Source organism: Dicentrarchus labrax, unplaced genomic scaffold, assembly GCF_905237075.1.
Source record: "Dicentrarchus labrax unplaced genomic scaffold, dlabrax2021, whole genome shotgun sequence".
Taxonomy (NCBI): Eukaryota; Metazoa; Chordata; class Actinopteri; family Moronidae; genus Dicentrarchus; species Dicentrarchus labrax.
Window position 1 is genome coordinate 7,885,364 of NW_026136709.1, and position 103,178 is coordinate 7,988,541.

At 39.9% G+C, this 103,178-nt stretch overlaps 1 protein-coding gene across 3 annotated transcripts; it reads right to left on the bottom strand.

The window, feature by feature from the left end:
• Positions 1-3,933: 3,933 nt before the first annotated feature.
• On the bottom strand, positions 3,934-98,726 carry LOC127369607 (guanine nucleotide exchange factor VAV3). 3 transcript variants are annotated; one of them, XM_051411134.1, is made up of 28 exons: positions 98,229-98,726; positions 83,930-84,046; positions 56,772-56,830; positions 56,524-56,589; positions 54,270-54,378; positions 52,816-52,917; positions 51,133-51,201; positions 50,478-50,581; positions 50,084-50,183; positions 49,623-49,718; positions 45,618-45,686; positions 44,400-44,486; positions 44,222-44,307; positions 43,332-43,464; positions 38,388-38,497; positions 34,998-35,099; positions 32,490-32,581; positions 30,433-30,455; positions 29,282-29,300; positions 26,459-26,589; positions 22,737-22,802; positions 21,995-22,029; positions 21,629-21,745; positions 17,735-17,822; positions 16,865-16,994; positions 11,899-11,979; positions 10,355-10,506; positions 3,934-8,251 (listed from the first exon to the last, which is right to left on the bottom strand). In XM_051411134.1, exons 1-28 carry the CDS (start codon positions 98,433-98,435, stop codon positions 8,207-8,209), a joined length of 2,595 nt encoding a protein of 864 aa, XP_051267094.1. In that variant the 5' UTR covers positions 98,436-98,726; the 3' UTR covers positions 3,934-8,206. The 3 variants fall into 3 exon arrangements, with proteins under 3 accessions (XP_051267094.1, XP_051267096.1, XP_051267095.1); XM_051411136.1 differs by lacking the exon at positions 11,899-11,979 and having other exon boundaries at positions 16,874-16,994; positions 98,229-98,725; XM_051411135.1 differs by lacking the exon at positions 11,899-11,979 and having other exon boundaries at positions 98,229-98,721.
• Positions 98,727-103,178: the final 4,452 nt, after the last annotated feature.

Here is a 103,178-nt window from a genome sequence, read left to right on the forward strand (position 1 = left end):
TTTGTGCCGCCATCTGTTACCAGTGTGTGTGTGTGTGTGCCCTACACACACACACATTCTGTACAGCTTGCTTACAGCGTGTGTTTGTTTGTATATGTGAATATGTGAAGAAAAAGGCTGCAACTGCAGCTCTAAAAAAGTGCACTAGAATATGCCTTCATTTCAGTTGGAATAAATGCAATCACCTTGCACACGCTTCTGCTTCTGTGCATGTTGACATGACTTGGCATTTCTCACATTTCTACAGAGGACATAAGTTCTCTTGAATCAAAGCTCAATACATAACTATGCATGAGAATAAACCGAAGGCTAGAATAATGTAGCAACAAACTGTAAAGAAAGATGCCAATAACAGCTAATACAGGAGAGTGTGTGTGTGTGTGTGTGTGTGTGTGTGTGTGTGTGTGTGTGTGTGTGTGTGTGTGTGTGTTATGGTGATGAGCTGTCTGAGTGTGTTCCGTAGACAGCACCTCTGTGTTTATGCAGTGCTGATAGTCTCCAGGAAAACAGGAGGGAAAAGAGTGCTTGATATTTACACACAGCAGCCATACCGTCTGGCAATGATGATGGCTCCCTCATGGCCCCAAAAGACAGCAATAAACCTAGAGAAAGCACAAACTAGACAGAGTGAGAAATAGACTGGCATATATGGAGTGCAGTCGAAGAAGTCAAAACATGGCAGGTTATATGAGATTCAGGGGTTTGGAAAGGGAGATGGAGGGAAAAGTAGACAAATGACTGCAGTGCTAAATTGAAACAAGAGAAGTTCAGTCAGCTGAGTGGGTCATTTCGTTTCAGTGCTCCTCGCTGGTGTTTTTGATGTTCTTGACACTTAACTATATCAGGACTGATGGCTGTCAATGAGGTACCACAAGTATTAGATTCATTTACAAAGCTCGTCCTCGTTAAAACGTTGAAGGAAATATCCAAGAGTTTTAAGTCATGTGCCATATTTACAAGCTGTGTTTTCACACCATTTCAGTGCAAACACCTTTGCTTTAGTTTGACTTCTGACAGCATAACTTGTGAAGTTTCACAATAAAATGAAACAGATACATAAATATACAGTTAAGGACGGCTCAAACTCTGCACACAATGAAACATCAAGTTATTTTAGCACAATGTCTACCCAGCTTGTGGGCAGGCATATCTGCATATTGTACTTCTTAGTGACATTTGTTCAGTCCTCTACATCAGAATCTATTACACTGGCACAGTTGAAGTATGTGCTTTGGCGTGTGGGGCCACAGTGAAGACTGTGCCTGGCACTCTCTGAATTGAACAACCTGACTATAACATCAATATCAGCCGCCCCTGCTCTCATGTTATCAGTGACAAGAGCTTCTCATTCCATCAGTCTCAACAACACAGAACTCAGTGAAAATCTTTGCTCATCTTCAAAATCCATTTCATATCAGAGAGGACTGCAGCAGTCCAGAAAGTTGGGCCCCAACATTCTTTCAGTGCTGTGAAGAAGGCTGATGTCACCCTCTTGCCGGCCATCTGTCACACTGGTGGTCCAACCTCAGCTGGAAGTGGACTGGTGGTGGATCCAGACTGGCCCGGCCAAGGCGAAGCCCGCCTGGTGGGTATTTAGTACAACGTCTCTCTCCACCCCTGCAGCGCCAGCAGCAGCCCACACCACTCATCCTTTCGGTGTCCGAGCCTCAGTCTAGCTTTAGCAACGGCAGGTAACCGGGCACCAGATGGCCGAGGAGACCACCACCCACACACCAGTGCACACACACACACAAACACGCACAGACACACAAGACCGGCACATGCACGATTTTTTACGAAGAAGCTACATTAAGCATCAACATATGGTATGTGTCTTGTACACACTTGTACAACTGTTCTCTGCATGGTTTCCAACACCCACAGTACTGTTAGCGTTCACCTTTTCTGCATTCATTTTAACCCGCTATATTTAGAAGTTTGGTTAACTTGGTTCGTTATTATCAGCATGATAACTGCAACAAGACCCACCGTTATCCCCACATTCATTCACACCTATTAGCCAATAAGCTAGTGAGAAACAGCACCCCACTGGCTGCAGGTTATTTAAGTCCTGTGGAGGGAACAGCAACAAAACACAACAGTAACACCACGGCAGCCATTTAATGAGCACTACTATACTTTGAGGACCAAGTCCTAATTTTAGCCATAAAGTCACTTCTGGGCAAGCTGAGCTAACAGAGATGAGACTGACCATGATAAAAGCCAAATTACACTCTTATTTCTTTTTGATTTCCTGGAAAGACTTGGCAACTATAAGAAGTGTGCTCCTGTAGCTACTTCGCTGTTTGAACAGTGAAGACTTTAACATTAATAATTAATCATTTCAAGATTGTAATTATTGCTTTCAAGTTTGAAAATGTCTGTTAAGTGGCAGTATCGTCACCAATTGAAGAGTTTATTCATTTGAATATGTTACTTTAAAATACTCAGTAACTCAAAACTACTTGCCAAGTGATTCATCACACAATATCCTTCTGCAGTTGCTTATGGTATTTGTCCACTGATTGAATTATCATTCCAAATCCTAAAGCATGAAATGTATAACGTTACATGGGCACATCTTAGTAAGTAAAACTCAATTTTAAGCTGGTTGCATGGTTTATCTCATTTGCTTTAAAAAATATGTTTTATGTTGCTGTCAGGTTTGTTGTGGTAGAAGAAGTATTCAGGTCCTTTACAATTAAAATAGCAGCACCATAAAACAATAAACAATCTTATTCAAAACTCATTAGGCAGCAGATTGGTCCATGTCAGAGTTATAATATTATTTTACTAGATGATTATTACAGGTGCTTTAATGTGTACGAAGCATTTATGTTTGAAGGTAAGTCGTGTTTGTATGTAAAATGTGGGGGAAAATGGGTTTTGCTCATTGTTTCTTCCCTTGGATGTTTGAGCTTCACTGTGCAGAATAATGTGTGTGCGGAGTTTGACACTAGAAGGCTGTTTGCACATTCATCTGCTGAAGTTTCTCTGTGCTCACCTTAAATCTCTGTTTAAGACATGTGCGCACAGTACGAGCAGGGTTTTAGTTTGAAAGCTAAATGGTCCAATATGCAACTTCCACTAGTTTGATGTGAAAACTTGAAGCCTCCAGTGCGCACACACTGAAGTTTTCAGAGAAGTAGGAGACATCTTGTGCATCGTAGTTAAACTAATGAAACAAACAAAAAGTTGTTTTTTTCAGTGAGGGAGAAGGATATGATGTAATTTTAATGATTTTTTTTTTTACCAGGTACCTGAATTTTTTTTGTGGAAAAACCATATCAATACAATAATTAATCATTTCTCAAAGCAGAGTATTTTTGAATTTTAAAACAGATTTTGAAGAGGCTCTTTAATCTGTAATCTGTATACAATATTTGCTTCTGACATGTAGTGAAATACACCGTTCAGCCATAACATGATGACCACCTGGGCACCCTGGTGCACACACGGGCCAGCCTTAACTCCCCACGTGCATCAATGAGCCTTGGCTGCCCATGACCCGGTTCACCGCTTTTCCTTCCTTGGACCACTTTTGATAGATACTGACCACTGCGGACTGGGAACACCCCACAAGAGCTGCAGTTTTGGAGACTTGGCCCTTGCCAAAGTTGCTCAAATCTTCAGGATGCCCATTTTTCCTGCTTCTAACACATCAACATTGAGGATAAAATGTTCACTTGCTGCCTAATGTATCCCACCTACTGATAACCAGATAATCAGTGTTATTAAATTCATCTCATCACTTAACCTCTGTACACCAAATATAAACCAGACAGATTGAAGTTAATGTGTCACTAGAAACATATGTGTTTTTCTATTGGTTTTTTTTGGTGAATAGTCAGGAAGTTGTGGCACATTTGAATAATTAAACACCGGGTGTAACACAGTTTGCATCTGTTGACAATCTGCTAGAATAACACAATAGAAGAAGCAATGTATATCTTTATTATGTGCTATGTACATATTTTACAGTATAATACAGCAACAATACATGGTAATGCTACACAGTCGAGATTGCACAGTTATAGTTAGGCCACAGCGGTCGGGTACCGTGGTTATGAGACAGAACATCAAGAGTACAGTAAGTACAGCATACATCTTTGGCTTCATAGGGATAACAAAACATGAGCACAGTGAATACAAACAGAGAGGGTGGGGGGGTTCAATGATTTCTTGGCTCGAGATTGGATTTTCAGCCCCAGAAAGAAAGAAGTATTATATGACATATTTTCTTTATGTATGGGTGACCATTATGTTTCTGTTCAGGTTACTACAGAAGTGTCCTTGTGTGTTGGTTGAGGAGATTGTATCCTGTAACCCCTGCTGGGCTAAGACTTGCCCGGTCCTGAATCCTGTCAAAATGCATTTCCACACGTACATGGCGTGTGCCTACGCATAAGTACATAATCTGTGCACACACTGTATGTGAGGAGACGACAGTGGTGGGAGCCAATTCCAATTCATTCTCTAATTGGCATCATTTCTCCCAGTCAATTAATTTGTGGTAAAATTAAACTAGTCCTCATTTTGCTGGGGTTGTTTATAGAGAGTGAGACGCCTCTCTCCTTCCTCTCCTGATAATACTGAATCTTCCATTCTCCTCCCGCCAACATACACCAGTTACAGCCTACAGAGCATCGGGGTGAGGGACAGAATACAGAGAGAAAGCGAGAATACAGAGATTGGATGAAAGATAGATGGGGAGAGAGAGAGAGAGAGAGAGAGAGAGAGAGAGAGAGAGAGAGAGAGAGACGGGAAGTGACAAGGTGAGGTAGAGCGAGAAAGAGGGGAGCCGACAGAGAGATGGATGCAGCAGGGTCGCTGAGGTGAGGAGATGGTGTAATGATTAGATCACAGATACCCTTGAGCCTTCTTTCCGTCCCTCCCGCGCACAAAAAATCTGGGAGCGCACTCAGAAGGGGAGGAAGGGCCTGCAGTTGTAAATGGCCCCGCTGTCAGAGTTCATCTGGGCGGAGGAGGAGTGCGGGAGTGGATTACCGGAGTCTGCGATTAGAGAAGCCTACTCTGCCTTCCTCACTTCTCCCGAGACGGGAGAGAGGCTGGTGCTGGATCGCATTTGTGCTGCTGCCGCACCAAAGATTTCCTAAAGATGTTATGAATTTAATGTTTGGCTGTTCAGAGACTTCAGATGTTTCAGGAAGCAGGCGGGGAGGAGAAACATCTCTACTGGATATGAAGTTCCTGGAATATCAATACATTTAAAAGAGTCTGGGAATTTGATAACAGCTGATAGAAACGCATGTTTTCTAGTCTACCTGCATGTTCACTAAATTTTGTGTATTTTTGATTTGGTTTTGTCCTATTTCCCTCTCCCTCACAGCAGTAGTCTGAGGCTGGTGTTAATTGCTCCCTTAAATATTGTTCACCGCCTAATCAGATGATGTCATCTCCAAACTTTAGCAAGTTGAAGGTGACTGCTGGGGGAGGAAGAGATGTGTTTAGGATGCTTCCATCTAGTGGTCACTTAATGACACTGTTGATAATACAAGAACTGGAAAAAGGGAGATGTCATGCAACAATGCATTAATATGACCCTTTTGGACACATTTCTTCAGTGCAGTAGTTAAACAATATGACTGATAAAAAAAAAAATTGTCATACATATCATAATAGCGTGGAGTGGCAAGGCTGGCAGGGGACTGTGAGTGATTTTCAAACATAATGGCTCCATTAAGCACACATAAAAGCATATCTTTACAATAAATTCTTACTTAGATTCACAAAATAGATTTCTGACACAATACCCACTGGCATCGACACAATGAAGGCGTGACGGGGATGGCGATGGCTCTGAATGGAAGCAGTGCTCTCAGGGCTTTTACCACTAGTTAGCCACATGACACCTTTCTTGATCTTACCAAGTGGTTAAACTTTATATCCGCTCTGAAAGTTCTGACTTTTTTAATGTCTGATTCAATATTACAACGTGTTCATCGCCTAAATTGCAATCTAGAGAATCTTGCCTCTCACCAATGTGTGTTTCAGTGACATATATTGTATTTTATGTACATGTTACATAAATAGTTTCCTTTAACAGAAAAGAGATGGATGGTTTTTAAAATGTCATGCGTAGGTGTGTGTAAGTGTGTGAAAGTCTGTATTTGAGGAGTGAGGAGGAACATAAGAAATATAGCCAAAGAACAACTTCAAACTGAAGATATTAAAGGACTAGTTCAAAGTAAAGTTCCTTATAGCAATGCATGAATGACACTTGGATAGCTGTGTGACTGGACAATTGATAAGACCAGTGAGTTTGCCTTCCGTATGCCCACTGTGTGAACAGAAATCACCAACCATGAATTAAATAAAACTGGCAATATGTACATATTTTCAACAAACAAGTACAGTTTGTAGTTTGTTTTACAGCACAAGAGAATCAACATCCTGGCTGAGATTAAAACGTTGCTGCACAAAGCCAACTGCTGGAGAGGTTTTGGCCTCACCTCCAGATGTAACTTGATCACTACTTTGGATTTGTGTACACTGCAGTCTTATTCTGTCTGTGACTATATAGTGGAGTATGTTGTGCAGCTTGTTTTGGCGTAAAGGTATTTATTCCCTCAAATGTGGGAAAATCCTCTTTCACTGTGGATTAACGAGACAGTGTGCATAATGTATACAGGGGGTGAGCGTGGAACACAGAAAAGGAGGGGGGGTGAGGGGGAGGACAGTTAGCAGGAAGGTATAAGCAGTGGGAAAAGGTTTCTGAAAGCTGATATCAGTACTTTTGGATTGATGTGTTAATACATACCTAAATTTTTTTTTATTATTTGATGTTTTTCTTGCCAAAACAAATATGCCACATTGTTCAGTGTTTCTGCAAAAACTGTATTCTTGAGTGGAAAAATCTCAAAAATAGCAGTTATACTGGAAGACACTTACACCAAGGAAGATGATAAAACATTTTGATGCATCATCTGGTGAAAATGTTGCACAAGTACACATCTGGGTAGATGGCATCCCATTGCTCAATTTTGCAAGATGCAATCAATCAAACTGCATCATATGTGTAGCTGAGGAAACTGAAAAAGAATTTCAGGACGTGCTGAATAAAAGCAAAGAGTGAGACTGTGAGAGAGTGAGTTTGTGTCTCATTATGTTAGGGTACAGGTAGCTTCTTGGCAGTGTGGCTTGTTCGCCGACAAGCCGCTAATGCCGCCAATAAGATAAACCCTTGGCGAATGTGCTCCTGTCGACAGAGCTGACACTGATAAGAGCACAGGATCGCTAACGGCCAAGACAACTAAAAAAACATGAGAGGCCGGGGTGGAGATAAAGAATGTAGGAGGTGGGAGGAAAATAGGAACAACAGCGATCAATTGCTGGCACTGTGCAGCGATGCTATCCGACGCCATCCCTCTCTTACATCTCCTGTAAGAGTGTGTGTGTGTGTGTGTGTGTGATCATAATCTGAAGGGGAAGAGAGGTGGGTGATGTGCGTGCGTGCGTGTGTGTGTGTGTGTGAATCTGGGTCATCAAGTCATCAATAACCACCTGCATTAGTGGAAGAAACACACAGGCAAGGTCAAAACTGACTGAAATCCCTTTTGAGTCAGAAGGGGATGAAAGGAAAGGAAAAACTTTACAGTGTGGGTCTTTTCCAGCTCAGATGACTCTATTCCCGCAGGGGTTGGTTGAGGATGGATGCTTGGATGGATGGACGGATGGATGGATGAACGCATGAATGGAAGAGTGGCATTTGAGTATCAACTTTTGACAGATTGGCGACGGCTGACTTGGCAAGCAGAAACAGGTGGGAGTTGGGGGGCTGCGGCTGGCTGGGGCGGAGAGAGGAAGTGAGCGAAGGGTGAATCATGGATGGATGGACGAAGTTAGGGAGGGAGAAGGGAGTGTCTGGCGAGGGCTCGTGCCCCGCTGACAGGCAAGCTGCTAGTTGGTGGAGTCACTTAACCACACAGAGTCAACCAGAAATGATGGGGCCATCTTTGCATCTGCAATGTACTGTAGCCCTCTTCTCTCCCAAAGGCCTCTGGGATGGTCGTAGGCAACAGGACTCCATCGAGGAGAGTGAAGCTGTCTGATTTGCTCTGAAAAGTAACACTGGAGCAAGCAGCGCTGCAGAAGCTCAGTGTCTGTTACTGTTGCGTTCTCAGTTTGCTTACTCCACTGCTGCCGGTCTTCCTTTTATCTTGCTCTTCTTCCCATGTTGGACCTTTCACTCCTCACCCTCCTCTACGTACGTGGATGGGAACCAGCCGACCTGAGGAGGGAGAAAGGGGAATAAATAATCACACAGGAGTTGACTGACAGACAGGCATCAGTTGTAGTTTATTGTGCACATCCCATCCCTTTGTTTTTTTTCTTTCGGAGGGGGTTTTCCTACATCTACCAGAATGTCTCTCGCAGCCCACGTGAAGGGGTGTGTGTGTGTGTGTGTGTGTGTGTGTGTGTGTGTGTGTGTGTGTGTGTGTGTGTGTGTGTGTGTGTGTGTGTGTGTGTGTGTGTGTGTGTGTGTGTGTGTGAGATTTTCTCATTAGAAAAATAAAAGATGTATATTTTACATGCTACCATGCTACTGTTGGCAATACTAAAGGCATCACAATGGTGCAACTAAAACACAATTTAGCCATTTTATTTATGCAGAAGTCAATTTATAGCTTATGTTTGTTTAAATTATTACATCAGTCCCTCCAGGATTTCACAGGCTTTTTTGGGATTGTTACAGCCTAAATCCCTGATTTCATGGCAGCTCTTCTGTGAATGTTTCTATGAATGTTGCAATGTTTTTAGGCATTTTTGCAATGAAATTGTGGAAGAAAGTGAAAATTTCAAAAATAGTTGCCATTTTTTGTTGTTGGTACAATTCAATAAAAAACTTTAGCAGTTTGGTGACACATGGGTCAACGTTTTGCACAGGGGACTACTATGATATTGCATTTATTGTTGCAGTCGCAACTTTGCTACTTCCTGAGAGACTGTTTTTTAATACATGGCTTTGCAAATAAAATGTTGATCACCAATAGCTACTTTTAACACTAAATTTTACAATTTTAGGGGAACACATAACTACATTCATATTTTAAACTCAAGGTCAACTATATTCAAGTATTTTTCTTACCCATTTGCATCTCTCACATATCCCAAAGCGGATTAAATAAAACAGATTAAATGTTACACAAAATGTTTAGTCATTCCAGTTTTTAATGACGACAAGCATACTGGCAGTTATTTTATATGATTGGAATAGTTTTAACTGCTGGATAGCTAAATTTTAACTTCAAAAAATTAAATTAAAAACCAAAAATCATCTAGGAAACTTAATTAATACATAAAACACTCTGAAATTGGAATATGTTTGCAGTAATGTAGTTTCTTTTGGATAGGTGATATCTTGCACCAGTATCTTTTCTTTTGACCACTTTTCATCTTAAAGTAGAGAAGAAGAACCTGATATTACATTGAACTGTTAACTGAAAGGTTATAGTGGTAGAGTGTCTCTCAATTGACTGATTCAGCCAGCTCTTTTCCAGCCAGCAGCACCGATTTGTTGTTACTGGTTGAAGGCTCTAAAGAGAGTCTAACAGCTCTCTACAGACTCTATATACAGTGTTTAGTTTTCACCAGAGCGGCATTAACACACAAACATCAGGCGTAAAAGAGTAAAAGAGAAACACTTCCTCATTTACAACAGCTGTTCACAAAACACACTCACAGCACAGACACATTACTGATGGCTGCAGCGCACACACGCACACACAGGCTGAATTTGTCACTCAGTCTAACATTCTTCGCAAAGCTTAAATGCAGTGCATGTGAGTGGGAGTCAATACATATATTTCCCTGCATTTAGAACCATGATTCTCTCAGCGCTGCATGCCTGATCATAAAGCTCTCTCGGTAGTGGATGGGAACATTTATGCATTTAAGATATAGAAGCGCGGCAAATGAGCTCTTCCAAGTGGTGAAACAGAAACGATGGAAAGGTGTACATGACTGACTCAAGATGAAACAGACTCAATCTGAATAGTCCCTTCCAGGTACCTGTAGACAAGAATATTTGCCAAATCTTTCTTGTTCAAAAAGCCAATTTTCAGCACTAGCTAAAATTGGATTTAAGAATTTAACAGCCAGAATGAAGAAACAAAACTGGTTTCTAAGTAAACACAGCTAATGGAAGTTCTGAAACTTTACTTTCTCTATTAAATATTAGTAAATGAACAAAAATGAATGAAAAAGGGTGCAGACTTTTTAAGAAATTCGATAACCTGGAAGCCAATACCAGCCCTCAGAAAAGATTATTTTCTCTATTTGGATTTGGTGATGGCAGGCTGTGTTTTATTAGCATCTTAAGGCTGCCACTTACCCTGCCGTTAACCTCGCCCCTCCACCAGCCGTTGGCTCCTGACTTTGTGTAGATCTTCACCACTTCACCCTCCTGCAGCGAGAGCTCTCGGGTGTCACGTGAGCTGAAGTCGTACCGCGCTATCGCCACACCGATCACTTTCGGAGTTAACACTAGAAGGAGAGAGAAAGAGATGCGGGTGTTAAAAATATATTAAATTTAGTTCATCCAAGGCTCAACAAGATGGGTTAAAAAAAACATTTAAAAACCTCAGTATTGTCAACACATACACACATGCACACACACACACACACACACACACACACACACACACACACACACACACACACACACACACACACACACACACACACACACACACACACACACACACACACACACACACACACACACAGATGGAAGTGGGTGATTTTTTTTTCACACAGCCAGAAAAACCTGGGTCTCAAAATCTTTCCCCTGTCCCTTTTCTTTTATTCTCATGAAATGTAAGAACATGTGCACATTTGTATTTACTATTATTATTATTATTATTATGATTATAATTATTGGTAGTGATTTTTGCCATTAGCATGCTGTAGATATAACTTAAATGTTTACCATAGAAGAGATTTACACATCTAAATCTAAACAGGTTGCACTACATAAACTACTTCTTATGTAGAGATTAGCTAATGGTTTGCTAAATGCTTACACCCAGTAACTGCCAGGTGTTACTTTTGCAGAGTTAACTTAACTGACATACTGATGACTCTATGTAAGTTTGTCTATACTACCAGTGCGTTTGATTTTTGATTTTTTCTTTTTTACATTGCCTATTGACCTACAAGTCCTTGTACTTATGCAGTGCATCACTTTAGCTGAGAAAGTCCAGCTGGAGTGTTTTGACAGCCGCGTGTGTGTGCGACTACACATCCTGTCGAGGAGACAGTAGTATGAGAGACAGCTGTGGAGAAGGTTAGCTAGTTACCACTGCTCCATCCCACCCTGCCGACTTTCTACCTTCTACAGACACTGACTGGTGGGTCGGACTGGGCTAAGCTGACAGGTGGAAATGGAATGTCAGACCTCTACAACCTGGCCGTGGGGATAGAATATCTAATATAGAGGAGCTTTGTGAATTTGGACACCTCCACCCTTTCCTTGACGGACAGACGCACACAAGCAAACACACACTAAACTAAGGCACATACGCCTCTGAAAACACCTCAAACACCACTCTTTTCTTAACAGTTGCTGCCTCACACACTGGTATCTCCATGCAAAGACAGACACGCACACACACATAGAGTAGATACATGCTATTACTAAAACTACTAGAACAAACAGGCCCTATTCTCAACACAGGATGACGTGTATGTGCACACAACTATGGAAGAGGTGAAATGTTGCAATGGGAAGCAAGATGGTGAATGTAAAGGCAGAGATTCAGGTGATGATGTGAATGCACTGAGCTACAGCCAGCATGCTAAGCAGCTTTCAACATGAAAGGAGAGAGAGAAATCGAGTGTTAGAGAGACAGACCGAGAGAGAAGTGATACCTGTACCTGACCAGAAGGGAGCAGAGGAAGGAGGTACAAAGCTGTAGCCGGCAGGAGATACAAAAGAGAGGCCGCAGAGCAATGGGGCTATGTCGGGGCAGGCCAGGCAGGGAGCAGAGAGATGCAAGAGGGGAGAGGGCAGGGATGGGGGTAGGATGGTGGAAGGAGAGAGAAGCAAAGGAGAAAAAATAAAACATGTTTTTAAAAACTCAGAGGTTTTTTCTTTCAGAGGTATAAAGAATACAGTTGCAGATTGATAAAAAAATAAATGATGGCAGGTACGGGAGGACCTCTAGAGAGTGGTACTTCAGCTACAGAGCCACTGGTAACTAACACTGTTAATTAACTGTTAAAGGCTCTTACTTAGAAACATTTGTCTTAATTTCATAAAACTTGGAGGAATACATTTAGTTTTCTCGAGGTAAACTGAATTTAATTAAAATTGAAGGGTTAGGGTCAGACAGACCTTGAATGTCCAAATAAATACACACCAGCTCCAAGATTTTGTTGAAATATGAAGTGATGACACATTTGACACAATTTTCCAAAAGGATGTCTGCATCATTAATGGAGGACGACATCTTCACTTGTTCATTTAATTGGGAGGAACATGCAGTGTACTCACAATTACAGCATAGGGAATAGATTCCTATTTGCATATTTATAAAGACAATCATCCAACTGTAACACAGCCACAACTGCAGAGACACATCTCCTTCACAAATTTCCTCTGACAGACGCGCTTATAAGACAACAATAGGCTTTATTTTATATTCTACTATAATAGTACTTTTGTATGGTAACCTAATTGTCCACAGTGCAGATTTCTCTACTTAAGAGAGACTATTTGCAACAACTTGAGAAATAACCCACCGGAGGCCCACTGCATTTGTATTTCTATCTGTATTTCTACTGGCAGAGAAAGAAGCTACAGGCTTGATCTGATTCCAGCAGCATGTCTTAGAGCTGGCAGTGCTAGTGCATTTCTTTGGACAGTAGAACCTCTAACCCTGAAAGTATTAGTGCTTTGGTCTTTATGGGCTCATTTGTATTTTGGAATGTCAACATAGCAAGTATGGCACAAGTACAGTCAGGAAGAAATTCTGATGCCACAAAGCTGTGAAACAGACTATACAGTATAAATTCAATTTTAAATCCAAAGTAGTTACATTGATGCCAATTACTGATTTTGTCTAGGAAAATGTAACTGGGATGAACAAAACAGCCCATTCCTAATGTAGGAATTATCAGCACTATGGAAAACTCTCATTCAAAATACAATATATAGATGGTTGAAAGAAATGAGTGTCTTTAACTCTAGCTACACAGCCACATAGGTCTGCTTCTGTACCATTACATACATAGCAGGGGAGGGGCCACAGTCAGAAGGTGATTGGTAGTTTAGTTATTAGTCTAATGGATGGAGCCTACTGGTCACAGAGCCAGAGCCTCCTTATTAGGTGACTGTTGACATTTCTTGTTACAAAGTAAATCAAACAACTACAAAAAGATGCAAAATGACCACAAAGAATGGTCAACAACTACAAAGAGATCCAAAATAAACCCAAAGAATGGCAAATATTAATTGATATAATTTTATATTAGAATATTTAAAGTTGTTTATTTGGTATGTATTCATTGCAATGAAGAAACCATGTAACTATTAATAATGTACAGTTTATAATTGGCAAGAACCTGGGCTTTACATACAATCATTTTTACTCGTTTGTAAAATGAATAAAAATTATGCCCCAGTCCAACCCCATTCAAAAGTTTCTAAACCCACCCCTGCACAGGAGCTCACATTTCTGCCACTGGGAATAGACAATCTAATCCCCACAATGGCAGATAAATGCCGAAAACTTTATGAAAAATGTGCCGCTCCCAACAATACTGCTGGCAAGTTAACTGGCCTGGGTTATTGATATGCTGTAAGGAGAGCAGAGCTCCGGTGGTTTTTAAAATGAATACTAATCAGCGCACAGAGAGACAGCTCAGCAACCCCTAATGGTGTCTAGGTATGAGCAATATGAAGAGGGATCGCCCTCCACTTCAAACAGCCACCAAAACAGCAGCTGCATTTTACATGCTTCATTTTTGCAAAATCTGATTTGTGGACCACACTGGAAGGCACAATGTGAGCTGGTTGACTAATAATATAGGAGACTAACATCGAGAGTACACACATACACATGCATTGTTTCATTTCACGAGAGAGTTAAGATGAGTTAAAATCCAATCTGCAGCCCAGAGTCCCACACATGCTGTCAGCTGAGTTTGTTTCACGGACACATATTCATTTCTATTTTGAGATAACACTGGTATTGTTGCTACTGTAGTACCTCGTATTGGTATCAATCAGTCAGTTTTGCCTTCTGCAAAGCTGTCCAAAAAAAAAACAAAAAAACAAAACAAAGCACAAACATTAATATGCAGTCTTCCAGCAGTGCTTGAGTCATTTAAAAGTGAATTCGGCACACCAGGAGGAGGCTGCCTACAAGACCGAAGACCACACCGGAAAAAAATAAATTTGGATTGAAGCTGTCTCAACTTGTGATGTGAAGCAATGTTTGAACAACAGGCCTTGTCTAGAACAACCGAAGAGCTGGGAACAATCTGTTCACATCTCTCCCACTTGGAACATGATCGTCAGCAAGCCAGGCCTTTTTTCCCCCCGCGATTGCACGCAGTGGTATACGGGGCTCAAACGAAATCTAATTTTCCCACTGAAGACATACATTTTCCATTAACCAACTGATGGGCAATGACGCTTCGCCTAGCTCACACACTGTTTAATACCTTTTCTTCTGGCAATGCGGGAAACATTTAGCTTGTGTGGGGTGAACATGGACGTTTCACAGGGGGAGCAGCCCTTCAGTGTGGAAGTTGCAGACAGTTAACTGTTAGTCTTTAAACCTCTCTTGATGTTATTTCAAACATATTCCCACCTGACATTATCAACCAATCCAATAGAACAAAGCATACAAGAACCTCTTGAACTGTTAGCCTTTCTACTCTTTAAAAATCCTTCTCATGACTAAATTACACTAGAAAAACAATAGTTTATGTCTCAAAAAGGTCTATATTCACTCCAGAGAGGACAGTTTGACAATGCTCCGCTATTTTATCTGTTGCTTCACGTCAAACCCAAACATCATCTAATTAAAATCTCAGTTCAAAGTTACACACCCCACACCTGTTATATTCCAAGTAAGAAGGGAAAAACATCTCACTGGAACACCTGAATGTTGAGAGGAATCAGGTTAGTTAGGGTAATGACTGACAAAGTCGCACAGTTAAGAAGGAACGGCAGCTGCATGCATAAATAATCATCAATGTGCTACATTCCAGTACAGTTCTGCTCCTTCGAAAGTGTTGGTGACAACAGCTGCTTTGTCTTGAGGTGCTGACAGGTTTGTTCACAACAGAACAAACAGCTCATTCTTACACAGGTAAAAAAATATCACACAGCTCAAATCTTCACCCAACAACTGCCAGACAGCACACCGCAACATCCACAAGAACAAAGTTTGACGACAACTTTTTGCGGCATCGCTCACTTTCAATATCACAAATTACACCGATACTCGTGTAGCAAATTTACTCATGATCGAGTTTGGTTCCATAATACTGAATTTTTAAATCACTCTGTTTATTGCTTAGTAAAGGCTATGATATGTCATAAGTGATCATCAAACATCTAATAAAAATTGCGAAAAAGTAACTAATGATGGATATTTTTAAAATGTTTTGTAACATCCACTCAGCAGATAAGAATACAACTACAAGATTATAAAAGCTCTTAACTTTGTCTTGTTGAAGGTTCTATGAGATTACGTCTTTCCCCTGAAACTCAGAATGATCTGATCTTCAGTAAACGTCGAGAGAGTGTTATCAAATCTAATAACATGCTTAACGGACTCTTCAACCACCGTTTGACAGTACAGTCAAAAACAATTAACATCAGAGGAGGCTGGACTGTTTTTAACAACAAATAGATACCTAACACTTTTAAGGCTGTGAAGATGCTCCCAAGTGATTCAAAGCAGTGCGTGAGAGAGTGGGGAAGGATGATAGATAAAATAACAGAAGAGGCGGCTGCAGTAGAGGTGGGATAACTCAGCAGAGCCTGAAACAGCTGCATGTTGCAGGAAACAAATAACTATTAACAATGAAAGTAGCATGAATGATCAGCAGTGTCAGATCACACAGACTTCTTTACAAAGAGTCTGCTGATGCTAATAACTGACAGCATGTATGACTGTCAGATTTCTATGGTTTATAATGGCATTACTAGAGCTGAAACAACTAGTCAATTCATTCCCTGGTTCTGGTTTTACTTTTTTTATATGATACTAAACTAACTATCTCTGTTTTAGACTGTTACTGTCACATGACTCAACAAAGACGTAACCTTAGATTCTGAGAAACTGTCCTTGGCATTTGTGTGTGTATGTATGTGTGTGTGTATGTATGTATGTATATATATATATATATATATATATAATATTATTTGATGTTATAGACAAAATATAGAAACAATCAAGAAATTACTTTAGAATAAAAATTATCATTAGTTACAGCCTTAGCCATGATACCATAAACTTAAAGAACCCTCTGAATGTGTGGGTGTTCATATTATATGAGGTGTCACAAGATTTTTCATGAACTTCTGCCCTTTTTCACTGTGATATTTCCTTCATGCTAAAGCTCAAGTGATATGTATCACCAGCTCAAAATATACAAATACAGAATGGGATGAATTTAAATTTTAAATACTAATTAACCTCTCAATATCGGCACTGCAGTTGTAGTACTTTAATTTAAGTCAATATAGTATTTTTGGGAAACCTTCTTCTTCGTCACTAGTTTGTCCAGTTGTCCCATTATAAGCTACCATCACTGTATTAAAGTGTTTAGTGTCTTAGTGGTGGATTGTTTCTATTCTTAGTGACTTTTCAGGTCTACTCACTGTTGCTACCTGACCGGTTGAGGCGGTGCATAGCAGCGTTCTCCGGTTCCCGGTAAGGAAACTGCAGCGTTGTGTCCAGACTCCTAAAACCTTCTCTCAGGGAGTGGTGTTGGTAGTACTCAATCAGCTCCTGGACACACACACACACACACAAACACACAAACACACACACATATACATAAGAATAAGTAAGCAAACTAACAGATATGCAGTCATTTGCATTTGTGTTTAGTGCATGTCACATTTCTCTTGAAATTATATATTCATGAATGTTTTTTTTTTGTCAAGATCTAATGACCCTTTATTCATGAAACATCTGTATCATATACATATCTGTCAAATCAAGAAGAGTCTGCTTAAAAAATGTAATCTTATTATGAACACAGTATCTGTTGCTTAACTTGCTGCAGATGTTCCATTTACACTATGTAAAAATAAATAAATAATGTGGTTCATTACAGTATGAGTTATGAGAACCTAAAAGTGTGACTGAATATACCACAACATTGGACAGAAATTTTGATCAGGTTTTCTGACTCTAAAAAGTGGTGAAAATATAATTTATTAAAATACTGTTTTGACATGCTGGTATTCAAATATTATATTCAGAAACCTGTTTTTAGCTAATCTAAGATACAGAAAATACAGTCCTGGCATAAATATAACTGGTGAACCTTTCCAATATGCGCTGGAGTTATCTATAATGCTGAAGCCCTCAGGCCAGTATAAACACGTCTCTAATCATGGCTATTTTTGTGCACACTGCTAAAATAAAATTCAGGTTCTGACACTTCATTAAGCGAACGCGATGATTTATTTATGAATTGCAGTGGTGGAATTTAAAAAATAAAACCGGCTGAAAAGACTCACTAATATGCTTCTGAACTTCTTGTTCTCGGCGATGTGGAAGCAGCCCTCCTTGGTCAGGATCTTTATGTGCTTCACGTCGTTGTTGTACCTGTGGGCCATTGAATAAGTTATGAGTGTAATTTCCCTCTCTGATCACCGCCATCGATCGGTGGCCGGCCCCTGGCCCCTGTGGAGAGAACGGCCGTCGCTGTAATGCATAGGGTCCCAAAGGTTTGTGACATGTGAATGATGTGTGGTCAGGAGAAAATGTGCCCCCTAAACCACATACTTGTTTGCATTAGCAGGGTGGCTGATGGGCTCTGAGGCTGGATGAGTAAAAGTTGTGGACAGGGTGTGCAGAAGGATTTCTTTCACTCAGTTTTGCTTTCTCAGTAATTATTCAACAGGGTGCAATATGCATCAATCTCTTCATTCCTGTCCAGTGTGTAACAGGCTATATTGGCAGAAATATAATATAATATTTATAGGTATGTTTTCATTAGTGTATATCACCTGAATATAGGAATTGCAGAAGGAAACCAATCACTGGCTTTAGAGAGGGATGTTTGGGTTTTTCACGCATTTCGTGGCCACCGTAGTTTCTCCTTCATGCTTGGAAAGGGGAGGGTGAAGCGAGGGATTTGCAATCTGCAACTACGATGCTATATGCCACTGAATCCTACACACTGGACCTTTAAGTCACAATATTATGTCTAGATTTATTGTATCAATTTATTCTAATACCTTTTAATTTAGTAAAACAATATGACGCCCCAGATAAAAAAAAAAATGATGAAGGACTGAAAGCAATGTATAGACTTCATTCTCAGTGTCCCTGGTTTGGGGTAGGGTCTTCTTTGACACTACCACTAGGAGGCACAAAAGTTTGAAATGTTCTCATTCTACACATATAGTCCATGAGCCAGGGGGGTTGATCGGTATCATCGGGGGGACAAATGCTATCGTTGTTTTTTGGCAAGGTATACACCCCTAGTACTAGAAAAATCACGATAGCAGTGCAGGGGTGGTAGCGAAATCACTTTTTTCAGCTCATTAAGTTACTAACCCCCTAAGATAAATTCCGTTTTTGAATCTGGTGTATATCTGGTTTAGGCTCATGGTAGGGATATTGACAATATTCTATAATATGGTGCTTGGTATCGCTGGAAAGGGGACCTTTTAGGCTTTCATTTAAGCCAAGTACTGAATCTGTCTGCCAAACACAGAGGTCACATGACTTCTTTAAACCAGAAATAACACACATTTTCTCACAATTTCCACCTAAACTGTATGCTTTCTTTTATCCCTGGGGCATGAAAGAACACCAGGGACACAAAACTCAACAACTTCAATACTCAAGGCACTCTGATGATTCAGAAAATGTACAATATACCCATACTATTTATTTGTTAGAGCCTAAAATTAGAATTTAAAATAGAATGGAGCCAATAGTATGGACAAATAGAATACCCTATTAGTCCAGGGCCAAATGGCCTATTTATTCATGTACAGTTGTAATAAAAAGTAATTGTTTCAATAGTGTTGTCAACATAACACTTGATATTCAGCCACTTTCAGTTAAAATGTCAGAAAGTAGCTCATGCACGGAATGTTGATGGATTTTGGCAGTTTGACAAGGTTTTGTCAGTTTTGTGAAAAGATCGTTGGTTCAGTTGACTGGTTATAACAACACTACCAACTATGCCATCTTCAATCAACTTGGCTTTAATCTATCAATTTTGTCACAGCATCAACAGCTTTGAGTAAGTTTTACTGGAACCTACGTGAATAAATTACTGAAAAACTGAGGATAAATTGAATCAGTTTCAAATTGTGATCGACCCAAACAAAGTCAAATACAGAGAAACAAAACAGCATGGCAGCATGATGCACCATTACCAAGTTCCCACTTTCCCTCTCCAGGCCCTACCTGACCCAGTTAGAATTAATGTAATTTGGACACCCAGCCTGACTCTGGTCCTGGGTAAGAGAACTGAGCTGGACTCAACAAGACATCTAGATTTCACAAAACACTTTTAAAACCTTAATGCCAATGGAGTTGCTGATTTTAATGTTGAAGGAATTGTTTGATATTTTGAGAAATACTCATTTTCTTGCTAAATTAGATGAGAGCTGAGAAATTAACAAATTGTATATTGGGGGTAATGTACCAGAATATTTCTTCCATAAAACCGCAAACTATAATTTTTACACTTTACTTAACAGACAAGAGAGATAATGTGTTAATTACTGAGCTTCAAATGTGCTGTCATTTGGACATTTGGCTAGCTAACTAAATCTATTTCCTCTTGTTTCCAGTTCTTTGTGCTAAGCTAGGCTAACCGTCTCCTTGCTGTAGCTCCATTTTTAGTGTACAGTGATGAGAGTTGTATCAACCTACTTATCTCTTATGTTATATTTCCCAAAACATCAAACTTGAGTACAGCGAGGGGGCGTCTGGGGTCTCTGGGTTATTTGAACACAATCATTGAAAATCCTTTGCCAGCTCTACTCTGAGAAGCAGGGAATGATGGAGAGGGCATTTCAATTTCAGCGTAAGACTTTTTATATGTCGTTCCCACAACGTAGGCTTCTACCCTGATTCTCTCTTTCTTTGGGTGGTTTTAATAACCTTGAACAGTCTTACAGTTCTACTCTGCTCTGTTCAGAGCACCGCGTCTGTGTGCACACAAGCAATTAAGATTTCAGCGCAGAAGGAACTTGAAGGCAGTGAAAGCGGTCCATTCTAAAAAATAAATAAATGAAGTTTAAAGGAATGTTTCTGAGATTCAACAGCAAGAGACGACAGGATTCTATGTACTGTAGCAATGGTAGGGTCACTAGCAACCCCAAGGTTAATTCGTCATTACCAAGAATAAAATGGCTTTATGGTTCTAATCATAAACTAATAAGATTGTTTTTGTGGGTTCTGAGGTCAAACCATAATGAGTACTATTACAACTGCCTTAACTGAGATCCTGCACTATGATTAGCATCCGTGGTCAGTTTCACATACGCCACTGTGGTTAACCACAGTCTCAGCCTCAGAGGAAAAGCACATCACCCTGTAAAGGAACTATAAATCCGTCCGTCAAATTATGTAGTTGTTACATCTGGTCAATACCGTGGTTTGACTAAAGGCATCTGATGAATCCAGCAGACAGTGGCCACAGACAGACATAAGAACTGTTAAATCCGTAAGGAGAAACAATAAAATCTGAGGATTCTTGATAACTGGCCCCAAGAGACCCAAGTCCGTGCACAATTCTTACTCAATAAATATTAAAATTTGAAATGTTTATTTTTGTTGGCCCCACTTACTTTTTTTTATATTACACACAGATATTAACCTCTTATGATGGAATGTGATATTTTTAAAATATATTTAAAAGACACCAATTGTGTGGGCAATTGGTGCTATATTCATTAATGATGATGTCATAATAAAGGGCTAGTGTGTAGGATTTAGTGACATCTTGCGGTGTTGCAGATTGCAACCCCCTTGCCTCACCCGCCATTCCAAGCATGCAGTAGAAACCACGGTAGCTGTGAAAAATGCGAAAGGCCCTATTTAGAGCCAGTGTTTGGTATGTCTGTTCTGGGCTACTGTAGAAACATGGTGGAATCTAGCTATAAGCAGTGGTGGTGATACTGTCACTGTCTGTTTTTCTGCCTTTAATGGACAGAGACAGTTGAAGAGAGACAGGAAATGGGAAGAGAGCGGAGGAGGAAGACATGCAACAAAGGGCCGCAGGTGCCATTGAACCCAGCCTGATGCAGTAAGGACTCGGGTAAAGACTTGGGTATGCGGGGTGCACGATCTACCATGTAAGCTACTAGGGCGCCCCATACTGTCACTGTCTGTAGATGAGGTAGGATCCTTCTTGAATAACTTGATAGAAATGTCAGACTTACTTTATACTGATGGCGTACTCTGTATACTCTTTGCTGCGATGGCGGACCAGGTAGGTGCTGTTGACCCTGTTGATGAGTTCTGCCTCTGCCTGCAGCCTCTCCATGGGCCCTGCATACCTACAGCACAACAGCCAAAGAGACATGAACTTGACCCCCCTAAAATTCATTACAGAATAATAATGAAGTTATTGACTGGCTGCAAACCACTGATTACTCTGTATTGTCATTGCTGTTTAATTAGCTTACACATGTATTTATCTGCAATTTATGTGTTTTGCTCTGTCCAATAAAACTACTTAATAAAACCGACTTTGACCATCTATGCTTAAATACAGTCAGACTGAGATTGATGTTTTGGGAGCATACCAAGGTTGAGTGGAGTAATCGACGGGCTTCGGGACCTGGAGCAAAGAGCAAAAGTGGACATGTTTTTTTGTTATTTTCATGAAGCTTACACTCATCCAACTTCAAAACAACACAACAGTAAAATCGTGTACTTGGCACCAGTACTGTTTTCAAGCTGATGTTTTGCTCTTCTATAAAACAGGTGCTTTTACACTGTACAGCCCCAATAAAACCTCTTAATGCTACTCTTATCTTTACAACAGCGTAGACATGGTGATAACGGTTTGTTGTCTACGGGGAGGCTCATATTCCCGCATCAGCTGGACAGACTGTGAATTTCATTTTATCAAATGGAACATGACAATCCAGTGGTGGAGTAATTTAAACAAACAGAACAAACAGGCAATTGATACACAAGTCAGTGAAGACAATACACACTTTCTCCTACCTCTCAGCTTTCCTGTTTTCTTTGCACAACATAAAGCATTGCTTGTTCCTTATAAGATATTGCATTGTGCTTCGCTTCTTATTGATAAAGTGAATTAGACAGTAAACCACCTTTATCTCATAAGACAAGTTCCTTGTTTCATGACAGAAACCCATGGGCTGTTTTTCTTCTCATGCCAGGTAAAAAAGCTTACCTGACCTCAAAAGTCCCCAGCCATCCCCACATCACAGAACTGATAGTAAATATGTCTAACCAAATGTGGGCTGCTACAACAGGCACTAATGTAGCAAAGGAATAGAAGTAAGTACTGCTTACACATGGGCAAGGCTTCACAGCGTTGCTTGGAAAGAAGCCAACCTCTTTCGTCGACAGGATTTTGCCCTGAAACCACAGAGAGATAATTGCGTTATGTGCATCTGGCTGACTCCGTCTCTATAATTCAGGAACAATTAACTTGCAACACAGATCCGTGTAAATTTACAGCCCTAGTTAACTATTGTTGAAATAATGACTGGCAGGAAGAGGGAAAGAGGATGAGTTGCTTATTCCTCCCATGCTGACGACTCTTTAAGCTCAGTGCCTTGATTTATCAACACTGGGGAGACTCAGTCCATATAAATACAGGTTTTCTAGAGGCCATAGTGTAGTTATCTTCTTCTGATTGACTCAGGCGCTGTTGGTTGCTGATGCTGTCGTTGTTCTGTTCACTTAAATAGGACAATAATTCAGTCATGATTCCCGAGCTGAAAAGAACACGAGGCTCAAAAATGATTAAGATTAAGAGTTCTGAGCATTTTTACAGTTCAGAAATGACAGATATAAAATAATTGTTCTTGTTAGGTAATTAATATCTTTAGGGGTAAATAATAAATACAAATCTCTTAAATGAGCACAGTGTTACATTGATTGGACAGGTTTTAGTACTACTGTTACAGTTCTATACTGGGTAAATAAACAGGAACTTGCATGCACTGTTTGTCTATATACTGTATATGTAATTAATTAATATTAATGCAATGCAAAGGTATCTCTTTAAACATAAAATGCTAAATATGTATCTCCTGTCTTGTCAATTTTGCAAATTCCAACCACTATTCTGCAAAGCTCAGCTGATACCTGTGATTTAGCTATCACTAAATTCATTTTAGTAATTTGGTTTAACCATTAGAGAACTGGATACAGCGCCACCAGTCAGCCTTGATGCTAATGTGGCCCAATTGTTACTCTTTCTATGAATTTTGAATACATTTTTAATTCATACTTGTACAACTTTTCCTAAGCCTAGAAAAGCTATTATAATTTGGATGACATTGTCTCAATGTAAAGTCTATGGACTGATAGGAAACACACTGATGGGGTCAGCAGCATTTGTTAAACAATTTTCATTCAAGTGAGTGGGCGCCATCTTTGTGTTCGGCATCCAGTTCTTATATTACATCTATGGTCACGACGAGTAACCACAGACGCATTTGGCCAACACAGACACCGCTTAATAGGGCCACCTGTTAAAGGTCCAGTGAGTAGGATTTAATTGCATGTAGCGATGCAGTTGCAGACATCAAACATGATGATTGTTATATTTAGGTCATTATACATCAATGAAAACATAACTATTCATATCATATGTGTAATTTCTGCCAATAGATCCTCCAAAAGTTTTCACACTGGACCTAATATAAGACTACAATAATAAAATCTGAGCTGGCTGCTGGGCAGTACACAGCTGCAGGGGTGCACAACAGTCTAAGGTACTATAAATAAATGATAAAAATAAGTGCACATAAATAAAATTCAGTTTGATAAATAAGATTTATCCAGATTGCACAGGTGAAAAGCAACCTCTATGCTTTCGTTGATTTAACTTGTGTGTCCGCCAGCCAACTCGTTGGCAGAAGTACATCCTCACACCTCTCCTCAGTTGGCATAACGTGGCTTCTTCATTAATAAATTATTTTAATTCCTCTGACATGACACCAGGATTTAACAGTAACTGACCTTTTGGGCTCTTCTCACACCAGAGAGCTGTTCCAAAGATTTGTACTGAGAGATCACATGCAGAATAGTGGTCAGCCAGCAAATCCCTTTTGTCCTTTTTGTTTTTTTTGTAGGACTCTTAAAAATACGGAGCCCCTAAAGGGACATGGGGGAAAAAAAAAAAAAATGAAACGTTTCTCACAAGATAGCATCTAGTGCGCACTAGATACGGATCTGTGTTGTGGCGAATCAACACATGGCTAATTTTAATATTCAAATGAGTATTAAACTAATTTGTCTGTAACTAAAAAATAAATGTGAATGAATCTGTAACCTTTTTGTTACAGTCTGCATTTAAATGCCCTGTCCTGCAGCCGGACACTCATTTGTCCTCCTTTTGAGAAAATAACAAAAACTGTCCGCCTTTTGACACATTACCTTGTTAGTTTAATACTTATTGGCTTAAAATGTGTGTCAAAATAAGTAATTTCATTGGTTACATTTTAGTGTGGTGACCTATCAACATATGGCTCATTTTAATATTCAAATGAGCCATGTGTTGATTCCCCACAACATGCCATAGGTATCTAGTGCTCACTAGAAGCTTTTCATTATTTTTTATTTTTTTCCCATGTCCCTTTAGGGGCTCCGTATAAAGAACTTCGTTGAGGACTAATATTTTGCATGCACACTCGATTATGTGTAGTTATTTGGACTTGAATAACATACATGAGGCTTTTTTCAAGGACAATACATGTATTATTATTTTTTTATATTTACAACATAGTTTGCAGAACTATAATCATCCCAGCAGCTGCAGCACCAATAGGCTGTACATGCACTGCCTGTTGACTGTCAGACTGTTTTAATTTGACATTTTGATTTTGACATTTATAGGATTAATTAGCACTGCCCATATTTTGCAGTCTGGGAACAAGAGTAATATAACAGGAAATTGTGAATAAGTGTGAGGGGTGCGTTTTGTGGACATAATCTCAGAGGAACAGGTAGCACACTACCAGCTAAGCCCATTTTGATGGTTTTGTGGTCATCAGTTGTCACATCCATGCTACCTCAGGACATTTTATCAGTCCTTGTGGAAAGCCTTGCTTTCTGCTGCATCCTTGCTAAGAGTGTGATAATCATTATAGCTGGTAACATTGACAGAGTAAACAGATGGTTGCTGTTGAATGAAATGAAATTACAGTGATCGATTCTATTTGTCACGCACCCCCAGAACAGAAATGTTTATGGTCTGCTGGCTACAAATGTGATGGATATTGAATGCTTGCTGACTGTGGGGCTGTAGCTGCCTCTAGTTAAGCTTTTACACAGGGTTAATAGAATTCTTCATCTATTTTTATCTGTTTTGTATTAAGTATGGTCAGATTTGTTAGTTTCTTCATTACATGTCTGATTATGCTACCATAGTACAGTCGTTCATGTCAATAAAATGCCCATTTTCAGGCCTCGGGTTAAGTCTCATATGATGACTTTGATACAACCTGTCTCAAACACACACAGTGAGTGCCTGCTACACCACAGTGCATTTCCAGAAAACAGCTCATATTAATTCTTCCTCCAGTGCGGTTTAAATCACACGTGTTGTTACATAATAGTAATTGCCTGCATAAAACCAACAAACATTTCCAGTGTGTGGGAGTTGAACTTCCTTATAAGACGTCCTGTGCAGTGTGTGTAATTGTCTGTGGGTGTATACATGTTACTAAGAATTCTATTTTCAAGTGCAGCTTGTTATCAATAACTCCAGAAATACATCTGGAATGCTATTTTTTTGACTATAAACATATCTGATGATACACAGGACATTAGTGCATAATCCATTTGATTAAAAGTGGACCATGCTGACTATACCAGATCTGGCTTATAATAAAAAAGGAGAACCGACTAACCGATACATCATTCTAACCCTATTACAGAATATGAGGTCAGGATGAGGGCTAGATGGACTGACAGTGGAGGAAATGAGAGATTTAAATACAGTAGGTCCACTTTTTACCGTAATGTGAAATATGTGATTAAGAGATAGTGTGACCTCTGACCTGCCACCAGGGGCTGTGAAGGTCGGCGCAGATTAATTCGATGATGTCACCCGTCTGGATGCTGAGTGCTGGACCAGACGTAGGGCTCGGCACACCAAAGTAGCTCCTGATTACCAGCATCTTGGGCAAACCTGTAAGAAGGATACAGTTGGTTCCTGCATACTGTTTGCAAAAAGGGGTTCATACAGTACGAACACGACCAACTAGCACTATACTGAGAGTGAGAAACGGTACCTAAATGGTTTAGTAAGAGACTCGTAAAATCTAAAGTAAATATGAGCCACAAAGGGGATTGAACTGATGGTGATGGTTTAATCAAACTGTCCTCTTTTAAAACTAGACTTGACTTGACAGATATAAAATAAGTCTAAACATCCATCGCTTAAACTCTGGTGTGATCAATCAATAATGCCTGGTTCCATGTATGTATCTATATGCATGTTATCACCTCAGGTCAAAAGGGGATTGTTTGCCATTCTAAAGGTGCAACTTTGCTCTACTAAACTATTCATGGCCCCATTAGAGGTGGTAATAAGAGGGAGTATACATGTGTACTAACACACCCCTTGTCACCAATGTACTGCCTTTGCAAATAATTTGGACCCATTACCCATTATCATATTACAGATAAGACAGTGCACGCTGATGCATGGCTGGTTATCAGGCTTGTAGATAGAAGATAAGTGTTTAGTGATTACTGCTGAGTGACATATTCTGGCCTCTGGGGGGAACTGTCAATCTAAGTCATAAACCTTTTTTTTTTTTTTTTTTTTTTTATGAAAACTAGTCCTAATCACATTTACCATAAATAATTATGAGTTAGATTAGGGAAATTCTCATGGTTATTCAGTCCACTATACTATATATCTGTCACCATTTCTCTCCTTTTTCTTAGCTAGTTCATAGTATGTATACTTTTTCCTCATCTACTACAACTGCCAGTGCAAGGACTGATTGCTCCCCAGGTAATATATTACATATTAGTCAGGGTTTGCGCTGGCACTAAAAGAAGTACATTTTAATCAATCTCAAGTTGTTTTTCTAGAATGACCTCAGTCAGCGCTATTTGATTTTGCACAATGGCCCACTTTGATCCCGTTATTGACCAACGAACCACTGAAATTGAATTATAATATGTTTGTCATTAAGCATCCACCCATGCCAAACAAATCCCAAGTTCGTATCTCATATGCCCAACACAATATAACAAATTGTGCATATCTTTCTCTGCATTGTGTTGCGATAGTGTTGTTCAGGAACACAATATGAGATATAAGTGTGAGCATGAAGAAAAGGTTAAAGCTGAAGGCAAATAATAGAGACATCAACAAGATTGTATTGAGGCTAATACATCTATATCTGCCTTGCTTCTCTTTCAGGGTCTGTTCCAGCACTGTGGCACTGACGTTGGCAGCCTGACATGTGCTAGCTTGCCTGAATAGAACTTCTAAAGACACAGGGCCATGGAGAATTGAGTCTTGGGGGCATGAATTGCATTCCTATCCACACAAGGACAAGCCAAGTGTTAGTGCACCTTTGAAAACAGACAAAGAGAGCAGCCTCGAAATATTATGAAACGCCGAGGGCTGGGGCAATCAAATGCCTATTGATTTTAATGCGTCTTCAGTCAGAAATGATTTTCTGCAGCATAATGGATGGAGGGTGGAAAAATGAGTGTTGAAGCCAGGTTTATGAGAGATTAAAGGCCCTGTGTAGTGTAGGCACACACATACACGCGCAATTCAAGGGATGCTGTATGTTATTCATATTCTGTTAGAGAAAGATTGAGAGACAGAGGGCCACAGAAGCAGGGAGGCAGATATTCAATGGCTATATTTACTGCATTTACTGTACAAACCCTGTAATGTGCTATTTCATGCACTCTGATTCAGGTTTTATTCATCTTAAACTCTTTAAATGATCCTTTCATAGTCATAGACCGAGTCTCGGCTGTAGCAGTAGCTACCAGGTACACCTCTGAGTGAGCCAGGTCACCTCTGATACAAGGAAAACAAATAAGGACACCTTGCCAGCAGCAAATCATGAGAACCTATTGCCAATCTTGACAAACAACCTAATAGAGGAAGTATAGCATTTTTCCTATGCTATAACAAAATGGTTATTAACAGATTATTGCCAATATTTTTGATAATGAATTAATTGTTTAACTCATTGTCAGTTTCCTGCTTCTCAAATGTAAGGATTTTCCAATGTTCTCTGTTTTATGTCATATATGAAATATCTATTATCATTAAGCAATGTGAAGAAATCATCTATGGTTCTTAAAAACAATAAAAAATTCCCCTCAATAAAGCGATTAACTGGAGAAATATTCACCAGATTAACCAGTAATGAAGATAATGGTATTTTCGGCCCTGGAAAAGTGTGAAAACTGTACAAAAAAACTAGTAGAAACTACGATGGTTGTTGGCTACTGTAGAGGCATGGTGGTTCATATCTTAAGGTAGCAAAAGCCTTCATTATACACTACTGAAAACATACCAATGAATATTATATTCCATTTCTGCTAATAGATCCTCTAAAATGTTACATACTGGTCCTTTAAGTGAGAATCATCTAGAAAAAGTGCATCAAATAAATACTAGGCCACTCATATTTTGTGAGGAGAAAGCAATGTTTTCAAAGCTGACCCCAGCAGGCTGCTAATATGCGGTATTAGTACATGTCTACAGTTGCCTGGATTACCAAAATCTGGTAACAGCAGTTTCTCTGCATATAAACATTGCCAGTGAGGAAAAAACAGACTACAGTGGAGGAAGAGAAGGATGTGTGTAACGGTGTCTGGTGTTGTGAATTTCTCACCTGGATCTCGACCTTTGCCCTGAAAGAACACACAGAGAAAGTTATACACTGAAACAGGCGCACAACAAACACAAGCACAAAAACACATGAGGCTTCTGATTCAAGTTCATTCATCAATTTCTGCATCATTAGCACACACAAATCACTGCCATAGTGATATCCTACATCCCCATCTATTACCTTGTGACCTACTAAATCAATTATTAGCTACACTCCTAATGGTACAAATATACCCGTCTGCTGCTGCTGAATTAATATTTTAACCCAGCCTGCTGTCTCCCCACATACAGACCACATGTCATGGCCCTGCCATGGAAGACACTACATAACATAAATTAAATTGCATGCACCCATGCAAACTGTGTGTCCTGGTGCAGCAGACGTTGCAGAGAGCATGCAATGTAATTTTTACAGAAAAAAATACAAATATGTTGCTAATAATGACCTATATTTTGGTAAGGGTGGAAAACTGCATGTAGTTAATGGGACATCCTACAGTATTTATACCCCAAATAGTATTACTGCTATTACTACTACTGCTTCTACCAATAATAAGAAGAATATAACACATCATGCATATTATTTGTTTGCATTGCATCAGAGCATTTGATTGAAGTTTAAAAAAAAGTTTTGCATTTTGAATTTGTGTTTAGCACTTTTTGTGCACAAAAGAACACTTCTCATTAGTGACTACACAGTACCTGACACCAGAAATAAACTTATGGTAATAGAGATGCTCTGTGTTTTTGCTGATGAGACTGCTGATGATTGTACAGTTTTAGTCACAGTTGTTGACATTCTACTTAAGTTAATTGTTGTTAGCTCAGTCTAATTTCCTGCTTGGGGATACTTGCCAGCATTGCAGCAGTAAAGCACACAGCACTTTTGGAAACAGCCGAAACAAGTCAGGGTAAATCCTGCAAAAACATTCTTGTTTCTCGCGTCAGGTAGGATGCAGCGAATAAAGTCAATTGGAGTCTCCTTGGCAAATAGCTGCAGGAGAGAGCAGTCTTCAAAGTGCAACAAAGCTATGGAGAGGAGGCGAACAGCAGATACAGACAGACAGTGCACACATCTACACGGACACACACACACACACACACACACACACACACACACACGCACACGCACACGCAGCAGCAGCAGCTCACCTGAGTTCTGACGGTGCCAGGATCTGAAAGAAGTTTGAGAACAGGCATAGTGAATGACGGGTTAGCGGGTGCACGCAAACACTTGCACACACTCATCGGTACAAGGCAACACTCCCTCATTAGTGGAGAAGGCGGACGCTCGTGTCTGACCGTGGTTCGCTTTGTTTTGCTGGCTGCCACTACCTGACAGCCAGGATAGAGGAGGTAACGAGGCAGGGGGGGTGGGGGTGGAGGGAGGGGGAAGCAGACCTGAGGTTTTTGCTCCACCAGTTTCTTTCATTGGCTCCCTGAGGGACGGGTTACACCCCCTAGACACACACAAATACACACCTTTGCACACACACACGCTCATACTCCTGTACCTGTACAAACAGAACAATTGCATAAACACACATACACCTCTGCAGTCACACACGCTAGCTGTCAGAAAACCACAAATATATGCACTGTACCTACAGTACCTGCGCGCGCGCGCATGCACACACACACACACACACACACACACACACACACACACACACACACACACACACACACACACACAAAGACACACACACACACACTTCTCTCAGCAGGCCTGTTGTTCCTCAAGTGAACTTTGACCTGTTACGCAAACATCTGTCGAGGGAGCTGATAACAGAGACAAATGCAGGTAAACAATGGCTTATCTCTGACACACACACACACACACACACACACACACACACACATACATAACCCTATACTGTGACTGTGTGTTTGTGCAGCCCTGCTGGTGTGTTGACCAAATCTGTTCATGCAAGCATTGTTGTGGCACTCTGAGCATTAGAGTGAAGAAAGTTCAATGCTGAGGTCCAGTGGACATCAGCTGAAGGTGGTGCAACCAAGAAGGAAGTAAAATGCCTGTAACTGAGTAACTTTTTTTTGTACTTCTACTTTTAGAAGTTTCTGAAGTTTCAGACTTTTTAAAAGTACTGGTACATGGTACATTTCCCTGTACCAGCACAGAGTGAATACTGTGTGGAGTAATGAGAGTGGGAATTCAAACCGACATCCCCGTCTTCACCAGCTCTCCTGCCGCTGGTGCCGCCCAAATCTACTCAGGTACACACTGTGCCCAGGTGGACCTGGCAGTGGCGTTATTGCCTCTGCGACCTGATAGCACCGTGACAGATGCCAGGTCCAACAGGAGCTGGCAGCTTGCCACGGGGAATGCAAACACACACACACACAATTGCGACACGCAGTGTTACGGGTGCAGTGTTGAGCAGGTTGTGCTTACTTGGTTTTAAAAGAACACTGTGCAGGGTTTTAGTGCTATAAGAACACAATCATGCACTTTCAAGACCTAAAAGAAGTTCCACAAACAAAGTGTGGATTTTCACCTCTTCGCACCCTCACAAACACACACTCACGCTCACACACATGCAGAGGACATGCTAAGCTGGTATCTGAAGGCACATTTCTTTCAGAGCTGTCAAGGATCTTAGTGACAGATACACAACAGGGGCATAATAAAAAAGTCATGAGTTTTTTAAAAGTCCTCAGTAAAACTACTATTAAGCTTTGGGGAATCAGTACAATGATACACAGTGACATCGCCTTTAAGTTGCTCTGAAGTGTCAAAACCACCCATGGAAGCGGGGGAGCTTTTGAATGAATATCTGCAATACTGATCCAATACTTGGATGACCTTGGTTGGGAGAAATAAGTGCATGTGTAAAGTTCTTATATATTTAGAGCAATTCCCACAATTCCACTCGGTGCAATACTTTTCAGAATGTCACAGTGTAGTTTTTTTAAATCACAGTGCAACAAACCTCCCTTATACTCATAATTAGTCCTATGAGACACTCAACCATCAAGTTCTATGCACCACTGTGTGTCATCTGTCATTATGTTCATGCTGCTATAAAAGTGCAGTTGTGTTCATACAATTAGATTTAATGTGTCCCATGGAAACATTTTGTTCAGTGACATGTTCAAGCGCAGAACTGTTGCAGACTAGATGTGACTGATATGAGGTCGTGCAATACAGTGAGAGAGTACTCATATTTATGTGTGTAAAGCAGTGTTACCTGTTTTTCCGCAGCAGCCAAAGCGGCCCAGGCATTCTTTATGGGCACCTAAACCGCACTTGGAGCACAGGTAGCCCTGGTTGAAGATGCCCCTGCAGAGAGACAAACAGGGAAAGTCATCATGTGGATTGCTTTGTAAGTATACACACAGTAGTAACAGTACAGCAATGCAAATAAAAGCACAATTCCTGGAATGCTTCTGAGAAAGTTAGATCCAAGTTGCAGTCAAGAGTTTGCCACATTTTCTGACATTTTAGGAGAGTAAATTTCTATGGTTTGAAGGTGCTGTGCTGCACTTCAATTTGAGTGTCTCTCTGAACAGTAATATTGGTCTAGACTGAAATATCCCAACCACTATCAAATGGATTGCCATTAGAGTTTGTGCAGGCATTCATGATTCCAAGGTGGTACATTCTAATGACTTTGGTGATCCCCCGACTTTGTCTTACGACACCATGAGGTTGACATTTTTGGTTTTGAATTAAATATATCTTAACAGCTATTGGATGGATCACCAATGAATTTATTGTCCCCTCTGGATGAACTGATTTCGTTGTATTCATTCAGTGCCATCATCAAGTCAAAAATGTAATTTGTTAGAAAGCTTTGTTTGACCAAATACCGGCAACACTAATGACATGACTATCAGCCTAAGCTGTACTTTGAGGTTAGTGCTAATTAGCAAATGTTAGCATTCAACTAAGATGGGAAACACACCATACCTGCTAAACATCAGCATTTTAGTGTGTTAGCATTTAGCAAAAAGCACTGCTGTGCTTTCTTTGTTTAGGGTTACGTGAGTCTTCGAGGTTTTCAATGTTGAAGACTGAATTCAAATCTAGGTTCCACGTTCCCGACTCAGCAGCACTAAAACTCAAGCACATATTAAATGCTTCCTTCCAAAGCCAAAACAGATGTGCTAGGTAGGTATACAGAGAGCTTAATTATTCCTATTTTTAATTCTACCTTCAACAAAAAAAAAAAACTGTATCAGCTGATATAATAAATACTGAAAAGAAGATACTGACATTTTGGTGTGAATGATGTGTGCACACACAAGCATGCACGTAGAGATGGAAGCAGCAGTGTGTAGTCCTGTTCTCATTTACATAACCATCTCAAAGGCCCTAATTAAAATGACATGAAAGTAAAGACTGCTTTGCTTTGCTCTCTAGCTAATTGTCTGTTTAACCTCTTTGAGAAAATTAGCATGGAGTTAAAGTGCAGGTACACTATTATTTTATGCCCAGTTCAGAACTACAGTGTGTGTTTTTGATGAAAGTCTGAACATGTGAATTTAAACCAACAGGATACCACGCGTATGAAACCTTCCCATTTCTCCTCCATTGCCTGAGATTTTCCTTTCAAATTAAGATTTAAGAGAACATTTCTACAAGACACTTTACTGAATAATTCTATGCATGGTGTTTTCTGATTAATGACACAATGCCTCAACTAGGCCAAAGCTCTTCATAAAGCACTACCTTCTGAATGCGTTTAATTTCAATACCAATACAATACACTGGATATTAGATTGGATTAGATGTAGAAGATCTCGTGTTTTCATAACTTCCTTCTAAGACATACGCTAAGAACAGTGCGATTTGCAAATTCCTTTTTGCTTAAGGTTTAAATAAGGTCATATACCTCTTAAAATCACATAACACTTGACTCATTAGACTCATAATTCATAAAGTAATTTCATATCTCTTGTGTCTTCACAAGTTAATCAAATGTTCTTCTACAGGTACTGCAAACAGAGAGCTCTATGACAATAGTGATAATGAGACAGTCCAAAGGAACAACCATTATTTATGAATAAAACTTGAGAAATCATCAACAAAATAGCAAAATCCATAAGAAAATAATGAAACACTGCCCGTCACATGCTTCTTGAGACCTTCCCAGCATTATTCTTGTTTTTCTCATATCTTATCCTGTGAAAAATGTTGGTGAATTCAAGGCCCGGCTCTGTATATTCACAGTGCAATAACCTTGTCCCCTTTCTCCATCCATCGCCTTGAAGAAGTGCTGAAGTGTGACAGACATTTTTCTTTCCCGTCCTCAGTAGGTGAAACCACTCAGTTGTTCCCGATGTGAGAAAAACCATGAGGCGCAGTCCTCTGGGTGCCGATACCATTCAGGAAATTCAAAAGAAACTTTGTGTAACGAAGGCACATGTGCAAAGGAATAGAGGAGTAAAAGGGAAAGTGACGAATAGATTGTTAGGGTACACTGGAGAGGAATAGGAGGAGTGGAGGCCTTTCAAAGGAGTCCTGACAGTTGTTTGAAGGGAAATGGTCCACGTCTTGTCCTCAGCCTTTATGCTTGACGATAGAGTGTGTGTGTGTGTGTGTGTGTGTGTGTGTGTGTGTGTGTGTGTGTGTGTGTGTGTGTGTGTGTGTGTGTGTGTGTGTGTGTGTGTGTGTGTGTGTGTGTGCGTGCGTGCGTGCGTGCGTGCGTGCGTGTGTGCGTGTGTGTGTGTGTGAATAATAACTGGCCTCTCACCTCAGCAGCATGTGGCAGGAGTTGCAGGAGGTGATTCTTTCAAAGGTGTGCATATGAAACTCATGGAAGTTGTTGGTGGCATTCTCAGGATGAATGTTGGATCTAAACAAGACGCAGACAAACATTAGATCCATGAAAAACGTACGATATGAACTGGTGATTCTAGAGTAATCACTTAAGTATCTCTGAAATATCACTGTTATATCTGACCAAGTAAGGTAAACCTACCAACCTCCCCTCAAACCCCGGAACCAAACACCAAGAACCAAACTGTTGGTTGTTGTCCTATTTTGCGTGTCATTTCTGCAAATTTTAGTTCAGTTTGATCCATTGATCAGTCATGTGACTTTTAGATCACTGTAGATACTAAATATACACATGAACATTATCCTTCCCGTATATAAAAGGACCATAAATACAAAACATATAATATTATAACCATCTTTTCAGTATATTCTTTTACTCACTGACTGAAAAAGAATGATTGTATTTGCTAAAGAATATTCTGAAAAACTGTCGTAATATTATACACTTATATTTATGGCGATCTACATTTCTCATCAAAAATTAAGTAGTTTGGTGAAATGAATAAAGCTTTGTGTAGTGGAGAAGATTTGTGTCACGTGTTTTAATTTTGATGGGCTCGCTAAACCATGATGTGGGAAAATCAGATCTGTGTCAGCTAAATCGCAAGTGTTGGACTGCCTTTGAATGCACCACTGAGTTTTCAATGTAGTCTCTGTTCATGTCTCTGCATTACTACATGATGATAATGTGACTTGTGATACTAAATAAAAAAGCATTACACAATGGTCTCAATATCTGGGTTTTACAATAAAGAATATTAACAACCAGCATTTAAAGCTCCTTTTAGCACATATAGGTGAACATTGACAATATTGTACTACTAATATGTACTGTTCTGTAACTACTGTAAGTGCCCCTGAACACAACTCTAAAAAATAATGGAAGAGTTGTAAGTTGTGCAAGAAGTTACAAATGGGCCCAAATCAATAAATGAAAACGCGTTTGTGCTTGTTGTCCATTTTGTTACAGTTTACCAGCAGCTTTGGTCTTTGATGAAACCGTCAATTTCATAGCGAAATAAAAGTTTTCACTTATAATTGCAGCCAGCAAACTCTCTTCTATGGCAACAGTAACATTTCACTGATACAGTTCTTTGAAGTGGGAAGGAGAGAATTGCAAGTAGACAGACAAGGTCTGCTTGAAGTGAAGTGAACACAGAAGTGTTCTTGGCCCCTTGGGATATGGATGCACGTGCGTGTGTGTGTGTGTGTGTGTGTGTGTGTGTGTGTGTGTGTGTGTGTGTGTGTGTGTGAGAGAGAGAGAGAGAGAGAGAGAAAGAGCTCAAGTTTGCCTGTAGCACAAAGGCCTGTTTATTTCAAGTTTAAGAGGTCTTCCTTTGTTTTTCACTCTTTTGGCAGCTTGACATGATGACACTCTTGCATAAGCTTTTTATTTAATATGCACAGGTGCTACTTTTGAAACTCAAATAATTAGTCAAACTGAAGCGCTACAGCATGTTCTCTGGAATATAGGACAAACAGCACTGAGATGGAAGAAACTGTCAAAGAAGAGAACATCTGTGGTATCCTCTCCTCTGTACTGGGGTCAACCAATATATCCGCTTTTTACTGAAGACTGATATTAACTAGAAATTGCATACCACTGACAAGAAAGAGGGTCCACTTTTACCATAAAAATAATCACACTGAAAGATACAGAATACATTCCTATGGCATGTTTATAAGAAAAAATAACCTTAATAAAACCCCCTGAGCTCACTCTTTCTTTCAGCTTGACTTTGAGAGTATGACTGGCCTCTTCCAGTTCCACATCTCATGTGTACTGACGCTTTTAAAGCTGTCCGATGCAACTTTGTTCGGTCCAAACTTGCGCTGAGAGGTAGACGCTTGAATTTTAAGGAATTTTAAACTCAGAAATAGAGTATGACTTAATTTACAGTCTTCTTCTGTCTTTCAAGGAGCGTTCGCTCCCTGCTGTCTAAGCAACAGTTTGTCTTTAATTTCTCACTTTCTGTTTGTGGATCAGTGTGTCTACCTACCCATTGTGGCTGCTGAATTTTAGTCAAGTAGGAAACAGTGTGTGGTTCAGAAATAAAGGCAGCACGTGAGAAAACAACTGTTCACAGATCGGCTATTGAGCGTCGCTCTGGGAACGTGATTGTCTGGCAACGGCTCTCTATTCTCGTAGCTCATTAATTCAACCCCAAAAGCCCCTGTTTTCACACATCAAACCGCCACATCCTCTTCTTCACTTCTTGTTAAGGCCTGTTGCTTTCCTTTGGAGCTTGAAAATGTTATTTCACAGATTTTTCTTTTTCTTTTCATTATTCCCTTTTTTTCCTCAGTTTGTTATTTCTACATTTTCATTGCATTTCATTTGCACCTGCTTGAGAGTGCCACTGATCTTAACTCATTTCTTGAGGCGGATAATGATAACTTAATCCAATAACAGGTGTCTCAGCTCAAACTTAAGTCGACAAGGGAGGACTGGGAGGATTCTGATTTGTCATAAGACCAAGAATGATCATCAGAAGGGGTTGTGCATGAGATAGTGTAAAGGATCTACTATGCCTGTTTTATTGTCATGACTTGTGCGCAGATTGGAACACATCTAAGTTTGCTGATATTGTCTATTTACTGTCTACCCCGTCAGATACAATGGACAGATGTGTTTTTTCTGATCACATATATAAGAATACTCTATTGACACATCTCGAACAGATTCAGTGATATTAGTTATTGTTATTCTTGGTGTGGAGTTTGCTGTTCCATGATGGTTTCTTTGGCTTTACACTGAAAACATTTAATTTTGTGCAATAAAAAAAGGGGGAGGTATTGGCATTAAAGGGTTAAACGGTTAGTCAGTTCATTGTTTTTGGCTCTTCAAGTGAAATACTACAGTTCCATTTGTCACTCTTGGCACCAGTTTGTCACTGTAGATGAATTTGGATCCAGCTCAGGATGTAGACTGGTTGATGTAGTTTAACTGCATAGACCTGGTGCTGGCATTACATTTAACCAATTGTGTTCTCTGAGTATAAAGTGTTAAATATTTATAAAATACTATAAAATACAACTATTTTGACAAAGCTACTCATTTATGAGCTTAAGAAACCATGATGCCCTTTAAGTGCATTTTCAGTCAGCTTTTGGTTTCATGTCTCGTGTCCCTCGTAAATCATCAAGTAGCCTAACTTGAATAACAGGATGGGCAATGTGTGTGCTTTGATCCTGCGATGAAATGCAGCTGAGACAAGGAGACACACGCTCTCATCACACTGTCACACATGAACGCACTCACACACACACAAACACCATACACATACAGACAAAACACACTCACATGGCCATGCCAAACTGCTCCAGCCACTTCTTTTTCAGCTCTTTGGTCTTGAAGAAGAATTCAAAGCCGCTCTGGCCCTGGTTATGAGTGAGGTAGAATCCGTAGGACCACTGCAACGGGAGAGAAAAAACACACACATTTAAGACAGAAAATAAAATGACAGCAAATAAATAAATGGAGGGTTTGTGTGAGAGACAAATGGAGCAGGAGGGGGGGCAGGAGCTGAAGGAGACAGGATGCAGGGAGACAGATGGAGACAAAGAAATGCAAAATGAAAGAGGGAAGCCTCGGGGAGAGCAAACACAAAGGCTGAAAGGGTTGGAGGGTGGCACAACTGACAGACAGAGACAAAACAGAAAGGAAGAACATGAAGGAGAAGAGGAAACGAGTGTGAGGTAGCTGTGCCACATAACTGCTGGGCATCAGACAGCATGCACAGACCCAAGTAGTGAGTGGGCCTGTAATCATCTACCATTACCCACTTCAAAGGCTAAATATTTGTCTATTAGCCTCTGTGTCAACACATGCCTCTGTTTTTTGGATAGCATCACTAAACAGATGCTTGTGAGATGCACTTTTTGTGGCTCCTAGTTGTGGTTTTGAACTTATAGCACTCAGCTCTGAAGGCTAGAAACATGCCAAGCTCACAGTGCTGTCAGGGAAGCACATCATTTCTATTGAAAGCAAAGAGAAAAGGAAAGCAGCGCTCTACAGAGGCATTCCCAGTGGACACCAAGACTTCCGCTCAGCAAAGATATCTCAAGCTACCAATTTGTAAAGAGAAGGAGAAGGTGTTTGTCTGTCTTTCTGTCAGTTTTGGTCTTTTTCTCTCTTTTTTTTTTTGGCTTATCTTTGGCATTTAAAAGGATCGCAGATTTAGACGGATAAGGTAAAGTATTTCTTTGTTGATTTTCCTAAAATAGGATTCTTCATGTCTCCTACCATGTAGGTCAATGCACCTGAGTGAAACCCTTATTTCAGAACCATTATTGACATTAAACCTGCAACAGCTGGGTTTTATGGTCACTTGGAGGCAGCAGAAACAAGCTGTCCAACACAATTCTGACATATCACCTTTTAAGTAGATATGGCTCCTTAACTTGTTTGCATACAGCTGCCTGTCTACACATCCAGCAGACATAGAACAGCATTAGCATTAATTTGAAGTTTTGTTTCTGCCCACCTGGCAAGTGTGATAATAATGTAATTGTAATATAATGTTATATTCACACTCCTTTTAGCTCTGTTTTGGTCTCTAACAACTCCTTAGGGAGATATCTGGCTCTTTAGCTTTTAAATGCTCTGTAGTTTTACTAGATAGTCTAACATTGTCTGTCTGCGGTTTGGTGCTGGGCCCATAATGTACATAGGGTGGCCATTTCCTTCACACCAAAAAGGAGGACACTTTGCATACACAGGGACACGCAAGCAGATATTTGTTTGGTATGATCTGGTTTTAAATTTTAATGTTTTTCCACCAGATTACATAAAGGTGCATACACATACCACATAGCTAATAATAAATATACAAGATACAGCTCATGACAACGTGCCCTTCCAATTCAGATTACATAGGTCTAATAAACATCATACAGAAACTGTTCTTAATGTTTTTATCTGGATAGATGAAGGGTAAGAAAAAAGGCACCTTCTGTTTCATATGTATAGGCTTTGCCTTTATAAGCATTTTCAGAATTTCAGTCCAACAACCAACGTTAGCTCACATTAGTTCTCTGTCGCTGAGAGCCTGATTGACTGGTGGTAACAACTATGGTGATCAAGTGGGAATCAACACATGGTTCATTTGAATATTAAAATTAGCCATGTGTTGATCACAACACAAAAATGTAACCAATGAAATTACTTATTTTGACACACATTTTTAGCCAATAAGTATTAAACTAACAAGGTAATGTGTCAAAAGGCGGACCTTTTTAGTTATTTTCTCAAAAGGAGGACAAATGAGTGTCCAGCTTAAGGCTGCGCCTGCAGCCGGACGGGGCATTTAAAAGCCGGACTGTCCGGCCTAAAGCCAGACGAATGGCCACCCTAAGTGTACAGTGAGCATTTTTTTTTGCTGGAAACAACTGCTACTTATACAATGTGAAGTATAGTGGCAGGCTGGAAAACAAAACAATGACCTGAAAGATGCTAAAATGTTTCATGTAGTGAATGGAACTTGGTACGTCACTACATGTGACACCTAAACAATTAGAAATATTGATTATAGCAGATTTAACAGTTGAAGTGCATGTGAAGCTTTCATTTTGTCACTTCTTGCATTAAATCATCAGCTTTAGCATGAAAATGGCTTAATTCCAATGGTTGCACAAATGTTTCCTACTACTGTGTATATCACTTTAGAAATGATTAGACTTTAAGGTTATCTGACTCTACCTCCAGATGTCACATGCAAATGTGATTATTTTGCTTCTATGATGAAGGTTCTTATTGTTGCTTCCCTCAGACAGCCACTGTCATTGTCGGCATTTACATAACAAATTTGTCATCAAACAAACTGCATCATATCCATCATTTTAGAGGTGAATGACACTGAGGTAGCTGAAACTTTCATAAAAAACAACAACTATATAAGCCCATATGGGTCTAAGCATACTAATGTCTGCTACTTACAACATCATTACTGCCCAAATCATTGTTTCCTGGCTCGCCTTAGATATCATTCCTCATTATGATTGGCAATATTTTTCACCATTTGGCACTTAGTATTCACTGTGTGTACGTATTTGTGTGTGTGTGTGTGTGTGTGTGTGTGTGTGTGTGTGTGTGTGTGTGTGTGTGTGTGTGTGTGTGTGTGTGTGTGTGTGTGTGTGTGTGTGTGTGTGTGTGTGTGTATGCTGTCAGGCCCAAAGCGAGGTTTAATGATAACACCATCTGGGAGGAGGCAGACTGTTCTAGACTGACACTGTTTAAGTATTACGCTGGTAAATGAACAAGACAGTGTAAAACATGTGCTGGAACAAGCATACACCAAATTATTTAAGACTCTTTTCAGTTGATTATTTTGTTGTCTGTGTTACGAGCTAGAAAATCTTTCACATGCAGTTCACTTTAGCAGCACACTAGGGGACTCAGAGCACAAAAGGCAGCAGCGGGGTGTGGAGATTGGTACAGGTGTTTATAAAATACTGTCAAAAAGCGAGTTAACTTGATTTTTACTCAATTTTATGAACCTGCGTTTATCTGATAAATTGTTATTGCTGCTCATTATGTTGAAGTAGTGCTGTTAATTGGTTTGTCAGGAGTCCAACATGGTTTCTGAGTGTTGCTGACTCAGTCATAAAGAGGCAATAATGGACTCAACAGTGCAAGACTTCCCTCCATTATAGCTGATTGGTGGTTATATGAGATGCTTGCTTTGTTCTTTTTACTTTACAGAATGTTAAGAAGTACATTCTGCTATTATTTTTGCACTGTATATTACAGCAACAGAGAAAACGTGAAAGTAGAAGCAGAATATGCTCACTATATTGTTGTACCCCTATTAGGAAGAACATGGCATACAGCCCCGGGTGAAATTAAATGTCATCAAAAGCTGTTTTACAGTAGCTATTATAAAATCACTGTAAATCACAGCTTAAAGTGGGTTATTGCTTTTTGAAAATGGTGATAACACACCATAAAATTAAAAGCTAAATGCTCAAGACATTTTTTCTCTTTCAGACTGAGAATTGAATCAGTGTGGATTCAAAATGACGCCACCAATCAGACCCGAGGAAATGAAGCTTCCTTATTAAGTAAAAACAATAAAGTTAGACGTGTGAGTCACACTTTTCTCTGAGCTGTGACATATCTGGACTAAGAAGTGTAGAAATAAACTAATTGGCTTCCGGAATTACTTGGGAATTTTTTCATTGGATTAAAATTCAAAGCCCTTGTTTTCATGGTTGAATGGTCTCATTTTAGTGGGCAGCACAATAAAGAAGAAAAACATGCTTCAATATTTTATTTGCAAATATGACCAATAAATGTGGTGTGCAAGCCTGGCAGAAAATAAGCTACCTGCTACATTTCGTTCTGACTGATTTAATTGAGGCTAATTCTTTCTGCATGTCTGATGCAAAACATCATCACTGTGGCCTCGCCAAAAGTGGAAGTGGGTTACCGAAAGAGAAATGTTCACAAAGAGAGAGTGTTGCTGCCAAAAAACAGAAAAGAAAAAAATCTGAAATGACTGAAAGACGTGCCAATATATTTTCCAAGGTGATGGCCAGATCTGAAACTTGAAAAACGTGTATCTGCCAAAGTACATGCCAAGTAGGAAGAATTCACTTGGGAGACCTACTCATGTGCAGTCTGTGGGGATCAAACCTGGCCATGTTGTACAATACAATGCATTTTCCAAAATCACAACAGTTCCACCACCCAAAGTTGTGTATTTTGTTCTTTTTCTGATTGAATACTGTAGTGTAATTTATTTCTCTGATGTCATACATCTGTAAAATTCAGTGATACAGCTGTGAAAATCTGTTCAGACTATCCCAGATGTGTGATTCCTGTCTGTTTTTTACAGCTCATTGTGTACAGGCAGGTGTATTCCAAACACTGTTGCCAGTCACTCAGACATTTCTTACAGTGGACATTTACACAGGTGTGACTAATAACATTAATTAATAGTGGCTTCAGACACAGCTCAATATAACGCAGTCATGTCTATGAAGATGCTTAGTTACCCAGAAGACAGAGCCATCATTAATGCTGCCCGTTGCCCTGGTGCTTTAAAGTCAAAATGTCTGCTGTAAAAAAAAAAGTCTGTTGACAGCCTCATGGTGATTGCTGTCGCCACTAAAATCATTTTTCTCCAAATATCTATTCTTGTCAAGAAGGAAAAAAAAGACCAGAGTCAGCATAGGATGCTACAGTGCAATAAAACAACAGGGCTGAGTCTCAATAGAAACCATATCCTTGTGTGTGTGTGCAGACCTTTCGGTTCTCCTTGTCCGACGTGGGGTTGTTGGTGATCTTGAAGAGGTGCAGGTCGATCACCTCTTTCATCTCGTAGTTGTCCCCTCGACGCTTACATACGATCACCGCAGCATCAAACAGAAAGATGTGCCTGTGGTTCAAAGAGCAAATCAACCTTGATGAACAAGTTGATATTTTCCTGTTCATCTGTCCACTGTATTCTCTTTAACTTCAAGCTGAAATATGCATTATTCCTGAAATAATAAAAGTAATACATATGATTTATTATATATTATCAGCCCTCTGTGTGGTCATAACTAAATAACCTTCTTACCTGAAACTTAAGTTTAAACAAAGTTTGGGACCTGTGTTTGAGCATATTCTGTGTGTGTCTGCCTCTCCAGTCGCTGTGATAGCTTTACAGATATGGATGGCCTCAAACTGAAACTATAACTCCCTGTTGTTTTAAGGCAGTAGACAGCTAATCACAGTAGGTGACAAGTGTACATAAGAAGGGTAGGACTAACCCTAACTGCATACTGTGGCTTCAAAAAAAGATGAAATTGTACCTGACACACAACTGTGTTTGTAGATGTAGTTTAATGTACAGGTGAGAGAAAAAAATAAGCTACAAAACGTATTACTGGTTAGGATCCTACTGGACATTCGCATCGGCTGAATGCCAAAAATGTGACATGCACCATGTATTTATCGATTGTGGTGTCATTCACCAGCAATTACTTCACTTGATTTTGTTCTTAACTTACAAGGCACGCAGGTTGAGTTTCTAGCAGCACTTAAAGCAATATAAACTCTGGCAGTTTTCCAACCACTGTACCTGACTCTAGTTAAGCTGCAATCAGTCAATCAGTGTTTGAGCCAACAGACGCGTCAACCTAACATCTCACCTGTCCTGTTTAGCCCGTTTGTCCACAGAGGCCACTCGTACCTCCCCGTCACCTTTGGGTCTCCCGTAGTTACTCAGAGGCTGGTTCTAGAGAAAAAGAAAGAAAGGTGACAGGAATAAAACATTTACAAAGTACCATGAGGTTGAGATCAGTTATTTGGAAGAAACAGGTGGCTTACCAGGTTTTCGATGGATCTCTGATACTGATCTATTTCTCGCAACGTCTCATTGTCCCTCTTGACTTCATTAACATACTGAGCCAAGTCCTGCAGACAAATCAGAAAACAATAAAGCATCTCTTTTGAATTTAGCTTCATTCCGACTAAACATTTTAATAGCTAGTACAGTGTAGCATCTCAGCATTCCGCACTTGCTGAGGTCCCCCTTTTTCCTTTTATGTGCTACGGTTTTTCTTTTTTTTTCCAAAAGTAACCATTGTTGATGTGGGCTTGTTAACTCCAATGAGAGACTGTATGCAACCCTCGGCTTTACAAATAAACTTGACTTGACTAGGGACAGGACTCTCAGCTTTCAATTGGACAGCCTTCGAGTGTTACAAAATAAGCTGGAGTTATAAATAATGCATTCAGTGGACTACTCTTTTATTTATGTGTAGTCAAAAGTTGTGCAATGACTTTTAATGAAGTGCAATATTTCTTGTCAGACATGAACGTGGTAGCTTGTGAGCCCACACAAGCGTTCATAGCAGGCTGTGACATGGTTAATGATAAACAATACCTAAATGTAGGGAGTACCTTGGTATTAAGTTAACCAACAATCCACTAAACAATAATGCATTCATTTAAAGGCCCTAAAAACCAATTTTCTCAGTTAGCTTCTTACTATATTTGATGGGGTCCAATGAATGATATTTGAATGTTTGGATATATGAAATGAAATCTGACGTCATCAAGGCAATCCTAAGTAATTAATACCATGGTGAATGTGGGCCAAAATAATACTGGTAACCGTATTCAGCATTGGTCACTTTCAACCAGACTTCATTGAATCATGATGTGTAATATAATGCGAGGACTCATTGCTGTAATGCCAGTCTTTCGTCCTTTTTGGTAAGAATTCAGACACCGGAAACTGTTTTTGTTATTTTACCTTGAGAGATTTCTATATCTCTCTATTTTTTTTCTATATATACCTGTGTTACTCTCACTAGTTTACAGACTTCCGAGCACCAATGAGGATTATGCAACATTTAAATTAAAATCGGAGGACAGTTGTGGGGTTGATTGCTGAGTTGACAGACCACTGTCAATCAAATTTGATGAAACCAAATCCACACAGTCCTAATGAAGAAAATTTGCTGGATTTTTTTTTTTTTTTGTGCATGCTGGGATTAGAGTGTGCGTAAATAGAATAAATTGGATAAACCGATGATGTACCTTCATGGCATCCAATGCCATCCGCAAATTGCTCTTCTCTGCGGCATCATGAGTGTGTTTCACCAACTCCTATTGGACAGATATAAACCGCACACACAAAAGAGGAGTAAGCAAGTGTCCTAAGATAATACCTCTTTCAGAAAATTACAGTGAGGCTAGGCTCATGAAAGAAATATTGAATGTTATATTCATGAATATTGTTATCCAGTTGCACTACATTGCTGCACTACATACACACCGGCCACATCCTACACATGAACACAATGCTTTCGTCTTGATAGGAAATGAAAAAAGTTACTGCTTGAAAAAATCCTGCCCTGAAATAAATCAGGTGTGTGTGTTTTGTGTGTGTGTGTGTGTGTGTGTGTGTGTGTGTGTGTGTGTGTGTGTGTATGTGTGTGCACTCATGTATTGCAGGTGTGTGTGTGTGTGTGTGTGGTGTGCGTGTGTATCTAAAATTGCTTGCCACTGCCTGGCTGCAGCGTAAACAAGACATCTAGACCTCAGCAGTGGAGGATAAGGAAGGATGCCATGCATGTCCTTCATACAGGCCCATACAAACTGTGTCCACACACACACACACACACACACACACACACACACACACACACACACACACACACACACACACACACACACAGATACACACATACACACACTGAGCCGCTAAGGGAGATATATATGTCTGCTTGGCACTGCTCAAATCCCTGGTGTCAGTCAAGCTCAACCTGGGCATTATTATCAGTAGCAAGACGGCGGAGTCCCATTTATCAAGCCTCGCTCCCACCTCCACACCTCCAGAGATACAGAGGAAGGGAGTGGTCACATTGATAGCCGGGACCATACATGATGGACTCATTGAAGGAATCGTGTCGTGATGTGTTCAGGGGAGGAAGAGAAATGATGAGCGGAGGCAGTGAGGAAGAAAGAGAGAAAGATTGATGACAAAAAAAGAGAGAAAGAAAGAAACGCCAAGAGAGAGGAACTCGGGGAACTCGGGGAAGTGACAAGACATTAGTTGTACAGATTCTGGCTGTCGCCATGTGGGAAAGTAACTCAGTGGATGCTTTATTCAGTGCAGCTGGCTATAACCCGGCTGTTCCACAGGGATCTCAGTCCATGTTGACACAACGCAATCACTTTGTTCCTACAGGTTTTCTCCTTTTTTGGTTGGCCATTTGTGTTGCACGCAAACAGGAGGAGGGTGAGAGGTGTCAGAGAGCCTATTCTGGGGCTTTTTTATTAAAAACCCTTGTGGAATCAGCTCATTTCTGAAAGTAATAAGTAAAAGCTGAGAAACTATATATGAACACTTTAATGTGAAAGAATACAAAATGTCCTCTACTATGTATATTGGTCCGACAAATTGTTCTGGATTCATTGAAGAGCGCAGACAACACGTCTTTCAGTCATTAGTCAAGGAAATTAACCCTCTGATACTCATATTGAATGCACTGAATACCTGTAAGGATTCACAGATCAAATTTAGAATGAATACTGCAAATCAAACATGTGCCTCACAAATAGATATATGGCTACAGTATGGAAGCGATTGAATAACTCATTGTAAACTGTTGACCATTGTTGACATTTAGATACAACTGAACCTATAGAATTAAAATTTACTTTGAATTCCACTCACACATTTCCTGAAGGTAATTTCAAAATCTTTATTTATTATATCTATTTTTTTCATTTTCATTTATTGCGGTTGAAAAGTCAAGCGTGCATGGTTTCCAGTTTCTCATCTGAAGGCTCAGTTGCTTATTCGTGGTAGCAAAATTTTCAAGTTGGACTTTTTCATCTTGATATTTTTAGATGTGTAATACTGTTAATTTAATTTTAGATTGATTGGATTGGATCTTTAACATTGCCAAAGATTACAAAGAGAGGGGGTCTTCAAAATCAATTAACAAAAAGGCCTTTAGCCCTCCCTATGGATGAATAGTCCAGTGGAATAAGGAAGAAGATGTGCTCCTGTCACCTTCACACCCACCCAAACACATATATACGCACATCTTTTCACCAGGAAAAACGCTGCTGCTTCTGTTTTCATTAATGTGCTGTACATCAGCAAACCCACATGTACATTAAACACAGAACACCTTCAACCTTGCAGACTTACCCCGTGGGAGAAGTGTATCTAGTGTGTGTGTAGACTAAAAGGATAGGCCATGCTCGCGCACATACTGACACACACACATATACGTATTGTTTACTCTTAAAGTAAGCATATTTGTTCTATTTAAAAATCATTTACATCTACGGTCAGTGACATCACGTCAATAACTTCTCGCTGACTTTGTCCTGGGTTTCCACACCCTCACTCTCCACAAACCACTTCAAAAATACTTCACCTCTCTGCCTGTCTCGCTTTAGTTGTTTGTCTTACTCTGTCCGCTGCTCTGTCTTTCAGTTCAATCAATCTATTTTCTCTCCCTTGATTGTCTCGATCAGATGACAATTATGTGCAGGTCATTTCAGCGATCTACAGAAATAGACGACAGAAGCCTGAAGGACGACGGCAGAGGAGGAGAAGGAAACATGACCAACAGCACCACCTAGTGACAGCAAGCCCTCTCTCTCATAAAGTCTGATTGGCAATGACAGAACCTTTGATGAATCAAATCCTCGCTGATGGGCCTCTGTCACTTACAGACAGTCATTATAAAGTCAGTGAAGACTTTTAACTTGAAGTTTCTGTCCTCTGATCACTTACAATGACAGTGAAGGACATTATATACAGCAGTTAAGAGTTGTGATGGAAATATATGGTGATAGAAAAGTATTAGAAAAGTAGTCCTGGGATCCTTTACTTAACATTCCATTATAAGTAAAAAACCTTGCTTTCAAAGTTTTACTTAAGTGAAGAGGAAATAAGAATTAAATATACTTAAAGTATCAGAAGTAAAAGTACTCATTATGCTTAATCACCCATTTCAAAGTGTTGTATTACTATACATATATAATCCAGTAAGTAACTAGTAACTAAAGCCGTCCGATTTATGTAGTGGAGTAAAAAGTAAAATATTTTCTAGCTAGCTAAAATAAAAGTACCTCCAAATTTGTATTAATTTGTATTAAATGAAGCATCACTGCAACGTCGTGCATAACTAGTGGTGGAAGACAAATAATACCATGTCTCTTAAGCAAAGGAGGTAATTCTTTAATTTTCAAATGTTATTGAGAAGGTAATAGGACATAATTGATTGCCATGTCTTAATATTTCTGTTTTCACCAAGAACATGCAGCAAAACCAGGAGATGATAATGTTGGCACATCTGTATTAATCTGATGCCAATGTTCATTTTGGTTAATTTTTGCAGACTATGCATTTTAGTTTTTGTACAGCAGCCTTTAAAGTGCCCTTACCCCCCCCACACACACACACACAGCTACAAGTTTGACTTATTATTTTGTCAATTTAACAAAGTATAATGCTGACAGAAACCTAAAATACAAAAAACTGACACACACACAAATCTTCAGTGATAATAACTCAAACTATTACTAGGTAACAGTTCAAGTTTGAAAGTATACTGTTTTACTTTTTATACAGATAAATACAACAGAAAATGACTGACATAATCCTATTATACCAGCCTATGTAGAAGTAAAGCACTTGTTTTTGTGCCTCTTTCCACTGAAAGTCTTCACATGCCATTGTAAATCTCTGGAAATAGTTATAATTCAAAGTTTTAAAAAATTCTTTCATAACAATGTCATGGTCTATAAACAAAGCCCCACATCAGCACTTTCAACAGTTTTCCTCAATTTCTTCCTGAACGATATGTACATAAAGTTATGTTGCTATAAATAAAACATGCCCTGTGTGTTCACAGATGAAAAGACAGACTCCAGAGAAACAAATCCATACCTATCTGAGTTACCTGCTTTTCCAACACTCACGGTACTAATTGGAAGGCTATTGTTTTACACTATGAAGACATGCTGACTTTATAACTACAGTAGAACAGAAACAGAAGATAGATTGGAGGACTGTACCTGCAGGAGGAGGTGATACTTCAGGACTCGCTGCATAGGAACAACGAGCAGATCCCTCAGTGTGAACTTGCCGTAGTTGGCTCTCTTTGAACATTCCTGTGAGAAGACAACAAAGAAAGACAATCAGTAGATTATCCTCTAAATTATATATGTAGATGCTACAATAAAAACCAGATGGTGACAGTGCAGCGTTTATCCTGTGTGTCCTCAAAGATTTTGAGGGGAGCCCAATCAAAAAAGAGTTGTTTGAGCAGTTTAACTTTTGAAGAGTCTCAAGCAACAAGCGATAAGAGCGTAACAGAAAACTTTACAATCATTTATGCTGTCAGTCAAGGTGTCATCACCTGCAATGCCTCAGGTACACACTTGAGGGCATTCTCTGACCATTCAGAGATGTTGAAGAATGTAAAGTTGTCACTGTGGCTCTAAACAATCATTTACCGACACTAAAAAGGTTTTACCTCCAGCTTCATGCGTACGTCCTCTCTTTCTTTGCAGATGTAATCCAGAGTGGCGATGGCTGTTTCCACATGGCTGCAGTACTTCCCATAGATCAACAACCTGGGACATGAAGACACAGCAAGAGGATTGGAGAAGAAGCAGTGTCTTTTGGACTGTGAAGGCCTTTTTAATGAGTTAGGTATAAAACCTAAGTAATACTTAAATAAAGAAACAGAGCTGACTGACACGTTATTCCTAAAGTAGACATTATTACAGATAAATAGCCCTGTTCCATATTCATCTAAATATGAAACCACCTGTCATTATAAACTGTTATAACATCTTAAACCCAATTTCTATCATTTCTTTTATTCACCGAACCTATTGTAAGAGGTTACAAAGTCCACAGTGTACCTCTCTTTGTAAGTGATGAAGATCTGGTAAAGGTTCTGTGCACTTCTGTGGAGGACTGAGTCTTGGATTTCCACCAGTAAACATTTGTGAACTTTAACCAGATCCTGAAACACAGCAAAGCACAGCAAAGATCGTTTAATGCATTTAGGGTTTTCTATTTTCCCAGGTGGAAAAAGATATCTTTTTGAACTGTAAATTTCACCTGTTTTCAAAGTTGAAAAAAAAACTTGAACTTGGTTTATGACAAATAACTTGACATTCCCATCAGCCTTGGTTGTACTTTGTGTTTAGCGCTAATTAGCACTGGGTTAGCATTAGCTCAAAGCAAGTGTCTAAAAGTACAGCCTCAAAGAGCCGCTAGTATGGCTAAAGACTCTCTGTCTTTACATACTCAGTCACTACTAATTTCAGTGTATTTTTATACACATTTAATTCTAAATCAACAGCTGTTTTTCAAATAAAACTAGCCATGACAGTGTGACAAATTCAAAAATATGATTTTTGTTTATTATTTACACCTGTGCTTTTCCTACTGTGACATGAAATGAAATGTCTTGAGTGAAAAGTGCCCTTCAGTAAAGAATTTTGTGACCCCGAGTTGACCACCCAGTTGGATTATTGCACTCTAAAGTGTAAAGTAAAGACAATGACTTACCGGGACATTCACAAACATCTTTTCCATCTCGGCCATGGATAAAAACATGTTGAGGGGGGTCATAAAGTGCTGCAGCGGAGAGAGAGAAAGCAAGAGAATGAAGCTCGTCCCCTCTAGAGTAAGAGTGGGAAAGTCATTTTGTGAGAAGCTATTATATTATGGGGCCAAGTTGCAAAGAGCTGCAGTCAGCAAAAACAAGGAGGACTGTCTGGGTCACGACAATAATCTCATTTTCAGAGTTTGCAATTTAATGATTTCCTCTCAGAAAACTCCCGCCGCATAGTCACCTCTACATCTCAAAGGAGCAGGCGAGCGCAAACTAAACTCCACCATCCACTTCATATCGAAAGTCATCTACTGAGATACTCCGCTGGGAAATCTGGCAAGGTCTTTTTCCAGACGTGAACGTACACAAGAGGGAGAAGACAAGTAGCTGTGGCTGGGGGGTAAGAGACGGCGGGCCTCCCACAGTCCAGCAAAAGTGCAGGGTAAGGTGGAAAACATCCACCACAAAAGGGCTTTTCTCATAGTTTTGGTCTTTTGGAGCAGTTTGTTCCAAGCAGTGCAGAGATTATTCATTACCCACTACTAATTTCAAAAATAAAAAACATATTCTTTCACTCATTTCTCTCTGGGAGTACACATTTGTTACAAAACTCATTATTTTTTTCCATTATACCCCAAAAACAGGTAATTACAGTCAGTCAGCTTGTCGTATTGCAAGTGATAAGGAGGGCAAATTGATTTCTAGTGCTCTTGTCATCCTTTTACGGCATGAAATCAGTGGAGTGGGACTATTTCCACCCTAAGAAAGTTAACTTTGCTTTCGTGTTTTACCACTGCAGTTGAATTTGGGCTTACATCAACTTAGAGACTTTTCAGTTTATGTCATTGTTAATTTGTATTATTTCTGATACTGAAATTGGCAATGTACTGATTGTCACTCAAACCAACTCTGTCCTCAGTTTAGACATATTTGGGTCTGTCTGAGCGGGGAAAACAAATATGAATACATTTTTTCTTTATTAGAATAGTTTTTACTTGTTCGTTGGAGTTTTGTTTTTTTACCAATTCAATCAATTTACTGCAGTTTGACAACTACAGAGGACCTACGTGCTCTATCTAGTTCAATCCAGTGTTTCTCTCAGTGGGAAGGAGATAAATCTGAGGGGGTGTGTGTTTATTAATGTGACAGGAAAGAGGAAAATATTGTTCTGCTACTCTAATTTAGACTTTTTATCTCGATTTTTTTGCCTTTTTTTCCATGCAAGATACTGAATAGCCCCTTCAGGCTGTAAACAGTTATTGAAATTAAAAAATCTGAAAAGTTTAGAGGAGAAAATTACTTTAGTTGAACTTCTCAAAACTAATAAAAAATGACACTGCTTTACTAGGTTGGGAAACACTAACCAGCATCATTTGTAAGATTGAACAAACACACTTGGCTTCACACGTGACTTTTAAAAAAAACTAAAAATGTACTTGTGCATGTTTCCATGTGACACCAGTAGATAACAGAACAAAGACGACTGCATACATTGTGTATAGTATAGAAGAAGAAATAATTTGCATAAATTCACAGCAAAATGTCCAGCACAAAACACTGTATTTTTAACCACAGTGTCATTATAAAGTAATATGATTGTGTCCTTGACAATGAGAAGTTACTTAACAAGTCAGTACCTTCTCTATAGACTCCAGGGTCTCAGTGTATTTCTCTTCTGTCTGCTTGATTTCTGTTAAACAGCAGCTCCTGATGTCAGTCTCTGCCTGCTTCTGGAACGCCTACATACACACACACACACACACACACACACACACACACACACACAGAGGACTGTTACTATGTGTCAGCGCTGTGGGCTGACAAACTGTTGAGTCTTTGAGCAGATGTAGTCTGTACAACCCTTTGAGCAAGGTCAAAGATTCTCACATGCTAGCTAGACTGTCTGCCAGTTATGATAGAGTGTAAGGTATCATCACTCTGTACTGAACAAAGCATTTATCAGGTTTGTACAAATACAATTAACTTTATAAATCCCTAAGTTACAACTTTCTGTGCACATTTCAATAGTGCACGGAATGGAGAAATAATATCAATTTGGACCAAAAACAGATAAAATATCAAAAGGGGATTTACAGTGTATGTGAAATAAACATTAAAACTGAAACTTACAAGTGTAAGACTAAATCAAATTATATCCTTAATCTGAATTGTAAAACAGCCTAATTATTTTCGAAGGTGCACTTTGAATATCAATGTTGATACTGCTTTCTTCATTTCTGTTCACTTCCACTAAAATAGTAAAACTTCACCCAGTTTGTACCTTAAAGCTCCATTAAGCGGCAATAAGAGAGAGTTTTCTGGACTTTAATGCCCAGATAAAACTTTTATGCCAAATATAAAGCTACAGCCAGCAGCTGGTTAGCTTAGCTTAGCACAAAGACAAGATAGGAAAAGTTCGCCTATCCGCTACTATAGAGGTTCTCAAACTGTTGGGGCATAAAGCCACAGCAGGGGGTGTGTGGATGTCTCGGGGGAAAATATGAAGTGAAACTAGGTTAAAGGAATGTGATTTATGTAAATAAACAAACAAGTGTTTGCTAATGCTATTGTGCTGACCTTTATTCCACTGTTTTAGTAGTTGCTTCCCCTTTCATTGTTAATGATTGATAAAAATGGTGGTGTGGTCGGGCATGAACTTTTTTCCGGCTTCTGAAGGAGGGCCCGCCAGACCTTGTTTGTTTAATCCATACAAAAACTAAAGAGTAAAAACAACAAGTTGCAGTTTTATGGGGTTTTATCTCCACTGGTTGCCTGCAAAGTCACTGCACCCGGCCAAGAAATAGTCCTGCATAACCCCCCGTAAAACCACTGTCACTTTTACATTTCGGTTTTTGTACAGATGAAAACTAACAAGATATACCGTATTGTGTTAATTGGTGAGTTTTGGAGGCGCTGGTAGGCAGATCTCTTCCTACAGAGTCATACTAGCTTCCAGCCTTTATGCTAAGCTAGGCTAATCTGCTGCAAGCTTTATATTTTGTTTGCATACATGAGAGTGGTATCAATCCTCTCACCCGTACTAATGAGGCCTAGTCAAGATGTGAGTGTAGTTAAAGAGAGCTGGACTGACCGGAGGAGGGACGGCTTCTGTCTTCATCAGGTCCTCATAGATTTCTCCTCCATCTTCATCATCATACACACAGTCATACAGGTCCTCCTCATCCTCCACTCCCTTCTCACTGCAGGACACATGACAGAATATGGTACTGACATTACATTACATCACACTGCAGTTTGGTCCGTTTTTCTGTGAGTGGGTAATGGTTTTCACTCCTCATGACAACCACATGAAAGGGTCACACAAAGACACACACCGTTCTGGTTTTACAGAAGTGGAATTAAATAGTATACTACAAATCTTGTTAGTCAGGCACAGAACTTAATCCATGGCTGTGAAAGTGGCTCAGAAACACACATACACACACGCACGCAGGCACACACACACACACACACACACACACACACACACACACACACACACACACACACACACACACACAGGCGAAGACTTTTATGTGTGACGCCACAGGCCTGTTCTCACTGCTCACATCTGAGCCAATTACTGTACCTTAGCAACTGGGCTAACATGACATGGCTCAGTGCTTGTGTGTGTGTTCTTGTCCTTTTTATATATGTACCTTAGAACCAAATGTCCTCAAGAGGAAAGAAACAGGAGGAAGAAACTGTCAAAGAGAGGCTTCTACACAGTGTATGTAAAGGACTCAGACTTGTACGTGTGCAGGTATATTATGGTGAAGAATAAAGGGTGAGGTGAGGGGTGAGGGAAGCTGGGACTTGGTAGGCATGGGGGAAAATGGACCCCAGCACACAAGCCTGACAAGATGCAGCTGAACCATATCCAGTAACATTAAAACTTTAAGGTTTTGATAGATTGGCCAAGATATAACTGATGAGAAAATACTGACAAATGATCCATATGTTTGTTTATGTATATGACAGCATAATCATATGTAGATTTCAATTAAATTAAATTCAATTTTATTTGTATAGCGCCAATTCATAACAGAAGTTATCTCAGGACACTTTTCAAATGATGCATCCAGGATGGGGTATAAAGTATTTTTATACATGTAACCACAAGACACTACTAACCAGGGTTTTCCCTCTGGTATGTAAATGCTCAGCAGGAAAAAGGTGATGAATAAAACTGAGAAGTGGTAGTGAAGCTCTCGCTGTTGGATGAATGGGTTTTATGTCTGAGTGTATGTGTGATTCTGTACATGTTATGTCCATTTGATAACTGCTGACCACTGAGCAGCCTGGAGTTGTGAGCAGAACTTGGCTGTGTTCAGTGTGATCCAGGCTGCCACTTTCAGCTCCCATCCACAGCTGGATGCTGTCAGGCTGCTGTTTTCTTCTGTCACTACTGACTAGTGGGCTGCTTGGAGCTGTCAGCGCTAAACATAGACCAGAGCACCGTGGCAGTGTAAGGCTTCCCAACAGCAGTTTTACTGTACGATTATCTGTCTCCACTGACTCACATGACTGACTGACAATACCACACAAGTTACAGGAGCTCTGCCCTTAAAATGCAACTCAAAAGCCCATATCTTTTTGTATAGACAAATATAGCCAACAATAGACGTTTACATATATATGAGCTTAGCGCTATGAATACAAAAAATGGTAAAAGTAAAAATCATGGCAAAAATATGTGAATAAATTGGTATCTGACAACTTCAGTCTGAAAATATTCTAAACTATATTGCCTTAAAAAAAATCCATAATAAACAAGCCACAGTCAAGTCTCTGAACAGCTTTCAGATTCAGTTTTTATTGCTGCATTTCATTTAGATAAAGGGCTTTGCAAGGCACTGTGCCAGGAGTCCTGCTTGCAATGTAGGTGGATTATGTAATGTTATGATTTTCTTCCTTGTTCAGTTTCAAAAGTGAAAAATGCATTATTTGTTGTTTTGATAAAGTTGCTTTGGAATAAAATTCCTGAAAACATCAATCATAAGATGGTTAGTTGTCATCATATGTTAAGTGCAAGGCCTGAATAAATGATCAAGCCGCAAGCCCACACGCCTTGTGGTTAACTACAAAAAGAGTCTGGCGAGCTCATACTGAAAGCCTTGGAGGAGGTGGCTGCCTTCCAGTCAACACCCAGGGAACAAATGTTATCTGCGCCCACAACAACCTGTTATATTTAAGTGATAGGAAAACTGGAGACTAAATGAACAAATTACTTTTTACAATTAAGTTCGAATGAAAAACGCTCACAAGCATGTAAAAGGTAAAATTCTCCAACTTTCACGGGTGTTATGCACACGGGTGTCAGTAGAAGAGGAGAGGGAACATACTCTATCAGGTCCTCCAGGTGGTTGTAAATATCCTCATCTTCAACACTCTCCTCGGATGGAAAGGGCCTTGGAAGACAAACAGAAAGCATTCTGTGTTAAAATCTCATCATTATATACCCTGCCATATAATACGCATTGAATTGTGTCATATAATACTGTATCATACTGTGTACCAATGCTCACATTGTTTCAAATCTATAAAAAAAATATTATATTTGTCTGTATTGTGTCATTTCACTTCATCTTACCTGATTCCAGTTTGTTGTGTGATTGCTGTGTGGGAAAGTTTAGATAGTGTGTCCATAACCTGCAATGGAAATAAGGATGTGTTATTTTATCAATATTATTCACATTATAAAATCATATACTGATATGGGAGCTTGTTGTTTTGGGTGCTGCATTTCTACAAGGAGACACATGAGGGCAGCATTCTCAAACAGTCCAACCCTGCTACTGACACAACTGAGCTAATCCACTCACACAAGCCAATTTATATTCTGAAATAATATTAGTGTTTTAACATTCTCCTGGAGCTGCATCTAAAATAACCCCTTTCACATATATTTGGAAACCAAGAAGGAGGAACAAGAGAGGTGTTATATGAGAGAGGACTAAACAGAAAAAATGACTCACTGGACACACAGTCATCATCAGTTAGTACAGTAGCAGCAGAGCAGAGTCAAATGAACTGATCACTAATTGATCGTGCTGTGAAGTTAACCGTGTGCTCTCATGGGCTGACATGATTCCTATTAGTATGACATGTAATTTCACGCTGCTGTGCTCAGTCCTGCCAGTGCCCTTGACCCTCTGTGTGTTTGTATGTGAGTGTGTGACCTGCTTGACTAATAATCACCACCGAACTCACCTACTGAATGAACGATACAGCTTTATTATCTGAGTAAAGCAGATAAGACACTCGGCAGAGAGCTCTGTCTATTCACGCTTTGCAACCTGGCAAACGGCCCACAAACCCCTTTTTGTGGATCACCCGTCCACTGACATAACACACGTACGTGCCGATGAAAACACCCCTGCACGCTCGCATTCACATTTGGCCTGGAGCATAAGCTTTCAAAGATCAATACTGATCATACAACTGGCCTTTCCCTTCCCCCCACCAGTGAATCGAACAAACAGTGGCACACAAAGGACAGAGAGAGGCAAAAACATGTTTCTGCTGGCATCCTTTAAGCTATAAACTGTACTACTGTGCACCACTGGAACTAATAATGTGACATGCGTGTCACTGATGCAAAATTAATGTTCTTCCACTTTAGGATGAAGCTGTTTTTAGTATTAGCATTCTGTAATTTAAGGATCTCTCATAGATAAGCAGACTTGAGTTGATCAGTTGCACAACAATCAATCAAACTGTATCACATCCATCAAACAGAAGGTGGATGACACTGACATTCTTTCATTAATCTGACTTTGACCAAGCTTCTTATCATCACAGAGACATCAGCTGCATCAGAGGCAGCGGTGCATCAGTAACACCATGAAACAAAAATTTGAGCTGAGTTCATTAGTCGCACCTTCTGATCAAAGGGAAATGTTAGAGGTGAGCAGCTGAGCGGTGGGAGGGTGCAGAGCTGTGTTTGTGACAGAGCTACAGTGGTTGATTACACATCATGAGAGGAGGTAGCAGAGGCACACTAGTGTTTCAGACCTGTATTTATATACATTTAAGTCAATCTAACAAATAAGAAAATATGAATAAATCAGGTAATGTGCTTCCCACAATAATTCACTATGCCTACTTAAAATCTTTTTTAAAAATTCTTTACAGGGTGGATCATTCTGGAAGATTTTTGACTTATAATAATTTCAGCCCTTAGTAGTGTCTGCAGGTCTTCCTTTATGCCCTGACAACCTTCACCAACTAAGTACAGCAGTCTGTGTGTAACCTGAGAGGCAAAACCCAGCAAAAAAACTTGCTCCTTAAAGAGGAACTCCGCTGATTTTTACACATCAAAGTCTGTTTACACATCTTGGGGAGTACTACTGCATAGGTGAAAAGTTGTATAAAGCCAATCAATGTTAATATTTTTTGTTAAAACTGTCCATTGCGCTGTCAATGTTAGAGCGCACTCACAGTAATAACCGAAGATAACGTCTCACTCATGTGTTCCATGGCAGCTGGACAGTAAGTGTTCAGAGAGATTGCATTAAGAAAATCCATCCGAAACAATAAAAGTGGAGCAACAAAAATAGGATTTTAACAAGTGAGGGGGACATGACCACGTCAACCCCACCCTTCTAATCGGCAGCAGAAATGATGCCCTTAAAGATCAGTGTGCTGGTCCAAAAAAGCACAAACACATTTTCTAAATGTTACATTATTAAATTAGTATGCAGTATACATTACAGAATTAGCATCGATAGAGCTTTACAACTGTCAGACTATCAGCTAAACACAGATTAAAGTCAGCAGCCTGGAGAATAGAGGGTTTACAGGGATGAGAAACACAGAAACTTTTTTGGACTATTTTACAATTTGTGAATACCATCTCTTTGCATTACATCAATTCAGGGGTTAGACAATGCTATACTAATCAACTCAACATAAGTATCTTCTCAAAAACACATGTTCTGTTAAAAAATTAAAAAATGCATGTCGCCCTCAGTGTTGCAGTGCAAACACATGAGATGCATGAGTACACTCAGAATGACTCATGTCTGAGTGCATGCTCTACAACTCAAAGAGAATCTTCCTCCTACCACTTATTAATCCTCACACATCAGTTATCAGACAGAATCGATAGAGTTCTCGATCCAATAATGAATGAAGGGCATGACATCCGGAGGCTATTTGGCAGGTACAACATGTCCAAATGCTGAAGATCCACTGCCTGCTGAACAGAGCTTTGGAGGCTTTCCAATTGTAGCTGGCAGCCGATTTTTGGGGGGCGAGTCGGGTATAGTTGTGCTTTTTGGCTTCACTGAATACATGAGTCACACACATTCGCAACAAAACTGACCATCTGCACACAGCCAAGAAGAGCTTCCGAAGACTCACATTATATTACAACCATCAGCGGTTGTGCCACTAATAATAGCAATGTCAAGAAAATGTCCACAAAGGAAATGAGAGGTTTAAATTCCAAGAGGCAATATGCTTGATTTTAGCTAAAAAAAAAAGTCATCAGTCAGCAAAGCAAAAATATAAATGATTACTACTGTTCATAGAACTGCATTTTGCAACACTTAAAAATACATCATGGTTCAGCTGGGACGGTATCTGTTCTTCAATGTTGCACTGAGCAACTAGTGTGAAACCGAAAAGGCGTGTTTCTAAGAATTCAAACTTAAATAGCTCAAAGGTCATGTATTAGAAATGGTGTCCTGTGTGTGCACACAGAGCAGAGGTCACAGCAGCCATGTAGCAGGCGAGTGGGGATGCAGGGGGGACTGGCCGTTTGATGGAGGTTATTAAACCTGTTCTGTGTGACCACGGCTGTACCCCTGGATCTAATGATTCACAGCATAGCAATTAAAGCGGGATGAGGGATGTGTCTGCCCAGATGAAAGGGAAATGAGGACATAGTGTGGGTGGGTGGATGTGTATCCTTGGATGCAGGTGCATGTCAGTAGCAATCTGTCTGCTTTCAGTGAATTTCATTCTCCCCGTATTTATGTCTACATAGACAGACAGTGCCCATTCTAGTCAAAATTTGCAGCTATTTTGTTTTACATCATTATTTTATACTTGTGGAAACTGCGTCGACACAGAAATCCTACTATAGAACACTTGAAGTCTGAGACTAAATTCCCAGATAATATACTGGACATAAACTGTTCATTCATACTTCTGATTTTGCAATCAATGTCCTCTGTATTCTCACACTGCAATGCCACAGATCGGATTTTAAATGGGGCTACATCAAATATAGACGTCATGATTGCTGTTTTTCGCAGAAAGATCAATATTGGCCCCATATATCAGTCTACATAGTGCAGTTACAAAAAAGTCAGGAAGCAAACAAAGACAGTCTCTCAATATCTGCTATTGACATTCAAAGCCACTGATCACCTCCTCTTTATTTATTCTGAGGCGTCCTTCACTGCCTTCCCCTGGTAGAGGGCACCTCAAGACAATGGGCGATGCATTTTAGATGTATAACGTGCCAACAGCTTTATTGGTTTCCCATACAATCCAGCCTGCTGTCCCAGTTTTCTTCACTCCACTTTTACTCCTCTTTTCTGTGGCTCTTTTAATTTCTTTCCTTTTTTCCCTCTAAATCACTGATTACTGGCTAAAAATAGACACCAGTTAGGTAATCAACTGAAACACATACAGTTGGTAATAGATTTTTAAAATTTTATACTACGCCTTCCAGACCAAGAAAAAAAACCCATTTTATTCCTGTTTACAGTAATTGAGGTCACCTCCCTGCTTACAGATTCTGAAATCATTACTGAAAATGATGCTTAACTGCAGCATTTCACAAGAAAACAAACTGAACCGCAATGTCAAAATGACGAAGACTCACTTTGATTGAATACCTTGTTAGTTCGGGCGTATTTTGTGAAAAGGAACACACAATTTTGATTGAAGTTGCAGCCAACAGTGACACTAAAAACTCTGCAGATCAATATTAAGTTACCTGTGATATTTCACTGATAATGCATGTTACTTTATTATTATCTGAATCAGCCCCAAACATCTGATCACTGCATCCCTCTGCAACTCCCACGATTCACATAAAAGCAGCCTACGACTATCTAACTGAGACTGACCAGGGTTCAGCTGTTTGCTTTAGGGTTTTCTCACCACCACAATGCGATAAACCAGGACGGAAACACTCAGGGGGGCGATTCCACCACACCAAACAAGCAGGTGTGAAAGCACCTTCAGATAGTGTTACCATCATCTGCAGCCCTCACTGGCCGTTATTTCAGGGGATTTTCCCACCTGACTGCTTCAGAACAGTTGTTTCAGTGATTGCAGTACTTCTGTCTCGGAGCTTCCTCACTCTTAGCATGCTTTATGTAAAGCTGTTGATTTCAAGTCTGGAGAGTCCTTAGACTGTCTAAGAGGATCAGATTGAGGGTGTAAAATTCAAGGATGTTCCATTTGATTTAAAATGAAAGGAAGTCCTTGCTGCACCAGTGAAGGAACTAAACGCTCCAACTTGGTTTGAGCTAATATGCTGTAATTCTATAGTTTGAAAACACCTTCAAAAGACTGCAGAAAATCATAAAGGTGTTTTTATGGTTGAAAATCTCATTTGTAAATGTCTTTTTTTTTACATCAAACAAGATTTTTTTCAAATGTTCACTAGCCTGTTAATGCCATGCTTTGATAAAACATTTATGAAAAGCATGAAAGCAAGACAGTAAAATCATGTTTGTATTTCAGAGAGAAAACCATACAGCTCTTCTCTCACCCAGTTTTCACATCAAGCATTTTGCTGTTTGAACATTTTGGAAATAAAGGATGTTTTTGAGTATCTAACAGCCTCCCTGCCTTTTCTGTTGCTGTGGATAGTGACAAACAATGAATGCTAAATCCAGTGAGACATTAAAAACAAATTTACATTTAAAAAAAAAAAAAACAATAGAGAGAGTAAACACATGCATGTCGGTGTACAATGTGTGTGGGTGACAGTGGGTCGTAATTGATTTAAGCTTGATTCCTGTGTCCTGTGTGTGTCTGTTGTTGCACGTGAGATTGATTATTGTTATTTGTGCATATATGCATACGTGGATGTGTGTCTACGCTTGTGTGTGTATGAGAGCATGTCTGTTTGACAGATGCAGACAGTGCATAAAATTCAATCCACACAGAGAAGAGCCAATAAAAGCCTGATTGGCTCGGTGAGAGAGACTAACTAATGTTTGGCAATCAGTGCTATGGCTCATTAACGTCCATAATACATAATTAGTGTGTTTGGATATAAAGACGTGTAGCTTATTGGAATGCGACACACGTTGGCCATTTCTCCTCTGTCTTCATTGCCTGCATCATTTAGTCCACCGCTCTCCTCATCAAACACTGCTTTACTTGCATTAATTCTACAGTCATGCATATTGTAAAGACAGCAGAGCTTTCCTAGTAAACAGTTTACCTCAAACCATATCCACACTAAGCCAGCTGAATCTTAAAATGCATCTTTTTCTCTGGGTTTCATCCTTCTGTCCACAAACAGAGCCTTTCAAAAGAACTCCCCAGTGTGATTATGTATGTAAGTATGGCTGATAAAGCATTACATATGCTGACATTCATCTGTATTTATGTACATATTTGTCTTATTGACATTGCGATCATAAAAATAGTGATTTCATCGGCATCAGCTCAGCAATTACTGGTTAAATGTAGTTGTTTGTCAATAGGAAACAGAAATGTATGTGAATGTGAACAACCTTTAAAATAAGTCAATGGGAAAGGCCTGCTTTTTTACTTCTGTGTGCATTCAAAGATCCGATGTTCCAAAAAGGTTGACAAATCTTGAATGTTTAATTCACCACCATTATAAAACTACATATGTGCAAGAATGGAAAGCTTGACAGCAACAGTAACTAAAGGGGGGGAGGGCTTAGTACAGTTCAAATTTACTCGAGCAATAACAATAACCTGTGGTATTGACACACATCACAGAGACTGATTGGATGATTACTGCTATAGAGGCACTAATTAATTTGACACCTTTCAGCTCGTGACCTCAGCTTCATTAAGCGTTCAAATGAACCATTTTCATCACTGTTTATGGCTGGCTGCAGCTACGGGGGTTTGTTGTTTTTGGATGACATTGCATATCTATTAAACATGTGTGTCACCAACTACCTGCTCTGTGATAACTGGACTATGAGCAAGACTTTTTCTGGCCCGCAGCACAAAATTACCACAATATACAACAAATGCGAGTTGTGAAAGAGCTGTTAATCTACATTATACCAATGACTCAACCCTTGTGATGGTCAGTGTTCCAGCTGCTGAGGTTTCTAATAATCCAAAACACGTGTTCCAGCACAAATGTTGGAACAGAATCTGTCCCAGTAGGAGCTGAAGTCACTCCCAGTCGTCATCTAGTTATTAGTCACACTCTTTCTCCATCTCTTGAACTCCACCTTAGTTCAGTTATGTGTTCCACTGGAAGAAAAGTACAAGCGTTATGATCCAATGTCTCTCTCCCGCCTAATAACTACATCTCAACACAGCGCAGGGTCAAAAGCAAGGGCATCATTGCTCTCCAGGTAAATCACGTCAACCTCCACAGACTGCACAGTGCCTCAGGGGACACACACACACACACACACACACACACACACACACACACACAGTCACACACACACAGTCACAGTCACACACATATTCACAGCTCCCCAGTAATCAAAGCAGATCCTGGAAGTCCTTCACTCATGTTTTATATTCACATTAATAAGGGAGGATATCACCCAAGTGATCACAGTTTTTCACACAGAGACAAACACACAAACACTCCACAAGCATACTGATGTTCCCACGCAGCTCCAGGCCTTCATGCACACACACATCTGATCCGCCAAATCCTCACTTTGCTGACAGGTGAGGTAACTCCAGCTGAATTTCACACTGTCTGAATCAGCGGGCTGCTTCCTACTGACCACCAGTCATACTGTACCGACACACACACAAATGCTGCTGCACAGAGAGGAAAATATATAGAGTAAGGTAAGAATTAACCAGAGTGCTTTCTTTATTTTATTGGTACAAAAAAAAATGCAATTCCACAGAGTAACAATAATGCAAACCTCCGTGCCAACCCAAAACTATGGTATAGATTCTATAAATGTTTATGTTTGTACATAAATACAGGTAATAAAAGCAAAGTAAAACCAAACTAATGAAGCTTTTTAAATGGATACTCCAGTAATTCTGCATTGCATTTCCATTAGTGGTTGCTATTGGACAATTAAAGTAAAGCTGAAAGGATTTGTCAATTAATCAATTAGTAGATTGACACAAAAATTATAATTTGATTCATTCATTGAGTCATTTTCAAGCACACACTCTAAACACTGCTTTGTTTCAGCTTCTCATTTGTTTGGATTTGTGTCTTTTCTTTGTCTTATGTGAGGAAAAAAGTGAATTTGTTTAGGTTTTCGACTGTTGGTCCAAAAACAGGCCATTTGATGACGTCACCTTGGGCCTTAGGGCTTTGTGATGGGCGTTTTGTTTTTTTAAACTTTCTTCAGAAACAATTGATAAATTATGAAAATATTTAGTAAATTGCAGCCCTGAAGCAGCAGAGGCAGAGACTGCCTTACTTTTAGTCCTTATTAGTGCAAAATAAATACTGTTCCTCTAATGCAACACAACAGCCCTGCATTAGCCGATCCCTGCCTGGTAAATGCCTACATCTTTCAAACTACACATTTGAGTTCATAACAAAGGCTTGAAGGTTAAATTTAAAGTCTCAAACCAAAGATAACCCTGATGACATCCCTATGACAACATCAAGGTTACTTTCTCAGACTCAAGTAAACTAACTTCAGGACTACGCAGGGCATTTTAAAGCTACTTTCACAGGTTAACTAGTACTCCTTTGGACAGTTAAACTGATCTCCATGTGTAGATAGCAAGACCAATTCATGATTACTTTCAACTACATTTTTCATTTTCAAAAAGATGTATTCTTTTGTGCTGTTTACAGTAAACAGAATCCTCAGACTGCAAGGACATCTTACAATATGCTTGTAGAAGAGTGGAATAGAAAGTGGGATGAAATGCAAAAGAGCTGCTGATGAGGCTACAGATCAATCTCTCCAAGTAAATTATATGAATGGTTAAATGCTGATTGTGCTGCAGATGGTACTTTGGGTAATTTTCATCTAGATTTTTTGATTATTAATTTCCTTCCTAAATTTTTTGTTCACAGTGTATTGAACAATGTTGTTCACTCACTGAAATGCAGCTGTTTGCAACTTCAGAACACATGACCAGGCTGCATGTGGCCTGTATGAACCTCAGCATCGTATAATCCTCACAGACTCCAAATCTTTGCTTCTATTCAGCCCGCTGATAACTGAGGAGAATACTCCACTCAGAGATAGCATGAGGCAGCTCAGAGCCTCTCGCTATTGTGTTCACTGCTGTTATTACCATTGAATCCACTGTGGCAGCCGTGCTAAAGACATAACCTCATCTCCCCACCCACTCCCAAACCAATCTACAACACAATCTCCATTGTTTCATCACGTTGACATGACGATCTCATTCCCTCGCTGCTGAAACACTATCCCACAGTTAACTGCAGATGAAATGAAGCAAACAGGGGAAAAAAAGTCTCCCTGAGGGGTATTTCACTTGAAAATATAAACTCTGTTTTTAAGTGTCCTTCAAACAACCACTGAAGTGAAGTTATCAGGATTTCAGCTCCTTGTAGACTCATTTGGGGAGCCAAGACTTGAAAGACTCGCCAAAACCGTAACCAAGTGTAAGAGTGAGTTTGAGTGGGTTGTCTGCGTTGTAAACGATGTCCTTAGGCGGTCAGTGAAAATCCATATGGACATTCCTCAGGATTTTTTTTCCCCTTCCCAGAGCCTTTGATCGTACTGTGTCAGTCATGGCCCCCTACATTTCAGTTTTAGTGGGCCCTGCCTCACCCCTTGGGACCACAATTTCAGCATTTGGACAACCAAATGCTAAAATCAGTTAAGGGGATTTACTGCAGCATGGCATCACTGAGAGGAAATACAGAAGCTGTGACCAAATTCTGTATTTAATAATTCTAGGAAGGCTTTGAGATGTGTGTTCACACAGGACAAGTGATAAAACTTAATAGTATCCCCAAAGTTGTCAATATGCATAGTAAATCTGCTTGAGTGGAGGAGCTGCTCACAGCTGCAAGCATTTTTCTCAAACTGTGAGTGGTGGTGAGAGAGCTCCACAAAGAGCTAGAAAAACACAAAATAAGTATTCCATTTTTGGAAAACTTTTCGATTTCTCTAAAGTTTTGCAGTGGCATTCCACTGTCACAGATAGATTCATGTTTGCCAGAGCATGTATTGCATCATTTGGTAAAGTATGTTGGGGTTTGTGTTTTTAATGAAAGGTGAAGTGTGTAACGTTTAGGAGAATCTATTGGCAGATATTGAATATATAATTTATAGGTTTAATTAGTGTGAATGAATATAGGAATGGTTGTGTTTTCATTACCTAAGATAAGATAGACTTTATTGACCTCACACTGGGGAAATTTACTTGTCAGAGCAGCTCCAAATACATCATAGCAGATAGGGGGAAAAAATGAAATACACATTAAATAACAAAATACCATAAAAAAATACAAGATATCAAGAAAAAAATGTAGTAGGGTTGTATGTACACTATATACAGTATTTTTATACAGATGTGATTTAAAAATGCGCCTTTTTTATCTAAAGGTCTACAGTGCTGGACACCTTCTGTGGAGGGCACCATCTACAGTAGCCCAGAATGGACAAACCAAACGGTGGGTGTGGGTTTTACTCAGCTGCAGCAGGGGGAGATGTGGGGGGGAAGGCTGAGTGTCTCAGCTGATCCTCGTTGAGTAATCACTCTCTCTTTTTAAATGCAGTAGCTTTGTGGACCCCAGATGGCTGCTGCACACACGCCAAAGAGGAGTGCTGGATTTATTCTTTGTGGACTTTGGAGAAGAGCTTGAGAGGCCTTGCAAAGAACTTAGAAAGTATTATTTATGTTGACTGTGTGTGTGCAGCTGAAAAAATAGCTTTTTGTTGGTGAACCGATCTGTTGTGCTTGGTTGTGTGCCGTAAAATCATGGCGCCAACGGTGTTCAGTTACTTGCAATAGGAAACTTCACCACTAGATGCCACTAAATCCTCCACACGTCAAGCTGACATCAGTGGGGTTTTCCAGCTGTCATAAGGAAGTTGTTAATGTTTCTAGGTGATTTGTTGAGAAGCAAGGAGTCTTAATTATACACATAATGGCCGCAATGTCATGCCAAAAGACTAAGCTAAAGCTACATTTGTTTTTAGTTGTTTTTGGTCATTTTATTTAGCTAATTTAATGTCTGGCTGCAAGGAATGAGAGCTGCTGCTGAGTGTCAAAGTCTTGTACAGTACAGTCTAGATGGTAAATTCCCAGGTCTAGTTCTTAATAGTTGTATTTCTAATGTTACCCCTAACCCCACTAAATAATTTAACTAATGCCTTCCTCTCTGGAGATACTAAGGCTGCGTTTCATTAGTAGTTCCACTTCCCCTCCTTCACTTACCCTCAGCCCTTGGTATGACGTAACAGCATACGTCGCACGGAGGCCACTTCGGGAAAGTGGGCGGGGCAGGAGCGGGGGATTTAAATGAAACGCACTTGCCCTTACTCGGCGTTATAGCGGCAATGACGTAAACTGCAATGCATTGTGGGTGATATCCACCTCGGAGTGACCATCGTTGTTCACTCGCTCCCTCAGCCCTCCGAGGGTCCATCTCACCAAGTTCACTTCAGTTTTCCACACAATTGGAACGACACTTATGATGGCGGCAGGGATTCCCCCGAGGGCAAGTGCAGAGGGCAAGTGAACGACTAATGAAACGCAGCCAAAGACTACTGTGGAAAGTGACGTTAGCTGGGGGTGCTAATGTTAGCAGCTGATGTGAGAGCAGATAAATGCAGCTTTATTCATTTCTTACAAATATGCTAAGCAGCTGACAATGTTTGAGCAGGTTGAGTCATGAAGAACAATGTAACATAATTTTCATGTTTTACACTTAAATTGAAATGTAAAATCTTCAAATTAGACTAAACAAAATCGAATATGCTATAAATTGGGGCTTTAACAGGCTGCACGATGACAGTGACAGTATTTGAATTACTCACTAAATAAGGGAATGATTATGCAGAGCCTCATCATACATTTTGAAGGCAAATATAATAATGTAAATTTCAGTGAATACACCTCTGATTGGAATTTTGTATGAAGTTATATTATTTAAATATGAATATGTAAAGGAAGAAGAAGTTAATTATCCAATTGCTGGTTTTTACTGCAGCCATCTAATCAGGGAGTGATTTACACCTGGGACACCAGGTGAATGTAATTACCACATTGAAAGAATAGAAAAGCCAGGAGGTCTGTGGTGTTTAAGAGAGCCAAGACTGAGAAGCACTCAGTAGGGAAACTGCACGTAGATGAATAAAGAAACTGCTCTGCTTTTCACATAAAATACATAAAGAAGAAAACAAAATAAAACCTTTACAGGTAGCAAAGTGCCTCACTATTTATGAGCTCCAGCAGCTCAAACATGGTTTTCTGGCCAACAGAAAACAAGGCCGGTATCTTTGGCTTTGCTGTCCAGAGCCTACAACCAGTATGGTTGATTTACAACCTTACTGGCTGTAAGTAAACAAAGACTGAAACAGCGTTATCCATCTTCTTGCACCTCACGCCACGATTCATCATGGTAGTTTACATGTCAACCATTTTATTGCCTTCTTCTCAATGCTGGATTATAGTGTTGACCAGAGTCATAACAGGCAAATACTCAGTGAGACAGTACAATAAATTCAGATCTCCATGGAAAAACATAAACATAATGGCATCTGTGTTACTGGCTTAAGACATTAAAAGCCTGGAAAATAAATTAAGAATTCCCATATCCCAATCCTCTAAGTCCTGGCTGTCAGTCTAGTATGCTGTGTTATATGTCAGGTCAGCTTGTCATGTTTATTGCCGTTTATTGGTCATCATTTTTATTATGTGTTTAGTGTATTAAAGATGCAAAAGACATGGTTAATATGCAGAAAGCCACTCATCTGATCACTAGATCAAAAAATAGAGCTGCAACAGAGAAGAGCGTCCACTCATTGATGCTCATCACATTTGCCCGAGTTAAATTCTGATGTAAGTTTGGGAAATCTTCTTGATGTACATAACATGACACATCAAAACCAAATGATGAAAACTCAACGCAGCTCCAAAACAGCAGCGAACAAGCACTCTACTCTGGGAAAAAGCCAGACTAACCAAGTAACGCTTCAGTCCCGCTGTAATGCTACAAATGTGTTTCCCACTTCTGGATCTGTGCTGCGAAAGCTCTGGCCACAAATAGCCAGCTTGTCACATCTATATGGCATAAATGGGTTAGCATCGCATACCCCGAGGAGTTCCCATTATAATCATGAACAATTAAATACGCACTGTTTCAATCTCACTGTGCAGATTCTGCATGTTAGTCATGCAGCTGTGTGCAATCTTGTTATGGTATTTCTCAGTGACTTCTCACCTGAATAATTTAATATCTCCAAGTAAAATGTGGCACTTTAGAAGAATTATGTATCCATTACAAAAGCTTAGAGTAACATGAGACAAAAACATGTAAAAGCTGTTGATTTGTTTCACCGACTGGGGAAAAATGCCCCGAGCGCTTAACTTAAAGGGGATTTTTTTGTTTTTTTTCTGAGCATCATCATGGAAAGTTACAAGAAAGGAAGCACTGACCTCAGTGTTTAATCCCAACACCTCCTCTCTATATTCTTTCTTGAGCATCGCGTCGATGCACACCTTGATGTCACTAATCATGCAGCCCATAATCCTTAATACAGTAATCCGTAACCGTAATCACATATTGGATGAATCTACACCTCACGATTCACATCAAAGGCCAATGTTCTTTGCCAATGCAGGAATGGAGTGTACCCTGTATGTAGAGAGGTGGAAAGTAAGGGTGAGGATGGCTGTCATGCAGAGTTTGTGTTTGACGTTCACCAATAACTTAACAATTATTGGAAGCAAGTTAGCTTGCTGATGGTTGCATTAGCTGCTGTGGTAAGAAAAGAAACACAGGGAAACACAATGTACTTTATGCTGTTAAGATGTATCAATTCACATAAAAAAATCTACACATGGCAGTTTTAGTTGAATGATTTAATATGTCTATAAAATGTTGTTAATATCTATATATTATATTTAATAGGAGATATCTTACTTTGTTATGAAGCTAAATTCTGGAGCAAATCTTGATTTGATAGATATCGAAACCGTATACTAGCCAAATAGGCTACTAAGCTAATTGTATTGCAAACTGAATTACAACTTTATCTGTTAAACTCCTTAACTCTTAACACGTTTCGCTTTGAAGGATAGCGTGAACATGACATGGACATGAAAATTCCTGTGCAACAGCGCAAAACTGCTAAATATAGCTAATGTTCATTATTACACTTCAGACCAGATGGAGAGATTAGTATTGATTTTAACACTTCCCTGTAGACGTGAGTTGTAATGGATGACACACATTATCTGCTATTTAAGACTGAGTCTTAAGAGAGACATTAGGAGTCATTTCATAAGGCTCATGACATCCTGTATCTGTCCATGAAACGAATTACAAACCGTCCACTCTGGTCTATTATCAATGCTTCACTATTGAAGTTGCTGTGTCCTTTATTAATCATATTCATTTATGTATTGTTGTTGTTATTGTTACTACAGGTTATACATTGTGCTTAAAAAAAAAAAAACGGCTCATTCTAAGGTAGCAAAAACACAACAATTCTTTTCAGGCGATTATACACTGATGAAAAGATACCTGTGAATATTATATTCCATTTCTGCCAACGGATCCTCCCATATGTTACACAGTGGACCTTTTAAAACAAGGAATGAGTTTGTGTCTGTTTTTGCTGTTAAAGTTCTCACTATGCCTTCAATCCATGTCAACACTAGATTAGACTGATCTCATTTTAGCTGCTTCTTTTGTTAAAATATACAGAGACTGTTTGTGGATTATTTCTCATTAACTAAACTAGACACTGATAAATACTGCAGCGCTGTAATCCACGTCAATATGTTTCTCGTATTCGTCCAGAGAACTAGAAAGCAAACCACAGCCTCTCATGTAAGATGAACCCCAAGGCTTCCTCCACCATGTATTATTTCATCTACTGCATGAATTCAAACTTTTTCCCCCACTGATTTCCCATGTGATTTAATCAAAACTGCTTCTTTTTTGGTATTATATAACAGTTGGTATACTACTAGCACTATAGTAGTGCGGAGGATGGAGATTAGCTTTTAAACACCCCCACTTTGAATGACAGCGCATCCACCCACTCCACCTCCACCTCTGGGAAGCAATACAGAGAAGAAAAGACCCCAACCCCCCCTATAGTTGGAGCCTTAAGCATCTGGAAAAAGCATCGTTGACATACATACAATCCTCTGCATGGCTTCTGCAGGTTCTCCATATTACAGGAAAAACATCTCAGCGAGATCATAAGGACATAAACGTCCCTGTGAAATCCCATTCGTTGCTGTTAGCTCAGATGGAGAGATGACAGATGCTGCCTCCGGCATGAAAGATTCAGAAGAAAGTTTTTAATGACGTGTCAGAGACAGGGATTGCACTTGTTGAAAATAAAATCTCCCTCATCCCTCGTCTTTTAGATGAAGCCAGCAGATGCCCAGGGGAGACTTGCCTCCCAGCAAGGAGATAGTGGACTGAAGAGAGGGAAATAAACATGCAGAATCTAAACATTACTCTATCTCAGGGCATGGTTGCCCATCTGGAAGAGAGTACTGACCGTGGGCCATTCATGTTCTGAATGTAAATGCACCTCGCACAGTCATCTGTAAGCAGGATCAAAGTTTTACAGCTCAGACCTGTTTGACTGAACTACATAGTGAGGGTTGTGTGATGGGGTTTTTGAAGTCCAACACTTTTGCTTAAGGCTGCCAATAAGAATAATGCTATAAAAATATCTGACGTAATATTGTCAGATTGTTTTAGATTTAAGTATCCCTGATCCAGTACTGTATATTACGTATATTACGCCCTGCATGGGCGTCTCTCAGAACTCAGAGACATTTCAGTCACAGATCTGCTCATAAAATTTGTTACGGGAAGAATGTTAAACTCGCCACATCATGGGAAATCTTGGTTTACCTATAAGCTAGGAAGGCTCAGACACTGCACGACTGTGGTAAAAATAAACATGATGTATTGTGGTAGAGAAGGGTCTCCTCTAAAAGGAATAGTTTGATATTTTGGTAAAAAGGTTGATTTGCTTGCTTTTAGAGATTTAGATTATAATACTACTTGATACCACATACTACATATGTAGCTACGGTCTGCAGGTGGTTAGCTTAGCTTAGCACAAAGTCTGGAAACAGGGGGAAACTGTCTGTCCAAAGGTCACAAAATCTGCCTACCAGCACCTTTTAAAGCCTACTGACTAATATGCTATATCTTGTTTGTTTAATCCTTACAAAACCCATACTGTAGGGGGCTATTTCTTGGCCAGGCACAGTAATCTCTCCAGGAAGTCCCCACACCTAGCCAAGAAATACTCACACCGCAGCTAGTAACTGTAATTTTTACACTTTGTACTGGCTTTTGTGAAAAAGGGCTTTCTATATTGGAATAAAGTTTATTTTTTTTTTTTTGCTTTCCCACCATCCAGTGAGTTACTATGTTCAACATTCTACATCTAATGAGTGTGGATCTGCAACTGTAATGTCTGAGGCCTGAGAGCTATCCATGTAGGAATGTGATACATATATGGTCCTGGATCAGGACTACAGTTGAAGCTGCTGGACACAAATATTTAGCTGATATTCTGAGCCGTTTTCAAGCCCTGTGTTTTCTTCTTGTCAGGGTGGGAAAGCCTCCAAAATAATATTTAGACCACAGAAGACAAAGTTCTGCACTAAAATCTAGTGCAGTACTAGTAAAAATAACAGTGACAATAAAGCTAAATTATATTGATGTCTGTGGAATCCAATTTTGTCCAAAGAGTCCAGTTTTAGGCCATAGACAAATACTGTAAGTGATAAATGCCACATTATTTAATGATTATTGTGTTTTTTTTTACAGTATATCAAGCATATCTGTCAAAACAGTTCAGTATCAGCCTTGGAAACATTACATCAGTTTAACCCTTTCCTGTATGATTTAGTCACAGTGAGATGTAGGTCTACAGTTCCAGGTAAAGCACTCAGTCTTGAAGATGGGGTTAGAAAAAAAGCTGCTGTCAGAAAGTAGGACAGCAAGGGAAGGAGGGCTGGTTTGTAGACCTGCACTTCAGTCTTTGTAGTCTTTGATCCTGACCACGGTGGCTTAGTTTCACATGCTCTCTGGCTGGCCCAGACTCAGCAGTGGCCTATAAATATCTGGCATGTGTGCACGGCCAGGTAACCTCAATACCCAGCAACAACCTAAGATGCAAAGCCTTCACACTAAGGTTCCTGCAAGCAGAATTACTGTTACCATTGAACAATTTGCCCAACATTGACAATCAATAACGCAGCGGGAAAACAGGGTTTGTATTGCATCTCAAAAATAAGTTATAAAAAAGGTTAAACCAAGAAGAATTGCAATGGAACAAATAAAACAAAAACAAACCAAAATATGTATTTTTCTTATTTGCAGTTGAAAAGGCGTAAACAATCCATTTAAGTCTTTAAACACTGTAGCACTACCTGAAGTGTTTGTGTTCAACACTCGATGGGAGGCTCCCTTTGAACTGGTATGGGGCAAGGATGTACAACACTCTCTCTCATACACACACACACACACACACACACAGTCGACCAAAAAAGTGGCAAGCAAATAAATTCCTCTCATACAGTTTTCCAGTTGAAGCACACTTTTGCTTCTCTATCTCTATTTTCTCTGTGTCCCGTTCACACACACATTTCCACTTTTAGGGGCCAGGGCCCGGTTACAGGAAGAGTGGGTACTTGACTCCCTTTGACAGGACAACACAGAGACAGGTTCGGGAAATTAGGGGAAGTACAATTGTCTTGGTCACGCACACACACACACTGCCGCACACACAAAATACAGGTCTTGACAGACTTGGCCCCATGAGACCTTGGTGACAAATAAACTACACCAGGGGAGGTAGTTTTGATTTTGACAGCATGAAGAGGAATGGAACACATCTGCCAGTGTGTGGTATATACACACACACACACACACACTGATTACACTGGTGTTAACACACATTACACCTGAAGCTAAATTTGAATATATCCACACACTCATACACAAAGAAACAACTCCAGAGGGGCCTGTGGTGACCGTTTCCTCTTCCTGTTTCCTGCTGCTTACTGAGACTTGAGATGAGTCAGTCCTCGGGGGAGTCGCTGCTAGCTCACACACTCATGCGCACGCACACACACACACACACACACACACACACACACACACACACACACACTCACTCATGCAAACAGGAGCACGTAGGCACTCACAGACACAATATGCAAACATCTTATACCCTCATTCGCATTCAAAAGGTCTACATGGCATTTTAAATGTCAGAGAATCCCTGTCAGAAGAATTGTTGTACCTTTTGCATGACTGCTGTAAACACATGGTGGAGATGACTTTTGGCCTCTGACTGACTTTTTTCCATATGGAGTAGCAGAGCGTAGAATAGTGCTTGTTTTAACTTCACTGTGGCCCATACAGGTGGTCCAAACAGACATGCTAACGTTTAACTCACCCTTACACAGCTCCCAAGTCTCCTTGTGAACTGTTGGAGACTTTTCTTTATGTTTAACATTGGGTGGCACTGTGAGTAGCCATGAGTCTATTTAAGGTTTAGACTAATTGTACAGGTGTGGCACACAGCAGGGCATATGGTTTTTGACCGTGTTTAGGTCAGCTTTAGTTGTTTTAATGTCAGTTTTGTTTATAATTTAAGAAATAAATGGATTTGTATATCCAACTTTAAGTCTTGACAAGGACAATGAAGCACACAATGAAGCCAATGAAGTACAGAACAGACCAAACTGTGCGTCAACACATACTGCACATGGCAAACAGGTGCTAGGGATGAATGATTGAAAGAATTGTATGTCGAAATCATGATTTTAAAAAGCTGTTGCAAGTAAAAGTTCATGCCAATAACCGCTGATTTCACCGGCTACATTATCAGCAGATTTAGCTGTGGCTAATTGACTGCCACTGACAGGAACAAAAAAGAAGTTTGTGTTTATGCTTGGCTAAAGATGTCTTCATCACAGAAATATCAGTGAAAAAATAGCAAGTGTGCTGTTTTTTTTTCTGCTCAGAAAAGACCAGTGGCAAGTCTTTGTCTGCATAAACGGCGGCTGTGGCTCAGAGGCAGAGCAGGTCGTTCCTTAATTGATCGTTCGATCCCCGGCTCCTGGTGCCACATGTCGAGGTATCCTTGAGCAAGATACTGAACCCCAAATTGCTCCCGACGCCGTGCATCGGTGTGTGAGTGCGTCTGATTGTTAGTTTCTGTTCGATGGGTTTGGCCATCACTGAGTGAATGTGTGTGAAAGAGTGAATGTGGCACATAGTGTAAAAGCGCTTTGAGTGGTCGGAAGACGAGAAAGGCGCTATAAAAGTACAGGTCCATTTACCATAAACACAGGGATCAAATCAGGTGGCTAGCATGTAGCTCGGTACTGTAGTTGTCGAGTGTGAACTGGATACAGTGTTGGAGGCAGCGCTCTATTCACTCCTTCCAAAGTTGCTCAGTGGCACATGAATGCATACTGCACATGCTCTATGGGCCACAGTGGGCACTAGAGACTTCCGCCAGGCCAGCAGGTTCTCTGTTAACTTGAATTGGGATAAATGAGTTAATGTGCAGATCTTGTAGTCTTTTGTTGCACGCAATGGATCAATGGTTTTACAGCCACTTCTTTCACAATGTAACCTTATGGGAAAAAAGTATTTTTGGTTTGCATCGCATGATGGACGCCATTGCTGTAACTACATGGCCACTATTTCAAATTGGCTTCAAAGCCTGCCACTCTTGCTTCCCTGGGGGCTTGGTGTGAACACTATCGAAATCTCCAAGTTAAACTTTTAAGCTCACAATATCATCATTTTAAGCTCTTCATCTTTAAAGCTCTGAATAGAGACGGCAGGATTCAGGGCTATGAAGCAGCTCATCCTGTCAGTCTGTGGAGCTAGCGTTAAGTGTCGTCAAACAGGACTTACCAGCATCATTGCCAGTGGATAAGTTATCAGTAAATAATACACACAGTTGAATTCCATGACTATGACCATGAATCTTTTGATAGCGTTAATTAATACTAAGAATAACACAAATCTTAATAAATAATAGCTGAATAGGTCAATTTTACTCAAATTAAATGCTGAATTTTGGTGACTGGAAAAAAAAAATACTAAAACCCTTAGAGGCCTCAACATTTACATTAGTTTATCTGATTCTGTTCAGCAATGTACCACGGATCAGAAAAGTAAACAAGCAGACCACTGTTCTGTTGTAGTAAAGTTAATGTACAAAACAGTGTAGGGGCCTGTCAAAGCAACAAACTCCTCCAAAATAACATATTTTATCTGCATATGTCACTATATTGGAGAGGAATTAGCTGTTACATTCATAACCAAACCCACATGCTCCCTGTGACGAGCCTACTTTCTGCCTTTGTAGGAGTGTATTTATGTGTGCACACAGCAAAAAAAGACCTCAAGTTTCCAGATGAGATATCCCTACAACTGTGGAAAGGTGGTGGTTGCCACATCCAGTGTGCTCACACAGGGATCAAACAAATGTCCACAATCATCAAAGACGTTTTCTCTCTCACACCCTGAAACAATCAAAGAGACAATCCATCTCTGCTGCTGGCAAGCAGGGAGGCACTGAGCACTCTGGCTGAGCAATCTTCAGTGTTCTTCTGTGTGTATGTGTGTATGTTCGCACATGTATGCGTGCATTCACGCTCGAGGAAAGCCAGTTGATATGAAACGTGTGATTCCAGTGGAAGATGCTGTCATGCAGTCAGTCACTGGGAGTCTATGAATTATCCACAGCAGCTTTCAGCACAGCAGCTTTACAGCTGGTCCCATCAAATTGTTTTGGAGGAAATTCTAACTTCAAATCCACTGTAAGTGAAATTTAGTGAGGCATGGAAGCTTTTGTCACACACAGCATGAACAATGGAACTCGAAGTAAAGGCACAGTGTGATTTTTTACAGCAAACATTTCTACAGTAACACAATGGATATTTCTCTCCAGTAAGTTAAGGAATACTAAGCATTTACTCCTTTTTACCTCATTTTAACCTCCCTTTCATCTCAGTCCAAAAACTGTGAGTCAGCGTGGATTACAGTCTTTTAGCCCTGTAAAATCTGAACTCTGCACATAAATACTGTGACTTCCTTGGTCAAGCTACATGTGACACCTCTCTGTAACAGAAACAATTACATCAGCTACCAGAAATAATCCAGACTGCTTACCGCACAGATTTTCCCTGCGGCTGACAAGATGCAACTGGTGATTAATGATGGCTCTGTTCATTTAGGTGTGCCAGCGAGCCAGACAACTGGAATGCAGCCATGTCAATGTCAGCACTTACACCTGCATTTGACAAGTCAAAATGTCTACCACAGAAAGGTCTTATGCACAGTCATCTGCCAATAAAATCAAAGTAATTGTTTTTGCATCTGTACAGCCCAGCAAACAAACCTGCTGTGCACAGCTGCAGATGTTTTGACCAATGTGGCTTTATGAAGGTCACACTTGTGTGCAAAACACCACAAACTTGCATAATTCTTGGTGTTTCCTGTGTATTGTTTCTTTTGTTGTGTTCTCGCAGGACAGAAAAGCAATTGAAACAGCATTTAAACCATGAAGGCAATGTAAGGCTCTGCACTACAAGCCAGACTAATGAATGCGATCTAAGACGGTTCACAGCTCCTTATGGCTGACGGTTTAATTGCAGGTTAAACCAACTGACACCTACGAAACCTCCTACACCACACAAAATAGTTCTCTGGTAATCCACTTGACGATAACACGGGTCTGGAGGAACCTCCATTATATTAGAGGAGGGGGACACTGAAAAGCCAATATGTGATTTTTAACGAAAGACTAAAATCCACCCAATATATACCCATTACGATTGAGTCCTAATGGCAGCTATTAAAAGCTGCCTCCAAAGCATTGGTCAACCACTGATACTGCAACTTAGCCATGCAGTACAAAGATACACCCAAAGTATCCATTAGCACGTAGCAGACATATGATATCTGACCACACAGATCTGCTGCAGAGAGCGCAGCTGAAGGACAAAGGAAAGAGACAGAGAGGGAGAGATGATGAGGGGGGCTGGTCGGGAGATGCATCCGCCTTTAGTGGGCTACCACAGTTAAATTTATCACAGTCAACTGAGGAGGAAGACACCAATCAATATACCATCTCTGTCTGTCTCCTTCTTCCTTTCCATCTTTGCTTTTCCCTCCCCCAGTCGGTCACATTCCACCCCCACCCCAAAAAAAAGCCCATAATCAGCATCTTCATCTACCTAAAAATGCAAGAGAGCCAGTGGCGGAAAATGGTAATGGAGAAGAGCCCACCAGGGCAGAGTTGACATTGTCTTTGTATTTAGTTTAATTTTAACCTTTTCAAAAGAGTAATGGCTGAGACTTTCAAACATGCTCTTGCTCATACAAATGCTGTGGTGAACTTTATTTGGTTTATTTTTTCATACTTTATTATATTAAAGTATTGATTGTTTTGCCAACAAGAAACAAGAAGGACCATTACAATAAAAAGCTGGAGTTGGACTCACAAGGCACTGCATACTGAGTGTACAGGTAGGTTTTACAGTAACAAACCTACTTCAAAAAAAGTGTACGCTCAAGTGGTGGGAAGAGCATTCAAACCTTTGTGTGTCTGATTAATGAAACTGCCACACAGTATCTACAGTAGACATGAGGCGATTTCATTGCAGATGGATGAACAGAATGCAGCTGCAAAAACAAGAGCATGCCACATCAATCTCTTACTGTCAGTCCATTTACATATACGGTTAAACACATGCAGGTGTGGAATCTCCTGGCCCATTCAAAGGATGTTGTGGTCCAGCAAAATTTGCATATTCTACAGAATGAAGAGTATCAGATGATCTGAGGTTACTTATCATGTAGGAGTCAGCCCACATGAAGCCTACAGTGTTCATCAATCATCCAGATGTGTCTTCACGGCTTGTCTTCGAGGCTCTAAGTATGATTGTCCAGAACAATAGGGGAGTCTTTAAATGAAAAGTTAAAAAAGTTGGGAAACACTCATTTGCTTTATTGCTGGGAGATAGATGAGAACATAAATATATGATGCTAGAAGTGAAATCAGTATTTGCCCATTGTAATTAGTAATTAAACCAGTTACAATTAGTGGTGAAATGAGCATTTTACATCTGAAGGCAATACAATGGCGTAACTAATGAATTCCTGTGTTGCTCTTCTACTTACTTAAATAAGAAAAAAAATACATTAATAAACATAACATGTAATTATCTGAATTTATTTTATTAGTGACATTGTGAATTTATTAGGCAACACATTGTTTCACACAGTTTGAGATGAGAATGCGTCCACTGTCACTGTACTTCGCAGTTCCGTCGCCAGTGAGAACAGCCGACTGAATGAAAAGCGCTGTTCCTCAATTAATGTATGATGCATTATCTAATAAATCACTAATTTTTTCCACGTACCGAGCAACTGTCCATCATGTGACTGTGAGTATGGAAAGCTCCTGTCAGCACTTTGATTCTATTTTGAAAAGAGCTGATACAAGAGGACTGGAATAAGCAGTTTAATAGAAGTGAGTCTGTTAGTCACTCACTCTCAGTGCTGATGATGGCAAGCATGTATTTTCAATCATGTCACAACAAAGGATACATGATGTTCTACCCAATATGACATTGGTTATGTCAGCATAGCTATATACTCTATTCACTGTGTATAGACATTGTGTAGGGCACAGTAAAACTACATATGTTTACTGTGAAATCTATCAGTTTAATGTTCGTTCTCCTTCATCAAATAGCCACCAATTGCCCACTCTGATAAAAATCAGACATGAAAGGGCAACAGGAAATTGTAGCTCTCAATATCTACTCTGGTGCTCTCTCGCCCTTCCCCTCTCTGCCAGGTGTGTATCAGTGTGTGTGCATGCTCTGCACAGCCAAGTTTCTCTTCTCCCTACAGACCCCACAACCCTCCGTGTGTCTACAAGACAGATGTGCAAACCAGATGTTCCTGCACTGAGGGGAAAGGGCTACAGACAGACCTGCTGTATTTGTCAGTGTTCTTAGTGTTGGGATGTTGTACGGCTAACGGTTTGGATCACCAACAGATTCAGGAGCTGTCAGATCTATCAGTGTTATGACAAATTCAAATACACAACTACTCACACCGCCTTTTGAGTCTGGTCATGTTTTCTAAGACCTGAATCTCATCAGGGACTCTTACTTTACAGTTGGATTCTTTCACAGCTTTTAAGGTAGAGGAGTCAAGAAAAATGTTCAGGCTGCATGGTAAAGGTTGTCTCATGCGAGTTCTGCTCAAAACATGTCCGGTATAACAGCAGGCAGGAAAATACCTTAGATTACACAGCACAACTATTGTAGGCCAAGGAAAGAGATATTGTGTGTTTCCTCACAAGGAACTCTATCAAGACTACATACACACAAACTTTAAAATAAACAGGCACGATGATGTTTTATTCAGTAGGTTAGCCGTTCGGCAGCTATTTTTAAAACAAACAGGAAAAAAAATGCTGGCACTGCAGGTGAGTGGCAGCTTCACCCATTCCCCTCCTCTCCTCACTCCATTAGCCTCTGCAGAGCCAGCCAACCGAGGATTACGGGGGCCGGCTTGCTGTCTAATTTCAAAGATGTTAAATTCTCTCTGAGCAGTATGGGATTCACTCAAGAGAGTCATCAAAGTGTTGTGCTTGAGCAAACTGAAATCACTAAGAGGAATGAGGATAAATCGGACTTCATAAAAACTGATTCTGTGCTTGAAAGGAGTTTATCATCTTAACTCAGGCAGAAACTAAAAAAACAAATTGGACATTCAAGCTATGATGAGAACTATCACAGAAAAGAGTTTTTGGGTGTAATTCTTTCAGAACTGCTTAAACAACTGGAGAAGATGTCAGATATTAAAGCAAAAGTTCAACATTTGAGAAATACACTTTGCTTTCTTGCTGAGAGTTACAACAGAAGATCGATACCATTCTCATATCTAAAAGTTAAATATGAAGCTACAGCCAAAAGTCTGCTGGCTTAGCTTAGCTTATCTTAGTGCAAAATCCGCCGACCACTACATCTAAAATTCACTAATGAATACATTATATGTTATTTTGTTTAATCTGTACAAAAACCCCACAGTCTAAATGTAGTCTTGCACACACCGCAAATTGCTGTTTTCATTCTTAGCTAAGCTACCCGGCTTCCTGGTGTAGACATGAGTGGTATCGACCGTCTCATTCAGCTCTGAACTTAAAACTGAAGAAACATATTTCCCCAAATGTTTCATCAGATCAATGGACGTGATATGTGCAACCCATTTTCTTGAAAATCCATGCCAAACGTGGTGTAGCTAACCGTGGTTTGTTTTCATGGGCTTTTCCAATAGTAACTTCAGCCTATTAGACCTTCTCTGTTTTTCTAAGTGTTTATTTAAATTCATACAGGGGCTGAACTTTGTAGATTTTCCTCATCCTTGTGATTTTTCATTCATGTGCTTTTTATATTCAAAGCCCCTAACAGAAACATTTCAGTAGTAAGCATAAAGATTTGTATTTGCATATTAATTCATTGAGCCACTGTTGGTTCTTCTGTAGATTTTCAGTGAAAATATTTTCCCTAAGAGGGTGAAGAAAGAAACTTGCCAGCGGTCCAAATGTGTTTTAATTATACGTGACTTAATGACTAGATGACTTAATTTTCACAGCTAGTTATTATAGCTCAGCACAACACCAAGTAGGGATAAAAAGCTGCGGTTGACCATATCTAAAGTCTTCTCATTTTCTCTAAGATAAGAGCTGTAGTTCATTGTACGGTGAGTGGCTTTTTTCATACATATTAAATCATTTGAAGTTAATCTAAGAGACAGTATTACCATATCTTTTGCAAGTCAAAGCCTTCATTATGTGAACATTGCTCGGTATATTGGTCGATTAGTCATCTTACATTTTCAGTTTCAGGGAAAAAAACACTGAAATACTTGAGCATCAGCCTCCACTGGGAACACTGTAGATGAATTTGTTACGTTCTAATCAATGATCAGAGGAGTTGTAAAGTTCAGTCAGATGGTTTATTTTGGGAGGACAAGGTTGACGCATATTCAGCAAAAGTCTGCACCTCAAGTGTCACACGCTTTCATTTCACAAGCTGTTGCCTTTCGTAAACTTTTCTCTGGTAGTGTTGCTGCCGATTGTGTGCGTTTGCCATGAAATGGGAAGTTAGAGAGACAGAGGTATTTTTCCATTCATCATAAAATACCTAAGGCTTAATTCAGTGACTTTTTAGTTCTTCTTTTCATACTGTGGGATGTGATCTCTCGTTACAGTCACGTAAAAAAAGCTAATAAAACGGCACCAAAACAGAAACCACTGTTCTTTTTTATTAGTCAGATGATAGAAATCAGTCTGTGTCTGTGTTTCGCTTCTGATATGATGGATATGATACTATTAACGAGCTTAATTGTAGAGCTGAATAAATGCATACTGTGTACAGGAGTTTTTTTTTTTTGTCTGTCATTATTATAATATAATTGTTGGTGTCACTGGAGGATTTCGCTTCCCACGATGCTCTAAATACCACTTATTCACATTCATCATGATTAAATGGAAGACAATGACAACTCACCAATCAATATTTCATCCTATGTTTCTCCCACTGACACATACACACATTTTATCTCGGACACATGACCCCATCTCGTCTCATAAACGCCTGACGTCATGTGCACCGGGGTCCAGCAGCACCCTCTCTCTGCTCAAGGCTGCCATTTCTAATTAAACCTCCTGGGTACTTCGCGAGGGTGTCAAACTGCCGCAGACAGCTTCACTACAAGCAGACACTGAGAGTATCAAAGTAATGAACCCGAGGCCAGACTTTTAACCCCTCGTAAAAGCCTGAGCGCTGAGGCATTTTCACTCTAATGAGAGGAAGTGCTTAAGCTGCTGGGTCATGTTGCTGACTTCAGCTTTTACGCAAGGTTTTAGGAGTGTGAGGAAAGCTGCAATCTGGCCTAACAATGTTTCTTAGCACCGGTAATGCCAGTAAGAACATCTACTAATTGATCTACTAATTGACACTGAAATTGCTGATTTTTGCAGGTTTAACTATACAAAGATTATCCAAAATTTGGCTGAAATATCAAAGGCCAGGCTTGTGTACATCTTTGTAAAAAAAGGAGCACAGACTCTGCATGCATCTCCCAAGAACTTCATTATAATTTAAAATCCAAGTCCAAGATAAAGGAGCTTTTTCACTTATAAATAATTTTGACTAAGCTCCATAACGTCCACACAAAGACAAGAGTGGGCGTAGGAACACATTTGACTAATTCACTTCAGTCTTTGGGGACAGCTGGCAAACACAGTGAGGGTTGCTGCAGCAGGCTGTTGTTGCCTCCATCTCATTCTGCACCGCTGAGCAATGCCGCCTTACCTTTCCAAAGTCCCTGACGTCAAAAAGGTCAAAGGCCTCGAACAGCTCGCTTTTCTTCATGCCGAACATCTCGTTGCACGCTGCCAGGAAAGTCCTGATATTCTTCAGGCACAGGAACTGCGTTGGGAAGACAGAAAGGGTTCATCTGTTAGCGAGTCGCCTAGAAATGTACAGGAAGTATGACGTGCACAGATAATATGATGTGTTATTATCTTTCATTTTCAAAGAGCTAGCGTGTGGATTTTTGTATGTCACTAAATTGGTTCTGCTTTTCTTTTTCAGCCTGCTAGCTCTCACTCTGGTTGTCTAATCAGGGCGTACAGCTGAGGACCTGCTAGACACACTGAAGGACCACAGCTCTAAAAGATAGATGAATCACTGTTTATAGGCACCATGAGAGCATCTTGTTTCATTAATATGATGTATTTCCTGTTGAAATGGGACAGTGGAGTGGGGCATAATTAGAAAGAGATAATTCAACAGCGCAGGGAGAGAAAGGCAGAGATCTTATTTATTCCTGCTGGTACAGTATAATATAATTGCTAAGATACTGTAGAACAAAAAAATTGCTTTTATATATAAACCCTTCCTTAAGATTGAATCTCTCCTTATATTTGCTGTTTGACTGTGCAGTGATATTACAATATACCCCCACCGTGTTCTTTTAACCAAAAATCAGCAACTACCAATACTCTTTTTTTGTTATTTTGTCTACATTTTTGGTTCCAAGAGAGTTCAGCCCATCAATCTGTGATGTCTTTGGATTTTCTGTTCATAAAGTGTGAGGTTCTGTAAGCATAACAGTTATTTTTGTTTGTTCAGCCATGCTGGATATCACTGCTCATTCCTGCTGCCCAGCTCTAAGCATGTTCTCATAATTGTCATTATGAGCATGTTCACTGTGTACAGCCTCACATAACATGGCTGTACCCTAAATCACCTTGAATATATCTTTTGTACTTCCATACTACAATTTCTTGTAATTTGTAATATTCCATACAAACAAGAAACAGAAATATTAGCTCTCATGCATCAGAGTATTTTTTCCCATGAAAAACAAAGCCATTAAATTAGAATGGCAAATGTGAAAGCTGTCATAATAAATAAAGAGAATTATGTTGTCTGTTGGGATGAATCATGTGTCTAAATTCAATCGTACGTTATGACAGTTCAATATGAGTCATGGACTAATTTCCATAGAGGTTAACAAGGTTGTTGCCAAGAGTTAAGTAACACAGTGCAAGTACTCTGCGGTAGAGGAAAACAAAAGGTCAGGAAACTCTTCCTCTGCTAATTTTTATACAGTGCAAGCTTAATTACAGCTGAGCGTGGACCTTGGCCCAGGAAAATGTAATCAAACAATCAATAAGTAACTCCTCTAATAAACAAGGTCATTTACTGAGGATGCAAGCGTTTTCTGCCTCGTTAGCAACCTAAATCTTTCACTAATGATGTTAATGGAGCTTCATCCAGAATGATTTATTCAAATTATGCAGCGGTTTGCCCTGAATGCTGCCCAAGAACACACATGAAACTGAGTACTGGGGGGGGGGCAAATCATTAGTATTAAGGCTCTGTCTTCATGAAGAGTGCAGAGTGACTGGCAGTAACTGAAGTGGAAAGTGTCAACATACTGTAGTTAGCCAATGTGCAGTAGCCGTGGCTTACGCCCATTGATCTTCCCCTAGTTTATAAAATATGTTTTTTTGCCACCTCATTGTCCACCACGGTGCTGGGATTATGTTCAACAGATGACCTTATCTGTAAATATGCTACTTCTGAACTGTACATTGTGGAGCAATGTTGGATTAGAAGCTATTTTTACGGCTATTGTTTTGCCCTAACTTGCAAATATTTTCAATAGTTTACCTATTACAAGCAGATCATTACACATGGTTATGTGGCTTCATGCAAAGTGATGCTTGCATGATGGAACTGGTACGGTGTAACATCAGTGTCAATACTGACATGCAGGGTACAAAGACAACAAAATATCACAGCCAACACAAAGTCAGACAGAACAATTGTGTGTTTGTGCAATCGAGCAGTGAGGCTGCACCAGTACAAGGGACCAGCATTTAAAATGAACAAAGACAACTAAAAACACTGGACTGCAATACAGAGAAGGACAAAATTACTCAAACAGTGAAAAGAAAGGAAAAAGGACTGAAGCATCAAATGGTGGTTACATTTGCAGGCAGACATGGAAGTTACCCTAATTTGTGTCAGCTTTGAAAAATGTCACAATAACATTTGAATCGTACGAAAACATCAGTCTTATTTTTAGCACCACAGGAGAAATGCAGTTAAAATTCCTTCTGTTTTTGTCATTTTGTCCCTTCTCTACAACTAAAAATAACATTTAATAAAATTACTTCATCGTAGATAAGTCTCCATATACCATTGCCTCTTCATCATCCTCATAATCTTCTTCTTCTTTTTTTTCTTGGGTAATAGGTTTACAGGAAGTGTATTTCATTAGCTTCTACCGGTTTCTTCAAATAAGCACAACCCTGTGCCATGTTGTCCGCCTGTGTATGTCTGTGATCATGTTTGACAATGTTTGAGAAAATAATTCTGTCGGTGTAATCTTGATAAACAAAAAGACTTATTCTTATTCTGTTCTTCATAACACACCTCCGCCCTAGTGTTACAAAGCGATATCAGCTTTGTCTTTAAGGCGCATGTCCATGCATCAAATATGAAATGCCTCTCCACTCCAATTGAATTAGGCTTTACAGATGGCTTGGCGAGAGAGAGAAAAGCCCCCAGCCAGAGAGCTCCAGATAAGAGGCAGCGCAAGGCAGCGAGCGAGCAGCGAGTGAATAATATTGAATGTTTACACTTGTACACATCACTTTCTTTTATCAGACAAGCACATCTTGTCTGCCTGGAGTCTCTGGAGAGTCCCAAAGGACCTCGGTATATTATCTGAGGGAAGCAGATCCACAGAGCGCATATGAAAGACAGTGTCTCTGCTGAAATGAGCTGTAGAGTAGAGGGGGAATTGTATTAACAGGAGTGTAGCAGCATGAGGCAACTAGTAACTGTTCCACTGGCAGCTTTTCTTCTGCATTAGTGTCTCTCTGGGGCTCAGGAAGTGAATGGCCTAGTGTGTGTGTGTGTGTGTGCGTGTGTGTGTGTGTGTTTGTGTATGCACATCTGTATCTGTATGCAAGTGCTGTTGCCTGTGTATAAGCCAATGCCATTATAAACATAGTAAACTAAATATAGTAATTCATTTAATTCATGTTCATGGGTTATGAGTATTACATATTAAATGATTATTTGGCCCGGAGCTACACATTCTCTTTCTTGTCAAGAATTAGATAAGAAGATTGATACCACCCTCATGGCTGTACAGTAATATGAAGCTATCACCAGCTGCCAGTTAGCTTAGCTTAGCTCAACAACTTTAAAGGTGCTGTTAGGTGGATTTTGTTGCATTTAGAGACAGGGTCAGGCTAACAGCAGAGTGGTATCGAGCTTCCCATCTACATCCAACTCTCGACATGAAAATGAATAACTAACTAATATTTACCCACCTTAACCAGTTCTCTACAGTTGAAATAAAACCTGCTGAGTACAAAAGACAAAACAAAGAGAATACAAGTAAAGAATTCTACCCATTTAAGAAGACCATGTGATGCAGCTGAAAGGTCTGGGAAAAGCCAGTAAGTGGACCTTTACCTCACACTTTTTGCTCAAAAACGTTGAAACACCTAGTAACATTAGAGCTACCACTGACCAATAGATAGCACTGATACAGGCTACAAAGGTATTGGCATATAGGTCGGTGGGTACTAAATTAAATAAAACTTAAATTGCTGTGCAGAAACAGCAAAGATATGTTTTAAGTACATATTTTGGTCACAATTCTGTGTAAAAATAGATTGTAGAGGTCCTAATCAAACATGCATTTTTATGTCATGTGTTTATGAAAAAATAACATTACATTGTTGTCAATATGATAATAACAATATTACTATCAGCCTCCAAAAAAACATATTGGTTGGGTTCTAATTATAACCCTGGTATTCATTAATGTACCGGGTGAAACAGAAAAAAATAAAATAAAATCCAAAGCAAATATAACCCTCAGTGTTAGTATACCTATTTCTGCATATCAATGAAACCTGCTAATAACCTCATTGTGTAGAATAAAGCATTAAGGACAGATTATGCTGCAACATCTCAGCATGAAGCTCCAAACACACACTGACTTAGTTAGGATGGAAATGCAGTGTATGGAGGGCTTAAACTCCCACCAGTGCATTTCATCTCTTAGACCATCCATCTGGAATATAAGTGAAAAAAAATATTCCTGTAAGTCAAGCCATCTCGCCGCTGTGCTTTTGATATGAGCCAGGCCGTGCTCTGTATCCACAATAAGTATCCAGTTTCTGCTTATGTATTCCTTGGTACAAGTCAAAGCTCCATAGCAACAAGCTGGAGCCTTTTATGGCCCCTGTGCGTATTGTGGAGCTTAATGAAATCCTGTTCTTGTTCTCTCATATATCCACGCAATGAAAGACAGCCAGAGTTTGGCCATGTTACTGTTTAAACCTCGCTGAGCATCAATTAATGGCAATCAAACAGATGAGTCTCTTGCAGAGGGAATCAAGCCCTGTGCAAAGAATCTAATTTAGTAGTTAAAAGCTCTTTCTCCGTCTGATTGATATGTTTACTGATAACAGTGCGGGAAAGTAAAGAGGGAAGCATGCTTAAGAAGGGAAAAAATGCTAATAAGACATAGGTTCTTCAGTTTCAAACCCCTGCTGGATTACCTCGCTGAGGTTTTGTGTCCGGAGTGAATGACATAATGTGCACAGCCCTGATCTGTGGAGCTCTGTTGTCAAGACTCTCCAAGTCATAACCGGTGGGTGACAGGTCACATCCATGTCATGTTGGAGCTTTTGTCAGCTGTGTAACCAGGAAATGAGAGGTGGAACGTAGGCGACTGTTCTCCCTCAGTCTGAGGTTGGGGTCATAACAGCAGACAGCCCATGGCCAGACACCCATTAGCTTACTTATCTCAATGGAATACTGTCAACATAATGCAGTGGCCAGCAGCTATTCATTCCATAGATATAGTGTGGTAACTGATTTCATAGTTCCTCTCTGGTTTAAGGTGTGCTAAACTGTGAAATGAGCTGCTTGTTAGGTTGCAATGACAACCCACAGACTCTTGGTTTACAACGGCACGTAACTGAAAAACACCAACGTGGCATACAGATGGTTGTTTCACTCACTTTTTCCAGTCGCCTTCGTGACTCCGAATATCCCCTCCTAGTTGGTGACAACCTCTTTATCACCTCTTTACCGTATCACATTTCCGGTAAGGGACTATTCTGTTTTTTCAGGAGTTTGGCTCACTGGTCACCTCCCTCTTTAAGTGAGGGGACGATTAGCGTGAAAGTCATCTATGTTTCCAGGAGATAGCTCTCTGGCGCGCCTGCTAATCCTAACATCCAGTGTGTTAAGCATTATTCCTGAAGTGAGACAGAAAAGGAGAACTTGTAGCTTTTTGAAGGCTAAATGTTTAGGCTGCACTGATACAAGTGTTTATAGTAAAGCTCACACTATGTGCAGGCATGAGACAGTATGAATATTTCATGTCACAACTAAAGCATACTGGAACCCTTACATTTTTTTAAGACACAAATATGTTTATATTTCATCCATCACTAAGTGTATTATCACACATTATTATCACCTTTATAATATTAGTTTTCTTGTAAACATGTGTACATTGTATGTATTGTATGTGTACATTCAATGTCACTCAAAAATCTGCAAAAATCTTTCCAGAGACATTTTTTCCAAACTATTTTAAACTGCACATTCTCCATTGCATTGGCGTAAAACAACTTGCCGTGTTATCGCCATCTATAGATCAGTTGAATAGTGTGACACCACTGGCAGGAATGTGTAACTCATTACCCCTGCACATGCATCCTCATGCGTGTATGAACGTGTATGTAATTTAACAAAATAGGGACCAACTCACAGAAAAACAGCTTTTGGCAGAAGATTTCTCTTCCTACAGAATACAAGCATAACTTGCTTTGTTTCAGTGTGTGTTTCAATCCAAAAAGGGATGGTCAGACAATTCTTTGGCTGTGACCATTTGCCAGCACAAAACTCCCCATAAAACCCTTTAGATTTTGAATTAATTCAATAAACGAGATACAGCCTGTTAATTGATAAGCTTTAGAGGGGCTGGTTGGTTGATTTTGTTACTGTTGGCAGATTCAGGTTAGCTTTTTCTCCTGTTTCCAGGCTTTGTGCTAAGCTAAGCTAACCGGGAGCTGTCTGTAGCCTTATATTAATGTAACAGACTGAGGCCATGTCCAATGGTTCTTCCAAGTTCTTTTAATACTTTTCTGTTACAAAAACTACATATATAGATACTCCTGGCCACATATCTATATTCTCTCTTCTCCACAAGTTCATCATGTTGCCCGAATACAATTTTTAAAAGATGTCTGCATACATTGAAACACCACAGCAATATGTTAACCACTAGACCTCTTCCTCATCCTTTGCTTTGGCAAACAAGAAACACTGCTTGCTCTCAGACTAAAGGTGAAACCTCCTTTTTGTCACCTCCTGCTACTTCTCCATATTGATGCTATGTTCAAATATAGCCTTTCTTACGATGCAGGTGTTGTCTTTGACATATTTTAATAATTACTGTGTTTCTGCCCAGTGGTGTCAGTCAGTTTACTCCTTTTGTTAAAAAACAACATAAATAAAGGATAATAGCACCCAAACTGCGTGATCAGCCATGGTGACATCCAAAATTCACAATCACAGGAAGAATTGAAGATGACAGAAAACTGACATTTCTGCCACACAGCCAGCAGGTTTTGTGAAAGCTTTGATTCCCATGTTCACACTAGAGGAACATCATTTTGACTCTGAAGATGATCAACAAAGGTATATAGTTCCCCATGCTTATCGCATTCATCCATGTAATGACAATAGGGCAATAAGGGAAAACCCAGCTCCCTCCAACCCCCCACCCTTCCACCTCTGTACCTCCCCCACAACACCAAGAAGTGTCTCAGAAGCCATTTTCCATTAAATCCTGGTTTTAACCCCAATGACCCTCACATATACACAAAGCTTACTCCATCCCCCCACTAGACAAGGGAATTGAATTAGTGTTAAAGCATGAGATATGAACCTTCTTGACTACAGCATCGCAGGTCAAGTAGTTTTAGCTCAACTGTGTGTGACTGGCTCTAAAAAAAGGTTTATAAAGAGTAAGCGTAGTGGAGATTGGAGGGTTTAATGTCACACAAACTGTGCAACACACTAAATAAAATGTACACACTAAATGCACGAACACTGAAGCGTGAATGGTGAGCAGACAGAATAGCTCCTTCTCCTCCTCCTCCTCCTTCTCCTCCTCCTCCTCCTCTTCCTAACCCCCCTGATTTTCCACCTCTTGGAAGATTGTGTTAAAAAAGTGTGAATAATGCTCTGCTGTGCTGTTTGACAGGGCCTGGTCCACTGCTGTCTGACCCATGTGTGTCTGTGCCCACTCAGGTGTGGAGTTTGACCGATATGGGTTTGTGAAGGTTGATACAGTACCAGTGCTGATATTTTTTGGATTTAAGCTGCAAACATTTGAACTGATAAACGGCAAGTTTGTCCATTTTCTTGCCAGAAATTATTCATATTTCCAATGATTTTCACTCCTGGCAAGTTTAAGCTTCCAAGGAAACTGGGTATCATAAAAACTATATAATTTATTCATTCATTACATTACTGCACTCCCGTCTTCTGTACAGTTTTCTTCTCTTTTCTTCTCTTTATTTATTTATATTTTTAAAAAGTACTTTATTCTTGTGTGATTTTTGTGTGACTTGTATATTTTTGTGTGATTTACATATTTTTGTGTGATTGTATATTTTAAGCACCATTGCACCAAGATAAATTCCTTGTATGTGTAAAAACCGACCTGGCAATAAATCTGATTCTGATTCTGATTCTAATGTATTCCTAACAACAACAATATACAGACTCATACATGCCCTCTTCGTTTTCCTTATCCTCTGTGTGTGCCGTGTCATACATGGATGAATGGGGTTGATATTATTCCTACTCTATTGCACTTTTTCCCTCTCTGTCTCCATGACACAAATAAGGACATTCCCATTTCCAATAGACAACAGTCATCCATCACTTCCTCCCTGAGTCGCTCAGAGCAGGACGCCGTATACATAACTGTCCCTGCTAAAGAAGACATGGGTCAATAATCTGCAGCAGGCATTATCCATAACCATACTGGGTTCTAGCCTCCACAAAATGCATATATGTTATGTACGCAAAAGATACGAGGTTTTGGTCAGTCTTAAATCTCCTCTCCAGTTCGTTTGGCTCCAGGTTTCCACTACAGTGAACCTGGCAGTAAAAGGTTGCAGACTCACTGCTGCTGGCTATGATCATGGATGTAAGTTGGCATCATCTTGATCTATAATTCCTGATTGCTCACTGTCTTCCAGATAGCTTCTTGACATTTCCACCAAGCTAAAAAAGGGCAAAACTGCTATCATCATTTGTTAAAGTTTTCCTAATCATACTGCATGCTGAGAGGTCTGCTCTGATGTGAGTAAGCCCCTGACTACACTTAAAATGTCACTTATGATGATGATTGTTTGCCAGTAAAGACAATAGACAGTATTGATTTTCTCAAAAGGCTTTCAGAGCACTCAACAGTGATTAACTGAACCATCCACGCCAGAATTGAGTAACATAATAAACATTGATTGCAGGTACATTTTCCACCACTGAATATCTCCTAATAAAATCAGCATATACATTATCCATACTTTAATGTGCACTAGAGCATAGCCTTTACCGGTTGGCCGTGGTGCAGGCTTGTTACCTTGGTGACGGATTGAAAGGTCAGTTCGTTCTGTGCACGTGCACAAGTAAGGTGCAACAGAATCCTGCCTTTGCAAATATCCGCGTCCATGTCACTGTACATAAAGCAACACGTGAATACGGCATTACGCTGCACTGGAATTGCAAATGGGAGGCTGTGGCATGCATGGCTGCAGTAATGTGGTGTGTACACACTGACAGGTGCAATCTTTTCTTCAAAATGAATCACAGAGGGCAGCCAAGCCACAGTAACTCAGGGGTAGTCATCAAGGGATTCACAAGCCGTGTCCGAATGCTCGCAAACCGCATACTAATAGCCTGCATATTTACTCGGATAAAGATATGAGCACGCGTACAATATAAATGAAATTGTTAAGTATAAAGAATGGTCACTGAAATCTGACCCATGATTCTTAACATGCCTCATTGTTCCCATAGAAACAACCCAAAAGGGGACATTTTCTACCCAAGATGACAGACGACAAAGGAAGCGGAACAGCTGCAAATTTACTCCCAGATTCTAATTTTTTATAACTTTATGATATGATGAATTATTTCTGAGATGCAAAATAGACACACCTGAAAGAATCTCAGTGTTGCAGAAAGTGCTCCAGACTGCACTCGCACCACATCACTTCAGTTGTCTGTGACCTTACACTAGTTTATTACCAAGTACCTTACCTTTCAGTTACTTTGACAATCCCACAAGAGGCTTTATCCCTTTGTAAATACACTTTAAAACCTAATCTGAACCTTAACTCTACCCGTAAAACATCAAAATGTTATGTTTTTACACAGAATCACAATCTGTTATGTAGTTTTAACTCCTGATTCCTAAGCCCGTATGACTGGCACAGGTTTTATTCTGCATGAACCTAAAGGAAAATGAAGACGTTCTCTCTCTTTGTCATTCTCATTCTCCCACGCTATCTCTCTCTAACTTTTTGTCTTTGCGAGTGACGAGCGAGCCTCGGAGCCTTTGAAGCCTGCTGTTTGGAGTGTTCACTATGTGAGACCAGCTTTTCCCTTCATTGTTTGACATCACAGAATTTTGGTCACAGCTTGATAAAATATACATATATGCGCCATGTATAATGTATAATAGTATTACTATGTGCTGTATGTGTAAGTGTAATACGGCTGCCAAGGTCTCTTAGAGTCAAATTCAGGTCAGTCTGCCAACTGAAACAACACACCTGCTGCATACCTGCTGCACACACCTGGTTCTCTGTATATAAGCTATGCCTGATCGCTAGCTATATGTAGCCTAACATTACTGTACTCTGCGTCATATTAAAATAAACAGATTGTTCATTCATGAATGTGTTAATTAAGTCTTCACAGCTTCTCTGTGTCAGTGTTAAATCTGTGAGAAGCGTTCTCTGTCTCTGTCTTTCTTTTCTGTGTACTGATGTACTTTATTTCTCTCTGAAACACTCGTTAAAATTAGACTCTTACTCATAATGCGTCCTTCTCTCACTTTCACTTTCTTAAAGTGAACAACGGGCCTTGAAGTCTCTGAGAGTGGGTCTATAAAGAGCAATGGGTTTTTTTTTTTTGCTGTGTGAAGGCGGCTTTTCTCCTCAGTGTGTCTGACATCTCAGTGCTTTGGTGTGAGCTTGATCGAGGGCATGTTTAGTTTCACTTCCTTCCTCTATTCCATTTCCTGATTTCCTGTGCATGTTGAGGCCCACGGCTGGTCTGTGTGAAAGGCTTTCAGGCACTGGTGGGTTTGCAACAATTTTTCACACTCTGAATCCGCGGTTTATAATCCCGTGTCATGGCAAACAAGGCAACAGTAGGATTAACAAGTGTGAGGTGTCAGGGCATTTTGCAATATTTCAATTTCAATCAAATTATATGATGAGATACCCCAACACAACCTTACTTTTACTTTTACTTTTACGTATTGAAGCAGCTGTTGTATCAGCAGCTGGCTCATGCTAGTTTGGTTTTAGCACACAAAAAAAACACACACATACAAGGAGGTTAATGTCCTCGCTACTAACTATAAGCGGCGTATCTTTGTAGTCTTCTCATTAAAAACTGCCAAATATTTCAAGAAACTGAGTGATGGAAAGACTGCATGTTGCCTGTTTGACCACATGGCCGGTTCGTTGCACCATGACAAGCGATCATAGTTCCTCTTAACGCTAAACCGCGGATTTTCACTGAGTGAGACAAAAAACAACTAGTGATTATGTGGTGTTTCCTCTGGTAGGAAAACAAAATGCAGCAGTTGCTGTGGTAGCACTTTGTCTAGACTATGTTATTGGTTCATTACAGACCCGTAAAACAATGATCAAAGAGGTCAAAATGTTGCTTTACACTGACCTCCAGTCCTTAACTGTAACTTTGAGCTCTTCATTTTACAGTTATTGCAAATCTTGTAAATTGCACAATTTTTTGCAGTCCACATACACAACCCATGCATCACTCTTCATTTCTCACTGTAAGAGAGGCTACAGATCAGATCAACTCATTAAATCAGTAAACAGACGGATCCCATTGATTCCACTTCTTTTTCCTGTTTTCAAGTAGTTTGCTGGCTCTTTATTGCCCTTCCATGAGCACAGACTCACTATGTATAGCCCCATACACATATCCACAAACGCAATTAATGTTGCAGAACGAGAAGCGAACATCACACATGTGAGCCCTCCGGAGCTGCTCATTCATTGTGCCTTAACAACGCAGCTAACGCCACCACAGTGGGCTAGCCCTTCAGGGCCCTTTATGTCCTCAGAGATGCGTCTATGGGGGCCAGACAGGCTCTTTGTAGCGTTGTCCCTTCACTGCCTTTGTCTTTCCATCGCATGGGATCCCATGGGTGAGGCCACAGTAGCGTCCCATGTGTTATTACTAGCCAATGATATAGTAGCTGCCACGGCCCTCATGAATTATGCAAGTCGAAAGGGAAGCAACTCCACCCTCAGTTATGTAAATTTAACTTTGAGGAGACAGAGGGAGGGAGGAAAGTTGCTGGGGGGGTGTGACACCCTTTTTTAGTTAAACGTGATCTGCTCATAGAGGGAGTTGGTATCCAGCATCACGAGGTGAGAATGTGTGTGAAAGGGGAAGCCACGAGTCATGATCTACTGATATACATATGCCCACAACAAATATTAGACATATTCATTCACAAAATGTATAAATGTACATTTAGCCACTGTTAATCACAACAGTAACCTATAACCTATAAGCATGTTATGAGAGTGTTTGAAGCTGGTAGGTTTTTCCCAGTAAAAATCCTACAGTGAACGGGAAGTGATGTGGGGTTTTCTGTGTTTTTAGTAATATACAAATGACGGACTATGGTATTTTATTTTAATGAGCAGTTATAACCAGCCTAGTTGGTCAGGCAAAGAAACAAACACCACATAAAAAAATTAACTTTCAAAGACAATCATTTGGTAACAAGGCTTTCGCAGCAGACATAGTGTACAGTGTTTGCTCACATTTGTGTGGACATGAGCTTTAGAGATGTATGGTGCCTAAGCCTACTACTAATGCTAATTCACCTCTGATTGTAGTTTCATCCCTGCCTCGATGTGAGTAAGCCACCCACCCATGCATAAAACAAACTCTGCCTATAAATAACCCTGCCTGGGCCAGACCAGGCCAGGCCAGGCACTGAGCATAAGTATGGTTCACAACCCCTCCACACATGGCAAATCTGTTGTATGTTATTATGTCATGACTGACAGCAAACACTGACTTATTGATGTCTCTCTATCAATAATTGTATTGGTACTAGCATGACTTCTAACAGTAAATGGACCAATAAGATTCTCCTCTTACACTCCCAATCTAGTTTTCTCTCAAATCTCAGAGTAAACAGATCCATAGACAGATTTCTGTTCCCACTGATGACATTAAAATCCTCTACTTTTTTTAAATTGTCCACTTCACCTGTGCGCTCACATTGAACAGCGGATACCCAATTGGATTGGGAAAGAACTGTAACTGCATATCATATTGACCGCCCCACTGTGACATTGAGTTTGGAGTGCTATTTTCCAGGAAACAAGCCTAATCCCCCTCTCCATCAGTTACACAATACATCCGTAGTACTGATATTCAAATCTTAATCACCTGTTTTGCATCAGATGAGAGCATTAGGGCATCCATCATAGAGTAATATACTGTAGTGTGTGTTTGGGTGTGTTATTGGTACAGTCTAATTTTTTCTGCAGCAGGTCTGCAGGCTCAGTAGGTGAGTGTCTACCTCACTGTGTGTTGTCACTGAGCCAAACACACAGATTCACTGTTATGAAGGCGAATATTAATCTGGTCGTGGCTCCGGCTGTCCTGTTATTGAAGCAGATGGTATCTGACAAACAGGAGCTATCTATCTAACTATCTATGTATGTATATGACATTTCTTGCAATATAAAGACTGAGTTGTTTGTGATACATTATTAGTTAAATGTGTTAATTATTTAAGATATATTGCTACATAACACGAAAAGCAAACTAACAAATCAAAACAACCAATCAGGATATTTTGATTGCCTTTGTTCCTTCATATAGGGAAGCCGAACCAATAGCTTATTTGTTTAGAGTCTCAATTTAAAAAAAAGTTATTATAATACGTAAATGTTAGTACATGTTGTTAATACTATGAGATAAATCCACTTCTCTATTAGGGATAGCCCACAACAAAGCCTCATCACCACTTAACCTTTATCCTCAGTGTACCTACATCACCTATAGAGGGCAGATTGAAGAGCTCTGTGTTCATAATGGTTGAGTGTTGACCAACACTGTCTGTAAGTAACAGTCACTGTAAGTAACTTGAAGTACAAAGTAAAAGAATCAAAGAAAGTATTTTTTCCTTCATTTTCGCCCACAGTATGGCTTTTATGTAGCCCTAAGTTGCCCCAAATCGATGGCTTCCAAATTCCGTCAAATGTTTTGTCAATTTAGTGTTTCCTTGCTCACTGTCAAATAAACTCATGATACATAGCAAACATTAAGAACTCTCTGCAGTGGCAAGGATCACCCCTTTTCTTCGGCATACACCCCACACACAAGCATGAACTACAGTGAATACAATTCAAACTAATATCATTTGTTGACTTCCTTTCCGCCACCACAATAAACTGCGGGAGCGGTAGCGAGCGGTGTCCCCAAGATTTTAAAAAGTTTACGTTTTCCTGAAACCAAGTGCTAATTTCTGGATTGTATCGAGCCGAATAAGATAAATGTCTATTTCCTTTTACAATAAACTTCAGTCGTGTACTTAAAGTTATGCTCTTTTTTCGGAGGGTCAAGGGACCTTTAAACTAGCATAATTCTTACAGAGTCTGGTTGCGCTCTCTGTCTAACGGGGCTTAAGTTATAGCTTGGCGACGGAGCGAGGAGCAGTCATTGGAGAACGTCTACAGTCGATTCTTACCTGAGACATCTGCGGTCGGAGGTTGATTTCCTTTAGGTTGATGGACTGGGGTCTCAGGTTGTTGAGCAGATGGCACAGGAGGACTCCATCCCGGAGCGTTTGGGCCAGGTCAAATACCTGTGCAGACTCCCATGTAACCCGGTGGTTAGCTGGAAGCACCTTGCAGTTAATTAACCACAGCGCGCATTGCCTCCAGTACTCCATCATTATTCTGACTTCAGCCGGACGAGCTTTAAGAGAATTTGTTTTGTTTGTTTTTTTAAGCAAGTGGGAACAGCTGACGGCTCGGTTAGTGCGTCTTTATATCGGATCCATGCTATATCCGCAAAGAGTAAAAGCCGATGAAAACGGAACTGGAGCAGAGCGGAGGGCTGGTGAAGATGCAGGGGAGCCGCTCCAAAGATGACAGTCCGGTGTACTGAGGGTGTGGATGGAGCGCACCCTGCACTCTCTCTCTCTCTCTCTCTCTCTCTCTCTCTCTCTCTCTCTCTCTCTCTGTCAGTCACACACGCTCTCTCTCTCTCTCTCTCCCCATCTCTCTCTATGTCTCTCTTCCCTCCCCCTCACCCAGTTCTTCACCTCTTCCGCTTGCCACCCATAGGCTCGTTGTGCACAGTAAAAGATAGAAAAAGACAGGCTGCAGCCACATCGGATAATAATTAAAGAACACAACATTGGCTGTAGTGGAAGGAGCATGCTTTTATTTAAACATGTTGATTAATTTAGCATATTTGTACAGCCAGTATTATCACCCAGCCCAAGTTCCTTTCTTCATGCAAATTTCCCATCTGAGTACCATAAGGCTTGTTAATTAATGATTGAACAAACCAAATAAGTTTATAACACTGAGACCTACTTTTCTTCATCATAGGACTATTATACAGGCTCCAAAATATGTTAGCTGTGGTCTGACTTTATGACTCATAAACCCACTGAAACTCTTTATTGTACATTCATTTGACTTTATCATATGAGCTGAAACTAGTCTAAAAACTATAGTTTGATCTGTCTATTGAAATAAAGACTATATACTATATATATTACGCATGTAATGTTCTGGTATAATTTCCAAAAAGTATAATCAAATCTAACTGAATTAATGGTTGCATATTCTTGTTCAGTGATGCGTTTTATTTGTTTTACCAGAACTCTGAACCTTACATTTGCATGAGTCAAACACTGGGTTTTTGGAGGAAATGCTGCAGCTCCTGCAAAAGCAAATATGCATGTTATCTGCTTATTTTTGTGGAAGATTCACTGGATACTCGAGAGGTTTTTGGTAGAGTAGGATTTAATGGTGCTGCCGGGTTACGTGTTATGTTTAAAAATGTAACCACTGCACAGCTGTAATTCTGTTCCTCTCATATACTAACAATAAGAGCCCTGTCTTTTGATTTGCCTCTTTATTTAGCTGTCATAGGGCTCTGTGGTATTCAGACTCAGTGAAATTGAATGTTGTGAGCATTATTTTGAAGAAGAAAGAAAAGGATGTTGCACAGTACGTCTAATTTAGGAGTGAAAGTAGTAGCATTTATTGACTGGATTTTTTTCAGTAAACCTACAGAATGACAAAGCCTCATTCAAGATTCAGTGTAAAATGTTTACATAGCTTAACACTCATCTATCCAAAACTGCAGGATATGTACATCCACTACAAAGCTACAGAAACTACAACAATTTGGCTCCACCTTCTCCATCAGCTTAGCAGTTGTCCCTCCTCCAACTACCACTTTCTACAATGAAAGGCCAATTCATTCTCTTTTATCCATCTAATGAAGACATTTCCAGTTTCAAATACCCTACTGCCATTGTTCCTCTGTTTCGGAGAAAGTAAACACAGCAACTTCTGTTTTTGCTACTTCCATGCAATTTACATATGTTACACATCACCATGCTTTTTATTGTAAGCAGTAATAGTAATAGTACATATGTACATATATAGTACAATACTGATACAACAGATAATTGTTTTTATGCTTTGAAAACAAAGCTTTTATTATCTGAATGTACACGCATGAACAGTATGCACCAAGAGAGGCAAATATGTGTTAAAATATGCTTTAGTATTTCTAACATATTCATCCTGCAAATGCACAACTCTGCTTATCATCTCACTAAGACCATGATTGGCATGACTGAGCCCGTATATGTTCTAACTGAAGATGGGTTTATCTTTTATTGCTTCTGAATAACATGAGGACGCTGTGTGCTGACAGCTCTGGTTAGTCTTATAATCATCAAATTAAATGATTTAAATTGCCCAGTAATGGGAATGGAAAGGATGTGGGGTATTGCAGTATGTGCAAGCTTCCTTTGCATCATCTTTACCTGGTGCCAGTACATTATGTAGCCTATAGATTGTGCCCAACATACATTGACTAGCTGAGATAGTTTGACCAAGAATGTTTGTCTGTCATTGTCATGGTGCTTATGAGCGAAACCCAAACTTACCCTGTGGAGCTGCTGAGTATAGAAGACTGCAGTGATGGCCTCAAGGCATGAATGTGAAGCAAGAGAGTGCACCTGCAATGCAATTCAGATTAGAAGTTTTTATTGATCCCTGTTGGTCTATTGGCACAACAAAAAGCAATAGGCTATCTAAAGACTGTAGAGCAATGGAGACTAAATAAACATCTGAATCAGAAAGAGTGATTTAAGCATGAGAGCAACGTAACATCACAGAAAGACATGACAAAAGTAGAGCATTCTGAATGTATTAAATAGCAAAGACAGGAATGAAAGCGGATGAAAAATCCAATATATGAAAAAGAATACAACTCTCTACATAGCACAGGGTGTGCAGAAATGTGCTGGTAATCACATTAACAGCGCTATATGAGACTGATCTCACAGTATGTGCAGAAATGATGGAAGATAAGAAGAGAGGAACTATGCACCTACAGGATCATTTTCTTTTTACAGATAGAAATAAGATTCACAGAGACGTTAAGATATGCAGTGGAAGGAACCTTAAAGAAAAACGCGAAGAATGTCTGTCGATGAATTATACATTTACATACAATGCCAGAACAGCGGCCTGTGCAAACAATGCTGTGAAGATTAGTCTCCAGCCTGCGCATGTGATGTGGAGCTCCTCACTCTGCATCTCCACTTCTTACTCTTCATATCTGTGCAGATGATTTGGACGAACGTCAAAACAGAAGGAATGTCAACGCTCCTGCTCTTTTGTTTATCCACATTGTTTTCAAATCAAGACTGATCAGGAGTGGAGGGAGTTTCTGCGGCCGAGCTGTGAGCATCCAGCTTTTTTCTTCCGCTGGCCGCACACTGGATGCCATGGCTGTCATAGCACAGATGACAGGAGAGGTGGCTGGAGGCCGGATGCTGGCGCACCTCTCAGCACCCTTCTCCTGTTTCAGCTTCCTCTCTCCGACTAGAAGGACAGCCATGTGGCCAGACAATTATCAGCATTCCTCTGATTAGTGCTGTGCAGGGACCGAAGAGAAACACACAAACACAAAAGTGTGGTGCTCTTTTGAGGATGAAAAACATAAATTTGGGAAATTTCAATATTCTCAGTTCTTTTTAAAATTGCACTCACACAGAATCACCCTAACCCAATAATCCCAATGGTGTATAACGCTGTTTGTTAATAATTAATGATTTGCCTGTTTCTGATTTGTTTCATCTGGAATATGACCAGAATTAGAAGGTAATGACTAACCAAGGGATCTTCCAAGAAACAGCATGATTATGTCTGCGCACATATGGCAGATGTGATCTGATTGCCAGGCCTTTGGATTCACTGCCACAGCACATAATTAAAGTGCTTTGACAATCAAAAAAGAAATAAAATGTTAATTGAGTCACTGAAGATAAACAAAAACAAGAAGATGGCACACAATAAGAGGGTATAGGATGTAACAGAAGATATCAGAAATAAAAGATATCACATGAAAGCAAGTATATTAAACTAAATTATAAGTGTGTAGTCATGCTAGCGGCGCTTTGAGACTGCATTTAGGCAGCAGTGCTTTGAAGTCAGTATGCTAACATGGTGATTTTAAGCTGGTATTATGTTTACTATAATCACCATCTTAGATTAGTGTGTTAGCATGCTGATGCTGATGAAATAGTGAAAGATGTCAACCTGTTGTTGGCGCTAGAGGAAATGTTAGGTACCACAAAAATCAGTAGGATTCCTCCTCTGCGGACCATGAATGTCTGTGCCAAATATCATGGCAATCCATTTAATACGTTGTTTGAGATACGTTGTTTGTTTGGAGCAAAGTGGACCAACCTAGGAATAGCGGGAAGTCGAAACAATGGCATGGCACCACCTCAGAGAGAAGCTAGAAAAGACTCTTACTTGCTGGTTGATGTCATAGGATGTCTTTTTTGGTCAGGCTGGAGCCCAAAAGAGAAAAAAAAAAAAAAACATAACCCCACAAACAGAAAGTTTTATTGTGCAGGCCATAAGATGAACCTAAACACTGTTTCCAGGTCAACGTACATGCCCTTCTTGTTGCACATTATAACTTCGCAAGTTTTGGCATCAAATAACAGACTGGCATCAACTGCACTCCCCACTGTCCTGCCAGATGATCAAAGCCCCCAAAGCTCAGCATCCCCCGAACATGAGGGCACTGCCACATTGTCCGCACTCCATCAATGTCTTCTTGCAATTCTGCCAGGCTGTAATTTATAGAGCTTCACCCTGCTCATTGTGTCACTTGATCTGGTGACAGTGGCTGATCTATTTGTGCAGCTCTTTTATCCCCTCAGTGAAGGGCATGTTATCTCCCTGCCAGAGAAAGCAAATGCTCTCCATTTCCTGCAGATTTGCCCTATGAAGATATATCTTTCTGCTGTATCTTGACTGTATTTACATACATTTAAATGTCATGTTTTTTTCATTGACAGACCCGGCTTTGAGCTCTGTCATACTCTTCTTTTTCTCCTATTGATACAACATTTAATTGAGCAGGA

What these genes read in the sequence shown, in the direction of transcription:
- LOC127369607 (XM_051411134.1), bottom strand. Translation starts at nt 98,435, where the DNA reads ATGATGGAGTACTGGAGGCAATGCGCGCTGTGGTTAATTAACTGCAAG. An exon ending in ACACAACAAACTGGAATCAG is followed by an intron (nt 56,590 to 56,771) that starts GTAAGATGAAGT and finishes TTGTCTTCCAAG; the next exon opens with GCCCTTTCCATCCGAGGAGA. An exon ending in AAACGGGCTAAACAGGACAG is followed by an intron (nt 43,465 to 44,221) that starts GTGAGATGTTAG and finishes TTTGAACCACAG; the next exon opens with GCACATCTTTCTGTTTGATG.